This window comes from Amblyomma americanum, chromosome 2 (assembly GCF_052857255.1).
Source record: "Amblyomma americanum isolate KBUSLIRL-KWMA chromosome 2, ASM5285725v1, whole genome shotgun sequence".
Taxonomy (NCBI): domain Eukaryota; kingdom Metazoa; phylum Arthropoda; class Arachnida; order Ixodida; family Ixodidae; genus Amblyomma; species Amblyomma americanum.
This window is the reverse complement of record NC_135498.1, coordinates 78,522,518-78,666,696: the sequence shown is the minus strand read 5'-3', so window position 1 is coordinate 78,666,696 and position 144,179 is coordinate 78,522,518. Positions and strand designations below refer to the sequence as shown.

Sequence of the window (144,179 nt, the reverse complement as noted above, 5' to 3'; positions counted from 1 at the left end):
TATGGAAGTTTCGTCGCAACCGAATAGTGGGAGCTTCTCTTCGTTTCAAGGAGCGTTTGTGGGCAGAAGCAACAAACGCGAGTAACGTTATGCTAAGATGCGACCGGTTTCTATATGTTGAAGGGGCGGACGCCGAATCGTCGCAGAAACATTTTGCGAAACAGACTGATCGATGCAATCGAACGGCCGCGTGCCCAGAGCGGTGTATATTGCTTTGCAAATCGGTTCTTGCAGTTTTTCTCAACCACAGCAGTGGCTTAGTCGGCAAAGGCGCTCTGCTGCTAAGTGCGAGATTGGGGGATCGAGTCTCGTTCGCAGGGGCTTCGTTTCGATACAGGCGAAATGCAAAAACGCCCATTTACTGTACATGTACTTGCGTTCTAGGGCACGTTAAACAACCCCAAGTAGTCTAAATTAATCCGGAGCACTTCACTACAGCGTGCCTTATAATGATATGGTGGTTTAAATACTCAAAATCTCAGGATTTGATTTTTAGTTTCACCTCGTGGTTTGTCGAGTGGTAACGTTATTTATACAGAAACAAGTATTTGTTACCAGACCAGCGTTTATTGATTGCTAGAGCCAATTTTTAATTGCACTTTTAATCATGAAACAAACGCCGGTCGTAAGGTCTTCATGCAAGAGTTGTATCTTATTTGCGTTGAGATGTCTCGGTTCTTGGGCATTCTCCCATCAATGCTCATACCAGTGTTACAGGATAACTTTTCAACTTCATGAGTACCACAGCACTGTTTTGGATTTTCTTTTCAGACTTGGTATATAGTCCACGTGCATTGCACATGTTTCCGCAGTCAGAAGAAAAGTGGCCGTCCCTACAATGTGCAGACGTCTTTTCACATTACTACCGGCGTGCCTCGTACCACTGCCTGCGAATGCCCAGCAGGAAAGAGTGGAGCCTGCAGTTACGTCCTTGCAGCAGAACGCCTGCTAGCCCTATTGAAGGAGCAGGGATTTGCAAAGCCACCACCAGAGCTTGTCTGCACGGAGCTGCCTCAGCAGTGGAGACGCCCAAGACAGAAAGGCATCAAGCCTGCAAGTGTTCTCGACGTGGACTGGCGATCCCCACGAGAAGGCGGTGCGTAGTTGCCAGTGACTGCTCGCCTTTCAGGTGCAAGCCTGGACTACCAGGATGAAGCTAGCCAATTAGCCACACTCCAGTCACTTGGTGCTGAGCTGGAGGCACTGGGTGACCTTCCTTTTGCCGCTGTTTTGCGGGACGTGCAGGTTCCTCTAGCAAAGACAAAGGCAGGCCTTGCTCTAGTAGGCTCTCCACTGACATACCAACAGTCGGACAGTCCACACGATTTTAAGACCTGGATATCATGCACCATAGCCCCTGGTGCAGGCACCAGTAGTGCTGTCCCAGGACTGGAGCTGTTTACTGGTGCAGTGCCGCACACATTTCCTGCTATCTTCACAGCTGATGAACAACAAATTCTGATGGTTAACACATTAGTTGTTGCTTTCGTTCACTGCATTTATCGGGTGCTTTTTCAGGTTTTTCATGTGTTTGTGGCAGCAAAAGTGTTGTTTGTCCAGCATATAGCGTCTTCTTTTTACGTATGACAGTAAGCATGCTTGTTTAAATGCTTCTGCTGTCCTAACTGTGCCATTAGTGCATACTGTCTATTTACATTCAGGTCCGAGTGAATAAGAGCACATATTGAGCTCCATGTTTGGTAAATATTTGACATTCATTGACGAGGTTTTGCTGGCACTTACACACCATCTACATGCCAGGTCATGGGATGTGTTGCTGCTGATCTTGCTAAAAGGTTTTAAGTGTAATCTCTCAACGTTCACTGGCGGTGATAGCACCATCCAGGCTACAGGGCCATTTAGTCTGGCGATGGCCGTCTACTATGATAGTGTTCAAAGCATGCATGTCTGACTATACTATATATTTAGACCTGCTGCTCTTAATCGCTGGGCATAAAGTGCTCTTTATCTCATGAACTGGCTTACGGAACTATTTTCTCGCCTCCTATGTGCACAGCTAAAACTGCTCACTTTATTGACTGATTCACAGCCAGCTGCGTGTTCTTGCTCTTTTTCTGTTGCGTTTCCGGTTTTTTATTGGTACAATTTGTCATTCACATAATGTGCATTGAAAGTAATGAGCATCAGTCAGAGCTCACCTAGCTGCCATATTACTTTTGACGAGTGCCAGGGGCAGTCGTACAGGTTAAAGAACCAGCGTGGTGACCGGAATTTTAATATGCTTATTTAGCAACCATAGTGATAGCCATGTTAAGCCATGCAATCAGCCCTTTGCTAAAGGCACTGTAGCTTAATAATTCACAAAATTTCAGTTAGTCGTGGAAGTGAACTTAAATTTCATAATGAAGCAGCACTTTTCTTCTCTCTGGTTGCGGTATTGAACTTGCCATTTACAACCAAGGTGACCATCCAGTTCATGGCTCATGTTTTCTCTCAGAATGAAGTGTTTGAGAAAACTAAGCCGTGAAGCATGCCGCATGTTTGCACAGCCAACAGTCTGAACTTTCTATTGCATGCCTCATGTTTTCATAGCCAACAGTTCGAACTTTCTGTTGCCATTCTCGCAGCCAAAGGCTGCACAGTGATTATGATGCCTGCAAAAGAGGGTGATTTATTTTTCCGGCTCCACCCCTTGTAGATGGCCTAGTGTAAGGCGGTGTCTAGTTAACACTTCATAGTATGGGCCAAAAATCTGTACTAACTCTGCAGCATGATATAAAAACACAAACAGCTGTGCGGCGGCTGACAAAAGGCATGAAAAATGACTGGCTTTCAGAGAATTGTGAAAATTTCAGTTTGGCCTTTGAATCGATAAACATTTTGCATGCTCACATTAGCGTCATCTGATGCACTTTTACTTGCAAAAGTCGAAAAAGACTGGATGTGCACCAAGAAGCATTATTGAGATTTGCTCAAATGCAATAAAGTGAAGACTTGCGGGAAATACATAATATCGTTTTTTTTTCCTAGCACCTTCAGCTTGGTCCTGAAGAAGCCCAGGAGCTAAAAGCAAATACCAGGCAGCAGGCCCTGAGCGACAAGTGGCACTCGGCACGACGACACCACCTCACAGCATCTACCTTTGGCGAGGTCATGAGGCGGAAAGAATGAACAGAGAAAGGTTTATGGAATCTCTTGACCCAACGGATCTGTCCCGGGTACAGGCTGTACAGTATGGGAAAAAATGAGGCTCTTGCAGCAGAGCGGTATGCCTCTACAATGATTGCTGCAGGGCACAACGTGACTTTGCAATTTTGTGGCCTTGCTGTGCACCCTGGCTTTCCATGGCTAGGTGCAAGCCCGGATAGGTTGGTTTTTGACCCGGAAGAAGGCACCTATGGTGTTGTAGAGATAAAATGTACCTACTTTTTTAAGGACAATGAAGCTAACTCTGTAACCAGCAAAAACTTCTGTCTTGCATTTGTTGATGGTACACCTCAGCTCAAGAGAGATGATGAGTATTTTTACCAAATTTTAGGACAGATGGCGGTCACAGAATACAAATGGGCAGACTTTGTAGTCTCTTCTGAAAAGTGGATAGCTGTGAAGCGCATTTATTTTGATCAAGGGAGGTGGGACAATGTTAAGGCAAAGTTGGATGAGTTCTTTTTCAGTACTGCTGTGCCTTACTTTCCTGCTCACAACACTGCTGTGGTATAATTCTGAGAATGTGTTGTACTGAAATTGCATTCATATGTGGTTTGAACACTCGTTTTTCTTCATTGTATTGATCTACACTTATTGCAGCTAGTGAGTTTTTATATATATGGCTTTTTTGCTAGACAATGTCTTCCTTTGTATTCCTGGCCATTCCTTATCTTTTCTTTTCATCACCCATTCTATATTTTTGCATTTCCTGAATAAATAAAATAACGACACATGAAAGCTATTTTTGAGTTTAACTAAATCCAGCAGCAAATTACACCTTCAAAAACTAGCTCTAGTTGAAAGCAGGCTTTGTGATATAGAACAAAACGGTTGCTTTTTGGGCTATCTTGTGAAGCATATTGTGCTCAATGGGGGCACGAAAGAAATGGGAAAGATGCTAACTTATTGATTACTTGAAATTTCATCAATATCAATCAATCAAATTTATTTCAGTATTACGGATACTGAGGAAAACGCAGAAAAAAGCCAAACAAGGCTTGAGGATGTGTGTGCTCCCTTACAAGGCATACAGTGCAGCAGGCACATTTGGTCATCACAATTCACAGACGGTTGGGTCAGATCACTGTAACTGCTATATATATATATATATATATATATATATATATATATATATATATATATATATATATATTTATATATATTTACATAGTAACATTAATGGTACAAAGCAAACGTATTAAAACAGGCACGCCTGCATAGTCTGCAAGCCTGCTTTTGTGGCCACTTTCCAAACAAAATGAACCGAAATTCCGCCATGACGGCACCAGCCCTTTTTAAGCAGCAAAATTTTTGTCATACATCTAGGTGCCAAGTGGTCGCTTTCATGAGTGTGACCCATCAGTACAGCACAGTTTAGTGCATCACTCTAGTTTCCCTTTATTACACTTGTTTTTCGTACAGGATTGCACAGAATCTGAGTCGTAATGCTCTAGTCCTTGTTCCCTCTGGTTCAGGGAAGAGGGAAGTTTCTGCTCCTGTGTTATCTTGCTGCATGGTTAGAGGCAGTGAACAGAGGTCATTCTCTAAGTTATTCATTCATTAGCTCTGTTGGAGGTGCCAGCTGTTGCCTGCTTGGTTGTGAAGGTTAGCTCAAAGGGCTTTGAAAGTTTGTGAGAATAGCAGCCACAGTCTAGATTTGATTGATTATGGGAGTCAGTGGGAGTGGGATTGGCCGATCAAATATATGGAATGATTTGAGCCTTCTTATTCTCCTTTCTACATGGATCCTCAATGCAGCAATCTCCTTAGTTTCCCTGACTTGTTGTTCAGGGAGGACATTCCTGTGCAGAAATGATAGAATGTTCAGCTTAACATTCTTGCTTGCCAAAAGGTCCCCTATCAAGCAACCCTTGTCCGCCATGACAGAATCATTTCTTTCAAACTTGAGGTTGAGAAATCCACTTTTCAGTACGGCCTCCCTGTCTGAGATAGAACCTGTGTACAGCTCTGACACAAAGCTCACCAAGCCGTTTGGTGAAACAACTTTTAATGGTATTTGAAGAAGACTTGTAAGCAGAGTAGGAGCTCGACTGGAGAGACAGTGAGGAGAGCACCTCACACTTTATCTCTGTGGCATCCGAAAGAACCCTTGTTGTTGAATACGTGCTGAATGCTGCAGGCATTGTTGCGTCTATTACAGCTCTTGATACCCAGAGTGGTAGTTTGCAGAGTCTTATGTACATGAAGTTAATTCATGACACACATATACGTGACGCTGTTGACTGAGTGATCCCAAATCTGTGTGCCAGGTCATGCTCGAAGAGGCCGAGACGAAGCCTTATAAGTACGAGGAACAGTTCATTTTCTGCTGTCAGCTTCCGCCGTCGGCCTCCGCTGGCTTTGATCCCAAATTTCCTCGAAACTTTACTCCCATTCTTTCCGCGGTTGATGTAAGTCATCAATGACAGGAAGTGCTGGTATGATGGTATTTCTGTGTAAGAAAGGAAGTCCTCGTTTGAGTGTTTAAAACGGTCAATGCCCAAGCTTGTTCTAATTTCTTCTTCTTCAAGACGTGCAGTGAGGCGGCGATTTGCTTTGAGTGAAAAGTGCACCTCTGTCTTCGTCTAGAGCAGCTGCTCCTGAAGGACTTCACATTCATATTTAAGTCTGTCTATTTCGTTTGCCTGTGCCGCAACCACACCCTCGAGACGTTCCACTTCACTGATAGGCTCGCCACTACCTAATAAAGGGGTTGTACCAAAAGCAGGTGAACAGCAGGCGGTGCCTCTCTGTTTCAGGTGCTTCGGACTCTAGAGATGCTGCAGACGATCGATCAGTAGACTGGTCACCAAACGTTCTGCTGCACTGTCTTCTACAGTCAGTGCTTGAGCAACAGCTTGACCTGAAATCTGACGTGCCTGTGGACAGGCGCTCAATGTTGGGTGATTTGCGAAGCTGTTGCTTTTTCCCAAAGCTGAACACACTGCGGCAGGCTGTTTGTCGCAGTAAGGTGTTGCCGCATGATACACCAGGAATAAAGTCTGATGGAAGGATATGCCTTGAACACATTCGTGGGCATTTTGTCACCTTGAAGTATTTCCCTTCGTCGCGCTTGATGGCGATGATCCACTTTTTGTATAATGTGGCATCTCTTGGGAAGCGACGGTAAGAAGCCTGCAACTTTCAATAAATGTACATGTAGTTAAAACTTGTATCAACAAATCATTCATGAGTAACCTATAGTTGCTATACATGAATATTTTGAACAGCGCGTGACATTTAAAAATACTCCGCCTGATAATAAACGTAGCTGAACCGCAACGGTGCAAGTGTTTGTTCCCAGGCTGTTGTGGTCAATATGCATATTTGTCCAACGGGCACTTTCGATCGCGATTTTTCAGGGAAGCGGATTATTAAACAAATTGCCATCGGGCGCAATCGTAGGAGATCGTTTAGAGCTCGGCAAACTCAGTGCGGTTCGGTTAGTTGGACCGGGTAAGAGCGATAATTGATCACGATCGTAAGTCCCCGTGTGCCACCGGCGCGAAAATGTGCGTCCACCGCTTTATCCGCACTATCCGGCACCTCAATCGCAGCGCGAAGGTTAGCCTGTACCTGAGCACAGCTCAGCATTAATGCAGGCTCTTGTGACCACGGGCTTACAAAACCAAGCGCCATGTCCCTAATATTTACAGCCTTTGCACATTCACAGCATCTGAATTTGCTCTAACGACATGGCCCGGCTGCTGCCGCGGCTGTTGGGTAAAAAAATGGTCGTGCTGCTGTACATGCAGATAACACGGGCACACCGCGGGGTGACGCGAGAAGGAAAGGAAGTCTTTCACAACTTTCACGAACATCGGTTAAGGTACAACAGGGTATTGTCATTTGTAGTCAACTCGAGGTTATTTATCTTTTTTCCCCGAGACGACTATCTATTAATAAAGGGTACTGGGTACGTCCGATGTTTTTCTACGTCTCGGGCACGGATTACACGGGTGTGAAAGTCAATACCACGCACCTTGTTACCGCCGGGATCATTGGGCCCTCGCTGTTTACACCAGGGGACACAGCAGTGCGTCGGCATTTTCGCTATACGATGCGGGTCGATCTGCGGCTTATGAATCCGCGCGGGTCTTGCGCATACAGTCTCCGCTTCCCATAGAGTAATGGCAGTTATGCTGCTTCCTTGCCGTTACCAAGATGGCCGACCTACCTCTCAACTTGTGAACAAGATGGCGCTGCGCATTTCGCATATGGTCTATTGATTGGCGCTACAAATTAAAAACAATTACCATCATTCCAATATACACCTTGGTTCCGGTGACTGTCGGCTTCTTTAATATGTTTGTCAAACAAACCCCTCATTTCGTTTGCCTTGTCTGCTAACAGCTTTACGAGGGTCTCGGTTCTGGCAGTATTGATGCCATAGGTAGCATAAGAGGGCTCTCGCTCAGTTTCCGCCCTCGCCGTTATATGACGTTCTACGTCACACTCGCGGTATAACAGGACGTGCTACGTCCACCGCTTTGGACGAGGGTGGCGCTGGTGAGCACTCTCAAGGTTCGCTTGCACGCAACACATAAATACCCGCGAAATCAGCAGACTGGACAGCAGTCGCCGTAGCTCAGTTGGTAGAGCACCGGACGCGATATTCGGATGTCGTGGGTTTGGATCCCACCGGCGGCATGGTTGTTTTTTCTGCTACTTTATAACTAATTTTCTTTAAACCAATTTATTGGCACTACAAATTTAAAAAAAAATTACCAACATTCCCCTATACACCTTGGTTTCGGTGTCTGTTGGCTTCCTTAATATGTTTAATAACTTAATATCCTTAATATCTTTTAATACCCTTAATATCTGTTTATTATGTCTTTAATATCCTTAATATCTTACGGGAACTGCAGGCTCTTCAGGTAGGCCCTAAAACCTACAACTACGCTCGAGGCGTTTCTCTCGGGCCGCACTGCCTCCCTGCGCATAGATCAGATTACCACATCCCCTTACACACTCGGAGAGCTCGGAACCCCTCAAGGGGCGGCGCTTTTTCCCCTTTTCTTTAACGTTGCTCTCATCCCCTAGCTCACAAACTGGCTCTAATCCCACACCTAAAGCATACCTTGCACGCTGATGATATTACCACATGGACCACTCATGGCTCTGACGGGGAAAATGAGGAAACTCTTCAGTTAGCAGCAAACACAATCTCCTCTCACGCGTCATCCATCGGGATCGAATGTTCCCCATCTAAGTCCGCGCTCTTCCTAATTAGACCAAAATCTGGCGCTAACTCGCCTATCCAAATCACTTTAAAAGGATCCCCTATCCACATCACACCCGCCCTCTGCATTCTTGGCCTCTACTTGCAGGATTCTGGACGAAATGAACGCACCCTTAAAAGACTCAAGGCCTCCACGCAAACCATGTTGCACCTTCTACGCCGAGTGTCCTCCCTTAACAAGGGTTTAGACGAAGCGGACAACATGAAAGTAGTGCACGCATTCTGTACGCAACCCCATATCACAAATTGAACCGCACGGAAACCGAACGCGTGAACACAATGATCCGCCTTGCGACTAAGGCAGCCCTAAACCTACCTCGTAGCACTAGCACAGCCAAACTTCTTGCACTAGTTGACGCGCACCTTCAGACACAGTACCTTAGACTTGCCACGAGCGCCACTGGCCGCCATATACTCTCCTTCCTTCGCATCAACATACCCGCTAACCAGTAAACCCTTAAAGCCATCCCTCGACACATCCATACACCTCTCGTTGTGAAATCCCTTCCTCGAAACGTCCATCCCCAATATCACATCCCTCGCCGCGTAGCTCGCGCTAATGCCTTCCATAAGTATTATGGGCAAGCCTACGATGCCGTTTGGGTAGACGCCGCATGTACAGCGCATGAAGCGGTAGCAATTGCCTACAATCCAACCCTACCTCACCCCCTAACTGACCGTCTTCCCTCGGGCTCTGCCTCTGAGGAGGCAGAGGAGACCGCCATCGCCCTAGCCTTGCACATTTGGACGCCCAATACATCTTCAGCGACTCCAAAACGGCTCTGTCCAACTTTGCCAGGGGCAGGATTAACGCCCCTGCCTGGCAATTGTTGAACATCCCTACCCAAAATTTACCGCGCAGGGTAGATAGAGCTTCACTGGGTGCCGGCTCACTCTGGGAACCCTGGAAACGAGGCTGCCGATAAATTTTCGCGAGGTTTGATTTGCCGGGCTCAGGACAGTCTCGATCCAGGATTCTTGAGGGAGCGGGCGCACACCTTTGCGGAGCTCACGCAAATACCCCGTTTGGACCGTCGGACTTACCTTCCTGCCCACCCCTCTCTTACACACTCCCAACAGATCCTCTTCAGACGCCTCCAGACCCGCTCTCTGTCATCCCCTCAGCTTTTATCCCACTATTGCGGCACATCCCCTGCATGCTCCCTATGCGGTGACCCCCACGCCACACTCTCCCATATCCTTTTCGGCTGCCCTTCTGGCCCTCCCCCGAGGGGACAGCACGCCATCTCGAGCTGGGAGGACTGCGAGGTCCTGCTTATGTCTGCAGACCCGACATCGCAGCTTGCTGCGGTGACTCTGGCTGCCGACGTCATGTCCCGGCATGACCTACTTGATGCAGTGCGGGACCACGCAGTGGCCCAGAGACCCAGCTGGGTCTAAAACTCACTTGCTCAATAAAGTCTGTCTGTCCGTCAGTCAGTCAGTCAGTCAGTCGGTCAGTCGGTCAGTCAGTCAGTCAGTCAGTCAGTCAGTCAGTCAGTCAGTCGGTCAGTCGGTCAGTCGGTCAGTCGGTCAGTCGGTCAGTCGGCCAGTCGGTCAGTCGGTTAGTCGGTCAGTCGGTCAGTCGGTCGGTCGGTCAGTCGGTCAGTCGGTCAGTCAGTCAGTCAGTCAGTCAGTCAGTCAGTCAGTCAGTCAGTCAGTCGGTCAGTCAGTCGGTCAGTCGGTCAGTCAGTCAGTCAGTCAGTCAGTCAGTCAGTCAGTCAGTCAGTCAGTCAGTCAGTCAGTCAGTCAGTCAGTCAGTCCGTCTGTCTGTCTGTCTGTCTGTCTGTCTGTCTGTCTGTCTGTCCGTCCGTCCGTCCGTCCGTCCGCTTGTCTGTCCGTTTGTCTGTCTGTCTGTCTGTCTGTCAAACAAGCCCCTCATTTCATTTGCCTTGTCTGCAATAGCTTAACGCGGGTCTCGGTTCTGGCAGTCTTGATACCATAGGTAGAAAAAGGGGGCTCTCGCACAGTTTCCGCCCTCACCGTTAGATGACGTTCTACGTTACACTCGCGGCATAGCAGGACGTGCTACGTCCACCGCTTTAGACGACGGTGGCGCTGGTGAGAACTCTCATGGTTCGCTTACGCGCAAAACATAAATACCCACGAAATCAGCAGACTGGACAGCCGTCGCCGTAGCTCAGTTGGTAGAGCACCGGACGCCATATATGGAGGTCGTCGGTTCGGATCCCACCGGCGGCATGGTTGTTTATCTCCTGCTTTATAATTATATATATATATATATATATATATATATATATATTATATATATATATATATATATATATATATATATGCACATATATATATATATATATATATATATATATATATGTGCATAATCGTGAAACTATACACTGCAAATTCATCATAGGAATGAAAACATATACCGTGATTGACAGCAAAACTATATAATGCGGTCAGGTGAACACATACAGCGAATAAATGTGAATGGCCGTGTCGTTGAATTTTAAAGCGTCATGACAAGCCACGTACAGAAAGCACTGCGAATGGAGCCAGTGCATTCATCCTAAAGAGATTTCATGTTCCGATAAAGAGCCATCATTAGCACACAAGTACTTTACGCAGATTCACATGAACATTGCGGGGATGGATAGGATTTGCTTCTCTTGAAGGCTCAAAGATGCCTTCCACTCCGCTGGTTGCGCTAGGTTTCTATTTTCAACCCACGTTTGAGGCAGAAAATAGCACTATATTTATATCAAAACGAAAAGTATCTCCCCTGTGTACTGCAACCATCATTGCTCGTTTTGGATGAGTGTTGTGTTTTTAAAGCGAATGCCTTTCTTTTCTCATGAGTGGCGTGGACAGAAATTCTAGACGGAAGTTGTAGACGAAGTTATAGACGAAAGCTATAGACGGAAGTTGTCCGCACCAACTTTCAACCATAAGTTGTGTGCTAAAATAAGAAAAAATGAAAACGTTGATTACGCAACAGTTCTTAAGCATCATGTATAAAATATAAAGAAACAGTATTGAAAAATAAAAAGAAAAGGCAAAATAAATAAATATATTTAAACGAAACAAAAGTAGCAGAAAATAGCAAATAAACACTAGAAAAATGCACAAAATAAATGAAAATTTGCAGGACTCTCAAGCTTTGTCTTTTCAGAACGGCACGCGACAGCGTGTTGCAGCGTTGCCAAGGGCTCCACGGAAGACCATCGCCAGTTCGGCGCGACGTGGTGGTAGTGGTAGTGGTTTTATTAAAAAAATAATAGTAAAAAAGGAAGGAAAAGATTTTTGCTCGCCCCGGCATCTGCCATCGATACTGAAGCACCTGAGCTGGGGCAGCGGAAATAAAGGACAGCAGGCAGAATGGAGAAATGAAATGAAAGAGGTGAGGGGACAGGAATAGAGGACGGGGGGAGAAGTAATATGTACAAACTATTTACACAATAAGAAATGTGTCCAGGTTGTGCGCGTGATTAGTTCATTTTAGAGGAATTAAATCACACACGCGCACAGCACTGTGTAGGTTGCAACTGGAGTGGGGCGTCCAGTTATTAATCGTTCAAGATAGAACTTGCGGAGCGTTCGGTCACTGCGTGTAACTACCTGACGGAGAACAGACGGGACGTCAAGCCCGTGTGTTCGAGGAATGCACAGAGGCTCACCAAAGTTCGCTCACGGGTGCGCGCACTGCCCTGCGGCCACAATAGCGTCTTGATGGAGTCTGGTAGTATGCCCTGCGCCCTATAGGCCGCGATCATATCGCGACGAGCATCGGCGAACGCGGAACAGCGAAGGAGCAGATGTTCTAGTGTTTCCACTGCACCGCATTCGTCACACACATCACTCGTCGCGATTCCGTGACGCACCCGTCGATCCCCGGGCCACACGCAGCCAATGCGCGCGCGGAGGATCATTGCACGTTGTGACCGTGTAAGTGCGCGACAGCCGGTGACACTGTCGATGCGCTCACCTCCCGCGATGCGTGGGTCGGGGTGCTGCTTTCGGAGATGGTCGTGGATGGCCGCACGCACGTCCTCCAGCGCAAGGGGCAGATCGCTGGCAGGTAGTTGGTGTGCAGCGGTCGCGAGGTCGTCAGCTCCGGAATATTTTTGACCACCTGGGGCTTTGACGTGCACTAGCATCGCACAGCACACGGACGCCTTAGCGTTTTTCCTTCATGAAAATGCAGCCGCCGCGGTCGGGTTCGAGCCCGGGAGCTCCGGATCAGTAGTCGAGCGCCCTAACCACTGAGCCACCGTTGCGGGTGAAAAATTTGAATTTTTTCAGGAAAGTAAACGGCGCAGTTATTGTCTCTCTAATCTCGGTGGACAGCAAAAGCTCGCCCTAAGTGAAGGAAGAAAGGTGGGCGTGAAAGAAAAAAGAGAGGTGTCATGGTGATAAAATATTAATTGGTTTTTGGGGGAAAGGAAATGGCGCAGTATCTGGACACCTGAACCGCGCCGTAAGGGAAGGAATAAAGGAGGGAGTGAAAGAAGAAAGGAAGAAGAGGTGCCATAGTGGAGGGCTCCGTAATAATTTCGACCACCTAGGGATCTTTAACGTGCACTGACATCGCACAGCACACGGGCGCCTTAGCGTTTTTCCTCCATAAAAACGCAGCCGCCGCGGTCAAGTTCAAACCCGGGAACTCCGGATCAGTAGTCGAGCGCCCTAACCACTGAGCCACCGCGGCGGGGCATGGGTTCCGGATATTTGCGACCACCAAGGGATCTTTCACGTGCACTGAAATCACACAGCACGCATGCCCCTTTGCGTTTCGCCTCCCTCGAAACACGGCTGCCGCAGTCGGGATCGAACCTGGGTACACCGGCTCAATTGGCGAGTGTCCTAACCACTGAGCCTCCGCGGCGGGGACGCCAGGGTGTGTGCGCAGCCTATCCAGTGCGCGGCATGCACTGAACGTTACAGACGAAAAGCCGTGTCTGCTTGCCCAATAATAATAACAATAATAGTTGGATTTGGTGGAAAGGAAATGCCGCAATGTCTGTCTCATATATCAGCTGAAATCTGAACCGCGCCATAAGGAAACGGATAAAGAAGGGAGTGAAAAAAGAAAGGATGAAAGAGGTCCCGTAGTGGAGGGCTCCGGAAAAATTTCGACCACGTGGAGATGTTTAACGCGCACTGACGTCGCACAGCACACGGGTGGTGGTGGTGAAAAGCCTTTATTGAATGAAAGGGGTGAGGCTATTTAAAGAGCCCCGCTATAGGTGGAGTCCTTATTCCTTATTCCTTAGTGGAGTCCTTATTATGAGTGCTCGGGACGCCGCGTCTGCAGCTTCGTCTCCTGCTAGGCCCTGGTGGCCCGGAGTCCAAACCAGGCAGCGGGGTGTAGGATCGGTATCCCGGCTGCAGTTCCTTAGTATTCGTTCAGGTAGTGGAGTTATCCAGCCAGCCTCATAATTGCGACATGCCGAACGCGAGTCTGTTATGTGTTTCGATTTTGAATCAGAAGCAGCTAGGGCGATGGCAACCTCTTCAGCTTGTGTTGTGCCTGGGGCTCGAAAGGAAAACCCATCCACCTGTATTTCTTGATGTATGACCGCGGCCGTGTACCACCCCCCGTGGGTCGGCCCAGCTACATCTACGTAAAAGTCACCATGTTTGTTGCCACAGTGGTGCGCAAAGGCTTCCGCCCTAGCCTGACGACGACCACTGTAATCCTCCTTGACCATCTAAGTGGGGAGGGGTCGAACTTTAACGACGCGTCTCCAGAGTTCAGCACTCGAACCCGCTCCTGAATGTGAAAATCATGTTGGATGTGAAGGCGGACTAGCAAGTGCCGACCCGACTTCGTTTGGGCTAGCCTCGTGTATTGATTTGTGAGTTAGGATTCCTTGAGCTCCTGAAAAGCGTTCACCACTCCCAATGCAAGAAGTCTCGCTTTGGAGGTGGACACAGGACGGTCAAGTGCCCTCTTCATCATTTCTTCTTTTTCTTCTTCTTCTCCTCAAATAATATGGCACATACCTACGTGGGGGGGATTGGCCAAGGTATAGAGTAGAATGCCAATGAAGCATTTGCGCGGAGAAGGAAACGTCAGAAGACTGGATCAAGATAAAAAAATTCGAAAAATAAAATGAATTCAAGAGGCATGAGTCATCCGGAATAGAATCAATCTAGCCTTTTTTGGACATGCGAAAGAATTTTGTATATAGCTAACAAGATAATCGATTAGTTGCACTTATGTAATCGTGAAGGTAGCCGCGTACACTGCTTAACGGGAATCCCTTGGCGCTCGCACCGAACGATAGAAGAACTTGAAGAGACAGAGGCAGTCCTAGTCGCGAAAGAGGAACCTCCAGATATTGCTTTCTCTGAACCGCGAACCGCCGGCAAGAGAGGAGAAAATGATTGATTGATTCAACTTGCCCACATGATACACAAAGGTTTGTCGCAGCGAACCCACACCTGCATAAGTACAAGTTTAAGTGAGGGATTCTACATCGCAGGAGCGTCATGGACACTTCACAAAGCCTTGACTTACACCACCGGATATTCCATGGGTACTTTAGGTGTTGAAAGTCCACGGTATTGAGCAACGGATCACTCAAAGTGGCTGAATTATGTTGGAACCGCTGGAAACGTGAAGCTGCTAACAGAATGAGATGAGGAACGGGATATATTACAGGTGCGCTGAGAGCTTACCTTGCCAATAAATCAGCCACCTCGTTAAAATAGACGCCTGAATGCCCAGGTACCAAGACCAAACGGATCTCGCGCACTGTGCTCGGAACAAAAAACCTAAGTGAACGAGTCAAGAAAGATTTTTCAGAATTTTGGAGAGAGACAATAGCTGAAAGGCAGTCTGTAAGAATAAGAACCCGTGGGACATGTCTAGGAATTTTGAGAAGAGCCAAACCAATGGCTAAAAACTCTGCGAAGAATATAGGAGTATAATCAGGGATACGAACGGAGTAGCTCCAAGCTAGATCCTGCGAATATATGCCAATCGCCGCCTTCTCACAGCTGCCGGAGGCATCAGCGGAGAGAACAGTATGATGTGGAAAATTCTGTAGGTGTTCAGAAAGAAGACCATTTAGGGTATGTGCGGGCATATGCTTCGCATGGGACGGGAAAATAAAGTCGTAATAGAAGACGGGATCAGCCTGCGTGTCAGCAACTCGTTGCAAGGAGATCAGATCAACCTGAAGCGGAGCTAACAGATTCTGCGTGAACCTAACTTGCGGAAGCTGATAACGTGGCCAGTGATTAGTCAAAAAAGGTGTGTTTGGGATACAAAAATTGGAATACTAACGCCTGGGGCCGGGTCAAAAGACTTAAGGAAAGTACGCACTGTTAGAAGTTGGAAGCGGGAATAGAGGTTGGGGATACGGGCTTCCAGATAAAGGACAGTGTTGGAAGCTGATTTTGCGAGCCCGACGCATAGCCGTAGGGCACGCCTTTCCAGTAAGGCTAATGGCTGCAGCTTGTAGTGCGCGCTACCAGAGAACAAGGGGCAACCAAATTCCAGAATCAGTCTCATATAAGCCTTATAGAGCAACAGTAGCGTGTCACGACGCATGCCAAACTTTTTATTGCCAACTCGGGTCAAACGGCCCAGTGCACGTTCCCCTTTAATAACATTATTCTTAATATGGTGTCGCCAGTCCAAATTTTGGTCATAAGTAACACCTAGGCATTTAACCGACTCCACCTGCGGAATTGGAGTGGAGCGGTAGGCTAGCGAGATGTACATAGGAACGTCGGGTGGAAATACCAGCACGCCACATTTGCTGACATTAAGTGATAAATTGATTTGGTCCAACCAGACTTCAAGAGCATTCAGATATGCCTGCAAATACCCGTAGAGCACATGAATATCCTTTGCTGATGCGAAAAAAGCTATATCATCTGCGTATACATAAACTGTAACGTTAGGATGAATGGGGATGTCACGAACTAATATGTTGAAAAGCAGCGGATAAAAGAACAGAGCCTTGCGGCACACCTCTTGATTGACCATAGGTATCAGAACAAAAAGGTCCGTCTGTACAGAAGAAAAATCTATCTTTTAGAAATTCACAAATCCAGGCGTAGAGGTAATGCGGTGGTTGTAGTTGAGCAAGATTGTTAATGAGGACTGTGTGCTACACGCTGTCATAGGCCTTCGCAACGTCAAGCGTCACCAAAGCCGAAACTTCTCTCTGGCGCATTGAGAGTCGTATTTGGCTCTCGAGATCCACATGCGCGGACCATATGGAACAACCGCGACGAAAGCCAATCTGTGCGGGGCTGAGGCCGTTGATATGATGAACATGCTTTGTGAGGCTACTGTGTACTACTCTTTCTATTAGCTTTACTAAATTTGAGGTTAAAGCAATCGGCCGAATATTCTCTAATTGAAATCCATTGTCTGCATTTTTTTTAAATAAAATTATTTTCGCAATTTTCCAACTGTGAGGAATCCAAGAGGTTTCCAATGACGCATTTACAATATCTAGAAGGTGAGTTGGAAAGTCGTGCGCTAAAATCTTTAACATGCCCACAGTAATCCCGTCAGATCCCGGAGCAGCAGAGTGCATCGAGGAAACAATTTGCAGGAGCTCCGACACGTCGACCTGAGGACAGTCCGAGCTGGGGGTGAGAGTGTGCAAAGGTTCTGCTTTCTGTGCCTGGAAACGTAAGGCCAGCCCCTGCGCGATGCGTTCAAGGTTTTGCTTAGCCTCCTGCGGAGACATTACCATTGACCTTATGCGATTGGAGGCCGGAGAGCTGTTATTCTGCGCCATGAATCTATAGAGAGCCTTCTTATTCTGGGGTTTTGAGAGATACGTGTTTAAATTTTGATTATAATCCTCCGTTGCCTTTTTAACAGTTCTTTTGAAATATGCAGAGAAGAACTTATAATTTATCCAATTAGCTGGGCTCTGATTATAGGAAAGGCTTTTCCAGGCTGCTTTTCTACGACGATAAGCTTTCTCACACTCCTCCGTCCACCAAGGAGGCGGCTGTCTGGCAGGAGCAGTAGTGCACACCGAGAATACAGAGCTCTCAGCAGCATCTTGCAGAAAGGTAATTGTCCGCTGAGCTTTTTGGGCTCGACCTGAGCTAACTATGGAGGGGAGTGAGGCAGATATCAATTTTTTGTACATAATGTGGTTTACAAATTTCATGGTTGCACCACCTTTTCTGATAGGCGAGGATATAATAGAAAAGGTTATTGGAAAGTGGTCACTAGATGTACCTGAGTCTTCAGTTGACCATGCAGATACGCCAACCCCACGAGATGCTAATGTTAAATCTATGATTGAACGGGATCCTCCTCGCATAAAGGTTACTGCTCCGGAATTACAGCAGCGCACTGCATTCATTGACATCCAGGACCACAGAAGCTGGCCGCAGGAGTCAGAGTGACTATCCCAGACACTGTGGTGCGAATTAAAATCTCCTGCGATGACTGTGCTGTTTGCGCCGCTCAGTAAGGTATCCAAACAGTCTGTCCTGTGAACACCGATTGGGAAGTAGACGTTAGCAATAGTGACTTTGGCGCACTGTGGAAGGGAGATTTCAGCCGCCACCAACTCACAGTCAGGGCGCATAACTCTCTGCGAGATTGATGCCCGGTGACATATTTTCGTAGCGATCATAGTTATTAACCCACCACCCCTGCCATTAACGCGATCTACCCTGAAAACACGAAATTTTTAAATGTGAATGATTTAAGTGGAGAAAGCCACGTTTCTTGCAATATCACAATATCTGGATTATGTTTATGAAGAAGTAATTCAAGATCCGGTAAAGAAGAATGTACGGAGCGACAATGCCACTGCATAACTTTTAGACCCGCCATGATTATCGACTGATTAAAGAGGCATCAACAGCCTCCTTCAGCACATCAGTCTGGGGAATTAATTTGGGGGGTCCTTTCTTTGCTTTGACTTGCGGAACAGCTGACTTCGAGGGTGAGGAAGAAGCTCGACGCTTCTGGGAAGTGGTGAGCATTTCAACGTCCATGCTACAAGTATCTACGTGAGCGACACTCTCAGGAGCGCTGTTGGCAGGCGGTACTTGGGGCACGGTAGGAGGCGACATGGAATGACTCTTACTAGCAGCACTTGGGAGTGATGCCGGCGTAGCCGCCGAAACATGTGATTCAGTAGGCAGAGATTGGCCAGCAACAAGTTGAGATAGAGCCTCGGTGAAACTGCCCAGATTCGCTCGACCACCACAGAAAGAGCCTGTTCTACTGAGGACACTATTGAAGTAGACAAACTTGACGGTATATCAGCAACAGAGCTTCGCGCACGGCTGGCATATGTAGTATCCCTCCTATCCAGAAGTGCATAAGCATCTGCTCTCGAACATCGTTTCGCTTGAATGATATCGAGCAGGCTTTGTTCGTCGGCTCGTTTCTAGCAGTTGACATCATCAGCTGAGTGGTTGCCCTTGCATAGGCAACACTGGGGCTGATCAGAGGCGCAGCTGTTATCTGAATGCCCTTCTCCACAAACACGGCAGCGGGTCGCCGACTTACACGCTTTACCACTGTGACCGAAACGCCAACAGTTGTTGCACTGAAGAGGACGGGGCTACAGAGGGTCCACACGATACACTATCGGCCAAACCTTGAGTTCAGAAGGACAGGAGGAACCAGCAAACGTAGTGATAACTGACTCTGTCGCAACACGCACACCATTGAATTCTCTACTGCACCGGTAGACAGAAAGAACCCCCACACCTGCATCCTGAAACTCCTCCAGTATATCCTGCGGGGAAGATGCTGGGTCCACGCCACGAACAATACCTTTGGAACATGCGAGCTGTTCCGGGATGAAGGCTTTAACCGCTAATGACTGAAAAATTTTGCACTGGAGCAGGCCTGTGACACAATCAATGTCAGCGGACCTGCAAACAATGCCTCTCCTGCCGAACGGTCGCACCTCAGAGATCTGGAGGTACTGGGTAGTGAGAGATCTTAGCTCCTGCTGAAGGACCTTGGAGCTTTTCATCTTGATCGTTCCCGCACCGATCGGCACGAGAGCCACAGGGATGATGTCAATTCCATTTTTACGAAAATTTTCTTGCGGCAAGCTTTGGGTGGGCAAGCTGGCAAACCAGGTTGCCGACCCTCCACCCGGCGAGGTCAGCGACATACCTGAGCCAAACGCACCCTCAAATGCACATTAACCTGGCCTACAGACCTAACCTGAGACCTGGCCAAATCCCCCACGCAGAACGGCCTCACCAGAGATAACCACGTAGGCACCACCAGGACACCACAGTTGAGCTCGAAGCCAAGCACCAGCAAGAACACGCCAGCATGGGCCAGCCGCACGGCATCCCTGCTTCGCAAACCCCCTCTCTTCTTGGAGACGCAACGGACTATACGGCCTACTTTGTCTCCAACTTTGCGGAGTTTGTGCAATGTTGTGTCTACTCTTCTTTGGTTATGAATTAAGAGCCCGAGTATTCGAATTTCTTTGGCCTCGTGTATGAGGCCACTTGTTAAGGTGAGATGTATTTGGGTAGTGTCCTTAGCGTAGGCCCTAAGGTGCACAAATTCAGACTTGTTGGGCGCGCATTGGAGACTACAGTGCCCTGCGTAGCGATCCACTACGCGAGCAGCTGTTTGCAGGCATTCTTCCATGCGCCCTAAGTTTCTCTCTGTGGCCCAGATCGTGATATCGTCGGCATACAGCGCATCCGTATTCTTTCGATACCATTCAACTGGTCCGGCAGATGAAGCATCGCCAAATTAAAGAGTAGGGGGGATAGCACCGCGCCTTGTGGTGTCCCCCGCGTACCCATTTGATACGGACCAAATTCTGCCTCTTGGATTCTGATTAGTGCGGCTCGGTCGATCAGGAAGTATATGATATAGTTGAAAGTTTTGCGGCCACAGTTCGTTTCATTGAGGTGCGTCAGTATGACGCTGCGTTTGATGTTGTCGAAGGCTCCTTTCAAGTCCAAGGCCAAGACGACCTTGTCAATATGTGGGTGTTCGACTGGTTGTATTATGTGTCTGTTGAGTTGGAGGAGTACGTCCTGTACCGATTACGTGACCGAAAGCCGAACATAGTGTCTGGAAATGTGTTTCGTTGCTCCAAATATTCGGAGAGCCTATCCCGCACCACGGTTTCCATCAGCTTGCCCACACACGGGGTGAACGAGATAGGCCTCAAGTTGCCTGTGTTGATTTCCTTTCCCGCCTTGTGGATGAAGGTTACTAGGGCTGTTTTCCATTCAAGGGGGAGCAGGTTCTCGCCCTTCCATATAGTGTTGATGTATTTCAGAAGGGCCTCATACGCCTGGTCAGGAAGATTAGCCAGCAGCTTAACTGTCACCTTGTCCCGTCCTGGCGCAGTACTTCTCATTTTCGTCACGCCTGCATTGAGATCAAATAATTAGAACGGTTGGTTCAACTCAGGATTATCTTTGCCTGCGTAGAGATACTCCTGACCGCGAGGGTCCTGTTTGCAGCAGAGATACTTGTCCCTGAGTGTCTCTGCAAGTTGTGTTGTGCTCCCTTGAAATTATGGAGTGCTCGTTGTAAGTGGCGTTGTGTTTCGCCCCGGGTCTGTGCAGTCTCTATAAGGCTGCGGAAAAGCCTTTAAGTGCTCTTGCCGGACATCTGCCTGGCAGCCATAGCACAGGGATCTATCCAGTAGGCGTCAGCAAGCTGGGAGGTATACTGAGCTGCTTTGTGAGTGAGATGTAGGATGCGCTTCTTGAGTATTCTGTTATGTTTCTGTCTTTTCCAACGTTTGGTGAGGCTGCGGCGGGCTTCCCAGATGTGTACTAGATGTTTATCCACCGCAGTGCAGTCTTCCGTGGTCTGTATCTGTGTCTCGTGTTGCATGAGTGTTGTCATAAGTGTTTGGGCCCACTGATTGTATCCATCTTTAATCAGGTTGGCTGAGGGCAGGGACTTTCTGAGAGCCTGCCAGTCTGGGAGTCGAGCTTGTGTGAGCGGCCTTTTGAGTGGCCGCGTGTGAATAAGTGTGTTAATGATGCAGTGGTCAATGCCTAGTGTCTCTTCTGTGTTGTTCCATTCCACGTGTTGGATGTGTTTGGAAAGTGCGAGATCAGGACACGTGTCCCGAGTCAAAGAGTTTCTCATTCGTGTGGGATGCGCAGGGTCGGTCTGGAGGGTGATGCCTAGCGTTGAGATAAGCTCCGCTAGCTTTCTATCTCGTGCTTCCCCCTTTTCGTAGCCCCATAATTAGCTGGAAGCATTGAAATCTCCCACAATCAAAAATTGGTCCCGACCCGCTATCTTCAGTGCCCGGCTTAAGATATCTGACAAAGTAATATGTTTGAGCTTGTGGGTTTCTCAGTAGGCAAATGCCACTACCCACCGCGGGTTCGAGCTTCGCGCGAGCCAAGGGCCCCGATCAGCCGTCACCACACGCACCCTGGGGCACCGCTGCGGCGGCGTTCAACCTCTGAAGAGAGGAGAGCGGCTCGCCGCAAGAAACAGGCCTCCAAGTTCACGAAGGAGACGTTTATTGACGCCGTCCTCCAGCGGTACATACACACACTCAACAGTCACCCCGTCCCGGGGCGCGCTCAGAGCAAGGCTCCGGTGCGCGCTCGGGGCAACAAGAGAAATGCGCGCCGCTAGCACGCCGCTGCAGGAAATTGTCCCCGCGGCAGTGCTGTGATCTCTCTCGTGTCGGCCGTTGGGCCGTTTGCGAGAGAGAGTGGGCAGTCAACGCAAGGTGCGCCTGTCAGAGGTCGTTGGACCCCTGGACAGGCTCGAGCCGCGGTGGATCGAGGACCGACGCTGGCGAGCTCGAGTATGAACTGGTCCGAACGGCAGAGGCCGGCCCGGACGAACAGTAACGTACGCACCTTACGCTGTCTCGGAGGGGTCTCCCCTCTGGGCCCCGCTCAGACGGTCGCGCGACCACCCCAAACGGGTCCCGAATTCCCGCCAAAAGTCACCAATGGCAAAGGCCCTTGGGAAGCCGGGGGCGGAGCTGCGGCCGAATGACAGCGATTAGCCACCAGCCGTCTCTCCGCCGCCCGAGGCGGGAGAAAGGGAAAGAGGGCGACGCGGGATGCCGCGCAGACGCCACGGCGGGAATCCAGCAGGCTTCCCACATCCTCCTCTCCTTAAATGCCCTCCTACCCATCGGCGAAAGCATGCGGCAAAATAATAAAAAAAAAATAAAAAAAATAAATCCACATAAAACTACCACACTTCAGTTCCAGCCATACCCCAACGACAAACAAATAAGAACAGAAAACAAACAACACTTGCAACACACAACTAACTACACTGCACACAAGACCAGCTGACAGGTGGCCTGCAGCCTCATAACGTTCGGTGGCGCGGCCCATTGGGCCTGTCGGCGGCCAACTCGCGCTTTTGCTGCCTTCAGGGTCCCGGTGGACGATTTATTGTCGGCGGTCCCATGTCCTCCACAAGGTCATCAAAGTTGAGCATGAGGACGTCGACGACGCTCGAGGACCCCGAAGAGGACCCGCAGCCCGACACCTCCTCGCCTGGAGTTTCCGATCCGGGTGGACCACTTGCCTGGCCGCCGCTAGGCGCCGGCACTCCGGGGGCCAACAGCGCGGCGAACGCCGGGCTGGCCTCCGCCCTCCGGCGGCACAGCGCCGCAAGCTCGACGTCGGAAAGATCGCTCGCCGTCGGCAGTGCCGCCACACTCTGGCTCCCAGCGGCAGTTCGCCTCTTCACTCGTTGTCGCTCCTCCTCCCGCCGCCTCAATTCCTGCCTGTGCACTTGCCCCGTGAAATGTGCTTGAAAATACACGGCCACCCGGCACATATGGCAGTAGCCGACGCCATCTGGCACAGGAAGCCCTGCTCCCGCCGACATGCGGTCGTGGTCCGCCATGGTGTGACCACGGAAGAGCCGTGGCACGCAGTCCAGCGGCACCCCGGTCCTCACCCGGCGCTGCTCCTTCCATGGTGTGCCACTGAAAAAGGCCAGGGGCGGCTCCTGGCCGTCCTGGCACGTCCACACAGCGACGCTGCGTTTCTTGGGTGCCGGCCTGATCTGGGACGGCGGCGCGGCCCCGACGACCGGTGATCCCGCACGCCCCTGTCGACGCCGACGAGATTTCGGTTGACCCAGCCTCGCCGCCGCTCCACCGGTTAGCCCACCGCTGACCTTCTGCACTGGTGCCATGGCTGAGTCGTCGAGACAATTGGTGTCCGCTTACTGCCTTACTCGACACCACAGCACGATATGTGGGCACCGTCAGACTGCAGCGACCTTCGGCGGGAAACCCCAACGGGAAAGGGTGATGTCCTTCCTGCCCCCCCTCTCGGCGTTGCCTTTGATCTTGGGAACACGCACATCATCCCAGGCACGCACCGGCACAGAAGCGGACATTGATCAGTCACCACGACCCGCTTGTCGGAATCGTTCCGAGGCACCGTGGCAGGGGTCAAAGGACACACTCTTCAGACGCACTCTTCACGCTCCCCATAGCCACACAAAGACCATGCCGCGAGACACTCGCTCCTTAACGAGCAAACCACTCCCCAGCCGGAAGGAGAGACTTTCGCCGACCCCTCCGCGAACCAGCCGGTCCCGTGTTCGCGAGGCAGGCCGCACCAGTGGGGTCAGAACGTAAATGAAAAGAAGGCGCGCTGTACAAAAGAAGGCCATCTCTGCGCTACAAGAAAAGTGCAATCGCGAGTAGGCTGAACTTTACATATGTACAAGTCTGGTTTAAAAAAAACTGAACGCCAACGCAAACGTATATTACATATGTACAGATCTCGGAACGTTAGGAGAAACAACGAATAAACTGGAAACAAAAACATGCTACAGACTGACTAAAACAAACAAACGACTAAATAACTGCACAAGGCTGGAACTGAGCATGCGGAAAACAAAACAAAAAAGAAATCGCCGTGCTTCACCTGGGGTAGGGCCCGGCGAGAAAGCTCGCCAGCTAGCTGAGGCTGCGTGCCTTCGGTTGCGGAAGAGTCCGCCATCCGGCATCAATCACATCGGTGACCGTCGCCTCAGATTGTACCGGTGCTCGGTACGAGTGCGTTCCGCAGCACCAGTTGTGCCTTTGCGCTTGCTTGTGATACCAATGGGTACCGACGCAAACTCGTCAGACCGTGACGCATAGGCCTTCAGGTCTGCGATGTGGGCACGGCTGGTTTTCCCCGTAATGGGATCCTCCAGCAGGTACGCGAGCGGCGACCAGACTCTGACCACTCGGTACGGACCAAGCCACTTAGGAGCGAGCGAGGCTGAGAACCCCTTGCTCGCATCACTAAGAACGTGGTTACGCCTCAGGACAAGATCGCCCGCCTGAAAAGTCAGGCTGCGGTGCTTGCGGTCATACTGAGCCTTCTGTTGGGCTCGGGCTGCCGCCAAACTCTGCCTTGCTCTATTGAGAGCCCGACCAAGCCGGTCCCGAAGCGTCGACGCATAAGCAGAGCAGTCTGCCCGCGTCTGCTCATCCCCGAGCTGGCTCTGCACGACGTTTGACATCGGATTCGCCAGCTCCCTCCCGAAATTGAGGAAGGCGGGAGAGAAACCAGTTGAGCGATTCTCAGCGGTTCGAATGGCGAACGCAAATTCGCTCAAATGGTCTGCCCAGTCCTTTTGACACTCGGCAAAGGCCGCCAGCATTGGCTTGAGCGTTCGGTTGATTCGCTCGGTCAAGTTGGACTGGGGATGGTAGGGTGAAGTGGTGTAGTGCTCGATTCCGAGGGAACGGCACGTGTTACCGAACACCCGAGCGGTGAAATAGGACGCATTGTCCGTGATCAGTCTTTCCGGAAAGCCGAACCGACAGAACACTTCCTGGAGTTTATCCAGCACCGCTCGTGCTGACACTTTCCGAAGCGGGTACAACTCGACCCATTTGGAAAAATGGTCAGCTACTACCATCAGGTGAATGAACCCCTGCTTACTCCTGGGGAAAGGCCCCATCAGATCGCAGGTGGCCATCTGCCACGGACGCACACTGTCAATTGGTTTCATCATTCCGGGCGGCTTGCCGCCCCTTGACTTCACCGCTTGACAGACATGGCAGGAACGGCAATAGCGGAAAATGTCACGCTTCATGCCGGGCCACGTCACCGATTGACTCAGTTTTGCAAAAACTTTGGAGCCACTCAGGTGACCGGCCAGTGGTTCGTCATGAGAAAATCGCAACAGTGCGCCTCTCAGACTTTTGGGGATAACCACCATGAACGGGTCAATGGACTCATCATCGGTGGCTATGTATTTCAGCACGAGCCCGTCATGGCCCAGCAAATATGAATCCCCCGGGGCTCGCCGCGAGCCACGCTGGCTTTCACCCCCTGCGCCCGCTACAATACAAGTAGCGTCCCGGCGCTCCGTCTCCCTGAGACCGTCGCTCATCTCGCGACACATGGGGTCATTTTGCTGGGCTATCAGCAGCTCTTTCCGGCTGAAAACGATTCCAGTTCTCCCAGAGGGGGGCCTGGTCTCGTCCCCCTTCAGGTTTGCAGCCAAAATTTCCGCTCGCGACGGCGTCTCCGAGGCGCTCACGCAGAGCTTTGCCTCCCGCCCGCTTTGCGAAGCGCTGCTTGCCTGGTTAGCGGAATGGGTTAGCCCGTTTGCGGGCTCCCCCTCCTTGCCGCCCGGCGGCTCGTCCGCTTTTTCGCCCGCTCCGCCTGCTGGCGTCAAGGCGCCGCTGGCGAGTGGGGCACGGGATAGCGCGTCAGCTACCACGTTCGTGCTCCCCTTTCGATACTGCACCGAAAAGTCGTAATGCTGTATCAGGAGAGCCCAGCGCGCCAGCCGACCCGCAGGCTCGCGGAGCCGCATCAGCCAACTGAGCGCACTGTGGTCTTTCTGCACCACGAATTGCGTTCCGTCAGGGTAGACGTGGAATTTCCGCAGTGCAAACACGATGGCGAGGCACTCCTTCTCGGTCACGGAATAATTCCTCTCCGAGGGTAGCAAGGAGCGGCTGGCAAAGGCCAGCGGCTGCAGCACGCCATCGAAATCCTGTAGAAGAACTGCTCCTAAACCCAGATCGCTCGCGTCAGTCTGGACTACGAACTGTCTGGTCAGGTCGGGTAGCCTGAGCTGCGCTGTCTCGGCAATGGCACTAGACAGGAGGCGAAAGGATCGCTTTTGCTCGGGCCCCCATCGCCACGCGGCAGTCTTTCCCAAGAGCTTGGTCAAGGGTGCCTGCACGCGGGCACAGGACGGGATGAACGACCGATAGAAATTGGCCATTCCCAGAAAACGGCGGAGGCCGCGTACGTCCTTGGGCACGGGAAACTCGAGTATGGCTCGGAGTTTGTCCGCATCGGGCTCAATGGAGCCCTCGCCCAGCGTGAACCCTAGCAACTGAACTCGGGTCCGCGCTATTTGGGCAGCGACTGCGCCCCGGCCTCAGAGGAGGCTTGGGCGGGCTGCACGAACGCAGGGGGCAAGGCGCCCAGTTCGATGAGCGGCGCGGTTTCCACAGGGAGCCGGGCCAGCGCCTCACCGTTCCCAGAGCACAATTGACTGCTCGCGGGGCACGGCTGCTGCTGTGCGGGGCTGCCGGTTGCGGCAGCGTCGCACGCACCGCTTTCGCACTGGGTGCAAAGCACGCACAGCTGAGGCATGTGATTGACGGGTGCACCGCAGGGTGCTCCCGATACAGCTCCAATGGGAGCTGCGTGATCGACGTTGGGGGTTGTACCGCCGTATGCCCCAATGGGGGCCGCGGCCAACCACGGTGTTTGGCTATTCGAAGGAACAGCCGCCAACGGATCAAAGGACGCTACGACTCCTAAGGGAGCCGACACGTAGCTGCCGAGTGCCCCGATGGGGGTGGCAGACATGGTGCGCAAGCGTGATCGTCAAGGCGACCTGCTCGGCAAATGTGCTATCAAAGGCTAAGAGCCAGTGACTTAGCACGTTGGGCGCCAGTTGTGGGTTTCTCAGTAGGCAAAGGCCACTACCCACCGCGGGTTCGAGCTTCGCGCGAGCCAAGGGCCCCGATCAGCCGTCACCACACGCACCCTGGGGCACCGCTGCGGCGGCGTTCAACCTCTGAAGAGAGGAGAGCGGCTCGCCGCAAGAAACAGGCCTCCAAGTTCACGAAGGAGACGTTTATTGACGCCGTCCTCCAGCGGTACATACACACACTCAACAGTCACCCCGTCCCGGGGCGCGCTCAGAGCAAGGCTCCGGTGCGCGCTCGGGGCAACAAGAGAAATGCGCGCCGCTAGCACGCCGCTGCAGGAAATTGTCCCCGCGGCAGTGCTGTGATCTCTCTCGTGTCGGCCGTTGGGCCGTTTGCGAGAGAGAGTGGGCAGTCAACGCAAGGTGCGCCTGTCAGAGGTCGTTGGACCCCTGGACAGGCTCGAGCCGCGGTGGATCGAGGACCGACGCTGGCGAGCTCGAGTATGAACTGGTCCGAACGGCAGAGGCCGGCCCGGACGAACAGTAACGTACGCACCTTACGCTGTCTCGGAGGGGTCTCCCCTCTGGGCCCCGCTCGGACGGTCGCGCGACCACCCCAAACGGGTCCCGAATTCCCGCCAAAAGTCACCAATGGCAAAGGCCCTTGGGAAGCCGGGGGCGGAGCTGCGGCCGAATGACAGCGATTAGCCACCAGCCGTCTCTCCGCCGCCCGAGGCGGGAGAAAGGGAAAGAGGGCGACGCGGGATGCCGCGCAGACGCCACGGCGGGAATCCAGCAGGCTTCCCACAAGCTTGGGCGGACAGTACATGTTCAATATGCGTAAAGGGGGGTCAGAGCGTCGCAGAGGTAACACGGTGACCATAGAGTAAGAGTACGTTATCTCTATGTCGAGATCTACCTCCTGTGCTGTGTCCGACTTATATACAAGAGTACAAGTCGATGCATCCCGCTGAACAGTGTTGTATCCAGAAATTTTTGCCGATGCCCCAGGTTCTTGAAGCGCGACAATGGCGGCATGAAAGACCAATGTTTCAAGGTAAAGACGTTGGTGTGCTCGTTTCGCCCGGTCGGGAAACCGTCTTCAATTCCATTGTATTATGCCCAAAGGTTCCTGTTTTATTTTACGAGGTGTCCGCTTAGTGCCCTGAGAAATGATGAAGGCTTGATGCTGGCTGGCTCACCCCACCCACTGCGCTGGTGCCCTGCATGGTAGTGAGGGGGTTATCCTGATTTTCTTCCTCAATATTTTCGCGGCAAATTTTGGATGGGCGGCCTAATTCCCTTACGGGTCCTGCCCGCTTACGTAATTTTGGCTTAGCCTGTATCCAGGCTTTAGTGTTTTGGGTGACTTGCTGCATAACGGACACAGTCAGTTGCTGAGTAAAGGTTGTTACCAGCTGCTGCATTTGAGTTTGGATGACGTGTAATAATCGCTGGCAGTTGGGTCTTGTGATCAGCCACATTTTGCTCAATGTCCGTCATGCGGCTTTCCAGATTTGCAGTGAGCGGAGCACCTGACAACGGAGTGACGCTCGAGCACGCAGACGCCGATTCACCAGCGCCCTCCATTGTTTCCGAGAGATGGCTCTGCCCTAGCGTTTTTTAGTGCGTTCAATTTGAATTCTAGCTGCGCGTTCCGGTTTTTGAGAATGCTAGCTCTTTTCTCAGCCCAAGTTCGAGGGAGGAAGGGGAGGGAGAGGAAATAGAGGCGGCGCCCGCCCAGCAGCTTACCTTTGATGTTGAAGTTGGGCTGTTGCCAAGGGGAGGAAAGTCCCCGGCTTGGAAAGCTGGTGGCTTTGCCCCGGTCCCAGATTTCGCCTTTTTGGAAGCGGGAGGTGATTGTTTTCTGCTGCCTTGTTTCCCGGCAGCTTGATCAGATTTGCCCGTCTTGTTCCCAGGGGAATTGCTTGACTTGCTTGGTTGCTCCCCTTGGTGCTGTTGGGCTAGTGGTCTCGATCGTTGGAGACGCCGAAACTTGCCCTTGCAATCGGAGCCAGTCAGGTGGGCCTGTCCGAAGATCATGCAGCATGGGGTACAGTGGTGTTCGTTTAGACCCTGCTCGGGGGCGCCTACATGTTTCCCGCAAAATCCACATCTTCCGATGCCCGGGTGTGGGCAGTTGTCAACCCGGTGGCCGATGGTCCCGCAGAGGAAGCATGCAAGGATTGTCCGTTTGTATTCTCGCACAATGGTGCATTCACAATTGTAGTGCACGTAGCGCGGCACCTTGCGGCCCACAAAGGTGAGCACCGCTAGATTTGATTTTCCCAGGTTGCGCACAAAGGCTATCTCACCTTCGCGCCACGTCACCTTGCTCTTGAGGGTAGCCGTCGTCTCATCAGCCCGCACCCCGATCACACCTCGGCACATCTCACCATTAAGCTTCACGTGACCCCGAAATGGATGGGAGTCTGCTCCAGTGTTGAGGTAAAAGTCTTTAGTCAGCTTATTGGCTGCTTCGATGTGTTAGATCCCACAAACGACGAAGTTCTGGGTCCAAACTGGCCATATGCTGAGCGCGACGCCAGCGTCGCCTCCCACGTACGGGGCAATAGCCGCTCCCAACTCCTCGTGCTGGAAAATTGCCTTGAGGTTCATGCTTTGCCTTGGCTTGAGAACCACGATTATATCTTCTGAGCTCAATTTCGGCGTCTCTTTCGGGCGCCATAAAGCAGTCTTGTTAGCCAGCGGCAGCGCAGCGCAATCGCTCCCGGACTTGAGGCGTCCGGTGAGCCCAGCTGCCTGTGTTTGCTTGAGCGACGCCATCGTGGTGCCGTCCTTGGATGTCTTGGAACGCTGGGTCCGCTTACGCAGGGAAATCAGCGTAAAGAGTCCTTCATCTTCAATGGGTGGAGACCTGTCTTCGGGTTGTTGAATGTCGATTTCAGCCCACGCCATTGCAGTGGGATTGTAGCCGCGTTGAATAGTGGTCGCCATAGCGTTCCACGGCGTGGCGATGATAAAAAATGGTCATAGAACAGTTAGTTTCGGGCCTACCTTCTCATTACCTGGACCAGCAGGTTCCTATCGATGTTGGGATGGTGATAGTGACAGTTTTGGTGGGGTCACACGAAAACTTCCGCGGTCCCTGGGGAAAATCCAGCACACAGGCGCTTTAGCGTTTTGCCTCCATAAAAACGCAGCCGCCGCGGTTGGCTTAGAACCCGGGAACTCCGGATCAGTATCCGAGCGCTCTAACCACTGAGCCAGAGCGGCGGGGTACCCGCTCGATCAGTGGTTAGGACGTTCGGCTACTGAACCCGATAATTTATAATAATAATTGGTTTTTGGGGAAGGAACTGGCGTAGTATTTGTCTCATATATCATTTATCTCATATATCGAGAGAATGGGCCTGGGTTTTGAAGGCGCAAGATAGACTCAAGAAATCTGTGTACGGGGACCACTCCGAGAGTAGGCCTAGCGAGAAGCAGGTGGGCAGCGATGTGCGTAAGGCGCACAGAGAAGAGCAAGTCAAGCGCGGGAAATCGCCGGTGTGGAAGAAACGGGCAGTGTTTCTAAAGATGCCAGCCAATAGATTTCAAGGTTGTGTACCGGCCCAAGAATTGGGACTAGAGTTTGGTGACGTCGAGAGAAGTGGGATATGCCTTGAGAGCGGCAACGGAGCTGAAGAATGCGACTGCAGCAGAGGAATACCTGGTGTTGGTCAACGAGACAAACAACACGGTAACGGTGCGCACGCCTTGTATGCATCGTTGTGGGGCATATGCGAATGTAAAGACGCTCAAACTGAGCGCTCATGACCTCAAGGTTTCGGTGTACGTGGCGGCGCTAGAGAACTCTCTGTGCGGAGTAATTTACAATGCGTACAACGGATGGCCACTGGCAGAAATTCGGGCGGGGTTCTTGAAGAGGAATGAATTCACACAAATTTTAGATGCCAGACCTTTGAAAAAGTCGCAGGAGATTCAGATCACATTCGGGGGCAAGCATGTTCCACGGCAAGCCATTTACTGGAACTATTTGTATGCTGTGATTCCATATAGAGAGTTATTCATGATCGGCTATAACTGCATACGAGTGGGGCATCAGGCGGACGTTTGTTATCGTTTTTGAAGACTAATCTCTGTCGCCGTTGCGGAAAGAACCATCCTGCGCCGCCGGAAGTACAGTCGCTGACCTGCACCCGGACTGCATCGTGTACCACGGGGCACACAACACGGGCAGCCGGAACTGCAAATTTCGTCTTGCCGTAAGCAGCCGACGGGTCTGTCGACGGGTTCTTTTCCACCACTGTCCGGACCCGAACGTGGCAAAGGGCCGAGAACCGGGTTCCAATGAATGAAGAACTCCAAGTGGCGCGAAGAAAAAGTTGACATGGCCCAACGCGGCCTCCCAAAGTGAGACTGCTCGAGAGAAGGAGCTACCTAGGTGGGTGCAGCAGCAGGCTGACACGTTTGAAAAGATGGAAGCCAGGATGGCAGAAATGGAACGGTCGCTTAAAAGCGGTAAGGGACAACGGGTACAGGAGCCGGTTGTCCAGGCCCCACTGAAAGCGGTGCAGGCGACCGCTTCTCGCGAGGGCGAGAGCACAGCTATGGAAATGGAGAATTGGGGGACGGTCAAGACTCAACCGCAGGCGGATGAGGGAGCTGATGCAAAGGAAGTGGCAGAAACTTCGACGGCAGACACGCCGCAGCCAGTAGTTAAAGTCACTAGTCGTAGGGAGGACATGTCTGCCCTTGTGGAGAGAGTAGCAAAACTGGAGGAAAGACAGGATAGGTTGTAAGCTCGGGTTGACCGGATCGAAGCCAGACTAGACAAGATTGAGGTGCAACTTGACGCGTTCACTACTGACATGCAGGCTTTCCAAACCCAGGTTATGGGCATGTTTCAACAGCTTAATGCTACGATAAAGACTAGATTGCCTCCCATAGTCATCCAAGTGCCGATGTTATTGACCTGGTGCCTATTCATGGCTCCTCGCCAGCAAATTGAGGTTTAGCAGTGGAACTGCAGGCGCTTTTGTCGCAAGCGGGAAATCTGTAGTTGCACAGACAAAATCTGGACAGTAAGGCAGACCTTATAACCTTTCAAGAGGCAAGAGGCTCGGTGAAATTACCGGGATTTAAGGCGTTTACATCGCCAGATACTGATCGCAGGGAAGGGGAGGGGCGTATCGAGCGTAATCACGGCCGTGGTAGTCCATCGGAACACCACGGCTATTCAGCATACCATAGATAGTAGCAGAGAGGACTACGTCCTATTAGAGTTTCTGTCCAAAAGAAAGGACAAGAGTCCCTTTGTTCCAAATGTATCTTGTTCTCCGAAACATAATGGGGTGGGCTTGCCAGACCTCTTGATAAAGACGCAACGGCTAGCCACCAGGGCTCAACTCATCGTGGTTGGGGATTTAAATGTGCGTCATCCGGAATGGGGCTACGTCCGAGCCAGCCGAAAGTGAAATAGGCTTTGGCAGGTAGCTCAGGACTTGCAAAGGATGATCTTGAACAACCCGCTAGATAATACGAGGATAGGCAATAGCGGGAGCATAGACACCTCTCCGGACCTCACATTTCTGAAGGGTGTTAGGGATGCAAAGTGGGTAAACACGGGACAGTCCCTGCGTAGTGATCACTATATCATTTCCATGTTATTTAATGCTGCTAAGCACAAAGACAGTCTGAAAGGAACTAGAACGGCGGCTTGGGACAGATTTCGGAAAGTCAGGAAAGACACCGTGAAAGAGGAAATCGAGGACTTGGGAACCTGGGTTGAGGCGCTCAAGCAGGGCGTGAAGGGTACCACAGAAAAGGTTTCGACGAATGAGGAGGGCTTTACGGTGGACTGTGACACATGAGGGAAGCGCATTCGAGTCTCCTTCGGAGGCAAAAGAAATAAAGGCGTAATGGTGTTCACCGTAGGAAGGTGGCCAAGCTAGAACGAGAAATCTAAACCTACACGTTAGACTTGCAGTGCACACAATGGAGGCAGATTTGCGACTTTATGAATGGGCAGTTCGGATGCACAAAACATGGCAGTGGTTGAGGCACCTTTTAGATCAAGCGGCAAATCAAATCGGCGCAAAAGGGGAAAATTACTAGGTTAGTGCATCGGTGTCGACGCACGGCTAGAGAGTTAATTCACGAACTCCGAGTTTGCTACATAAACAGCGAAGCGAGAGGTTGCTTGTCGGATTACTCGGGAGAGGGGAACCTAGAATTAGATGTGGACTTCACGGTGGCGGAGGTAGAGTTTGAAATGGGGCAGCTTCATACTGCGTCGGCAGCGGGTCCGGATTGGGTTAATAATAAAATGCTGTGGAACCTGGATTTATGGTCAGTGGGGGCGCTTACGAACTTGATGAACAAGTATTGGGCGCCCAGAAAGATACTGGCTGTGTGTAAGCACGCTAGGATTACATTTAGTCCCAGGGAAGAAGGTCTGTATTGAGAATCTTTGCCCCATCTCGCTGGCATCCTGCATCGCCAAATTGATGGAGCACGTGGCCCTCAACCGGATTCACAGTTATGTGGAGGACAATGAGTTGATGCCTAAAGCGATTATTGGTTTCAGGGGTAATTTATCAACGCAGGATGTCATGATATAGCCTCAAAAAAGACGTGGTTGATCCTGCGTATGGCACGGGCACCAAGGCTATCTAGGGGCTCGAACTCACTAAGGCCTTTGACAATGTTACCCGTGAGGCAATATTAAGGAACCTATCGGACATAGCACCGGCGGGTAGAACCTTCCGGTACATCAGATCATTTCTTGAGGGTAGGACTGCGAAGATTGTCGTCGGAGAAGTTAAATCGGATCCCTTCCCGTTGGGGGAGCAGGGGGACACCACAAGGGTCGTTTTTATCTCCGTTTCTGTTTAATCTCGCCTTGATCAAGATAACGCCGAGGCTGCCAGGAATATCGGGACATAAACGTACAATTTATGGGTTTTACATTACTGTATGGGTAACAAGGGCAAGCAGCGCACAATTGGAGCAAACTCTACAATAGGCAGTGGATATTGTGGAGGAGATAGCAGGGGGGGGGGGGGGCAGGACCCTCGTGCTCTCAGCTCAAATCAGAGCTTTATGTACTTAGAGATCAACGAAGAGGGATACATGCGAGACGCTATGTGCCGCCACCAATGCTAGAGGTGAAATTTGCTCGTGCACCGGTCGCTGAGGTCCAAGCGATCAGGATCCTGGGTCTGCATATGCAGATTAACAGGAAGATTAGGGGGTCCTTGGAAAGGCTTAGAAATACTGTCAATGCTACCATGAGGCTAACTAGGAGAATCGCCAATCGTAAGCGATGCGGTGAAGGAAAAGAACTTGTGTAAGCTCGTACAGGCATTTGTGCTCAGTAGAATATTGTATGCAACGCCTTACATGAAGATCGACGCGCTGGAGAAAGGCAAGGTGGAGGCTATGATTAGGCAGACATATAAGGCGGCCCTTGAGTTGCCTAACAATGCATCTACCGAACGGCGGCTGGGAGTAGCTGTGCACAACTCCCTGGAAAAACTACGGGAGGCGCACATGGTGATGCAACTCAGTAGGCTTTCAATAACGAGAAAAGGAAGGGACGTATTGGAGAGGATCGGCATTGGAATGAATGCTCAAGCCGGGGACATAAAAATTCAGGTGAAACGAGAAATGCACAATATGCATCCGATACATCATGATAACCGCAAGAAGGCAAGAGCCAGAGCTTTACATGATAAGTACGGGAAGTACAACGGAGCAGTCTACGTAGATGTCGCCTAGTGTAAGAACAAGGACGCATTTTCAGTTGCAGTGGTGGATGGGCGGGGACGCTTGGTCAACTCTGGATCAGTCGAAGCCTTTTCGTCACAAAATGCAGACGAGGCCGCGATAGCGCTAGCTATAGCTAATACTAAACCTGACCTGATTTTCACGACTCTAAAGCAGCTATCTGAAATTTGGTGAGGCCCGGAATATCCTTCACAGCGGCACGATTGTTAAATCTGGCCTGGGGGTGAGGGACTACGGAGGTGGATATTGTCTGGGTGCCGGCAAACTCTGAGAACACTGGGAACGAGGCGGCTCACATGGATGCTCGAGGTTTCGTCAGCCGAGCAGGTGAGCCGGACGTTCCGGCAATGTCCAGGATAGATCAGCTTGTGTCGTTTCACGACATTACTAACCATTGCACACTTGAGCGAAGACTTTACACGGCCGCGGACAAGCAATTGATGAAGGCGCAGGAATGCGTCTGGCGAAGATAGCAGACAAGGTCTTACTATAACTCATACGTGTTAAACAAAATCTACCCGGACATTCAGCCGTGATGAAAATGGTGTCAGGTACTGGGAACCTATGTCCACATATTATGGAGGTTTAACATAGAGCCGCCACCGGCAGATATTATGCGCGATCCTTCTCCCTAGCAGTGGGAGGCCGTGTTGGCCAGCTCGGACCCTGTCGTCTAGACCAGGGCCATAGATTGGGCAACCGAGGTTGCCGTGAGCCGTCCGCCGTCAGCCCTCGAGGTTGCCGTCAGTTGATGGCCATCTAGCCCGGAATCGTTCGCACATGCGTTCTGACGAAAATAGTTTTTGCACCCACATGAGCATGGATTTGCTTAATGAGCATCACGCGATCATCGACCTGCGATCCAAGCTGATCCCGCTTTCGACGGAGGAGGTCATTCCTTCGATGAGAACACGGGAAAATTACGTTCCCTGAGTGTCCTGAAGGAAGAAGTGAGCGTCTCACCCCGTTAGAGCGTTATCCTGACCGTAGGCACCACGAAAGCCATCAACGCTGCAGCCATCATCGAGGGGTACATGCGGTTGCTTCTAGACCGAGGGATAAACCTCTCAAGAGGCATCTCACATTTCCGCAATGGTCAGGCAGAAGTACTGCTGACTAACATCAACTACGAATGCCGGCACATTAACAGAGGAACGAGGATTGTTTTTTTAGACGTAATATTCGATGTACCAGATTCATTCGCCCTTCCGACCAATCCGCAGAAGATTCGCCTGACAAAGAGAACTCGCCCACTTTCGACATCAATCGAGCCCTTCCACGGAACAGACAAAGCCGGATCTGCAATTTACTTCGAACCTACAGCGAGTGTTTTTTGTAATCGCCGAAGGTCCGACAAACGCCAGTTGCCAAGCATCGCATTATACCCGACCAGCACGTCCGACCTCTTCGTCAAAGCCCCTACCGAGCTTCGCCGCGAGAACGACAAGCCATCCGGGACCAAGCGCAAGAAATGATTCGCGACAACATCATCCACCAATAACACAGCCATGGGTGGCCCTGGTGGTTCTAGTGAGAAAGAAAAACGCCGCACTTCGATTCTGCGTTGATTACCGCCGCTTGAACAACATAACAAAGAACGACGTCCACCCCCTCCCCCGCTTCGACGACACACTAGACCGGCTCTGCAGCGCCAAGTATTTCTCATCGATGAACCTCAAGATCGGCTACTGGCAAATTGAGGAAGAAAGAGATCGCGAGAAGACCGCGTTCATCTTTCCGGATGACCTCTTAGATTTCAAGTTGATGCCATTTGGTCTGTGTTCTGCACCACCGACGTTTCAGCGACTAATAGATACAGTGCTGGCAGGCCTGAAGTGGCAAATTTGTCTCGGTATATATAGATGACGTTGTTGTCTTCCCCTCGAACTTTGAAGACCACTTCAAATGACTTCGAACAGAACTAGACGCCATCAAGTCGTCTGGCCTATCCTTGAGGGCAGAACAGTGCCACTTTGCCTATGAAGATATCCTGTTTCTAGGCCGCATCGCTAGCAAGGAGGAAGGACGCCCAGATTTGCTTAAAACAGCTCCTATCGCACAGTTTCTATCACCGGCCGATAAGAAAGCAGTGCGCAGATTTCTCGGACTATGCGCATATTACCGACGATTTGTGGAAAACACTACGCGCATCGCCCAGCCCTTGATCCAACTGACGAAGGCAGACGTGCCATTCAAATGGGAAGCAACGCAAGAAGAATTCCTCCAAAAGCTTTATCTCCGTTTACAGTCCCCACCAATCTTCGCACATTTTGATGAAAACAACGATAATTAAGTTCATACCGACGCATGCTGCGTGGGCTTAAACGCCGTCCTCGTTCAAATAAGCCGCGGGAGTGAGAAAGTCGTCGCATACGCTAGCCGTTCTCTTTCCAAGGCCGAGGCTTACTATTCAACAACTCAGATGGAGCGCCTAGTCTTCATCTGAGCTACGTCGAAATTTCCCTCCTACCTGTACGGACGATCGTTCAAGGTGCTCAGAGATCACCAGGCGCTGTGCTGGCTTTCCAATTTGAAGGACCCCGCTGGCCGTCTTGCTCGATGGAGTCTGTGCCTCCAGGAGTTTGACATCACCGCCGTGTACAAGTCCGGACGCAAGCACTCTGACGCCGATTCCCTCTCACGAGACCCTGTAGATGTGCCGCTGCCGGACGGCGATGAGGACGCCTTCGTGGGACCCATCAGCCCAAGCTCTTTTGCACAGCAGCACCATTTTGGGTACAAATCAGGCCAGTAAACAGTTTTCTTTTAGAGAACCCTTTTGTCCGTCTTCATCGCTGCATCGACTGCCGTCACCACTACGTGACATCTGGTGCGGGGGCTGGGTGGCCTTCCATGTTCCGGACGCCCCCTTCAACTCGTGAAGCCAGCCCTCAGCGCTTCGCACCCGAGGACGAGCCAGCAGCTCAGCGAGCAAGCCGACGTCTCCAGGGAGAGGAGCCTGAGTTAGGGAAACTGCCGGACCGCTCCAGACAGCGAAAAGACGCTGCTACGACACCACAAGCTCGCCAAAGATGTCGACACCGATCATACTGCAGCAGCCGCGGGTGCCGCCAACTTTCAATGGATCCCTAGGCGTAGACCCCGAAGAATGGTTGGACCAATTTGAGCGCGTTGCGTCATTCAACAAGTGGGATGATGCGGCAAAAATTGGACACGTGTTTTTCTCATTGGATGGCTCCGCACGCCCGTGGTACGAGAACTACGAGTCGTCCCTTACGACATGGGAGCTATTCAAGAGAGAACTATTGAAGGTATTCACGAGTGTCGCGAGGAAAGAAAGAGCCGAACGACTCCTCGAGTCCAGGATCCAGCATCCGAATGAGCCCGTCCGCGGTTACGTCGAGGAGATGAAGCGCCTATTTCGCCGCGCCGACCCCGATATGACCAAGGAAAAGAAAGTTCAGTTTTTAATGCGCGGCGTAAAAGAACAACTCTTTGGCAGCCTCGTCCGCCAGCCGCCAACAACAGTAGATGAATTCATGCAAGAAGCCTGCACGATTGAGAAGACCCTCGACGTCCGAGCTCGGCAGTACAATCGCCTTTCCTCTGTCTGTGAAATTCGTTCGGACACGCCGGCCACCACCACCGACAGCTTGCGGAGTTATCCGCGAAATCGTCCGAGAGGAGCTACGCTAATTCGTGCCATCCTCCCCACAGCCACAAGCAGCGACTCTGATGGATGTGGTACGGGAAGAAGTGCAACAGGCACTTGGCACCCCGGCGGCCACAGAACTCCTGGCTATGACCTACGCCGCTGCAGTAAGGACTGCTCAGCCCCAACGACAACCCCCACGTCCTCCCCGAGATGAGCCAATCGTTCCACAACGCCGCCTCCCAGCCCCCGCCCGCCCAGCCTATGAGAGACTCTCAAGCCCCAGGAAAGGCGACGCCTGGAGGACTTCCGACAACCGGCCGTTGTGCTTCCATTGCGGTGAGGCCGGCCATATTTTTTGTCAATGCCAGTACCGACGTATCATTCTTCGAGGATATGCCGTTAACTCCCCACAACCACGCTTCGGACGCGTCCGCAGGAAATTGACGAGTACTTGCGTCGAGAAGAGAACACGCGAACCGCTTTTCGCGCTCACCATCGCCGTCAACCTCGCGCCTTGCGTCGCCACGCCGCAGCTACGCAGCCGCGGTACGAGGAAGGTCTCCCAGCCCCCGTAGGGGAAACTAAAGGCAGCAACCTCTCGAGGTGAGGTTGCTCACGAGCGAAACGCCGTAGATCCTCCTCCGACCACGCCCGATGAAGACGCTGCACCCGCGACGCCGCATGAAGAACCGACACTCCCTGCACCGACGCCGCACACAATGAGAACCCCGACCACGACGCAAACTGTCTTGAAAACGACGCCGCCACCCAGAAGAGCTTCGACCACACTCCCCACCCGAGACTCGCATATGAGACGAACCCGTGACCCGACACTGAGAGCGACATGCAATGCAAGAGCCAGGGCCTCCGAATTAGAATTGACTATCGACGGCCGGAATGTTACCACTCTATTCGACACAGGAGCCGATTACTGGGTGATGAATGGAATATTCGCTGCGCTGCTGAGAAAAGTCACAACGGCTTAGGACGGTCCACAAATTCGCACCGCTGGGGGCCGCCTCATTACGCCATCCGGACGATGCACAGCGCGAGTGACTGTCAAAGGACATACCTATCCTGCGGCCTTTGTTGTGCTACCGCAATGCTCCCGCAAAGTGATCTTGGGTATGGATTTCCTTAACGAGCACCAGGCGATCATCGACCTGCGATCCAAGCTGATCCCGCTTTCGACGGACGAAGCCATCGCTTCGATGAAAACTCGGGAAAATCACGTTGCCCTGAGTATCCTGGAAGAAGTGAGCGTCCCACCCCGTTCAAGCATTATCGTGACCGTAGGCGCCACGAAAGCCATCAACGCTGAAGCCATCACCGAGGGCAACATGCAGTTGCTTCTAGACCGAGGAATCAGCATCGCAGGATGCATCGCACATTTCCGCGTTAGCCAGGCCGAAGTACTGCTGACTAACTTCAGCGAAGAATACCGACACTATAAAAGAGGAACAACGATTGCTTTCTTCGACAAAATATCCGACGTACGGGACGCCTTCGCCCTCTTCGACCCCTCCGCAGAAGACTCGCCTGACCAAGAGAACTCGCCCACTTTCGACATCAACCCAGCCCTGCACCGGAACAAACAAGACCAGATCCGCAATCTGTTTCAAAGCTACAGTGAGTGTTTTTCGACATCGCCGAAGGTGCGACACACTCCAATTGCCAAGCATCGCATTATAACGGGAAAACACGTCCGACCTCCCCGTCAAAGCCCCTACCGTGTCTCACCGCGAGAACGACAAGCCATCCGGGACCAAGTCGAAGAAATGCTTCGTGACGACGTCATCCAGCCTTCAAACAGCCCATGGGCGGCACCGGTTGTTCTAGTGAGAAAGACGGCGAACTTCGATTTTGCGTGGATTACCGCCGCTTGAACAACATAACAAAGAAGGACGTGTACACCCTCCCCCGCATCGACGACACACTGTACCGCCTCTGCAATGCCAAATATTTCTCATCGATGGACCTCAAGAGCGGCTACTGGCAAATTGAGGTCGACGAAAAAGATCGCGAGAAGACAGCATTCATCACTCCGGGTGGGCTGTTTGAGTTCAAGGTGATGCCATTTGGTCTCTGTTCCGCACCAGCGACGTTTCAGCAAGTAATGGATACCGTGCTGGCAGGCCTGAAGTGGAAAATTTTTCTGGTATATTTAGATGACGTCGTTTTCTTCGCCTCCAACTTTGAAGAGCACCTCAAAAGACTTTGAACAGTACTAGACGCCATCAAGTCGTCTGGCCTAACCTTGAAGGCAGAGAAGTGACACTCTGCTACGAAGAGCTACTGTTACTAGGCCACATCGTTAGCAAGGAGGGAGTACGCCCGGACCCGCTGAAAACAGCTGCTATTGAACAGTTTCCACCACCGGCCAATAAGAAAGCAGTGCGCAGATTTCTCGGACTATGCGCATATTACAGACGATTTGTGAAAAACTTTTCGCGTTTCGCCGAGCCCCTGACCCAACTGACGAAAACATACGTGCCGTTTAAATGGGAAGTACCGCAAGCAGAAGCCTTCAAGGAACTTCAGCGTCGTTTACAGTCCCCACCGATCCTCGCACATTTTGATGAAAACGCCGATACAGAAATTCATACCGACGCAAGCAGCGTGGGCCTAGCTGCCGTTCTCGTTCAAAAAGGCGACCGGCTGGAGAAGGTCATCTTATACGCTGGCCGTTCCCTTTCCAAGGCCGAGGCTAACTATTAGACAACTGAGAAGGAGTGCCTTGCCATCATCTGGGCCACGTTAAAATTCCGCCCCTACCTGTACGGACGACCATTCAAGGTGGTCAGCGATCGCCACATGCTGTGCTGTCTCGCCAATTTTAAGGGTCCCTCTGGCCGACCCGCTCGATCGAGTCTGCGTCTCCAGGAGTTTTACGTCACCGTCGTTTAAAAGTCCGGACGCAAGCACTCTGACGCCGATTGCCTCTCACGAGCCCCTGTAGATACACCGCCGCCGGACGACGATGAGGACGCCTTCATGGGACCCATCAGCCCAAACTCTTTTGCCCAGCAGCAACGCTCGGACCTCGACCTCAAACGCCTCATCGAGTACCTGGAAGGCAAGGTTTCTTCACTCCCCGCTTCATTCAAGCCAGGACTGTCTTACTTCTGTGCGCATAGTGAGGTCCTCGTGAAGATGGACTTTGCAGCGAACAAAACAGCCTACCTCTTTGTTGTACCTACTTGTCTCCGCGAAGAAGTTCTACAGGCTTCACACGACGAGCCGACAGCTGGACATCTCGGGTTTACTCGCACCCTCCGCCACATTAAAGACAAGTATTACTGGCCCCGACTGTCTGCCGATGTCGCACACTATGTGAAAACATGCCGAGATTGTCAGCGACGAAAGACTCCTCCCACACGACCAGCAGGATTTCTTAGCCCCATTGAACCTCCCTCAAGGCCCTTTCAGCAGATCGGCATGGACTTGCTTGGCCCTTTTCCAAAGTCAACATCTGGAAATAAGTGGATCATCATAGCGACCGACTACCTGACCCGCTACGCCGAGGCGAAAGCCCTACCGAACAGAACAGCAGCAGAAGTCGCCAATTTTTTCGTGGAATGCATTCTTCTTCTACACGGCGCCCCCGATGTGCTCATCACGGCTAGAGGAACAGCATTCACGGCGGAACTAACGCAAGCCATCCTGCGTTGCTGCCAAACCAGCCACCGGAAGACAACTTCATACCATCCGCTGACCAACGGACTGACCGAGCGCCTGAACAAAACCATCGCCGATATGCTCGCCATGTATGTCGATGCCGAACACAAAACCTGGGATGTCATCTTGCCTTACGTCGTCTTCGCTTACAACACCGCAGTGCAGGAGACCACTCAGAACGCCTTTTAGGCTCGTCCATCGCAGGGAGGGAACGACTACGCTAGACGCCATGCTGCCCAACGTTACAGAAGAGAACGTCGACGTTGCCGCCTACCTTCAACGCACAGAAGAAGCTCGAAGGCTTGCCCGATTACGGATGAAACATCAGCAGCGGTCCGACGCCAGACGCTACAACCTGCGAAGACGCAACGCGGAATACAAGCCAGGAGACCAAGTCTGGGTGTCGACGCCCATTCGCAGCCGTGGATTCAGTGAAAAGCTTTTGCGCCGCTATTTCGGCCCGTACAAGGTTCTTCGTCGGGTAGGTGAGCTGGATTATGAAGTAATCCCGGACGCAAGGACTGCATCCCAGCGACGCCGCGTACGTCCAGAAGTTGTCCATGTAGTCCGTCTGAAGCCGTATTATGCGGCTAAAGGCCGCTGCATTTCCATGCTCTATTCTCGCAAGATCCGTTTCTTTTCTCTTACTAGTCGCAATATTTGTTTTAATATACATCAGGTTGATGCTTCTTTGAGAGGGGAGTAATGCGGCGAATATTTGCAGTGTTTGATCGTTTTTCAAATCTGCCGCCACACCACTTTATCGCTTTGTTTGCGACGCAAGACGCGACTAGATTTATCTCGATTGATGGCAGCCAGGCAGAGCTGATTCTACGTTGTTCCGGAATGTTCTAGTAACTTTGCACGCTTTATCTCGAAATTTCGCTATCAGCTTTAAATTGAGCACGGCCGACAGCGGCGGGCATTCTGTTCGACGACCGCCGAGCACGCTTGTCGCTTCGCCACCGCCGAGTGATTCAGTCCATTTTGGGTGCAAGTCAGCCCAATAAACAGTTTTCTTTTACAAGACCCTTTTTTCCGTCTTTATCGCTGCTTCGACTGCCGTCACCACTATATGACAGTATGTTGCAGTCACTGCCTGTAACTCAATCGGCGTTGTGCGCAAAATTACCACAAAATAAACAGTCCACCTGATGTTCTGCCAACCTGATATTCTGCCATTCATCAGCACGAAGTAATCAACATATCGGGTAGCCCTCATTGGTTTCTGGAATAAAATGGCGGTTATGTTCTGTAAACGTGATAAGTTAACTGTCTTTTGTAATGACTGGTTCAGAGGCTCATCCGGAGTGAGGCACTGTGTCGCGCTTGGCATTTTACAGATATGTTTGCAATGCCCGATGACTGGAAATTTTTATTGCTATCAAATTAAGAATGAAGTTACTTAGACACTTCCACTTAGAATGAAGTTACTTAGACACTTCCACTTAGATTCCAGGCTATCTTACATGCCAGCAGTAAATAAAGACGACCATCCATCGAGATTTTAAACAACACGCTCCAGAAGGCGTCTGAGGCGAAGTGACTAAACGCATAGCTCGATGCCCAATCTTTCCCACAAATTGACGACGGGTCATTCTCCCATATGAATGACTGCAGTGTGAATACAAACTCGCCTTTCGGTAATTTCTCCGGGCACCTAATTTGCACGCACGATATTCGAGTCTTTCTTTTGTGTCTCCTTCAGTGCAAAAACATTGTGCGTAGTGGTTTGCAAAACTGATTTGTAGCGTCTCTCTCGAAATCCGCGCTACGGGGTGGAAATAACAGAAAATAGATGAAAAATTCCACAAAAAGAAACGGGATAAATGGCAGAGCGTAGTGGTAAAAAATGGCGAAGCTCGCACACAAAAATGCCAGAGACAGCATATAAAAGGGAAGCTTAACCAACTGCAGCCTCCGCGTCCAGCCTTTGCAGAATGCGCGCTGGTTCACGAGTTGTCAGAGAAAACAAAGCGAACAAACAAAATCTCCTGATGCGCTTAGTTAACGGCCTCTCTTCAGATGAGCACAGCAAACGAATTCTTCATTGAGCTCGCTTCAGAGGCGCTCTCCCAGAGTCGCTCTGGATGACTAATTGGGTCATTTTCCTCTAGTCATTGTGCCTTGAATTGTTCTGCCTCTTATATCAGTTCAATACCATGTCAGTATTAGCTCGTTTACGTGGTCGACTGAATGCAACGATTTAGGCAGAATAAAGCTTAAGAGACTAAACTTTCCATAATATTTCTTTGCTTTGGCGCTTTCCCACATGCCCGTCCGCTTAGACGGCTATCTTCGGCAAACACGTTGATTCGTAATTTCAGTATTTCATGTCACAAGCTGTGTTCTTTGCTTTTTTAATTCGCTCAGACCACGGCTGTGTCTCCTGATTTAGCTAAATTTCATCGCCTGGACATTTTAATGCTTCAACAAATGTAGAGGGATGTCAACGTGTGTAAAGGTTGCCAAGAAAAGAGGTAGAAAAACAATAATACCACTCATTAGCTTATTTTAAGAGGGAGTGTACGCCGTTCAAAAAGAGCCGTGAGAACCATTCAGTGTCCGTGTGAGGAATATGAAAAAGTAGTCGTGCGCGAGCAATGCTCCCAGGTTTTGCACGTGTTATTTCTGAATCGAAGCTTTTCGCAGTGAGAGTGCGTCAATACCATTCGATACCATAGCCTTTCATGTCTTTACAGAGCAGCATTGCGAAGCATGGCTTCCGCAGCGGATGGAGTTTCCTTTTTCTTCTTATCCGTTGCCATGTTGACCTCTGAAACACTGCAAGGTTTTCAAACTCTCCTTTGTCAACTTTTATTCAGATCCTAGTATTTATTCCCTATGAGCGTGCTAAATGTTTTGTGAAAACTCCAGAGGAACCAATGAGTGTCATTTTTTCCACAAAATGTGAATTTAACATGGTTTCAAAACAACAGTCTTCTTCTTATTGCTTTAAATGCCTTTTAATTCATTTTGGCAAAGGCAAGAGCAACTTACACTATGAAATGGCCGCTCCACATATATTTTTGCATGCGCCTGATCACTGGCGCTCGCGTGAAGGAAGGATTATTAATTGCCTGGTTTTCTTCGCTACTCTGCCTTTGAGGGTCTTGCGCACTGTTTTTAGAAAACGAAAGAAAAATAGCAAAGCGGCGGGATTGGTTTAGCGCGGATAGTTTAGAAAGCGCACTCATATGCGCCAAGGCATAGATACCACGGCTGAATTTTTAACGCGTCCTCCAACCCGCCGCGGTGGCTCAGTGGTTAGGGCGCTCGACTACTGATCCGGAGTTCCCGGGTTCGAACCCGACCGCGGCGGCTGCGTTTTTATGGAGGAAAAACGCTAAGGCGCCCGTGTGCTGTGCGATGTCAGTGCACGTTAAAGATCCCCAGATGGTCGAAATTATTCCGGAGCCCTCCACTACGGCACCTCATTCTTCCTTTCTTTCACTCCCTCCTTTATCCCTTCTCTTACGGCGCGGTTCAGGTGTCCAACGATATATGAGACAGATACTGCGCCATTTCCTTTCCCCAAAAACCAATTATTATTATTAACGCGTCCTCCATATTTTTGTTGAGAGAAAAACACCACCCATATCAATTACTTTTTCTATATCATGTAATGCTTCAATTTTTGCGACACAGCATACCCGAATAAAATGAGACAATTCCTTATTCGCCACTTCTCAAAAATTGCAGTAGATGAAATCTATGCTTTCACTTTGAAAACTGTCTAGTTATTGCTGGCTAATTACGTTCCATTTAAACGAATCATTGGTTCAAGCGACCTTTGGTACTTTCTTTTCTTTCTTTAAGTGTGCCTTCGGTGCTTGAAGGTGTAAGAATAGGAGCTCACTTCAAGATTTTCTAAACTAAACCAAAACGAGACAAAACAATATAATATCGAGCCCACAGTCGACAACAATTGTGCGCTTTCGAAAATGTTGTGTTGGCTGGCAGATGCGCTAGATCAAACCATTTGTGCCACCTAACTTCTTCCTCATCTTCGCTATCCTCGCAAACAAAAGTTATTCAAGTAGCAAGCAAAACTTTTCCAGTTTTAATTCATAATTAAAACTAAAAAAGAACGCCTTTTTTATTCATAATCTTCATCAATGATTTAGCGGCTAGCATTCCTATTAAAATAAGGCTTTTTCTTGACGATTGCAAACTGTACCATGAAATTAATTCTCCAGATGACCATGTTACACTTAACAATGCATTACAGTCTGCATTTCATTGGTGCGCTAAATGGCTAAGGAGTCTTAATATCGAAAAATCACCCATCTTGTGAATTACCAGGAACCATAACGTTCCTCGAAGTTCTTTATAGTGCTACAAAAAAACAAGGCCACAGAAGCGCTATAAAGAAATTCGAGGAACTATGCTTCACCAACTAGCCCCACAACGAAAAAAAAATATAACGTGTAATACTTTTTATACACACTAAACAATATACCGCTTCCCACAGTTACACAGCATAAGTACCTTGGTTTAATTTTATCATCGGATATTAAATGGGACCCACACGTGAACTTCATTACGTCATCTGCACTGAAACGACTTTTATTTCTCAAGAGGCGCTTCCGAGACGCGCCGTCAGATAATAAATTGCTTTTCTACGATACTTTTGTGAGAACGGTACCTGAATACGCGAATATAGTCTGGTTTCTGTTTACAGATAAGCTAATATAGAAACTAGACGGAGTTCAAAGAAAAGCTGTAAGATGTATCAACAAAAAATACAGACAAACTGAATCACCCACAAAACTGATAAACAACGCTGGATTTTTGACGTTAAAATTCGCGCCAGTCGTGCACGACACAAACTACTTTATCAACTTATGCACAACATATGGACATACAAAGCACACGGTATATTTAAAAATCAGAAACAAGAACAACGAGACATAAGCACTCACAAACACTTTAAGAATAGCGATTTAGCACAGACTGTTTTAGACATTCGTTCTTTCCGTTAGTCATTACAGATTGCAATAACCTACCATGAAATGTGACCAGCTAATATTTAGAAAAATTTTTAGAGACATACAAAGCGCACCTATTAGCTCTACAATGTGCAATAAAAATACCATTTCATCTACTCCGGTGCTCTATCTTATGTAATGAAAAAAGTTCTTTCTCCTGTTGTGTGCTGTTCTTATTTCTTTTTCCTTTAAATGTTGCTACCACGTTATTTCTTGCCGATTATTGTTATTCCTATTAACCTAACAGCCTCTGTTCACATATACTTGCAACGCTGTGTTTTATGTACTTGCTGTGTTGAATTCTGTTTTCGCCCATCCTGCGATGATCTCGATTGGGTTTTGCAATATTTCTAAATAAATAAATTAATATTTTAAACAGTTTTGGCTCACGCATTAGCCATGCAACCGACGTACAAGTTTGCACTTGCGCCACCCCGGTAGAAAAGAGAGACGCCCTTGGGAAACTGACTGCGAGCTTCTGTAGAGAACGGAGACTTCCCAAGATGCATGTGCTCTGCGGACTATTTTATATTTCTTCTAGTTCTTGAGGTTTTTAATCGTGTTCCTTCTTTTTCTCTTGCCTATTTCTTTGGTGCTTTGTCAAGCGTATCTAACTACCCACCGCCACAGCAAGTAAGTTCATTTTGGCGAAGCAAGAAGGAAAAAGGAGGGCAGTTTTCCAACCACTGCGGATAACATCGAGGAAAATAAAAACTACCGGATTGCATTTACGTCTACTTATGAGCGGAAATGCGAAAGCCTTTCCCTATCCTCTTTTCCTCTTTTCGTTTCTCATTTTTATTTCCTTTATTTTTGTTTTTGTCTTATTTTCAATTTTTATTTTATTTATCTTTTTTGTTTCTTTTTCTTTAATGGTTTATTTTTTTCACTTATATTTATTGATTGCACGTAATAAATATTTTTAGTGATTTTTCGCTTATTTTTGGTTTCATTTTTTTCATTTCTTGTTTTTTTTGTTTCATCACATACATGTTTGTCAGCTGTTGCTTAATCAACTTTTACATTTTATTTTATTTACCATACAACTTATTCACAATACGACCACATGTCTTCCGTCGACAAAATTCCGTCTACAACTTCCATGCATGCCTCTGATGAGCCAAGAAAGGCGTACGCCTAAAATAGCGGTCTGTATTTTGTATCTTTCTCAGCGTTCCCGCGCCCATTCTCTGCGAGCGCACGGAGCAGAGAGGGGGAGGAAGAAATTTTTTTTCGAGCCCTTAGTGTAGGCTCTCTTAAGTACTTAAGGAGAAAGCGTTGATGTAGGTGTCGGGTCGAGGTGACCCTGCGGGTCAAGCTGCGGTTGGGCGATGTGACTAGGAGGTCGTCCAAAACAACTCCGGCACAGGACGTGGGAGGCGCAGAGAATCACCCCGGCCAGGAGTGAGGACGGTGGGAGCGGGAAACAGACAGGGGGAAAGGCTCGTTAACACGCGTAAGTGGACCTTTTCCAACTCGTACGATCGCGGGAAGGGACATCCTATATGGATTAAAGATGTGCGAACAGCTCCCAGAGAGGGACGCGAAAACGCAGTTACCCACGCACATCAGGAAAGTTCTTTTGATTAAACCCCTAACCAAGAACATCAGGAGAAGAAGACGAAGACCTAGTGGGTGGCTACGTGTCTCCTTCTAGGTCTGTGTTTTCGCTCTTCGCTGTCTTCTCGCGTGTGGCGTGGGTCGGACAGTGCCCTCCGTGAGACCGAATGCTGACGACGACCCTGCAGAGAAATTCCCGGCACGGCAACCCAACCGGAACCCTCAGGGGCAAGCTAGGCTTAGCTCGGCGCTGCCGAGCGAGGCCGCGCTACGCGTCTGCATGGATTCTGCGTTGTCGACGACGGCTGCGCGGATGCCCGCTGTGTTGCCACCTGACGCAACCTCCACATCCACGCAATCGTCAGCGCCTCTGGGCATCCAGCCTGCGCCGTCTTCCGATGCTACGACTTTGGCCTGTGACATGGACTGCTCTAACGCCTCCGTGCCCGTGGCACTCCCTCAAGAAACTGTGCCCGTCGCGCCAGTTCAGTATTCCCACCAAGGGCCGTCACCAGCGTCTGAGCCTCCTCCACAGATGCCTCCCGTGAGTCAAGGCTCTTCCGCCTGCTGCGAACTCGTTCCGCGTTACCATCAAGCCTACATCGCGCTTTGATATGACTGCCATCCCTGCCCGGAATGTTCAAGCCACAATTGACCATGCCCTTGGCTCTTCGAACTACTGCGGGTTTGTCGTCCATCGCCCATCGAACACCATCACGGTAAACTTGTCATCCTTGATGGACGCCCAGAAACTTTGCGCAGTTACGCGGATCCCCCTGGATGACAGCAAGCATGTCCCGGTGCAAATATATTTTCCATCTGGTCCTGACACACTCCGCTGCATGGTTTATCATGTCGACAGCACGAGCCCTCCCGAGCGAGGTGCGCGCAAATATTCGCTGCTCAACTCATGTTGTACTGCAAGCAAGGCCTATGGGTCGCCGGGGCTCATACCTGCTCATCCTGCAAGGCACGTTGACTCTCCCGAAGTACCTTACCTACTACGGTGCGATCGTCAAACCACAGCCCTTCCGATCTCGTCGTATTTTTTGCTATCACTGCCACAAAGAAGGACATATGCAAAATACCTGCCCTAATCCAGCAGCTGTGGCCGACATGAATGAACCAACAGCTCATTGTGCCCTGTGCAAATCGCCGGACCATGACATTCGCTCCCCCGCTTGTCCAAAGAAGAAGCAAGCGAAGAAGTTTCACAAGTCGCCTGCAAAAATGGATGTTCCTACAAGTAATCGCTTTGCAGCTCTCGCATGTGACGACAACGACTTCCCTGAACTTCCTTTATCTGAGCCTGCTGCTCACCATACGTCTCCTCACCAGCGTACATATGCACAAGCGGCTCACCTTCCCGGATCAAATGGTACGCCAAAACGTCCAGTGCATCCATCACATGTGGATACCACAGATGAAGACACAGCTTTAGACAATGCAATCGCGGAGGCTCGCCGCCGACTAGACGAACTCACCCAGCGCCGGGAACAGCGTCGTTCTAAATCCTCTCGAAGAATTCTCATAACTCGGGAGCAATCATCAGAGGAATCACCTAGGGTAAGCACCGGCCCTCAATCAGGTGCCGACCACCTGTTAGCCGTGACTACCCCGACAGTGGATAAGATATTAGCGCTGATGAAGCAGGTGACATCCCTCATCGTGGAAGCTCTTCGGCCTCGTCATGGATAGCGCATCATCACCGGTGGTGGTGCAGTGGAACTGTCGAAGATTCGCTGATAAGGCCTCTGAAGTGAACATCCGCCTTCGCGACGGAAAGCTGAGGGCATGAGCGTTCCTACTGCAAGAGCATAATGCACTCCCACGCCTTTCAGGTTTCTGCGATTACCATTCACCATCTATCCCTAATCGCCGTTGCACCGCCTCCTCCCTCAGCCGAGGTAAATCTGCAATTTATATTCACAGTTCAGTTCCGCACACAGCGCTCGACCTTTCACGGTGGTGCAACAAACGTCAAGAGGTTGTCGCCCTTCTCGTAAAACCTGCACGCACACCCCTTATTCTAATTTCTTTTTATAGTCGTCCTGGCTCCGCATCTCCCAATCTGGGTGGGTTCGTTTTCTACGTTCTACCAACTCGGGTATCCCTATTCTACTTGGTGATGACTTCAACGGCGCACACACTGCGTGGGGTTACCCATCGGATTCCTCAAGGGGATCACACATCCAAGGGAGCTTTTCGGATCACTCCTTTAAACTTTTAAACCACCCGAATACTTCTACCCGCCCACGAGGTGGCCCGTATTCACCTGATTTGACTTGGTGGTTAGGCCCCGGTAACCCTCGTTGGGCTGTTGATTCTGACACTTTGGGTAGCGATCACAGCCCTATTTTTATCTCCCTCATGCCTACGCGTCTACGGAAAATACGCCGCACTGTACGAATAACATCATGGGACTCTGTACGCGCAGACAATCATTTATCTACATTCAACCCCTCTTCAGCATTGTCTACTCTATCTGCTGTTCTCGCTACTCACACTATTACCACTACTGTAAATGAAGACGACCCAAACCCGGACATACATCTCTTGAATCTGTGGGCTCTTCGTCGCCAGGCGGATCTTTACGCTACTCGTCACCCCGATGACCCTTCGGCTCTTCCTACTCTTCACCGCGCTACCGCACGGGCGCGGCGCTATGCAAAGCGGCTAGGCAGGCAACGCTGGCCCGCCTGGTGTGCCCGCCTGTCCTCTACGCAGGGCAATCGACATCTTTGGAGAGTGTTTCACGCCATGGAGCGCCCTTCTCAGGTTGCAGATTACACAGAGAGCATTCGCCTCGCGCTCAATGTGGATGAGGACACATTTGCACAACAAGCGGCCCGTCAATTTTTTCCAAACCATGACTGCACCGCTACGTCTCCACCTGACTTATCGGTAACAGAGCCCCCCGATGGGATTACTTCTGATCTCACCATGGCAGAGCTGCTGGCCTCCATTGACCTTTTAAAAACTACTACTACTCCCGGGCACGACGGCATACCTAACTCCTTATTCCGTACTTGGAAGGGAGGGCTTTGGAAACCCTACTTGATACTTTTAACGAAGTGTGGCTTTCTGGCGTCATGCCGGGAGACTGGAAGCATTCTATTGTGGTTCTAATACCCAAGTCAGGTCAGCCTTCAGTATCTCTCTCGGCTCTTCGTCCAATTTCCCTTACCCCTACCATCTGCAATCTTTATGAAAACATTCTAGCCGCACGCTTATCATGGTGGCTGGAATCCCATGATTGTTACCCAGATTCCCAAATTGGTTTCCGCCCACAAATTGGAACGGAGGACGGCCTTGCTACTTTGGCTGCTGACGTGCTTGACCACTCTCCACAGAGTCACCTTGTACGAACCGTAATCGCTACAGACGTAACAAAGGCATATGATAACATCCTTCACTCTGCCATTCTTGCCTCCCTTCAAACTCTTGGTCTCCCTCACCGGTTCCTCCTCTCCATTCACGCCTCTTTATCAAATCGAACCTTCAGCGTGTGTGTCCACGGAAAGCCCTTTGGTAATTTCACTTCCAATAGAGGAGTGCCGCAGGGCTCCGTTCTCGCCCCCACATTATTTAATGTGGCTTTAATTCCTCTTGTTCGAGCCCTAGAGACCATCCCTTCTATCCGCGTGCTTGCATATGCCGATGATATCACCTTGTGGTGCTGTCATCCAGATGCGTCTATTCATCAGTCGGTCCTTCAACACGCGCTGGATGTATTGACATCTCGCCTCCCACCTTTGGGTCTAACACTCTCTCCTACTAAATCATGTTTTATTCGAATTGGAAATAAAGCCGCCTTACGGAAAGCTCCCCCTTTAAATTTTACGGTACATAATTCTCTGATTCCTCAGGTAGAAACTGTTCGTATTCTTGGTCTTCTCCTCCATACATCTGGGACTGGCACCCCGTGGCTGACAGCCACCCGTAAATCGGCTCACGCTACTCTAGGTCTCATTCGTCGCATAGCTATGCGCTCTGGTGGCGCACGTGCTCATACGGCCCGCCAGCTTGTGCGCTCTATCCTTCAGCCACGGATAGTATATCAGGCTCAATTTCAACGTCTCACCCGCAGACAGTGGGACTCCCTTGAAGCTATCAATCGTGAGGCTATGCGCGTCATAACTTATCTGCCTCGTTTAACACCCATACCTGTGCTACAGGATTTCGCCCAACTTAATACACTCAGTGAAATCATCGACCAACGGGTGGAAAATAGAGCTCGAAAACAGTCTCTCAAACTTCATCGTATAAAGACACTTCCACCGTGGTCCTATTGCCAGCTCACTGACAATCGCCCCACTGCTTCCCCGTCGGTATCAGCAGCGTATCTGCCTGAAGGGTGCATATTATACACGGATGCATTACATTCTGCAGAGAGGGGAGTTACTGATGTGTATAGTCCATCTCATCCGCATCTCAACTCTCGCGCGACGTATACTGCGGATACGTGCACTCCCCTGGCATTGGAACTTCAAGCCATTTACAGTGCCATTGCTTCCCTTCCGCTCGTTCCAACATTCAATACAGTTCACATTTACACCGACTCCCGCGCCGCCCTTAAACAGCCTAAGGCTGTTCGACGAACGTTCCAGATTTCACAATCTATTCATGTGCTCTGCACAAAGTATCCATGTCCTGTGCGCATACACTGGATTCGCGGTCATGCCCAGGATCCACATACCATTCAAGCGGATGCTATGGCTCATTTTCATACATTAGACGATCCGCCACCTTCCCCTCTTCCCCCAGATCCGTTCCTGTCCCACGTTTCCGATTCCGAAGTTCTGCGCCAGCGAACACGCGCTCTAATTCCTCCGTGTTCGCACCCTCTCCCCCGTAGTCTTACTCGGCAGGAGGAGGTATCCGTGCGCCGGATTCGGGCAGGGGTGGCTCTGACACCATCTGTCCGTCATCGGTGGAGTGCCAAAGATCTGCCACTACCTGACAGGTGCCCTCACTGTAGCGCTGCACCGTACATATGTGATGTGCGGCACTTGTTGTGGACGTGCCCAGCGACGGCTGCTATCAGAAAACGGCTCCTCAGGGAGGTGGGCCTGCGGTGGAACCGCGAAAGTGACTTCGTGAAGTGGACAATGGACAACCGTTTCATTAACAACCTCTGCGACTACCTCAGCGCAACGGTTCTTCACTCCTTCTTTTAACTTTCAATCCCGTGCATTCCTTCCCCCTCTTTCCTTTTTCAACTTATGCCTCATGGCACACTTCTCGAATAAAAAACAGAAAACATCAGCGCGCGCACCACGAAGGCCGGCACACAGCGAGGGCTCCCGCCCTACGCACCAAATGCGGCCGACACGACAATGTGGCGTACAATGTGGACGCAGCGGAATACCGACAAACCTTGAGAAAAGCGTTTGCACTTGTCGCGGTGGACGGTAACGGCGCCCCGTTGGCGGCCGCGTCGGTAAAAACCACCTCCTCCGAGACGGCGAAGGCGGCGGCAATAGCCTTAGCTATAGAAAACAGGCGTGCTGATATTATCTCCAGCGACTCCAAGACAGCCATTCACAATTTAGCAAGGGGCCGTATCACATCTACCTCACTCCGCATCCTTCAAAACACGCCCCTTCCGATTAGAAAAATTGAATTGATCTGGGTCCCGGCAGACTCGTCTAATTCAGGGAACGAGGCTCCTCACGCGCAAGCCCGAGGTTTCGTCGACCGGGCAGTGAGCGCACCGTCCGACCCGAATTTCACGAGGGACGGGTTGATCTCATTTTATGGCATCACCCATCACTTTAGGCTGGAGACGCGCATATGCCCCTTCACACAAATTGTTAACAAAAACGCAGGAAGTTACCCAGCACCGACTGCAAGCACGCTCCCTTCTGAATCCGGCAGTTACTGCCGTCATGTACCCTGGCCAGTACGACCAAAACTGCCACAAATGTGGTGAAAGGGCAACATACGACCACATTCTGTGGAACTGCGCATATGATTCGTCTCCGGCGGAGTAGATAGAGCTCCCTTCTCCCGAGCGGCGGGAGGCCGTGCTGGTCCGCTCGGACCCTAAGATTCAAGTACGGGCAATCGAGCGGGCCAATGACGTCGCCGCCAGCCATCGGGTAGCGGTCATCTAGTATGTGTCTCCTGCAACCTGCTCTCGACGCAATAAATGATCTCGAATCCAATCAAATCACTGACTGGCGTTGATGTTCTTGTTTATTCGTCAAGCTCACTGTCGTTCTTAGAGCATAGCTTTCGGAACAAAATACAAAGTTTCATTTATGCTTCACACTTCTGTGAGACCGTTTCTGCCTATTTGTCGTGCGTGGTTCGTCAAAATGCACTTATTTTCACACTTCTGTCACGTGTTCAATCCGCATTTCTCCCTATAACGAGTTGTACGTCGTTGCACCGATGTCGAAGGAGGCCAATGATTTATTTGTTATAGTCGTTGCTTCGTTACAGCCATAGGTAACCATTGCCATATTTACCGGGTCCTTGTTACGGGGCTTCCTGTTACCATGTAGACCGAAGACAACATAGCTGGCTCTTATTCTGTCACAAATCTGTGTGAAAGAAGCCACACTGAACGCATCCTACAGCGCCGAACGTAGTACACTATCCGAACATATATCAGCCTCACCAGCTTGTGCACTTTTTTTTGCTCCTGAAGAAGATGAATCTTGCCGGATTATAATGATGAAATTGTTTGTTAAACCTAAAATTGGTTTCTGGTCCTCTATTCTGATAGTTCGTTCAAATCTAGCAGCTACTCTTCTCCTTTCAATGAGCTCCTGGCGACGCAGCGACACGACGACGCAGCTGTTACGCATCGTTACAAATCGATACGCTGAGACGAAATCGGCAGTGAACTCGGTGCTCTATCGAAACGTCAATGGTAATAGCTGTTCCCTTGATACATTCATTATTTCATAATAAAAAAAAGTTTCGTTATACAGAAGTCTGACTATTGTTTTTCTTTGGCTGATGGAGGTTTAAAGTCCCAAATCGGCTCAATCTACGAAGGACGCCGTAGTGAAGGGCCTTTCCACTCCAAGCGCCGCGAATAAATGGGCTAGCTATGAAGAGCGCGTAGCCGAGAACGGGACCCATATAGTCGAGCAGTTAAAATGAGTCACGTGATACAAGGCCGCAGTGCCGTCATATCTTTCGTTGTTTTTTTCCCCAGTGGAAGGTGGAAAGCGTGGGTGTGGAGAATTCTTTGCTCGTGTTCTTTCTTTTTTTATTTTTTTCTGTACATCTTCATGACTGACCACTCTTGCCTCATCTCTTGCCTCAGCCCACCCATTGAGCGTTGGTCACCGGTGATCTCTAGAAATTGGTGTTATTTGAAAGCTACAAGCGTATCATCTGACTTGCTGTTTCTGTCAGCTATATAGTCTAAGTCAACTTTGATTTTTAATCTAATTAGTAATTTTGCTACGAAGCAATAATTTCGGTACGCGGCTGATGAGCTAGGAGAGAAACGTTTCTCAGCAGACATGCCGAACTCCATCACAGTTGATCCCTCTGGCAAATAAGCTCTTTTAAAGCCACCGTTGTAGCGCAGCACAAGGAAAGGGCACAGAAGAGAGGGCACACACACACACACACAGCGCCAACTTTTAACAACTGTATTGTGAAGAAACATCTCTCTATATGCACGCTGCATTCGCGCGATATCACCAGACATACGAGATATTGTCGAACCTGAATTAACGCACATTCTTTGGGGGTTTAAGGTAAAAAACTAACAAGCCCAAGTCCCTACCTCTTTGCACTGAAATATTTTAATGGTGATACTAGCAGTAAGCGTCGCGACGATGTCACATAGTCTTATTTTATTTTATATCGTACAAAACTAATAAAGGTAGCCACAAACATCAACTGCTAAAACATTGTTTTCTGCCTGTTGCCGGCGAAGTATTTTTTTTATGCCACTTAAGATGTGATAGGAAAATTCGCGGCACCATGACCCCAAATTACCAATTGTCTGCAGTATGTAGCCAATAAGACTTAGTTTCATCTCTACAAATAAAGCCATTCTTTCCCCCACCCCGAAAAAAAGAGAACCCGCTCCCTCCTTCCTGCGAGGCACTGTGCAGAGAAATCAGTGACTCCTATGCGGTGAAGCCAAAGGACTGAAGAGATTAAAGGGGCTCTGAAAACGGGCTCTAATAGTAGTAGTAGTAGTAGTAGTAGTAGTAGTAGTAAAGACTTTTATTCGACCATAATTTATAGGCCGAGCATGTCGACCGCCTGGGCGACCAGAAGCCGCTGTTCTTCTTCCCCTTCAGCGCCAAGCCAGTCGAGCCAGGTGGTGATGGATAGAAAGGGTGGGGGGAAGGAATCCGACTGCTGAGCAGCCGGGCAATAGAAGAGGCAATGGGCCAGGTCCGCATAGATGCAGGGGCAGTTGGGACAGGAAGGGTCCGATCGATAGCGATAGAGGAAGAGGCGGGACGGGGTGATGACTGCATTCATCTGAATGTGCCGAAGAAGGCGAGACTCCGGCACCGTGAGTGATGGATGAGGAGGAGGGTAAAGGCGTTTGTCGAGGCGGAGCTCAAGGTAGACCTCTTTTATGGTGCGGCGAAGGGTGAGCCTCCCACCGTCCTCCGAGGGCTTGGGCCAGGGGATTAACGGTGCCCGGAAAAGTGTGTCGCGGGCGAGCTGATGGGCCAGCTCATTGCCGTCAATCCTTGAATGCCCAGGGACCCAGCGGAGGAAAACGATGGAAGGCTGCAGTACGGAGACCACTCGTTCGACCTCCTGTTGGAGAGAAGGGGTCAGGGTGCGTTTCTGTATGTGGTGTATAGCGGCTTGTGAGTCTGAATAGACTGTGTACTCTTGGAGAGAGGGAAGGAAGGCAAATGACTGGAGGGCATGCGCAATGGCGAGGACCTAGAGGGACAATGCGTCTGGAGGGTGTAGATACGGCCCGCTGGTGTGGGTTTCAGGAGCAGGGAGGTGTGGATGGTACAGGGCGTAGCCGCAGGAACCTCGAGGAGCCACGAAGGAGGCATCCGTGTAAGCTACACCTTGGGTATCAAAGAGAGGGGAATGGTGCTGTGCGGCCGCATGACGACGTCCGGCCTGCAGGACGGGGGACATGTTGGTCGGGAGGGGAAGGATACGAAGATTGGGAGCGGGGGTTGGAATAGGAGAGGTAAACGGGGAGATTGGAATGGGCGAGATACCCGCTTCAGTCAATAACCACTGACCCTGACGGGTAAGGGAAAGCCGGGCAACTTGCGAGTCACGATGGAGACTGAGAAGAGAACGAAGAGGATGGAAGAGGCCTGTGGCAAAGAGCTTAGTGGTAGAGGTAGTGATAGGGAGGTTGAGAGCTGCCTTGTAGAGGCCCACAAGGGCAGTCTCGAGAGCGTTAAGTTGAGTCTGATTGAAGGAAGCGTAGGGTGCAAAGTACAAGACTTTGTTGAGGGCCAGCGCGTGGGCAACGCGGCACGCGTGAGCCTCGTGGAGACCTGAGCGTCGAGTGACCACGCGCCGCAGGAGGTGAGTTACAGAGTGGCAGGTGGTGACAGCGCGGTGGAGGGCTTGCACATTCTTAGCCGCATGCAAAGGGAAGCCAAGAACTTTGCACTGTGTGACGACAGGAATGGGAGAGCCAGAAAGGTGGAGAGAGACGAAGTGGTTGTATGAGCGCTGGTAGGAGGAATGGTTGAGAAGGAGAAGCTCGGATTTCTCAGGAGCAGGAGAGAGGCCAGCGGTGGTGAGAAAGGAGTCGATGAGATCTAGGCCACGTTGCAGGTTGTCCTGTACGTGACCAGGAGAGCCAGATGAACACCAGAGAGTGATGTCATCGGCGTAAATTATATGATGCAGGTCGGGAATTTCAGCTAGCTGGGAGGCGAGAGGGGCCATAGCGAGATTGAAAAGGGTAGGAGAGAGAACAGCACCTTGAGGAGTGCCACGGGTGAGGTGGTGTGGGTTAGACAAGTGGGTATCTACTCGAAAGCGAGCCACACGTTTAGAGAGGAATAAGCGGATATAGGAGTACATGCGGGAGCCACAATCCAAAGAGGCGAGTTGAGAAAGGATGTGATCGTGGCAAACACCGTGAAAGGCCTTGCGAACATCGACAGTCACAAGTGCGTAAATTTCAGTGGGTGTAGGGGACAGGAACGTTTGCTGGAGAATCAGAAACATGTCCTGTGCACAGACGCGGCGTCGGAAGCCAATGAGAGAATGGGGGAAGAACTCCCTTGCCTCAAGAAAATCACAGAGGCGAGTCAGAGCCATTCGGTCAAGGGTCTTACCAACGCACGACGTCAGGGAGATTGGGCGGAGGTTAGAGAGAGAGGGAGGATTGCCCGGCTTTGGAATCATAGAAATAAGGGAGGATGTCCAGGAGCTCGGCAAGCAGCCGCTCTCCCAGGCCTCATTGTAGGTTTGAAGGAGGAATTCTTTGGCGCAGTCAGGAAGGTTACGAAGTGTGGTGTATGTAATGGCATCCTCACCGGGAGCCGAGCGTGTAGAATTAGCAGCCAGAGCAGATTCGAGCTCCCGGAGAGTGAAGCATTGGTCCAGATCGGGGTTAGGTCCACCTGAGTACACCGGGTAGGAGGGTGCCAGAGGGGGCGGGAGGTAGAGAGAGGCGAGTTGATCAAAAACTTCGAAGGGAGTCCCCTGAGTGAGGGCTTTAGCTAGAGTGGGAGCAAGGGCAGGCTTATTGCCAAGGAGGGATTTAAAGAGAGACCATGCGGATCGCGAGTGCAATGCAGAATCAAGGCCATCACAAAGAGCACTCCAACGAGAGTGCTCGAGGGAGGCGCAGTGGGCGACGATCTCAGCCCGCAGAGCAGTTATCCGGGAGGAAAGTTGGGCATTGTGTGGTTGGGAGCGAAAGGAGCGTTGAAGACGTTTACGGCGACGCCATAAACGGATAAGGTGTGGATCTGGGTCCTGGGTTGGGTAACGAGAGCGAACGCAACGGCTACTGGACGTGAGCGCTGCAGAGATGCGCGACGTCCAGTCGTCGTAGGATTGAAAGGAGTCGGAGGCGAGATTAGTGCGAAAAGCATGCCAGTCAGTGTGAATAACCGGATGACAGCGAGGGATGTGGGAAAGAGAGGTGGTGATATGGATGAGAAAGTGGTCACTTAGAAGGGTTTCGGCTGTCACCTGCCAGTGAAAGGAAAGTGAACCCCGAGAGAAAGTGAGGTCGGGTGTCGTGGGGCGTTGTGAGGCAATGCCCGCTCGAGTAGGAGAGCCAGGAGTATTAAGAAGGGTGAGGTGGCGTTCCTGGGCCAGACAATGCAGGAGGCGGCCGGGTTTGAGGGTTTGTGGGTAGCCCCAGAGTGTGTGAGGGGCATTAAAGTCACCACCAAAGAGGAGATGGGAGGTAGGAGGAAGAGAGTGAAGGAATTTGCCCAGAGCAGAGAATAAAGAGGAAGTGACAGGGGGGTTGTAAAAAGACAAAAGGACGAGTGAGATGCGGGAAGAAGGGTGGTAATAAACCACACAAACTAAATATTTCAGGAGGGTGGAGGGGATGTCAATTTGCTCTACGAGCACGTCACTGCGTACATAAATAGACGCAAGTGGCGTGGCCGTAGTGGCATGGTAGGCGCGGTAGCCTGGGACATTGCGGGCCGTCCGGGTCTCCTGGAGAAGGAGAAAATGAGGCAGAGAGGGGCGGGTGAGTAGGTACAGGTGGAGGGGGGTCTTATTGTGGCAAAGATTTCGGCAGTTCCACTGCACAATTTCGAGGTCCTCGCCAAACGCCATTATGAGAGTGGAGAGGAACGTAACGCGATGGTACGCGTTCCTTCTTTTTTGCCGGGGGCAGTGACTCATGGACGGATTGGAGCATAGATGTGAAAGATTCCAATTGCTTTGATTGTGCTTGGAGGGTGGTAAGAATCTAGAGAACTGAAGTTTCCAGCTGAACCAAGCGAGTGTGATGTGCCTGTGTGGTGGTTTCGACAAGGTCAGCCAAAGGGGCGACCTGGGCGCTGGAGGAGGGAGTGGGGAACGTGGCAAGAGCTCATTTAGCTTGCTAAGCTGGGAGGTAAGAGAGGAGGTGGTTGTCTGGAGGGTTTGAGTCAAGGCATGTATCTGCTGTTGTAGATCGTGGGAAATGCGCTGCTGCTCTCGCTGCTGGCGTTCCAGCATTGCGAGCCGGAGGTCGAAGGAGCGGCTCGCGTCAGTCAAGGATGGAGAGGGTGGTGTAGTGGAAGAGAGGGACGCTGGCACCGAGGATCCTTTAACTATGGCGGCGAAGGAGCCTGGTGGTGACGTGATCGGAGCTGATGGATATTCATGATTAGAGGAGGAGGAGGAGGAGGAGGAGGAGGGGGTGGTGGGTTGAGTGGCCCGGCGCAAAGCTAGGCGTCGGAGGTATGCAGCTTTAGCACACTCGCGTTGTTTAGCAAGGAGGAAGGGGCAAGTGGGGTCGAGGGAGGGGTGGGTGTTCACCTGGCAATGAACGCACCAGTTCTGGGCACACACATGAGCGGAAGGGTCAGCGGGTAGAGGAGCAGCACAGCGACGGCACTTTGCCGGAACGCTGTGCTGGGGGCATTGGTGGGCGCGGTGGCTCTAATAAAGTTGCAGTATGCTTAGGATATGAAAGTACACCGCTTCACGAATATTGTCCAGGAAGATATTTTTAATCCGCTTTGTATAAAACTTAGTTATCTGAGGTCAAAATTTTAATTTCAGCGTCTTGGCACATATCCTCCTGTCGTCACTTTTTGCACATTGGAAACTCGGCGCTCCTCCCCTGGCCCCACCTCCGGGAGAGAGGTTCCTGACCCACCGGAGCTACGCGATTTATTCGCCGAGGCCGTGGTAGCTGCCTGACGCCTGAAAGAATCTCACCAATCGCCATCTCACAACATGTATACGTAGATTCGAGCGACGGAGGAGTCGATGTACTCTCATCGGAAGGTGTTTCAGAGCCCCTTTCAACCACGTTGCCGGAATCTTTTTTTTTTCAACAACGGTCTTAAAACTTCACATCCTACGAACAAGTTTGTCTCGATGCTCATTTTTAGCAAAAAACATTGAACTAAATTCAAGGATCCATAAAAAAGGCTGAAAATGCAGAGGCGCATAGTCCGCGGCCTTGCTCATTTCCAAGAATGCCTTCGAAGTCCTATGTCGGCATCTCTACTGTAGTAATGCCAGCCTGTCTTCTGGTACCTTTCATCCCAGGCACTTTACTCCTCTTCTCTACTTGCTGGATCTCTGTACGCGTGTTTTAGCACTGAGGAGTTCTTTCTCACAGTGACACATGAGTTTTAGGTTGTGAAGGTTTGCTGCTGTATGTGAGTACATTTTCGGCGTGCGAATCTCTTTTTATGCGTAGCATTCAGTAACTTGCATTCGAAACAATTCTCTGCTCAAGACACACTAAAATATTTTTTTCATTATTGACATTTTTTTCTCAGTTTTTCTTTAACCTTCACAAGATTGTTTTGCTTTTAAACTTTTTCTCGGAGATTACAATTAAGCATTTACTCTCTTAATGTCCATCATTCCGAATGACATTGATGTTAGTACATGTACTGTACTTTGTAGAATATTTGCCGCAACACCTTTTGTTACATAGCCAAAAGATAGCAGCTTTCTATGCGACAGCAGACGTTTTTTTGTTTACTTCGAGGTATTTGTCATTCACAGATTTGAAGCTTTCGGGCGTTTTACGCAATAAAACAAAAATCCTTTATATTTCTCACAATTTCTGGAATATTTTCCTTTTCGCGTTACAAGCTTAATGTCGCATATATATCGCACAGTTTCAACCAAAGCCGGCATTAGGAACTTAACTTTCACTATGCAGCTCAATATTTGTATATTATGTGCTCCCTAGTACGACATAATAATTACGTTTATTTTTATTCTGATATGTGCTCGTTAACGTAAGTAACCTGCTATATCCTCGATCAAAATATACGGTGACCCTTAAAAAAAACTTTTTCCCTGTATAAGCAAAGAGTTAAGGAAGTGCTGTTACTACTGGCCCCCATCCGTTTTGGCCAAGAATGCGGTCTACGCCCTCTTCGTCTCCTGTGAGAAAAAAATAACAACATAAGATTCACGGAATTCTCGCAAAGCCCGCTCTTAAACACGGGTAAGTCGATGCGTCTGATGTGGTAGAAATTCATAATACCGCCGAAGTAGAAACACGCTAACCACAGTTTCCTGTTGTATGACTTGAGGAACCTTCTATATGTATGAACTGGCGACAAGGCGGCAGGAAAGGGAGTGAAAGCTACTTAGTTAAAAACAACTTATGAAGCCCAACAAAAAGACAGCAGGAAGACAGATGGTCAAGAACACTCACATGTGCTAAGAGAATGGCACATTGTACGAGAAATGCAGTTCAGTAGCGCCTGCTTCTTGGCGAATAGCTGTTTTATAGTTTATTAGGGGTTTAAAAAATTTATCGCAGTGAAAAGAAAAGACTAACACAAACGGACAAGAACAATCGCATACGCTTTCCGTCCGTCTTTGTCTTGTCTTCCTAATGCACTAAGTTGATTTTAGTCATAATTAACCAACTCGTTCAGAAGCGTGCTCTGATGAAGGTCACCTAATATGTTGATGAATATCCTGGAATAGCTGTTGTTTCCGTCTTGTGCGGCCATCTTTCGAAGAGGCGCGGAAGGCTCTTGCCACAAGCTGCTTAATGCGTACATCATTTTAACGCGACAGCGTAAAAAACTGGATACAGTGGTGTCGGAGTACACGCCGTTGTGACTGGAAAACCATGATTGGTACAGAAATGTCGTGACGTAGCCATGACGTTACACGTTCTGGCGTCGCTGAAGAGGGCTCAACAGCTACAAGGCAACTCAGATTTGAACTTCTTCTGTCGACAGATGGCAGCATTTAAATACCACAAAAAAGGGCGGTAAATTCTATTTCCCCTCCAGGTGTGTGAATTCCACCACGACACCTTCTTTACCACGACACGAAAGTGTTCGTTCTTCCGCGAAGAAAAAGTAGGACCTCGGACTTTCTGTGTATATGTTGCCAAAGCTGGGAGACAAGCACAAAAGAATAAACCCCACTGAAGGGCTTGGGTCTGCTAGAATGTACCGTTTTCAGTAACCCACAATTATATATGCCTTCACATAAAGTATTTTTTCCGGTTCGGATCTCGTAGCTCCCTTGCATCTTCTCTGCGAAAATTCATTTACAATGGTAGGGCCGTAGCTAAGAGCAATGCTGGTAGCGCCTAGGCAGAGCAGGTAAGTGATTCATCTCTTGACACACCCTGGACACACCTCCCCTTCGGAACTTCATATCTTGAATCCGTGACGAAGCTGACCGCGCTTTCTCGCTTGAGGCCGGTGCGTAATCCGCCGGCTATTTGGTATTCCGTCTGTTCCGCCGCCGCCGCACGGAATACAAGCCTGGCGACCGTGTGTGAGCCGTGGGCGCCGATTCGACGACGCGGCCTCAGTGAAAAGATTATTCGACTCCCAGAGATTAGTTTGCATTGCCTTTCCTTTTGTTGACCATACTTTTCCCTAAAGTATCCAACCGATGATTCTTTGAGAGAGAAGTAATGCCGCGAAACTGTTGTACTGCTTGTTTGTTCGAGTTCAAAACCGTTAGCGCGCGGGTATGTCACTTTGTTACGCGACATGCGATCAGCGTTATCTGGAAGGATTGCAGCCAGCTGCAACTATTTCGAAATCGGTCTTGGTTGTAGTTGCTTTTAGCGCCTTATATCAAAGGTTCCTCTTTGATGATCACCGAGCACGTTTGTTGCTATCGGCGTCGCCGAATTCTTCAGTTGATTTATGGGCGATGGCCACTTCAGTAACGACTTTTTTCCACGTTAACGTGCTCGTCTGTTTTTTCATGGTATTGTCACCACCTCCTGAAAATATTCGGTTAAATTACTGCTGAAATACTTCATTTCATGTCTCCTTCACTGCTTTTAACTTCACAACGGAACAAGTCGAATTTGGGTGAAAGGGTGAGATGTGTGATTTGTAAAGTCAGTGAGAACGTCCTCTTGCTATTCGCGGTCACTTTGAACGCAAATGTTGTCACTGCAGAAGCGAATTCCATCTGTTCTGACCGAAGTTACTATTAGTGGTTTATTTTAGAAAAATAATAAAAATTGCAATTTAATGAGAGAAAAGACGTGCGCTGACCACGCCAACCGCGTATGCCGTTTCAGTACCTAAAAACAGCAGCACACCTGAATTGCCATTAAGTCATGGGTTCGCAAGCAAAAATTCCATAAATACCATGGTTTCCGGGAGGTCATTATGCGCCCTGCTTCGCTATGTTTCTTTTATCGCTTCGTTTTTATATACCGCACCTTGAGAGCGTTTTTATGATTCAAATAAGCGACTTTTGGCAGCGTAGTTCAAGAGGTGCGAATAGGTGTGGCGCATACAGAGGCGGCTCTAAGTGGGGGGAAAAAAGATGGTTGGGGAACGCTTGACGCATGCGAAACCGGTTCAGAAGCAAAACTGGATGATTTTGCCAGCCAGGCCATGAACCTTTGACATCACGTTGTTTACACAACGGAGATGTCTATTTTGGAGCAGGGGCTCGGAAACCGGCGAGCTCCTTTCTGCAGACAGGGTGCACCCACTCTTAACCGCGTACTGTGGACAGCACCTGCACTGATAATGCGAACATTTTGGCAGAGATATGCCTGGTCAGGAGGAGAATTAGAGAGAAAAGAGCGACACTCGAGCAAATGTTAATTGAAGAACCGATGTTTCGATGCCGATCCGACACTTTTTTTTGCACTAGTTTGGAGCCAGAGGCGAACGTTGGCTTCGACCGGTTCACATGATGTCGCAGTTGCAGTGCAGCAGAGGCTGAGCATGAAAAGGAAGGAGACGGTCCTGTATCCCCTAAATGTGGTCTGTGGCACTGCCATAGAAAGTTGTCCACGAGAATAGCGTGAAATCTCAGTTGATTGACAAGTGCCTCAATGAAAGGGAGTTAACTGCTACGTCATGACAATCAGTCTACGCCGTTAGCCCTGTTTACATGAACCCCATAGTGTCAAGTCGATTCGATGGTCGGGCTAAGCATGGTCAATCCAACTTGACCAGTGCGTGTCTACATGAACTCGATTTTAGCGAGTCGAGACCGGTTAAAAGACCGGTTCAACTGTAGCGCACCAAGCGTCGAGAGAGCAAGCAGTGGCCGCCTCAAAGATTGAGGCTCGCTATAGCTGTATCGGAGGCGCGACGGCGCATGTGCAAAGCAAGTTCGCATTTAACCTCTCCCCTCCCATCACGGCCAGTCCCGAGGGGAGCGTGCGTATTCTTTTAAGGCCATTGCAATGGGGTCTGTTTCTTCCTCCCACCGCACCCCGGTGGGGTCGCCACTGCCCCATGGCTCCACCGCCGTTCATGTGGAAGGAGAACGCACGCACGCTCTCAGTTCGGCCAGCGTCAGCTAAACCGTCAAGCCTTTATACTTTGCATTTTACACTTTACGGAAAGACAGCGTAGTCAGCCCCTTTGCCATGGCAGAATTCAGAAACAAACGTTTGCGCGTTCTCTCCTTTAGCCCGACTGTGTATAGTTGAATGTATGCTTCGAGCACAGACATCAATGCGTTCTACCCTAATATTTGGCTAAAAACCAAGGCTGTAGTTCGTCGTTGGGCAGGTCTGAATGAAAGTGTATAATGATATGCGACGTGTAACACTTGGATGGAAAGTTTCAAGGAGCAAAGGATTCTGCAGCGTTAATATAGCGCCTGGAATTTCTAGCGCAGCTGCTTTAATGTTGCACAACAGCGGCATTATCAAGAATTCATGGCGCTCCCCAGAAAAATGCATCATGTCATTCGCGAAAGGAATGTGTACAGACGGAACTCAACCCTGGCCGCAGGAGCAGCACGTTGCACGCCCGCGACGTCCAAGACATCCTCTTGGAAAGGCATTTTGAAGATTGCCGGCGTCTCACGACCGCCCGACCCGCCCGATGACAACGCAAAAATTAAGTCAGTTGTTGACGGCAACTGCAAGCATGAACTAAATGCCAGCAAACCAAAAATTAGTTAGGAACTGCACTCGGACTTAATAAAATCGGCCATCACGAGCGAACAGACTTACCTGAGAGGCGATCGATGACTGCCAGCTTTGCATTATTCTCCTGCATTTCTGCAGACCCGCGATCGCTTTCGATAAAACTCTACAGAGCACGAACTTGCATCATTCAGAAAACGAAATAGCACCCAAAAGGAAGTTTTCCGCAACCTAACGGAGCTCCACAAAACCGCACAGCAATGCGCGTTATTCCAAATTTTAGGGTTAGAGACAATTGTTGCTCTTAGCTTCAAGAGATTTTAGGCTATGGTGATGTGCGGCGCAAAGGCTATCCGGCCTTGAAACGGACTCGGTCGCCAGGTATTTTCCACAGTGACAACACTTTTCGTGCGAAATTCGAAGATTGTGTTTTATTAACATATTATAATGTAGACTGATAATCAATGTTCCGAATATGTTTTTTCATTGCTCTTCTGTAGACAGGGCGCGGTCTTAGATACTGTCATCGAGTACTGATAATCGCATCTGAGCTAGTTGATTTTTTTGCCTAAAGGGTCTTAAGTGTAGAACAAAACAAAGCTGCACAGAAATACACATGGCGATTCTGGGATATTTCTTTTCTTGTCAAAACTAAACTTTTAATTTTTCTTATTGCTATCGCACAGTTTAAGCGTCAAATGCAACAACCTGCCCTTTCGTGTGGCACAATAAACTTATCGCTAATAAAAACTATAGCTTATGAAATATCGCTCGTACTTACAGTCCTCCGTCAGCTACACTAGCTACATAATGTTTTTTTTTTCTCGGTACTTTTCGTCATTCGTGCGTTTCTTTGTCCCATGACAGAATGCATCCTTGTTCCCGTCACCTTGGAAAAGAACAAAACGCCTGATATTTCCTGTCATAAGGCGTTTTCATTGTCTTGTTGCTTTAGCGCATTTTTCATTACTTCACCACAATCCTTGTTAAAGTTGTTTCAGTTGCCGCCCTCTTGTCAGGTGCCTCAGCTGGAACCCTCTGTAGGGAACTAAATGCCGGTTATTATATCTCATGGCTTGGTTTCGGCTAGTTGGCTCGTAATAAGTTATTTTTAATTCAGAACAATATGCCACAAGGCCAAAGGAGGACCATAAAACAATAAGGCCAACGCTGATGCGATTGTTTGATGTGCTTTGCGCGTACTGGTGCCCTCTTGAGCAGTGACATCTGTCATCCCGTGCACTCTATGATGTTTTTCGATCATGTCATGGAAAGGAAGAGAAGGCACATTGATTGTTCAAATAATATCTGAACAGTCAAGTTTTTATTGCTCGGCCGACCATTACGATGTCTGGTATCGGTAAAAGTCTCCATGACTTCTTTCGGTGTCACTGGTGCTAGCAGTTGTCGAGAAGCCTTCTAGCTCTCCCATAAATATTATCTTGATATGCATGGCACACATGGCGGCCAAACAAGTTTTTTATTTCATGCAGCTCCTAACAACCGCTTCTGTTCGTTTTCTGTTGTTGTTTTTTTTTGGTACTCTAACTCTTTGAAGTTGATCGAGTACCTCAATCTGCCAAAGACTGGTTTATTCTCTTGCCAGAGATCCAGTTCCAAACGGCAAACATTTTCTTTCTTTGAATATTACCCTCTCGGTTCTTCGCAAGTCTGACAAACGCTGAGCTCGGAGCTAGTTTCTGTTATACGCAGCCTGACCGTATATAATTTTACACTGTGGTAACAAGCAAATGTTCTTCGCTGCGTGATTTCCCCTGCGGCAGTGAGCTTACTCGTAGGCATATTTCCTCTGCGTTCGCGAGACTATGCGAACCCGTTTCTGCTCGCGCGGCTGTTGAGACGCCATTCGTGCGGTAAGCCTGCCTTGCAGCCGCGATGGCCGCCTACGTGTCTTCGCGTCGTCTGCGACACAGCATCTTCTGCAAACGTCTCGCGCGCAGCTGCGTCGTCTGTTATCCAGGCGTGGAGATTCGCTGACTGCAAACCCGAAGAGATGTGAAAGGGTCCTGTCCATAGCTCTGTTTGCTTCAAACGAACGCCACGGGCACAAATATTTTCTTTTTCTTGTCTGCTCGCACCACTCTCTTTGCTGTTACTGGTTTTCATGCCTCAGCGCTCACGAAAGTCAGCCGGACGACAACGTATGCTTCACTCGGTGAGAATCTGTTTCACTGAAAGTTGCCGTCGGTTTCAGGCTTTCCGCAGATATGTACCACGAATGTTAATTCTGGTTCCTTTGGCAGTATTTAAACTAATTCCTTTTCATTCTCTTTGTGTTTTCTCAAGAAAAACAAGAAACGATTTCATTCGTTAAACTAGACGGGACATAGGTGCGCTAGCACAAGGTGTGTGGACCCTTCGCATAGATTACTGATGACGATTTTACAGACAATATGGGCGGTAGATGGCACGACGTGGTTTTTGACTTCCAAAGTGCTGCAGCTGCCGCGAAACCGATTTTCTTCCTCCACCAGGACGCCACCAGGCTGCATAAGGACGCATGACGGCTTTTTCGCGAGTCACCGACCTAGTAGTAGCGCACACACAAGAGGAACAGGGGCTAGCACGAAAGAAAGGTATTTTCACCTCTCCACTTTGCCACCTAGCAACCGTGGCAAGTGGAAGCTGGCAGGCGGAGGCTTCACCAGGACACACGACTTTTTTTACAGTGGCTACCTAGTGCTAGCGGGCGCCACCTACCAAGAGAGTCAAGTGACAGCTAGCAAGTGGACCCTTCATCTGCAAACAGCACATTTATGAGCGTTAGCTCTTACTCATCACGTTTCGAGATTTCGTGGCGTCTGCTACCACCAGTGATCAGAGCGCCATCTGTGGCAGCAACTACTCATCACGTTTCGAGATTTAGTGAGGTCCCCTGCAACCCTGAGATCAAAGCGTCATCTGTGGTTGCAACTAGAAAACAGCGGATCTCGCATTGAGACTTGTAGCGCCATCAACAATAGCATTCTAAAAACAACCACCTGCCGCGTGCCACTGATGACATCACAGTCTAAAATGGCGGATAGATGTGGAAATATGCGAATATGACGTCAGGGGACAAAATGGCGGCATATTTTTGGTTTCTCCATTCTAAGATGGCTGCCATAAAAATTGGTTGTTCCCTTTCATTCCTTTCCCCCCACCCCTCACCAAAAAATATCCTAAAATGGGTCGAAAAACTCCATTTACGGGACTGCAAAACATGTATTCTGTCTGTCTGTTTGTTGTTGCCAGGAAGAACGAAAAGGAAAGTGCACAGGCCTCCCCACTGGCTCAAGCCGAGCCACAATCGCTACCACGTGCAGATAGTAGGAGAGTTCAAAGATGGGATAGAAAGACAAGATAGAAAAGACGCGCTGTATAATGACCCAGGCCGATCCCGGAGGCAGTGCAATACCGGGCCAACCGGTGGCGGAAGTGAAGCAACCTTCAAGCACTCCGCCACATTTCCAAAAATAAGTCCAATATGTTCGGTTCATGTATTCATTAGTTCCGCTATATATACTCCGGCAAAAACGGGAACCCATCCGGGGACAGTTGTATACCGAATTTGCTAGGCAAATAAAACCCTATGGATTGTAGTATATAAATAAAACCACAATTAAATAATAGGTAAACATTTTAAAGATGTCATTAATATTTGAAGCGTTACTATATCGCACTGCAAGCCGAATTGATGATGAAGATGAATTTTTATGGCACAAAGGCAGCTTTGGCCAAACAGCGCCATGGCACTAGGTACTTTTCATTTCACAAGGTGGGATCAAAGACCCATTTGCCAAGCATTTCACCCTAAAGAAGCCGAGCACCAGGCAGGGGAAGGCTTGTACCCATTGTATCACCGGTGGGTACCCGGCGGCACTGGGGATCGAACCCCGCACCTCCGCTGCGGTGGCCTAGTGGTTTGAGCATCCGCCTCGCATGCAAGCCGAATTCTAGGCCGACCGTGACCCCCCAAACGAAGCAACTTACGTTGGGTACGTATCTTTAAGGGTTGCAACTCGACATTGGGTAGGCGGGCATCGTATTTTCTCTGATAGATGGCGCTAGGCTGCGATGGTTCCGATAGGCTGCGTGCCTGCACGCGTAGCCGAGCATGGTGGCAATCCACCCTATTTCAAAGTGTATTACACTCCTTTTCTCCAGGCGAGCGGCGCGTTCATCGCTTTCTTCATCTAGTAAGCCAGAGCTAACGCTCGTTACTTCAACGTCTTCCAGACGGTGGCAGCCTTTTTTTTGCTACCTAGGCGTTTAATTCTAAGGCAGTAAAAAATGCAGCCGTGGAGAAGTTCAAATCATTCCTTGCCATCCGGTGGCACTTGGTAGGAGTATATGTCGTTGGCGGTGCCTTTAATCAGTATGGACTTGATGTCGAGGTAGCGGAGTCTGTGCTGCGGGTCGGGAGTGTTGATGAGGATGAGATGTTGGAGGGTGTTGATGACTGTGCTGGGCTTGGCCTCTTCAGGTCCGAGGCGGGCTGCTTGCAGAATGGCATCGCGAAGCACAACGCCTTTCACGGTCGGAAGGTTGAGGCCACCACGGGGACGGAGGATAATCTTATGGTCGTCGGCGGAGAGCGTGGGTGTGGCGCAGGGAACACAGTTGGGGCAGCCCGGACCGGCTCCCGGCCGCGGCTTGATGCAGTTTCGGAGTAACGGTGGGGGGGGGGGGGGGGGGGATTTACGATTGGAGCTACGCTTGTCGTGCGCTGATTGCCAGCCTTTAGCACCATCCCAGGAGCGTCTGCTAATTTTCAAAGATATTCTTATCTACTACAGAGTTACCGTGCGCGTTTACGCTCCGCCGGCTCCCACCCTAACCTTAACCCAGGCCTCCCTCTGGCGCCGACTCCAGAACAGAACTGCTCCCTACCCTATTCTCCTTCATGCGCGCTATCTCGATCAATTCCTTTCTTCTTGTAAGCTCTGCGGGAAACCGGGAGACTTCCTTCATGTCCTCCTCACATGCCTTGCCTTCCCACACCCTTCATCCCCCACCACGGCGGAGTCATACTGGGAGACTCTCCTGGCCAGCTCCGCTGCTGCTGACCAGCGCCGGATAATTACCGACGCCCTGAAGCGGATAGCCCTCCAAGGGCTGTCCTTTTCCCTGTAAGGACAGCCCCCATAGGGTTGCCTCGTTCGACGTTAGCGGGTTTGCCCCCCTCTGTATTTGGCAATAAGTGTTTCCACCACCACCTCCGGAGCAGTAGCAGAGGGCCCTAACCACTAAGCCACCGCGGCGGGTAAACAACAACAGCCACGGCAGCACCATCTTATCTCATACCTGATTTAATATCTCCTGCGAGTCCTTGGACCTAAGATATAAAACTTATTTTTGGAATATAGCAGAGTGCTTACCTTGAAACACTCTGGCACGGGTCGGCCCGGTTTTGTACTGCCTCCGGGAACGGCCAGGAGCATATTAGCGCGCGCCTTTTCTTTCTATATTTGCTCTCCTATCTTTTAACTCTCCTACTGCCAGCACGCGGCAGTGCGCGTGGCTCGGCTTGAACCAGTAGGCAGGCGCGTGCACTTTCCTTTTCTTTTTTTCATATCAGCAACAGCAGCAGCAGCAAGACCCACAAGCTCGGTTCCGCCCGACCAAAAAAAAAAGAAAGAACCGTAGTCTCAAGTTATGTGCCTTACCTTCCCTCAAAATCAATACACGTTATCTTTTATTCCTTCTCTTACGGCGCGGTTCGGGCGTACAATTATATATGTGACAGTTACTGCGTCATTTCCTTAAAAAAAAGGAAGGAGCGACAAAATATGTGGCAACACCTGAATGCGATCACTTATTCAAACTTCTCTGCTGCGCCAAAAGTCTTTCAAGCATTACTTATCCTGCTGTGGACTACTTTGATTACCGCTCACAGAGCCATCATACGGTGGCAACGAATGGTGGCTGTGGTGGAAACATTTATTGCCAAATACTAATGGGGGGCAAACACCCTATCATCGCAGGAGGCAACCCATAGACGGCTGCCCTTACAGGGCACAAAGCGCAATTGCAGTGGACACAATTGCGCTGTGAGGTGGCGCGGATATTGTTATATTTTTCGGGGGGAAGATGGGGGGGGGGGGCAAAAAATGGCGCATAATCTGTCTCGAATCTCGGCGGACACCTGAACACCACCGTTAGGTAAGGGATAAAGAGGAACTGAGCGAAGAAAGAGTTGCCGTAATGGAGGGCTCTAGAATAATTTCGACCACCTTGGGACCTTTAACGTGCGCTGAGATCGCATAGCACACGGGCGCCTTTGCGTTTTGCCTCCATTGAAACATGGGCGCCGCGATCGGGTTCGCACTCGCGTACTCCGCATCAGCAGCCCAGCGCCTTAACCACTAAGCTACCGCGGATGGTTGGCGGGGGCCTCCAGCAACAAACTGAGGTAGTTATGCACCTTTCCTTTTCATAGAACCAACGGAAAGTTTAGACTGAAACCCCGCCGCGGTGGCTCAGTGGTTAGGGCGCTTGACTACTGATCCGGAGTTCCCGGGTTCGAAGCCGACCGCGGCGGCTGCGTTTTTATGGAGGAAAAACGCTAAGGCGCCCGTGTGCTGTGCGATGTCAGTGCACGTCAAAGATCCCCAGGTGGTCGAAATTATTCCGCAGCCCTCCACTACGGCACCTATTTCTTCCTTTCTTCTTTCACTCCCTCCTTTATCCCTTCCCTAACGGCGCGGTTCAGGTGTCCAACGATATATGAGACAGATACTGCGCCATTTCCTTTCCCCAAAAACCAATTATTATTATTATTATTATTATTATTATTATTATTATTATTATTATTATTATTATTATTATTATTATTATTATTATTATTATTATTATTATTATTATTATTATTATTATTATTATTATTATTATTATTGAATCCGGGGGCTACCCTCAGCACATAATTCGCAGTTCATGTGAAGGCTTTCTTCAGAGGCTGAAGAATGCAGAAAGGAAAGTACAATGTGTGCCCCGAACCCCTCCCTTCGTCATGCCATATTTTCACTGCTTTCCCGTAGCATCAAGAAAGTGGCAGGTAAATAGGGAATACGTGTCATTTTTTCAGCGCCTTGTAAGCTGAAAAACGTATGTCCCCTGCTCTCAGCTGAATAGAAAGAAATAAGATCAGAACGCAGGCCATGCAAGATAAATCATCGGACCAAGTTCACCAGTTGTGTCTCCGAGGTTACCTACCAGATACCTCTATCTTGCGGGCGGGTTTACATCGGCCAAACCGGCCGGTGCTTCAATGAGCGAGCCCTGGAGCATAAAATGTCGTTGCACACCGGCACAGGCAGCAATCTACCATTGCAGTGCAAAAGCTGTGACAGCCGCAACTGCGTTCCTTACCTGGACAAAACCGCTTTCCTCTCTAAGCCACGGATCAAAACTGAAAGGGACGTTATAGAAGCTTTCCTGACTGCTACTATAGGTAACGACTGCGTTAGCTCGCCCTCGTTATCTATATCAACACAATAGGTAGAGTTTTTAGAAGGGCATGTTCGATTTTCAGACCGGCTTTGATTCTCCTGTAAATTCTGCTGTTGTTTTCTATCATCCAGTTTTGGCGGTATTGTTTATCTTGTTATGTTCGCTGGCCTTATAAAACCACGTTTTTTTTTCACAAGTGGTGGTGGTGGTGGGGGTGGTGGTGGCTCATTCATGATATCTGATTTAATATCTGCAGCGGGTGCTTGGACGTAAGGTATTAAACTTATTTTTGGAATATCTCGGAGTGCTTAGCTTGAAGCACTCTGGCAGGGGTCGGCCCGGTATCGCACTGCCTCCATAATCGACCCCGGGCATATTAGCGCGGCGCGTCTTTTCTTTCTTTCGTCTTCTAGGCTTGAGCCAGTAGGCAGCCCCGGGCTCTTTCCTTTTCCTTCTTCCTCTCAGAAACGTCAGTCAAATAAAATCAGTTGGAAGTCTGCGCCTTGTCTGTTCATTTGTGTACCCGTGGAACAGCAGTTGAACGGGGAGTCCACCCCTTTGGACTCATCTACTATTTGTCTATTTGTGTACCTTACTGTCCCGTCTTCTTCGCCCAGTTTGTACTCGTTCGCATAAAGAACAAGTGTCGTGTTTTGTGCGGTGTTGTGTGTATGCCTACTTGTTAGTGTCCTGCGTTTGTTTCGCTGGTTCCACCGTTGCATAGTTTTGTTATTGCTGCATTTTTTCATTGTTCGTTTTATTTCAGTTGCAAATGTACCGCGCGTCCTGTCCTTTCTTTTCTTTGTCCGGTCCAAACGCACCGCTTATCGTTCAGCATAGTGTCTGACTAAATGGCCCCTCAGTGCACCTCTTTTATATTCTGTTCTTCAAAGTACTCACCGCGCAAGAAGTGTGAGAATCGTGTTGAGGTGTTTTGCAGTCGGACGGGGAGAAGAAGAGCTTCCCAGGAGTATCATCACGATGTTAAACAAATAAAGCCTGCCATAAATAAAATCAACGGATGACGCACAAGTGCATCTTAAGGCCAGTTTTTTTTCCACATTTTTAGGAGCATAGTGCATAGCGCGATCTCAGCTTCGCATCAAGGACCTGAAGCTGCAGCGCATACACGCGGGGATCAGCTCGTTAAAATTTACATTCGATTGGAGTCTCTGGACTTTCTGTAAAGGCAAAAATGAGTTATTCGGATGAGAACACTCCATCTGAGTACCGGCGTCTTAAAAGAGCGCATTCAACTGTGTTGGTTTCGAGCAAACGGACGTTTGCAAGCGTGAAAATAAAAACATTTAAGAACAAAAGAAGCAGTCGCAAGATTGAATATTGATGTCTGAAGTTTAACCCAAAATTTTTGTCTTAAATAACAACTCTCCGTAATCTCCCGCTCGAATTACTTTGCAAGAAAAAGAAATGGTGTTATCGGCGCGAAGAGCGGAAATACGCCAGGCATTTTCTCCCTAAGAGCTACTGAAGAACATCCAAAGCCTGCAGTTTAGTTATGATGTGGTGCGAACTGGGCAGAATTTTGTTTTCTCTCAACCGATGTGTATAGATTAACCGGTCGTAAAGATGCAAGCTTTAATTCGCAGCAAAATAACGAATCATTAGGGCGAAGTTTTGCAGCCACCAGGCATTGAAGTCTGCATGAATAAATGGCGCGATGTAACTGCCGAATTCGCGAAGATGTCAGTAGTTATCTACACGAGCTGAATTGCTTTATACCGGGAAAGACTTCTTTAATTTAAGAAGTTTCGTGAAACACAAATAATAATCCCCTTCTATTGCCCGTTAAAAAGAGCACATAGACATGAAAGCTTTCTCGGTTTTAGTTCTGACTTCAACCTAAACAGGCTTCCAATGTTGTTTTTTAGTGGTCGTTCGGCGAAGAACTAACGTTCACGCCCGCAGGAAGAGGCTCACTTACATTCAAATTAGAGTAAACATTGGAACGCAATTATCTTTCTGTGTGCCCTGGGCAAGGGGATCAGTACGAGCTCCAGGCAAATCTAAAGAGGACGAAAATACATACAGCTAAAGATCACAAATAAACAAAGAAACTTTGACGCTGTTTTAAATTTATTAATCGTCATGCGCACAAGAAGACTTTAGAGCTCACATCTGGAAATGTTGGAGGCAACTATCATGACCGGTGCTAGCACTCAGACTAGAGCGAAACGCAGAACAGTGCCGTAGGGCTTTTCCATTGCGTTCGGAGCTCTTCCTCATATACATCAACAAGTACTAGGGCACAACAGTTTGTAGCCACATGTGCTCTTCTTTAAGATTTATCAACGAGGAAATTAATATGCTCAGCTGAGTATTGTTTTGCTGCCATTGTTCTCCTCATATCACCCTTGGAGTGATAAACGTAGCGCTTTCTCAGTGCGCAGATTTACCTATCTTGTGATTATACCTTCCTTCCAACTTGTGCTGCTTCTGAAGTTTTTTTTTCCATTCCTTTATCTCACTGGTAGGAGTGACGCAAAATGTTTCCTGTATAGAAGCTGTATTGGATGTACCAAATTTCACAGAGCTGTACGATCACTCCTGTTTCTACATCCTTTCTCGGTCGTGAACATTTCGTGCCACATTCTGCAAAATGCAACTGGGATATCAGTGATAGGATGGAAGGCATACCATCATTGGATCTTGAGAAAGATAATTGTTTATTACAGCGGGAACCAAAGCGAGAAAATACAGGAAGCAATCAAAGGAGTAGAACTGTGCGCGTGCTTCGATAATGCCTCGTTTCGCACAATGATTACTACCGAACTGCTTGGAAGACTTGGGTTCCATTCAACGGCTTCAATTCTTTGCTCTCAACACCTGTGCACCTGTATTTCGTGTTGTTTGGAGCGTATTAATTGTTCATTCTAAGGAGCACAACAATGGGCATTTCCAAACACACGCGGCCGGTTGCACCGAGTACGATGCGCTCTATTATGCACGTTTCAGTTGTGAATGAGCAGGTAGCATAACTTTCATAGAAATTGTTTATTCTTAAATTTCTATATAACTAACTACTCTTTTCTTGCCCTGAGAGGATTTGGACCGTGTCAGAACGAATTTCTTAATTGGTTGTAACCTGTTTCGGTAGTTTCGATTTCCTAAAATACAAATGCGAGCCCTGTGCCTTCTAAGAATACTAGGTGGCTTTGATGGCATTTTGTTGTGTCTTCTTTTCATAAGAGATATGTTTGTTTCCGCCGTCTGAGCAAGGGCTTTTAATCATTTTTGTGGGACGTGGGGAAAGTTATTTTGCCCATTTCGGTCATAACTAGATTCGGATACAACTCAAGAACGCTGCTGCTACTTCCATTTAAAGGATGCCATCTTACCAATGGTGTCGAACAGCTGTCACGACACCGCGTTCAAGCGCTCTTCACCTGACAGCTACGAGCAGTGCCATGCTTGCAAGTGCAAGGCGGAAGAGAGAAGCTTATTAGTAAAGCGTCAGTATCATTGCTTGAATTGAAGCTTTTAAGGGGCGCTTGCACCTTTGTTTTCGCGCTCTATCCGACTATCGATTGTTAGCAAATTATAGCAATCATTTGCTGCGACCCTAGGATTATGCGTTATAGATCCCTGGTCTGGTAACTCGAAGGTTGAGTTTAAATACTGCGGAGCTGAGAAGCTCGGTCACTCTAAGCGTGAAAACCGCCAAATGAGTGTGTGTGTTGCAGTCACTGCCAGTAACTTCGTCGACGTTGTGCGCAAAATTACCACAAAATAAACAGAACACATTCGAAGCCTTCGTCAACCTGATGTTCTGCCAGTCATCACCATGAAGTAGCCATCATATCGGGTAGCCATCACTGGTTCCTGAATCAAATGGCTGTTATGCTTCTGTAAACGTGATAGGGTAACTGTCATTTGTGACAACTGGTTCAGAGGCTCATCTAGAGTTAGGCACTATACGCCGCACTGTGCATTTTACAGATATGTTAACAACGCCCGATGACTCGAAGTCTTTATGGCTATCAAATTAGTGTTGAAGATACTTACACACTTTCACTTAGATTCTAGGGTATCTTACATGACTGGAGTACATAAAGACCACCATCTATGAAGGTTTTAAACAGCACGCTCCAAATGGCGTCCGAGGCGAAGAGACTAAGCGCATAGCTCGATGCCAAATGTTTCCCGCAAATCGACTATAGGCAATTCTCGCATACGGATGAATAAAGTGTGAATACGAATTCGCATTTCGGTGATTTCTACGGGCACCTAAATTGGCACGTGCAATATTCCAGTCTTTCTTTTGTTTCCTCTTCGGTGGACAAACATTGTGCGTAGCGGTTTGCAAAACTGATTTGTAGCGTCTCTATCGAAATCCGCGCTACGGGGTGGAAAAAACTGAAAAGAGATGAAAAAGCCTGCACACAAAAAGCGAGATAACTGGCACAGCGTCGTGGTACAAATTGGCACAGCTCGCACGAGGAAATTGTCAAATGGCAACAGATAAAAAGGAAGCTTAACCAACTGCAGCCTCCACGTCCAGCCTTTGCAGAATGCGCGCTGGTTCCCGAGTTGTCAGAGGAAAGAAAGCGAACAAAGAAAATCTCCTGATGCGCTTAGTTAATGGCCTCTCTTCAGATGAGCACAGCAAACGAATTCTTCATTGCGCTCGCTTCAGAGGTACTCTCTCAGAGTCGCTCTGTATGACTAATTGGGTCATTTTCCTCTAGTCATTGTGCCTTGAATTGATCTGCCTCTTATATCAGTTCAATACCATGTCAATAGCAGCTCGTTTACGTGGTGGACTGAATGCAACAATTTAGGTAGACTAAGGCTAGAGAGAATAAACTTTCTACAATATTTCTTTGCTTCGGCACTTATCCACATGCCCGTCCGCTTAGAGGGTAATCTTCGGCAAACTCGTTGAGTCTTCATTTCGGTATTTCACATCGAACGCTGTGTTTTTTGCTTTGTTAATAAGCTCAGACCGCGGGAGTGTCTACTGATTTAGCTCAATTTCACCGCCTGGACTTTTTTAATGCTTCAACAGATGTAGAGGGATGCCAACGTGTGTATAGGTTGGCAAGAAAGGGGTAAAAAGGCAATATTACCACTCATTAGCTTATCTCAAGAGGGAGTGTACGCCGTCCAAAAAAGCCTTGAGAACCATTCGGTGTCCGTGTCAGGAATATGAAAAAGTAGTCGTGAGCGAGCAATGCTCCTAGATTTTGCATGAATTCTTTCTGAATCGAAGCTTTTCGCAGTGGGAAAGAGTGGGTCAATACCATTCGATACCATAACGCCTTTCAAGCCTTTACAGCGCAGCATTGTAAAGCCTGGGCTCCGCAGCGGATGGAGTTTCCTTTTTCTTTTTATTGGTTGCCATGGTGGCCGCTGAAACACTGCAAGGTTTTCAAACTCTGCTCTCTCAACAGATTCTGGTATACTTGACTACGAGCGTCCAAAATGCTTTGTGACAACTCCAGGGGAACAAATGGGTGCTCTTTTTGCCACAAAGTGTGATTATAACACCGTTTCAAACCAACAGTCATCTTCTTCTTATTGCTTTGAATGAATGTTAATTCATTTTGGCAAAGGCAAGAGCAACATACATCATAAAATGGTCGCTCCACATATAGTTTAGAATGCGCTTGATCGCTGGCGGTCGCGTGAACGAACCATTACAAATTGCCTGCTTTTCTTCACTACTTCGTTTTTGAGGGTGTTCCGCACTGCTTGTTATAAAACAAAAATAGGGCAAAGCGTCAGGGTTAGTTGAGAGCGGAGACTTTCGAAACCACATTCCAATGCGACAAGGCATAGATACCACGGCTGAATTTTTAACGCGCCCTCCATATTTTTGTATAGGAAAAAACACCACACATATTTATTACTTTTTCTATATCATGTAATCCCTTGCGACACAGTATACCAGAATAAAATGTGGAAAATCCTTATTCCTTCAGGATTTTCTAAGGTAAACCAAAACGAGACGAAACAATATAATATCGACCCCACAGTCGACAACAACTGTGGGCTTTCGAAGATACTGTCTTGGCTGGTAGATAGCTAGATCAAATCATTTGTGGCACCTGACTTCTCCCTCATCTTCGCTATGCTTGCAAAAATAAAAATTATTCAAATAACAGGCAGATCAGTTCCAGTTTTTATTCATGATTAAAACTAAAAACGTGTGCCTATATTATTCATAGTCTTCATCACTGATTTACCCGATAGCGTTACTATTAAAATGAGGCTTAAACACTGCAAGGTTTTCAAACTCTTGTGGAACGCTTTCAATCAGTCTCCAGCTTTTTCTGTGTTTTTGCGTGTATACTGCGGGGACGCCGTTCCCCGTCATACGGCGATGTATCTGAACCCTCCGGGGCATCCGAATGGCCAGGCGGCCTCCTCCTTGAGCTCGCCGAGGAAGCGGTGCAGCCGTCCGAGCGACCCCGACAGCGAAGAAACCATCGAGTACCTCAGCGAGGCCAGCAGTGAGGATGGCTTTGAGACTTACCTCAGCCGGAGGGTCAAGAGAATACTGCTAAGAGCCGGATCGTCATCCAGTGAGTCCACTGTAAAAACAAGTGGCAACGCACCGGCACACACCATCCTCGTCCTTCCTGTGCAGCCAATCGACAACATGAGGCGGCTTAACAGGCAAGTCGTCTCTGTAGAAATCGAGGCCCTCGTGCCTAACGAAATCAAATATGTTCGAGTGAATGCGCGGAAGAACATTGTAGCCGCTTATGTCCACCATGCGGCTGCGCTGGAACCACTGCGGGCCATTACTCAGCTCGGCTGGTTATCAGTACGTACTGTTATCCCCCTCGACGGGAATGAGTCCTCTTCCGGCGTAATCTATGATGTCGACGAGGCTATCACGCTAGATGATTTTCCGATACTCGTGAATCCGGCAAATGATGGCACCGTAATTGTACAAGTATCACGTCTGAACAATTCCCATTATGTGAAGATGTTGTTCCAAGGCGACAGCCTTCCATCACACGTGAAGGTGGGCCATTTTCGTCATGCCGTGCGGCCATTTATTCCTAAACCTCTGCAGTGTCATGCCACAAATGTTTGAAACTCGGTCATGTGAACGGGGTCTGCGACAACACGAGAGTGTGCTGTCGTTGTGCCGGAGCTCACAGCGCTGAGTTCTGTAATCCGCAAGTGCTTAAGTGTTCAAACTGCAACAGGCCTCATGACGCCTCATCTAAGAATTCTCGGCGCTTAAAAAGTGAGCGTGCCGTTCTAAAGCAGATAGTACGGGACAATTCCACGCTCAGTGAAGCTGCCGCGACTGTTCGGAAAAGGCATTCTCGCCACAAGAAGAACTCAAGAAAGTCTATTGCAAAAAGCAACCACATCGACGCGCCCACAGCACCTCCTTCTCAACCTCCTCCCGTGCCGCCACGTACAAGTGTGTCCAGTCAGCGAAAAGTCGCCAAGGATAATGAAACCTCTTCGATTTCGGATGCTTGGCCAGCACTTCCGCCATTACGTCCTGCTGAGCCTCCTCAGTCCAAGCTCCCATCGCCCTCAGCTGTCGTTAGAAAAAGGCTCCAAGAGCAAGATCGCCAAGCCCTCGTGATCCTCACGACGGTGGTCAACGCCATTCGCCCTCTGATACAGGCCCTGCAATCGTCAACCGCCCGAAGCATCTTACTGGTGCTGGACTCTCTCGATCCAGCACTATAAGATCTTTAAAACAGAATGGCTGGCCAGCTTCCCACGTTTCGTGAGGAAGTCAGGGGCGCTGCGGTCTTCCAGTGGACTGCAAGAGGCCTAAAGTCACGAATCGCAAGTTTTCGGCAATATGTTTTCAACAACCACTTCCCTATATTGGTCATCTGTGAACGTAACTTATCCCAAGCAATCAGGCTTTCCGGATCCGAGCCCTTCTTTGCTTCAACATTTGGGGAGCGCAGCAAAGTTCTGGTCTACATCCGCGCCGACATAACCTACATTTGCTGCTCAGTTCAACGCCACTATGAAAATCAGTACGGGTGTTTCATAGTCAAAAAAGAATCCATAAAGTTCCCACTGATTTCGGCGTATGTCTCCCCCACCTCTCAATCGGACTGCGAGAGGTTGAAGACAATTATGGAGGCAACCCGGGCTCCTTGGATTATTAGCGGAGATTTCAACTCCCACCACCAACTCTGGGGAAGTCTTATAGTCAACGTCAGAGGGAGGAATCTGGCCTTATTTGCTTCAGAAAATGGACTTTACGTAATGAATGACGGCAGCCCCACATACCTGCGAGGCAGTTCATACAGCAGTTGCCTAGACCTGAGGGTAGTTTCGTGGTCTCTGCGCCAGCGTGACGAGTGGTTTTCTGATGTGGAGACCCACGGGAGTGATCACATACCCACCTATCTCAACATTCTAGGTCTTGGGTCGTCCGGCCCAGCTATACGCGCGCACATCAATTGGACGGCATTTCAAACCCAAACGAAGAGGCATGCAAAGAAGCCCTCACTTCGAGTTTGGAGGACATTTTAACAACAGCAATGAAGGCTGCTAGAGGCTTCCTCACGTCAACTAGAATTCGCGCCGAATTTGATGTCGAATTAGACCACCTACGTGCTGCTGGTCGGCGTGCAGAAAGACGTTACAGACGGACCAAATGGGTAAGGGACCTCAGAGAGGCGCGTCCTGTGCAGAGGAAAATCAAGCGACGAATGGACACGCTGGCGGAACAGCGCTGGAAGTCCTTTTGTCAATTTCTGGATCTTCGAAAGCCCATGTCCCTCATTTGGCGGCCAGTGCGGGGGCTTCGAACGCTTCCACAGCAAAGGCAGCCTTTCTATGCGTTGGCACTACCTCAAAACCGTCATCAGATTGAAGTTGCAACTGACTTCTGCAGTACGATCGCGGGTGCAGTGAGTACCTCGGGTTTCTAGCGTGCTCCTCCTGCATCACGGGATTCAGCGATGGATGTTGTCTTTACTCGAGAGGTACTTGATGCTGCCCTTGCAGAGTGTAAGCCTTCGTCTGCACCAGGTCCAGACGGCATTACATAAGCTGCGCTGTGCCACCTTGGCCACGACGGGTGTGGAGATCTACTCAGCCTTTACAACCACTCGTGGCAAGACTAAGTTGTTCCTCCCCAGTGGAAATCCAGTCGGATGATACCATTACAAAAAACCAGAAAAATCCACGCTCGACCTGTCATCATACAGCCAATAGCTTTGGCCAGTTGTGTGGGAAAAGTCATGGAAAGAATGCTTCTGGCGCGTCTTGAGTGGTACCTTGATCCCAGTCACGTGTATCTTAATGCCAAGTCGGGTTTCCGACGGGGTCGCTCCTCTATAGACAACGTCATTGATCTTGTGTCCACAGTACAGCAACAGAAACGCCAGAAGCGCATGTGCGCGGCACTTTTTTTTATATCAAAGGTGCATACGATAACATGACACATGAGCCCATCTTTGATGCGCTAGAGGCTATTGGAATAGGTGGACGGATGTATAGGTGGATCTAAAGCTATCTGACCAAAAGGACATTTTTTATTATGGGTAAAGATGGCTCCACACCCGTGGATTACACCTACTGGGGCGTGCCCCAGGGGGGAGTGCTCAGTCCTACTTTGTTTAATCTAACACTTATAAGACTCTCGGCGTATCTACCTAATACCGTACATATCACTATGTATGCCGATGACACCTGCATCTGGGCCTCTGTGACCCGCCTCCAGGTGCGAGCAAGACTTCAGAGGGCAGCAACCATAACTTCCTCCTATCTCCGAGAGCAAGGTCTGAGCGTGTCAGCCGAGAAGTGCGCTATAGTGGCATTTACGCGCAGAAGTATGACTCGTTACCCGCTAACTATTGACGGCCATATCATTGCTTATCATGCATCTCATCGTTTTTAGGAATTGTTATAGATCGGAATTTATCATGGAGCCCGCATTGCAGCATTGTAAAGAAAAAGCTAATCTCTATCACACACCTGCTCAGATTTCTTGGCGCCAAGTCATGGGGATTGTCGATTCTATCAATGCTGCATCTCTACAGAGCGCTCTTTTTGGGATTTTTCGGTATAGTGCACCAGTGCTTTCAAGCACATGCAAGACGAATTTGCATGCCCTCGAAGCTATACATCGTCAGGCACTTCGCACATGTCTGGGTCTCCCTCGCAGCGCATCAACAGTTGCTACCATTGCAATCGCCCAGGACACCCACTCTCGACATATATAACCCTTGACACCCTGCGGATCCACATACGGCATCTAACAAGGATTCCCCAGCAGCACCTTGTGTCAGTTGTGAATCAAAGACCACACGCAGCGTTTTCAAAGGTTATAGCAGCCCACCAGTCGTCCATCCCATCACAGTTCACCCCGGCAGCACGGCCTTCCTCTGCGCTGTGGTGTCTGCGGGAGCCATGTGTGCGCCTTAAAATTCCGGGAATAACAGAAAGAAAATCGAAGTTATCGATACCGGCCATTAAACAGTCGACGCTCTACCTACTACACGCCGCATATAGTGACCGCACTCATGTGTATACAGATGGTTCGGTCTCAAGTACAAGTTCAACCTAAGCCGTGGTCATTCCTGTGAGAATGACCATTATTATCCAGCAAACTTCGCATCAGACAACCTCCACCGGGTCAGAATTAGCCACTCGTCGTGAGGCTGCGCAGTACATCGGTGCACAAACACCCCACAAATGGGCTGTGTTCTGTGACTCAAAAGCAGTCTTACAGTGTCTTAATTCTGCTTAACGCCATGGCGATCACGATCACCTCGTAGCTGAATTAAGACATCTCCAACACCAGGCGCAGGAAGAGGGTTATGACATCGTCTTCCAGTGGATACCGGGACACTCTGGCATTGTTGGAAATGACGCAGATGACGCTGCAGCTCGAGCGGCTCACGGCCGTGCCAACATTGTCCAGATAGAGTTGACAAGAGCCGACGCAGCAAGACATCTGCGAATGCTTGGCCGAAGAGAGCTTTTAGCATCATGGTCTTCTACTAGCAACTCCACATACCGTCAGCACCGCCTAGATCCGTTACTCCTACTCAGTCCTCCGTCCGGCCTCTCTCGCTGCCATGCTACGCTGTTGTGTCACCTGTGGCTGGGAGTGGCGTTCACAGATGCCTACTCCCACTTAATCGCAATGGCAGATTCTCCTGCGTGTGAGATCTGTTGGTGCGACGAAACTATAGAACACCTTCTTTGTAAGTGCCCTCGGTTTCAGCGCGAGCGTGCACTCCTGGCTGCAACACTCCGCCCTTTAAATCCTCGGCCCCTTACTGAAGCCAAGATTCCGGGTCCTTGGAGTAAGCCTTCATCACAAAGAACAGCTTTCAATGCACTTTTGAAGTTCTTGAAGGACTCAGGACTGAGTGCAAGATTGTGAACAATCAGTGTGTGCCCTGTGTACCCTCCAAGTAACAGCCAACGGACATGTGGAAAAGTGATCAACTCCCTTTGTTCTCTCCCCTTTCTGTCTTTCCCTCCGTTCCCCTACCCACGAGTAGGGTAGCATACGGGGCGCTGCCTAGTTAACCTCCCTGCCTTTCCGTCTTTCTCTCTCTCTCTTTTTGCTGACGATTGCATACTGTACCATGAAATTAAATCTCCAGATGACCATGTAACACTTAACAATAAATTACAGTCGGCATTTGGTTGTTGCACTTGATGGAAAACGAGTCTTAATATCGAAAATCGGCCGTCTTGAGGGTTACCAGGAAACATGTGTCACACTTTTTATACACACTAAACATTATCCCGCTTCCCGCAGTTCGACAGCATAAATACCTCGGTTTATTTTCTTACCTTCTCACTTGCTGTTTCTGCCAGCTATATAGTCTAAGTCAAATTTGAGTTTTAATCTAATACGAAGCAATAATTTCGGTGCGCGGCTGATGAGCTCGGTGTGCAACGTTTCTTACTTAGCAAGCATGCTGAACTTCATCATAGCTGGCCCCTCTGGCAACTAAACTCTTTTAAAACCATCGTTGCAGCGCAACAAGAGGAAATGGCACAGAACGAGAAGACACACACACACAGCGCTAACTTCCAACAACTGTGTTGATAAGAAACACATTTCTATATACACGCTGCATTGCCGTGCTATCACCAGACCTATCAGATATCGTCGAGGCCGAATTAACGCATATTATTTTTGGGGTTTTAGGTAAAAACCAACAAGCCCAAGCTTCTACCTTTTTGCAGTGAACTATTTTAATGGTGACAGTAGCAGTAAGCGTCGCGATGATGTCACATAGTCTGATTTTAGTTTATATCATACAAAACTGATAAACGTAGCCACAAACATCAACTGCTAAAACATTGTTTTCTGCCTGTTGCCGGCGGAGTGATTTTTTTTATACCACTTAAGATGTAATAGGAAAGTTTGCAGGAACCATGGCCCCAATTTACCGTTTGTCTACAATATGTAGTCAATAAGACTGAGCGCCATCTCTATAATATAGAGTCGTTCTCCCCCTCCCCCCCCCCCCCCAAAAAAAAAAAGAACCCGCTTCCTCCTTCCTGCGCGGCACAGTGCAGAGAAATCAGTGGCTCCTGTGCGGTGAAGCCAAGCCGATGACGAGATTAACAGGGATCTGAAAAGGGCTCTAAAAAATCAGCAGTATGCTTGGGATGTGAAAGCACGCCGCTTCACAAATATTGTCCAGGAAGATATTTTTAATCCGCTTTGTATAAACGGAGTTATCTGAGGTCAAAATTTTAATGTCAGCGTCTTGGCACATATCCCTCTCCTGCCGTCACTTTTTGCTCAATGGAAAGTCGGCGCTCCTCCCCCGGCCCCACATCTGGGAGAGAGGTTCCTGACCCACCGGAGCAACGCGGTTTATTCGCCGAGGCCATGGTAGCTGCCTGAGGCCTGAAAGAATCTCACCAATCGCCATCTCTCAACATGTATACGTAGATTCGAGCGAGGGAGGAGGGTGCGAGCATGAAAAATTCGCCGGGAAGGGATCGCCAACTTTTGGGCGTGATTGTAGGTTCTCTGCTGCTTGTAGAATTGTATTATTTGGCTCAGGTGTTGATGACAACATAATGCAGTGATTGAGAAAGTTGATTTATTCTCATCGAAAGGTGTTTCAGAGCCCCATTAAACGACATTACCGGACTTTTCTTTTCCCAACAGCGGTCATAAGACTTCACATCTTACGAACAAGTTTGTCGCGATGCTCATATTTAGCAAAAAACCTTTAACTAAATTCAAACATCTATAAAAAAAGGCTGAAAATGCAGAGACGCATTGTCCACATCTCTGTCACATCTCGACGGACACCTCAACAGCACCGTTAGGGAAGAGATAAAGAGAAAATGAGTGAAGAAAGGAAGAAAGAGTTGCCGCAATGGAGGGCTCTGCATTAATTCCGACCAGCTGGAATATTTAACGTGCGCTGACATCGCTGACGAGCGCCTCTGCATTTTGCCTCCATCAAAAGGCGACCGTCGCGGTCGGGTCCGCACCCGCGTACTCCGAATCAGTAGCCGAGCGCCCTAATCACTGAGCTACCGCGGCGGGTTGGCGGCGGTTTCCACCAACAAACTGGGGCAGTTATGCACATTTCCTTTTCTTAGAACCAACTAAAAGTTTAGAATGAATGGCACAGCACTAGGAACTAGACTATTTGCTTCCTGCAAGCGGATCCTGGAGTCGCTGAAGTGTGCCGGGATCGCAGTCGAATGGAAGACAGCAAGCGAAGGCCGAGCTCGCACTTCAGCTAAAACGGGCCCGTGAGACGGACAATCGGGCACAGTCGCTGTGAAACGTCAATATGAGCCTGGCCCTCCAGACCTCTCGGCCGATAATGCCAATCACCTTTTCCTGATTAATGCGCCAAGCCGCTAAGCTTAGTTTGGCGCCAGTCGAAAGCACCATCCTCTTCTTTCTGCCAACTTTAAAGCGCTTGCCGGAAGTGCTTAGAAACTGTTTTGACGTTGACAACAGTAACGAGCAGCAACGAGGTACAAGAAAGACGAAAGCACAAAACAGTGATAATTGAACAGTACGCACCCGTCACACGTGCTTAGAAACTGTTTTGACGTTGACAACAGGAACAAGCAGCAACGAGGTGCAAGAAAGACGAAAGCACAAAACAGTGATAATTGAACAGTACGCACCCGTCACACCTAAGAAGACAGGAAAATCACACAACACAGAATAAGTCACCATATATATATATATATATATATATATATATATATATGGTTTGGTTTATGGGGGTTTAACGTCCCAAAGCGACTCAGGCTATGAGAGACGCCGTAGTGAAAGGCTCCGGAAATTTCGACCACCTGGGGTTCTTTAACGTGCACTGACATCGCACAGTACACGGGCCTCTAGAATTTCGCCTCCATCGAAATTCGACCGCCACGGCCGGGATCGAACCCGCGTTTTTCGGGCCAGCAGCCGAGCGCCATAACCACTCAGCCACCGCGGCGGCTTATATATATATATGTGTGTGTGTGTGTGTGTGTGTGTGTGTGTGTGTGTGTGTGTGTGTGTGTGTGTGTGTGTGTGTGTGTGTGTGTGTGTGTGTGTGTGTGTGTGTGTGTGTGTGTGTGTGCGTGTGTGTGTGTGCGCGCGCGTGTGCGTGTGCGTGTGCGTGTGTGTGTGTGCGTGTGCGTGTGCGTGTGCGTGTGCGTGTGTGTGTGTGTGTGTGTGTGTGTGTGTGTGTGTGTGTGTGTGTGTGTGTGTGTGTGTGTGTGTGTGCGCGTGCGTGCGCGTGTGCGTGTGTGTGTGTGTGTGTGTGTGTGTGTGTGTGTGTGTGTGTGTGTGTGTGTGTGTGTGTGATGTGTGTGTGTGTGTGTGTGTGTGTGTGTGTGTGTGTGTGTGTGTGTGTGTGTGTGTGTGTGTGTGTGTGTGTGTGTGTGTGTGTGTGTGTGTGTGTGTGTGTGTGTGTGTGTGTGTGTGTGTGTGTTCGGATGCCACCGGCGGCATGGTTGTCTTTTCTCTTGCCTTATAAGTAATTGTCTTTAAACCAATTAATTGGCACTACATATTTAAAAAAAGTTACGAGCATTTCCCTATACACCTTGGTTTCGGTGACTGTTGGCTTCCTTATTATGTTTGTCAAACGAGCCCCTCATTTCATTTGCCTTGTCTGCTAATAGCTTAACGGGGGTCTCGTTCTGGCCGTCTTGATGCCATAGGTAGCATAAGAGGGCTCGCGCACAGTTTCCGCCCTCGCCGTTAGATCACGTTCTACGTCACACTCGCGGTATTACAGGACGTGCGGCATTCGCCGCTATGGATGAGGGAGGCGCTGGTGAACACTCTCAAGGTTCGCTTACACGCAAAACATAAATACCCACGAAATCCGCAGACTGGACAGCCGTCGCCGTAGCTCTGTTGGTAGAGCACCGGACGCGATATTCGGAGGTCGTGGGTTCGGATCCCACCGGCGGCATGGTTGTCTTTTCTTTTGCTTTATAAGTAATTGTCTTCAAACCAATTGATTGGCACTACATATTTAAAAAAAATTACGAGCATTTCCCTATACACCTTGGTTTCGGTGACTGTTGGCTTCCTTAATATGTTTGTCAAACGAGCCCCTCATTTCATTTGCCTTGTCTGCTAATAGCTTAACGGGGGTCTCCGTTCTGGCCGTCTTGATGCCATAGGTAGCATAAGAGGGCTCTCGCACAGTTTCCGCCCTCACCGTTAGATCGCGTTCTACGTCATACTCGCGGTAATACAGGACATGCGGCATTCGCCGCTATGGACGAGGGAGGCGCTGGTGAACACTCTCAACGTTCGCTTACACGCAAAACATAAATACCCACGAAAGCAGCAGACTGGACAGTCGTCGCCGTAGCTCTGTTGGTAGAGCACCTGACGCGATATTCGGAGGTCGTGGGTTCGGATCCCACCGGCGGCACGATTGTTTTTTTCCGCTGCTTTATAAGTAATTTTCTATAAACCAATGTACCATATGCAAAACTGGTTGGTCATCTGCCAGAATGGGCACCGAAAGTCTGGTCAACATCGTTGTTGCGGCGAGTGTTCGGCCAGTTCAGCTGCCAGCCCATGCGCCAGCCTGTTCGCCGCATTGAGGTCTATTTGTATTTGAGCGAAAGTTTTATACGATGGCAAAACCTCTCGTCACGTATCAACGGCTATGCTGTCCGAGTCTGAGCAGCTCAGATTGGACGACGAACTTGACCGTCGTTCCGCATATTTTGGAGCGCACATTGGAATGGTTGTGCGACCAAAAAGGCCCCTCTGCCCCTCAACGCAAGAAGGCGTACAGCTTTGCCACCGAGGCCTACTGTTCGCCGTCATCGTTTCGAACGAACACATGTGACTCGGGGTAAGCAAACTTTTTGCTGTAGGCATACTCTGCGAACGGCGTCCGACGCCAGCCTTGCCCCGGCGCTCAGTACACTTCCATTACACGCATACCCAAAGTCGGAACTCGCTCACTTGATATGGAAGTTTCGTCGCAACCGAATAGTGGGAGCTTCTCTTCGTTTCAAGGAGCGTTTGTGGGCGGAAGCAACAAATGCCAGTAACGTTATGTTAAGATGCGACCGGTTTCTATATGTTGAAGGGGCGGACGCCGAATCGTCGCAGAAACGTTTTGCGAAACAGACGTACCGATGCAATCGAATGGCCGCGTGCCCAGAGCGGTGCATATTGCTTTGCAAATCGGTTCTTGCAGTTTGCTATCAACCACCGCAGTGGCTTAGTCGGCTAAGGTGCTCTGCTGCTAAGTGCGAGATTGGGTGATCGAGTCTCGTTCGCGGGGGCTTCGTTTCGATAGAGTCGAAATGCAAAAACGCCCTTTTACTGTACATGCTCTTCTGTTCTAGGGCACGTTAAACAACCCAAAGTAGTCTAAATTAATCCGGAGCACTTTACTACAGCGTGCCTTATAATGATATGATGGTTTCAATATTTAAACGCCAGGATTTGATTCTTAGTTACACCTCGTGGTTTGTCGAGTGGTAACGTTACTTATACAGAAACAAGTATTTGTTACCAGACTAACGTTTATTGATTGCTAGAGCCAATTTTTAATTGCAGTTTTAATCATGAAACAAACACTGGTCGTAAGGTCTTTATGCAAGAGTTGTATCTTATGTGCATTGAGATGTCTCTGTTCTTGGGCACTCTCCCATCAATGCACATGCCAGTGTTACAGGATAAGTTTTGAACTTAATGAGTACCACAGCACTGTTTTGGATTTTCTTTTCAGACTTGGTATAGTCCCCGTGCATTGCACATGTTTCCGCAGTCAGAAGAAAAGTGGCCGTCCGTACAATGTGCAGATGTCTTTTCACATTACCACCGGCGTGCCTGGTACCACTGCCTGTGTAACCCAGCAAAATAGAGTGGAGCCTGCAGTCACGTCTTTGCAGCAGTACGCCTTCTAGACCTATTGAAGGCGCAGGGATTTGCAGAGCCGCCACCAGAGCGTGTCTGCACGGAGCTGCCTCAGCAGTGGAGACGCCCAAGACAGAAAGGCATCAAGCCTGCAAGTGTTCTCGAAGTGGACTGGCGAGCCCCACGAGAAGGCGGTGCGTAGTTGCCAGTGACTGCTCGCCTTTCAGGTGCAAGCCTGGCCTACCAGGATGAAACTAGCCAATTAGCCGCAATCCAGTCACTTGGTGCTGAGCTGGAGGCACTGGGTGACCTTCCTTTTGCCGCTGTTTTGCGGGACGTGCAGGTTCCTCTAGTAAAGACAAAGGCAGGCCTTGCTCTAGTAAGCTCTCCACTGACATACCAACAGTCGGACAGTCTACACGATTTTAAGACCTGGATATCATGCACCATAGCCACTGGTGCAGACACCAGTTGTGCTGTCCCAGAACTGGAACTGTTTACTGGTGCAGTGCCGCACACATTTCCCGCTGTCTTCACAGCTGATGAACAACAAGTTCTGATGGTTAACACATTAGTTGTTTCTTTCGTTCACTGCAATTATCGGGTGCTTTTGCAGGTTTTCCATGTGTTTGGGGTAGCAAAAGTGTTGTTTGTCCAGCATATAGTGACTTCTTTTCACATATGACAGTAAGCATGCTTGTTGAAATGCTTCTGCCGTCCTAACTGTGCCATTAGTGCATACTGTCTATTTACATTCAGGTCTGTGTGAATAAGAGCACATATTGAGCACCATGTTTGGTAAATATTTGACATTCATTGACGAGGCCTTGCTGGCACTTACATGCCATATTCATGCCAGGTCATGGGAAGTGTTGCTGCTGATTTTGCTAAAAGGTTTTAAGTGCAATCTCTCAAAGTTCACTGGCTGTAATCCAGGCTACAAGGCCATTTAGTCTGGCGATGGCCGTCTAGTATGATTGTGTTCAAAGCATGCATGTTTGACTATGCTATATATTTAGACCTGCTGCTCTTAAACACTGGACATAAATTGCTCTTTATCTCATGAACTGGCTTACGGAACGATTGCTTTTCTCGCCTCCTATGTGCACAGCTAAAACTGCTCACTTTATTTACTAATTCACAGCCAGCTGCGTGTTCTTGCTCTTTTTCTGTTGCGTTTCCGGATTTTATTGGTGCAATTTGTCATTCACATAATGTGCATTGAAAGTAATGAGCATCAGTCAGAGCTCACCTAGCTGCCATGTTACTTTTGACGAGAGCCAGGGGCAGTCGTACAGGTTAAAGAACCAGCGTGGTGACCGGAATTTTAATATGCTTATTTAGCAACCATAGTGATAGCCATGTTAAGCCATGCAATCAGCCCTTTGCTAAAGGCACTGTAGCTTAATAATTCACAAAATTTCAGTTAGTGGTGGAAGTGAACTTAAATTTTATAATGAAGCACCACTTTTCTTCTCTCTGGCTGCGGTCTTGTAATTTCCATTTACAGCCAAGGTGACCACCCAGTTCATGGCTCATGTTTTCTCTCAGAATGAAGTGTTTGAGAATACTAAGCCGTGAAGCATGCCGCATGTTTGCACAGCCAACAGTCTGAACTTTCCAGTGCATGGCTCATGTTTGCACAGCACACAGTTCTAATTTCTGTTGCCATTCTCGCAGCCAAATGCTGCACAGTGATTATGGTGCCTGCGACAGAGGGTGATTTATTTCTCCTGCTCCATCCCTTGTAGATGGCCTAGTGTAAGGCGGTGTCTTGTTAACACTTCATAGAATAGGCCAAAAATCTGAAATAACTCTGCAGCATGATATAACAACACAAACAGCTGTGCGGAAGCTGACAAAAGGCATTAAAAATGACTTGGTTGCAGTGAATTGTGAAAATTTCAGTTTGGCCATTGAATCGATCAACAATTTGCATGTTGACAATAGCGTCATCTGATGCACTTTTACTTGCAAAAGTCGAAAAATACTGGATGTGCACCAAGCAGGATTATTGAGAACTGCTTAAATGCAATAAAGTAAAGACTTGTGGGAAATACATAATATCGTTTTTCTTTCCTATCACCTTCAGCTTGGTCCTGAAGAAGCCCAGGAGCTAAAAGCAAATACCATGCAGCAGGCCCTGAGCGACAAGTGGCACTCGGAACGACGACACCGCCTCACAGCATTTACAGCGGAAAGAATGGACAGAGAAAGGTTTAAAGAATCTCATAGAACCAAAGGATCTCTCCAGGGTACAGGCTGTACAGCATGGGGAAAAAATGAGGCTCTTGCAGCAGAGCGATATGCCGCTACAATGAGAGCTGCCGGGCACAACGTGATTTTGCAATATTGTGGCCTTGCTGAGCACCCTGGCTTTCTATGGCTAGGTGCAAGCCCGGATAGGTTGCTTTTTGACCCGGAAGAAGGCAATTATGGTGTTGTGGTGATAAAATGCCCCTACTCTTTGAAGGACAGTGAAGCTAACACTGTAATCAGCGAAAACTTGTCTTGCATTTCTTTATGGTACACCTCGGCTCAAGACAGATGATGAGAATTTTTACCAAATTTTAGGACAGATTGCTGTCACAGAATGCAAATGGTCAGACTTTGTAGTCTTTTCTGTAGAGTGGATAGCTGTGGAGCGCGTTTATTTTGATCAAGGGAGGTGGGACAATGTTAAGGCACAGTTGGATGAGTTCTTTTTGAATACTGTTGTGCCTTACTTTGCTGCTCACAACATTGCTGTGGAATAATTCTGAGAATGTGTTGTACTGAGATTGCATTCATCTGTGGTTTTAACACTCGTTTTTCTTCATTGTATTGATCTACACTTATTGCTGCTAGTGATTTTTATATATATATGGCTTCTGTCCAAGACAATGGCTTCCTTTGTATTCCTGGCCATTCCTTATCTTTTTATTTCATCACCCATTCTATATTATCGCATTTCCTGAATAAATAAAGACACATGAAAGCTATTTTTCAGTTTAACTAGATGAGCAGCAAATTACACCTTCAAAAACTAGCTCTAGTTGAAAGCAGGATTTGTGATATAGAATAAAACGGTTGATTTTTGGGCTATCTTGTGAAGCATATTGGACTGAAGGGGGGCAGGAAAGAAATGGGAAAGATACTCACTTATTGATTACTTGAAATTTCATCAAAATCAATCAATCAAGTATATTTCAGTATTACGAATATTGAGTAAAACGCAGACAAAAAGCCAAACAAGGCTTGACGAGGTCTGCGCTCCCTTACAAGGCATACAGTGCAACAGGCACATTTGGTCATCACAATTCACAGACGGTTGGCATACATCATTGTAATATATATATATATATATATATATATATATATATATATATATTATAAAATCACCAAAAATTGAAGATACACAACAGGATTTAATTGACGACGTTTCGGCTGGAGGACCAGATTTATATATATATATATATATATATATATATATATATATATATATATATATATATATATATATATATACATAGGCCTCACTGTGCAGTGAGGCCTGCATAGTCTGCAAGCCTGCATTTTGTGGCCACTTCCCAAACAAAATGAACCAAAATTCCTACCGCCATGATGGCACCAGCCTTTTTTAAGGAGCAAAATTTTTGTCATACATCTAGATGCCAAGCGGTCGCTTTCATAAGTGCGACCCATCAGTACAGCACAGTTTAGTGCATCACTCTAGTTTCCCTTTATTACACTTTTTTTTCGTACAGGATTGCACAGAATCTGAGTCGTAATACTCTAGTCCTTGCGCCCTCTGATTGTGGGGGTGAGGGAAATTTCTGCTCCTTTGTTATCTTGCTGCATGGTTTGAGGCAGTGAACAGAGGTTATCCTCTAAGTTATTCATTCATTATTTCTGTTGGAGGTGCCAGCTGTTGCCTGCTTGGTTGTGAAAGTTTGCTCTAAAGGCTTTGAAAGTTTGTGTGAATAGCAGCCACAGTCCTGATTTGATTGATTATGGGAGACAGTGTGAGTGGGATTGGTCGATCAAATATATGGAATAATTTGACCCTTCTTATTCTCCTTTCTACATGGATTCTCAATGAAGCAATCTCCTTAGTTTCCCTGACTTGTTGTTCAGAGACGGCATTCCTGTGCAGAAATGATGGAATGTTAAGCTAACATTTTTACTTTCCAAAAGGTCCTCAATCAAGAACCACTTGTCTGCCATGACAGAATCATTTCTGCCAAACTTGAGGTTGAGAAATCCAATTTTAAGTACGGCCTCCCTGTCTGAGATAGAATCTGTGCACAGCTGTGTCACAAAGCTCACCAAGCCGTTTGGTGAAACACCAATGAGGTCTTTAATGGTATTTGAAGAAGACTTCTAAGCTGAGCTGGAGCTCGACTGGAGAGACAGTGAGGAGAGCACCTCACACTATCTCTGTTGCATCCAAAATAACCCTTGTTGTTGAATACGTGCTGAATGCTGCAGGCATTGTTGCGTCTATTACAGCTCTTGATACCCAGAGTGGTAGTTTGCAGTCTTATGTACATGAAGTTAATTCATGACACACATATACGTGACACTGTTGACTGAGTGATCCCAAATCTGTGTGCCAGGTCATGCTCGAAGAGGCCGAGATGAAGCCTTACAAGTACGAGGAACAGTTCATTTTCTGCTGTCAGCTTCCGCCGTCGGCCTCCGCTGGATTTGATCCCAGCATTCCTCAAAACTTTACTTCCATTCTTTCGGGGGTTGATGTAAGTCATCAATGACAGGAAGTGCTCGTATGATGGTATTCCTGTGTAAGCAAGGAAGTCCTCGTTTGAGTGTTTAAAACGGTCAATGCCAAAGCTTGTTCTAATTTCTTCTTCTTCAAGACGTGCAGTGAGGCGGCGATTTTCTTTGAGTGAAAAATGCACCTCTGTCTTCGTCTAGAGCAGCTGCTCCTGAAGGGCTTCACATTCATATTTAAGTCTGTCTATTTCATTTGCCTGTGCGGCAACCACACCCTCGAGACGTTCCACTTCACTGATAGGCTCACCACTACCTAATAAAGGGGTTGTACCAGAAGCAGGTGAACAGCAGGCGGTGCCTCTCTGTTTCAGGTGCTTCGGACTTAGAGATTCTGCAAACGATCGATCACTAGACTGGTCATCAAAAACGTCTGCTGCACTGTCTTCTACAGTCAGTGCTTAAGCGACAGCTTGACCTGAAATCTGATGTGCTTGTGGACAGGCGCTCAATGTTGGGTGATTTGCGAAGCTGTTGCTTTTTGCCAAAGGTGAACACACTGGGGAAGGCTGTTTGTCGCAGTAAGTTGTTGCCGCATGATACACCAGGAATAAAGTCTGATGGAAGGAAATGCCTTGAACACACTCGTGTGCATTTTGTCACCTTGAAGTATTTCCCTTCGTCCCGCTTGATGGCGATGATCCACTTTTTGTATAATGTGGCATCTCTTGGGAAGCGATGATAAAAAGCCTGCAACTTTCAAGAAATGTACATGTAGTTAAAACTTGTATCAACAAATCATTCATCAGTAACCTATATTTGCTATGCATGGATATTTTGAACAGCGCGTGACATTTAATAATACTCCGCCTGATGATAAACGTAGCTGAACGGCAACGGTGCAAGTGTTTGTTCCCAGGCTGTTGTGGTAAATATGCATATTTGTCTAGCGGGCACTTTCGATCGCGATTTTTCGCGATGCGGATTATTAAACAAATTGCGAGCGGCCGCAATCGTAGGCGATCGTGTAGAGCTCGGCAAACTCAGTGCGGTTCGGTTAGTTGGACCGCGTAAGAGCGATAATTGATCACGATCGTAAGTCCCCGTGTGCCACCGGCGCGAGAATGTGCGTCCACCGCTTTATCCGCGCTATCCAGCACCTCAATCGCACCGCGAAGGTTAGCCTGTACCTGAGCACAGCTCAGCATTAATGCAGGCCCTTGTGACCACGGGCTTACAAAACCGAGCGTCATGTCCCTAATATTTACAGCATTTGCACATTCACAGCATCTGAATTTGCTCTAACGACATGACACGGCTGCTGCCACGGCTGTTGGGTAAAAAAAAGGTCGTGCTGCTGTACATCCAGATAACACGGGCACACCGCAGGGGTGACGCGAGAAGGAAAGGAAGCCTTTCACAACTTTCACGAACATCAGTTAAGGTACAAAAGGGTACTGCTCTAACCGGTATTGTCATTTGTAGTACACTCGAGGTTATCTTTTTTCCCCGAGACGACTATTAATAAAAGGTACTGGGTACGTCCGATGTTTCCCTACCTCTCGGGCACGGATTACACGGGTGTGAAAGTAAATACCACGCACCTTGTTACCGCCGGGATCCTTGGACCCACGCTGTTTACACCAGGTGACACAGCAGTGCGTCGGCATTTTCGCTATATGATGTGGGTCGATCTGCGGCTTATGAATCCGCGCGGGTCTTGCGCATACAGTCTCCGCTTCCCATGGGGTAATGGCGGTTATGCTGCTTCCTCGCCGCTACCAAGATGGCCGACCTAACTCTCAACTTGTGAACAAGATGGCGCTGCGCAATTCGCATATGGTCTATTGATTGGCGCTACAAATTAAAAAAAAAATTACCAACATTCCAATATACACCTTGGTTTCCGTGACTGTTGGCTTCCTTAATATGTTTGTCAAACAAGCCCCTCATTTCATTTGCCTTCTCTGCTAATAGCTTTACGGAGGTCTCGGTTCTGGCAGTATTGATGCCATAGGTAGCACAAGAGGGCTCTCGCACAGTTTCCGCCCTCGCCGTTAGATGACGTTCTACGTCACACTCGCGGTATAACAGGACGTCCTACGTTCACCGCTTTGGACGAGAGTGGCGCTGGTGAGCACTCTCAAGGTTCGCTTACACGCAAAACATAAATACCCGCGAAATCAGCAGACTGGACAGCCGTCGCCGTAGCTCAGTTGGTAGAGCACCGGACGCGATATTCGGATGTCGTGGGTTCGGATCCCACCAGCGGCATGATTGTTTTTTCTGCTGTTTTATAAGTAATTTTCTTTAAACCAATTTATTGGCACTACAAATTAAAAAAAATTACCAACATTCCCCTCTACACCTTGGTTTCGGTGTCTGTTGGCTTCCTTAATATGTTTAATATGTTAATATCTTTTAATATCCTTAATATCTGTTTAATATCCTTAATATCTCACGGGAACTGCAGGCTCTTCAGGTAGGCCCTAAAACCTACAACTACGCTCGAGGCGTTTCTCTCGGGCCGCACTGCCTCCCTGCACATAGATCAGGTTACCACATCCCCTTATACACTCGGAGAGCTCGGAACCCCTCAAGTGGCGGCCCTTTTTCCCCCTTTTTTTAACGTTACTCTCATCCCCTAGCTCACAAACTGGCTCTAATCCCACACCTAAAGCATACCCTGTACACTGATGATATTACCACAAGGACCACTCATGGCTCTGACGGGGAAATTGAGGAAACTCTTCAGTTAGCAGCAAACACCATCTCCTCTCACGCGTCATCCATCGGGCTCGAATGTTCCCCATCTAAGTCCGCGCTCTTCCTTATTAGGCCAAACTCTGGCGCTAACTCGCCCATCCAAATCAATTTAAAAGGATTCCCTATCCGCATCACACCCGCCCTCTGCATTCTTGGCCTCCACTTGCAGGATACTGGACGAAATGAACGCACCCTTAAAAGACTCAAGGCCTCCACGCAATCCATGTTGCACCTTCTACGCCGAGTGTCCTCCCTTAACAAGGGTTTAGACGAAGCGGACAACATGAAAGTAGTGCACGCATTTACGCTTAGCCGCATTCTGTACGCAACCCCATATCACAAATTGAACCGCACGGAAACCGAACGCGCGAACGCAATGATCCGCCTTGCGACTAAGGCAGCCCTAAACCTACCTCGTAGCACTAGCACAGCCAAACTTCTTGGACTAGGCATGCATAACATCATTCAGGACTAGTTGACGTGCACCTTCAGACACAGTACCTTAGACTTGCTACGAGCGCCACTGGCCGCCATATACTCTCCTCCCTTCGCATCAACATACCCGCTAACCAGTAAAACCTTATAGCCATCCCTCGACACATCCATACACCTCTCGTCTTGAAACCCCTTCCTCGAAACGTCCATCCCCAATATCACATCCCTCGCCGCGTAGCTCGCGCTAATACCCTCCATAAGTATTATGGGCAAGCCCACGATGCCGTTTGGGTAGACGCCGCATGTACAGCGCATGAAGCGGTAGCAGTTGCCTACAATCCAACCCTACCTCACCCCCTAACTCACCCTCTTCCCTCGGGCTCTGCGCCTGAGGAGGCAGAGACCGACATCGCCCTAGCCTTGCACGTTTGGACGCCCAATCCATCTTCAGCGACTCAAAAACGGTGCCCCGCCGCGGTGGCTCAGTGGTTAGGGCGCTCGACTACTGATCCGGAGTTCCCGGGTTCGAACCCGACCGCGGCGGCTGCGTCTTTATGGAGGAAAAACGGTAAGGCGCCCGTGTGCTGTGCGATGTCAGTGCACGTTAAAGATCCCCAGGTGGTCGAAATTATTCCGGAGCCCTCCACTACGGCACCTTTCTCTCCCTTTCTTCTTTCACTCCCGCCTTTATCCCTTCCCTTACGGCGCGGATCAGGTGTCCAACGATATATGAGACATATACGGCGCCATTTTCCTTTCCCCCCAAAACCAATTATAGGTATATATATACTTCAAAACGGCTCTGTCCAACTTTGCCAGGGACAGGATTCACGCCCCTGCCTGGCAATTGTTGAACACCCCTACCCAAAATTTACCGCGCAGGGTAGAGCTTCACTGGGTGCCGGTACAGTGCTCTAGAATATGGGTAGTGGGTTCAGGGAGCGGCCAGCGGTAAGGCGACTTGTGTCAACGATACCAGATGGCGCCACCAGAGCATGGGTTGTATGAAATGCGGCGCGCCGCGCCGTGGATGCGCGCTGTGCATAGAATCGTCGGAGAAATAAGCAAGGCTCTGTCTTTTAAAACAGGTCCTACAAATAGATGAAGCTGTACACAGATATTGTCGGCGAATCAAGAAAATTAGATGTAGTAGTAGCCAACAGCCGATAGCGCGGTGGTGCGGACGAGCGGCCCCGTTAATGCTTCGCAACGCTGATCGTGCTCTTTTGCAGGTACGGCTCCCATATTTCAACGTTAGTGCATAAGGAGCGCACTATATGCGGCGCCGGGCCCATCATCGCGTGAAAGCATCACCACCCTCTCTGACTCCACGCATTAATTTTCGCCCATTCTTAGCTTGCAGTACACAGTACCACTGTAATCAGGTATGCGATGGCAGCTCCAGTATTCTGAAAGAACATCCAGCTTAGAAAAATCGTCCGGCACAGATGTTTCGTCAACTTCACAAGGGTCTTGGTCGTTCGCCAACACGCTACTCTCAGTGTCAATGCCCGGACACCTCGATTCCTTGTTAACGTCGGAAGCATTACTTTGTGGTCTTTTCGCTTCATTAGGATATGTACTTGTGCTTTTCCTCTTTCTAGGCGGTCTCTGTAGCGGTGTTTTCTTTGACAGATAGCTCGGCGCGTTCGGCAGCAAAGTTGGCACCGCATTGGGTAAAAGTTTCGGCATTCCACGCGGGATGCGGACTTCTTTGCCGTCATGATGTGTAAAAAGTCCCTCACGATGCATGATGGCTCGAAATGTAGCTCACACACACAGCAGGTTTCGTCCAAAACCTTATCTTTTCGATGAAGGTTGCGTTCCCACTGCTTCCGTCGGTTCTCATCCTTTGTCACAGCGAAGAGCGACGGCTGATCGCCTTTCGTCCACTGGTATCCCGTTTTGCACCCGGGAGCAAAACAATGCCGTTGACGCCGACGATTCGGCATGACCGTAGTCTTAACGCCGCGAACTCACAGAGAGGAAAAATGCACCGCACAAAAAGCAACAAACAGCTGCAGGCAGCTTGGCGGGACTGCTAGCCGCGCGCGCGGGCGCGCCGAGCCTACAGCCCACGCTACAACAGCGCCACCGCTTACATCCGGGACCTGTCGACACTCGCCGCCTCACCGCATCGCATGGAGCGCGCCGGCTCCTGAACCCACTACCCATATTCTAGAGCACTGTAGTGCCGGCTCACTCTGGGAACCCTGGAAACGAGGCTGCCGATAAATTGGTCCGAGGTTTGATTTGCCGGGCTCAGGACAGTCTCAGTCCAGGATTCTTGAGGGAGCGGGCGCGCACCTTTGCGGAGCTCACGCAAATACCCCGTTTGTGCCGTCGGACTTACCCTCCTCCCCACCCCTCTGTTACACACTCCCAACAGATCCTCTTCAGACGCCTCCAGAGCCGCTCTCTGTCATCCCTTCAGCTTTTATCCCACTATTGCGGCACATCCCCTGCATGCTCCCTATGCGGTGACCCCCACGCCACACTCTCCCATATCCTTTTCGGCTGCCCTGCTGACCCTCCCCCGCGGGGACAGCACTCCATCTCGAGCTGGGAGGACTGCGATGTCCTGCTTATGTCTGCAGACCCGACATCGCAGCTTGCTGCGGTGACTCGGGCTGCCGACGTCATGTCCCGGCATGACCTACTTGATGTAGTGCGGGACCGCGCAGTGGCCCAGGCACCCAGCTGGGTCTAAAACTCACTTGCTCAATAAAGTCTGTCTGTCTGTCTGTCTGTCTGTCTGTCTGTCTGTCTGTCTGTCTGTCTGTCTGTCTGTCTGTCTGTCTGTCTGTCTGTCTGTCTGTCTGTCTGTCTGTCTGTCTGTCTGTCTGTCTGTCTGTCTGTCTGTCTGGGGGGGAAATCCGACAGTGCGGCCTGCCCGTGGCCCCCCCTGCCACCGGATACGGGCCGGTGTAGTTTCGGCTACTAGGCTTTGTTCCGGCGCAACGCCAGCGGTGGGGATGGGTTGTCCGGGGCCCAACCTCTTGGGAGCTGCAGCGACTCCCACGGCTTTGAGGGCCAGCCGAATCGTGAGGTACGTTGTCTGTGCGGAGGCAGGCCTGGAGGCAGACCAGGTTGGACCCACGAAATCCGGTAAAGGAATGTCAAAAATCAAAAACCTCCGCTCACGGGAACGAGCACGGCTACTAATGCTCGGTTTCTGGCTACGAAGAGGTCAGGTCCGCGCGGTAGCGTGCCGACGCACGGTTTCTCGCTACATAGAGGCCAGGTCCGCGCGGGGGTTCCGACAGCCCGAGCTCCTCGGAATCGATGTCCTCGGGGAAGCAGTCTCATTGCGGATCGCTTATGATGGGTGGCATATTGCGGACGCCGAGGCTGACCCGGTCTTGGGGACCAACGGGGACGCCGAGGTAGAGGGTGTGCAGTAGGACCAGGGCGAAAACCGTCGACGTGTGGAGTACCGATGGAGTAGGCCCGGCTTATCTCACCCTATGCCCGATTCTTGGTTCGTGGCCCGGGCGCCCGGCCTTGAATACTCCCTCCTCAGTAGGTGTGGAGCAAGCAAGGGGAGGAAATAAGTGCATGGTGGTTGGAAGGTAGCACAGGTGGGTCCCCCAGGGTTACCGCGTTATGGTGCCGAGGGCGAAGCGCCGATAGGCTGACGACCTGGGCCTCTGTTGGCCGGATCACACCACACACACTTCCGGAGTCTGAAAAACCACGAAACACAGTCGACGGCTAGTAACCGGCCGGTCCGATCCAACCCTTAAAATCGTGGAGGAGCAGGTGGCTGCGGACTCCAAGTTAGGAATTTTTTTTTCTTTCTTTCCTGTCTCCGACAGTCGGAGCCAGGGGTGGTCGTGCATCCCGTGGGGGAGACGCACCATCGGAAAAGCTCGATGCCCTACCTGTCATGGCCAGGCAGGCCAGAAATGGAGTCGATGTCAAACGAAGGATCAGAGCAAAATCTCGCTGTCCCCATTCCCATCCCAATTCCCATAACCCTTTCTCAATTCCAATTTCCCATACCATTCATCCCACCCCCTCCGCTACGTTCTAGGGGAGATCAGGAGAGTCTCCCCGGTCCCGTTCCCCCGGCGATGGGTCGCTTGTAGCATTTCCCCCCTTTTCTTTTATTTTTCCACCTACGGGTGGCAAAACGATGGATTGCCTTCGGGCCTTTTCATTTATTTTACGACTGGGTCAAGCCTGTTATACGTCAGTGGTGCAGGCAGGAGCTTATTGGTTTACATTCTTTTTATGGCAGCTCCACCATACTATGTCTGTCTGTCTGTCTGTCTGTCTGTCTGTCTGTCTGTCTGTCTGTCTTTCTGTCTGTCTGTCTGTCTGTCTGTCTGTCTGTCTGTCTGTCTGTCTGTCTGTCTGTCTGTCTGTCTGTCTGTCTGTCTGTCTGTCTGTCTGTCTGTCTGTCTGTCTGTCTGTCTGTCTGTCTGTCTGTCTGTCTGTCTGTCTGTCTGTCTGTCTGTCAAATGAGCCCCTCATTTCATTTGCCTTGTCTGCAATAGCTTAACGGGGGTCTCGGTTCTGGCAGTATTGATGCCATAGGTAGAATAAGGGAGCTCTCGCACAGTTTCCGCCCTCGCCGTTAGATGATGTTCTACGTCACACTCGCGGTATAACAGGACGTGCTACGTCCACCGCTTTAGACGACGGCGGCGCTGGTGAGAACTCTCAAGGTTCGCTTACACGCAAATCATAAATACCCACGAAATCAGCAAACTGGACAGCCGTCGCCGTAGCTGAGTTGGTAGAGCACCGGACGCGATATACGGAGGTCGTCGGTTCGGATCCCACCGGCGGGATGGTTGTTTTTCTCCTGCTTTATAATTATATATATATATATATATATATATATATATATATATAATGTGCTGGTGGAGGTCATGAAGTTATATACATAGAGCGCATTCAATAGAGCAGCGATAATCGTGAAACTATACACTGCGAATTCATCATAGGAATGAATACATATACCGTGATTGACAGCAAAAGTGTATGGTCAGGTGAACACATACAGCGAATAAATGTGAATGGCCGTGTCGTTGAATTTTACCGTTTTTCTCCTGCTTTATAATTATATATATATATATATATATATATATATATATATATATATATATATATATATATATATATATATGCTGGTGGAGGTCATGAAGTTATGTATATAGAGCGCATTCAATAGAGCAGCGATAATCGTGAAACTATACACTGCGAATTCATCATAGGAATGAATACATATACCGTGATTGACAGCAAAAGTGTATGGTCAGGTGAACACATACAGCGAATAAATGTGAATGGCCGTGTCGTTGAATTTTACCGTGTCATGACAAGCCATGAACGGAGAGCACTGCGAATGGAGCCAGTGCATTCACCTTAAAGAGGTTTCATGTTTCGATAAAGAGCCATCATTAGCACACGAGTTCTTAACGCGGATTCACATGGACATCGCGCGGATGGATAGGATTTGCTTGTCTTCAATGCTCAAAGATGCCTTCCACTCCGCTGGTTGCGCTAGGTTTCTATTTTCAACCCACGTTTGAGGCAGAAGATAGCACTATATTTATATCAAAACGAAAAGTATCTCCCCTGTGTACTGCAACCATCATTGCTCGTTTTGGATGAGTGGGGTGTTTTTAAAGCGAATGCCTTTCTTTTTTCATGAGCGGCGTGGACAGAAATTCTAGACGGAAGTTGTAGACGAAGTTATAGACGAAAGCTCTAGACGGAAGTTGTCCGCACCAACTTTCAACCACAAGTTGTGTGCTAAAACAAGAAAAAATGAAAACGTTGATGAAGCAACAGTTCTTAAGCATCATGTATAAAATGTAAAGAAACAGTATCGAAAAATAAAAAGAAAAGGCAAAATAAATAAATATATTTTAAACGAAACAAAAGTAGCAGAAAATAGCAAATAAACACCAGAAAAAATGCACAAAATAAATGACAATTTGCAGGACTCTCAAGCTTCGTCTTTTCACAACGGGACGCGACAGCGTGTTGCAGCGTTGCCAAGGGCTCCACGGAACCCCATCGCCAGTTCAGCGCGACGCCTTGCCCGTTGGTAGAGTGTACTAGAAAGATCTGAGTGAGACGAACGAGGCGCTCAAAGCGAGGCGCTGGCTGTCGAGAGAATAGAGGGCGCTGTGATCGAAGTGGATTGGCTGGGCGCGCCGGCAGACGCGGCGCAAGCTGTGCGCAGCGGCCCCTTCTGCGGCGTCTTGGCTGTACGGGTTGATTCTTTTTATTCAAACAGGGGTCATTGGCGCAGTACGGCACAAGATAGGCCCCGAGGTGTTTCGGAACGCTTGTAGTCGCTTGACCGTCCCCTCCGTGTGCGCGTCAGGCGAGTTGCAACTGCCGCGCACTCCACAAGTTCGCGTGTATGTCTGGCCTGGCAGCTTACACGGAGTCTACCATAACATTTGTTCTTCGAATACTGATGAAATATCCGTCGTCATGCAAAGGTAATAAAAAAAAGTCCTTAACCAGATGATGTGTATTAGGCAGTGGAATCGCGAAAGCATGCTGTCAGCGCGATTACGAAATAGATTTACACGGAATGCATGGACGCGCAGGAATGCGTTCGGGCGCGATTCCAAATGAAAGTCTAGAATCGCAGAGTCGAGAAATGTTACAAAGTCGGAGCGCTCAAGGGCCCCCGCGTACGCAAATCGCAACAGCTGTGTGCAAGACTGGGATTCGAACACCACTCAGCGCTCAGTTTACTTCTCTCTGAGCCTTTTCGTTGTGAGCAATGTTCTGTTGTACAAGCAAAATATTTTCTTGGTGTTGCACAAGGATGAATACATTTTTGGTTATGGCAATAAAAGGCCGAGAAACGTGCCAATAATAGGACAGGAATGGTATATATTATAAACCACTGCTGGCAAGTGCAACTCAAATGCAAAATATGTCAACATTTATTTCGCGAAAACAACCAGCAGTACTGCTTGTCAGTGTCACAGGCAGCTGCGCACTTTTAGGTGCTTCATCCTTTGACGACTTTCATCATTGATTTGTTTAGGCCCTTTATCAGGAAGTGGAGCCGTGTTACAATATAAAACTTCACAACCTTGCACTTTACTTCGCCTTCATGGACTGTGCATCCAATTGTTTTTGTTCTGGTCCTGAGCATTGACAGCACATCCAGAATGCTGTCAGCATGTAATTGATTCATGCTGAAGCAGCCCGTAAAGGCACTCTCTAAGTAGTTAATGAACTCAAAGAGCTCTTTAGATGGATACAGCAGTACACCTGTGTCAGCGAGGTTGGTAAAACCAGAGTGCAGGTCTGACCTCCCCTCTGCGTTGCTCACAAGCAAAAGAGTGCGACATGCATCACATCCAGTTTTTTTCACAAATTTCCTGGCGACATATCCTCCCATGTGGTAGATAAGGCGCGAGTCACTTCTTTTTTGAACTAGACTTTTGAACTAGACTTTTTTGAACTAGACTGTCTGTCTGTCTGTCTGTCTGTCTGTCTGTCTGTCTGTCTGTCTGTCTGTCTGTCTGTCTGTCTGTCTGTCTGTCTGTCTGTCTGTCTGTCTGTCTGTCTGTCTGTCTGTCTGTCTGTCTGTCTGTCTGTCTGTCTGTCTGTCTGTCTGTCTGTCTGTCTGTCTGTCTGTCTGTCTGTCTGTCTGTCTGTCTGTCTGTCTGTCTGTCTGTCTGTCTGTCTGTCTGTCTGTCTGGGGGGGAAATCCGACTGTGCGGCCTGCCCGTGGCCCCCCCTGCCACCGCATACGGGCCGGTGTAGTTTCGGCTACAAGGCTTTGTTCCGGTGCAACGCCAGCGGTGGGGATGGGTTGTCCGGGGCCCAACCTCTTGGGAGCTGCAGCGACTCCCACGGCTTTGAGGGCCAGCCGAATCGTGAGGTCCGTTGTCTGTGCGGAGGCAGGCCTGGAGGCAGACCAGGTTGGACCCACGAAATCCGGTAAAGGAATGTCAAAAATCAAAAACCTCCGCTCACGGGAACGAGCACGGCTACTAATGCTCGGTTTCTGGCTACGAAGAGGTCAGGTCCGCGCGGTAGCGTGCCGACGCACGGTTTCTCGCTACATAGAGGCCAGGTCCGCGCGGGGGTTCCGACAGCCCGAGCTCCTCGGAATCGATGTCCTCGGGGAAGCAGTCTCATTGCGGATCGCTTATGATGGGTGGCATATTGGGGACACCGAGGCTGACCCGGTCTTGGGGACCAACGGGGACGCCGAGGTAGAGGGTGGGCAGTAGGACCAGTGCGAAAACCGTCGATGTGTGGAGTACCGGTGGAGTAGGCCCGGCTTATCTCACCCTATGCCCGATTCTTAGTTCGTGGCACGGGCGCCCGGCCTTGAATACTCCCTCCTCAGTAAGTGTGGAGCAAGCAACGGGAGGAAATAAGTGCATGGTGGTTGGAAGGTAGCACAGGTGGGTCCCCCAGGGTTACCGCGTAATGGTGCCGAGGGCGAAGCGCCGATAGGCTGACGACCTGGGCCTCTGTTGGCCGGATCACACCACACACACTTCCGGAGTCTGAAAAACCGCGAAACACAGTCGACGGCTAGTAACCGGCCGGTCCGATCCAACCCTTAAAATCGTGGAGGAGCAGGTGGCTGCGGACTCCAAGTTAGGAATTTTTTTTTCTTTCTTTCCTGTCTCCGACGGTCGGAGCCAGGGGTGGTCGTGCATCCCGTGGGGGAGCCGCACCATCGGAAAAGCTCGATGCCCTACCTGTCATGGCCAGGCAGGCCAGAAATGGAGTCGATGTCAAACGAAGGATCAGAGCAAAGTCTCGCTGTCCCCATTCCCATCCCAATTCCCATAACCCTTTCCCAATTCCAATTTCCCATACCATTCATCCCACCCCCTCCGATACGTTCTAGGGGAGATCAGGGGAGTCTCCCCGGGCCCGTTCCCCCGGCGATGGGTCGCTTGTAGCATTTCCCCCCTTTTCTTTTATTTTTCCACCTACGGGTGGCAAAACGATGCATTGCCTTCGGGCCTTTTCATTTATTTTACGATTGGGTCAAGCCTGTTATACGTCAGTGGTGCAGGCAGGAGCTTATTGGTTTACATTCTTTTTATGGCAGCTCCACCATACTATGTCTGTCTGTCTGTCTGTCTGTCTGTCTGTCTGTCTGTCTGTCTGTCTGTCTGCCTGTCTGCCTGCCTGCCTGTCTGTCTGTCTGTCTGTCTGTCTGTCTGTCTGTCTGTCTGTCTGTCTGTCTGTCTGTCTGTCTGTCTGTCTGTCTGTCAAATGAGCCCCTCATTTCATTTGCCTTGTCTGCAATAGCTTAACGGGAGTCTCGGTTCTGGCAGTATTGATGCCATAGGTAGAATAAGGGAGCTCTCGCACAGTTTCCGCCCTCGCCGTTAGATGATGTTCTACGTCACACTCGCGGTATAACAGGACGTGCTACGTCCACCGCTTTAGACGACGGCGGCGCTGGTGAGAACTCTCAAGGTTCGCTTACACGCAAATCATAAATACCCACGAAATCAGCAAACTGGACAGCCGTCGCCGTAGCTGAGTTGGTAGAGCACCGGACGCGATATACGGAGGTCGTCGGTTCGGATCCCACCGGCGGGATGGTTGTTTTTCTCCTGCTTTATAATTATATATATATATATATATATATATATATATATATATATATATATATATATATATATATATATATATATATATATATATATATATAATGTGCTGGTGGAGGTCAGAAGTTATATACATAGAGCGCATTCAATAGAGCAGCGATAATCGTGAAACTATACACTGCGAATTCATCATAGGAATGAATACATATACCGTGATTGACAGCAAAAGTGTATGGTCAGGTGAACACATACAGCGAATAAATGTGAATGGCCGTGTCGTTGAATTTTACCGTTTTTCTCCTGCTTTATAATTATATATATATATATATATATATATATATATATATATATATATATATATATATATATATATATATATATATATATGCTGGTGGAGGTCATGAAGTTATGTATATATATATATATGTATATATATATATATATATATATATATATATATATGCTGGTGGAGGTCATGAAGTTATGTATATAGAGCGCATTCAATAGAGCAGCGATAATCGTGAAACTATACACTGCGAATTCATCATAGGAATGAATACATATACCGTGATTGACAGCAAAAGTGTATGGTCAGGTGAACACACACAGCGAATAAATGTGAATGGCCGTGTCGTTGAATTTTACCGTGTCATGACAAGCCATGAATGGAGAGCACTGCGAATGGAGCCAGTGCATTCATCCTAAAGAGGTTTCATGTTTCGATAAAGAGCCATCATTAGCACACGAGTTCTTAACGCGGATTCACATGGACATCGCGCGGATGGATAGGATTTGCTTGTCTTGAATGCTCAAAGATGCCTTCCACTCCGCTGGTTGCGCTAGGTTTCTATTTTCAACCCACGTTTGAGGCAGAAGATAGCACTATATTTATATCAAAACGAAAAGTATCTCCCCTGTGTACTGCAACCATCATTGCTCGTTTTGGATGAGTGGGGTGTTTTTAAAGCGAATGCCTTTCTTTTTTCATGAGCGGCGTGGACAGAAATTCTAGACGGAAGTTGTAGACGAAGTTATAGACGAAAGCTCTAGACGGAAGTTGTCCGCACCAACTTTCAACCACAAGTTGTGTGCTAAAACAAGAAAAAATGAAAACGTTGATTAAGCAACAGTTCTTAAGCATCATGTATAAAATGTAAAGAAACAGTATCGAAAAATAAAAAGAAAAGGCAAAATAAATAAATATATTTTAAACGAAACAAAAGTAGCAGAAAATAGCAAATAAACACCAGAAAAAATGCACAAAATAAATGACAATTTGCAGGACTCTCAAGCTTCGTCTTTTCACAACGGGACGCGACAGCGTGTTGCAGCGTTGCCAAGGGCTCCACGGAACCCCATCGCCAGTTCAGCGCGACGCCTTGCCTGTTGGTAGATTGTACTAGAAAGATCTGAGTGAGACGAACGAGGCGCTCAAAGCGAGGCGCTGGCTGTCGAGAGAATAGAGGGCGCTGTGATCGAAGTGGATTGGCTGGGCGCGCCGGCAGACGCGGCGCAAGCTGTGCGCTGCGGCCCCTTCTGCGGCGTCTTGGCTGTACGGGTTGATTCTTTTTATTCAAACAGGGGTCATTGGCGCAGTACGGCACAAGATAGGCCCCGAGGTGTTTCGGAACGCTTGTAGTCGCTTGACCGTCCCCTCCGTGTGCGCGTCAGGCGAGTTGCAACTGCCGCGCACTCCACAAGTTCGCGTGTATGTCTGGCCTGGCAGCTTACACGGAGTCTACCATAACATTTGTTCTTCGAATACTGATGAAATATCCGTCGTCCTGCAAAGGTAATAAAAAAAAGTCCTTAACCAGATGATGTGTATTAGGCAGTGGAATCGCGAAAGCATGCTGTCAGCGCGAGAACGAAATAGATTTACACGGAATGCATGGACGCGCAGGAATGCGTTCGGGCGCGATTCCAAATGAAAGTCTGGAATCGCAGAGTCGAGAAATGTTACAAAGTCGGAGCGCTCAAGGGCCCCCGCGTACGCAAATCGCAACAGCTGAGTGCAAGACTGGGATTCGAACACCACTCAGCGCTCAGTTTACTTCTCTCTGAGCCTTTTCGTTGTGAGCAAAGTTCTGTTGTACAAGCAAAATATTTTCTTGGTGTTGCACAAGGATGAATACATTTTTGGTTATGGCAATAAAAGGCCGAGAAACGTGCCAATAATAGGACAGGAATGGTATATATTATAAACCACTGCTGGCAAGTGCAACTCAAATGCAAAATATGTCAACATTTATTTCGCGAAAACAACCAGCAGTACTGCTTGTCAGTGTCACAGGCACCTGCGCACTTTTAGGTGCTTCATCCTTTGACGACTTTCATCATTGATTTGTTTAGGCCCTTTATCAGGAAGTGGAGCCGTGTTACAATATAAAACTTCACAACCTTGCAATTTACTTCGCCTTCATGGACTGTGCATCCAATTGTTTTTGTTCTGGTCCTGAGCATTGACAGCACATCCAGAATGCTGTCAGCATGTAATTGATTCATGCTGAAGCAGCCCGTAAAGGCACTCTCTAAGTAGTTAATGAACTCAAAGAGCTCTTTAGATGGATACAGCAGTACACCTGTGTCAGCGAGGTTGGTAAAACCAGAGTGCAGGTCTGACCTCCCCTCTGCGTTGCTCACAAGCAAAAGAGTGCGACATGCATCACATCCAGTTTTTTTCACAAATTTCCTGGCGACATATCCTCCCATGTGGTAGATAAGGCGCGAGTCACTTCTTTTTTGAACTAGACTTTTGAACTAGACTTTTTTGAACTAGACTGTCTGTCTCTCTGTCTGTCTGTCTGTCTGTCTGTCTGTCTGTCTGTCTGTCTGTCTGTCTGTCTGTCTGTCTGTCTGTCTGTCTGTCTGTCTGTCTGTCTGTCTGTCTGTCTGTCTGTCTGTCTGTCTGTCTGTCTGTCTGTCTGTCTGTCTGTCTGTCTGTCTGGGGGGGAAATCCGACTGTGCGGCCTGCCCGTGGCCCCCCCTGCCACCGGATACGGGCCGGTGTAGTTTCGGCTACTAGGCTTTGTTCCGGTGCAACGCCAGCGGTGGGGATGGGTTGTCCGGGCCCATCCTCTTGGGAGCTGCAGCGACTCCCACGGCTGTGAGGGCCAGCCAAATCGTGAGGTCCGTTGTCTGTGCGGAGGCAGGCCTGGAGGCAGACAAGGTTGGACCCACGAAATCCGGTAAAGGAATGTCAAAAATCAAAAACCTCCGCTCACGGGAACGAGCACCGCTACTAATGCTCGGTTTCTGGCTACGAAGAGGCCAGGTCCGCGCGGTAGCGTGCCGACGCATGGTTTCTCGCTACATAGAGGCCAGGTCCGCGCGGGGGTTCCGACAGCCCGAGCTCCTCGGAATCGATGTCCTCGGGGAAGCTGTCTCATTGCGGATCGCTTATGATGGGTGGCATATTGCGGACACCGAGGCTGACCCGGTCTTGGGGACCAACGGGGACGCCGAGGTAGAGGGTGTGCAGTAGGACCAGTGCGAAAACCGTCGATGTGTGGAGTACCGGTGGAGTAGGCCCGGCTTATCTCACCCTATGCCCGATTCTTGGTTCGTGGCACGGGCGCCCGGCCTTGAATACTCCCTCCTCAGTAGGTGTGGAGCAAGCAACGGGAAGAAATAAGTGCATGGTGGTTAGAAGGTAGCACAGGTGGGTCCCCAAGGGTTACCGCGTAATGGTGCCGAGGGCGAAGCGCCGATATGCTGACGACCTGGGCCTCTGTTGGCCGGATCACACCACACACACTTCCGGAGTCTGAAAAACCGCGAAACACAGTCGACGGCTAGTAACCGGCCGGTCCGATCCAACCCTTAAAATCGTGGAGGAGCAGGTGGCTGCGGACTCCAAGTTAGGAATTTTTTTTTCTTTCTTTTCTGTCTCCGACGGTCGGAGCCAGGGGTGGTCGTGCATCCCGTGGGGGAGCCGCACCATCGGAAAAGCTCGATGCCCTACCTGTCATGGCCAGGCAGGTCAGAAATGGAGTCGATGTCGAACGAAGGATCAGAGCAAAATCTCGCTGTCCCCATTCCCATCCCAATTCCCATAACCCTTTCCCAATTCCAATTTCCCATACCATTCATCCCACCCCCTCCGCTACGTTCTAGGGGAGATCAGGGGAGTCTCCCCGGGCCCGTTCCCCCGGCGATGGGTCGCTTGTAGCATTTCCCCCTTTTCTTTTATTTTTCCACCTACGGGTGGCAAAACGATGGATTGCCTTCGGGCCTTTTCATTTATTTTACGATTGGGTCAAGCCTGTTATACGTCAGTGGTGCAGGCAGGAGCTTATTGGTTTACATTCTTTTTATGGCAGCTCCACCATACTATGTCTGTCTGTCTGTCTGTCTGTCTGTCTGTCTGTCTGTCTGTCTGTCTGTCTGTCTGTCTGTCTGTCTGTCTGTCTGTCTGTCAAATGAGCCCCTCATTTCATTTGCCTTGTCTGCAATAGCTTAACGGGGGTCTCGGTTCTGGCAGTATTGATGCCATAGGTAGAATAAGGGAGCTCTCGCACAGTTTCCGCCCTCGCCGTTAGATGATGTTCTACGTCACACTCGCGGTATAACAGGACGTGCTACGTCCACCGCTTTAGACGACGGTGGCGCTGGTGAGAACTCTCAAGGTTCGCTTACACGCAAATCATAAATACCCACGAAATCAGCAAACTGGACAGCCGTCGCCGTAGCTGAGTTGGTAGAGCACCGGACGCGATATACGGAGGTCGTCGGTTCGGATCCCACCGGCGGGATGGTTGTTTTTCTCCTGCTTTATAATTATATATATATATATATATATATATATATATATATATATATATATATATATATATATATATATATATATATATATATGCTGGTGGAGGTCATGAAGTTATATACATAGAGCGCATTCAATAGAGCAGCTATAATCGTGAAACTATACACTGCGAATTCATCATAGGAATGAATACATATACCGTGATTGACAGCAAAAGTGTATGGTCAGGTGAACACATACAGCGAATAAATGTGAATGGCCGTGTCGTTGAATTTTACCGTGCCATGACAAGCCATGTACACGGAGCACTGCGAATGGAGCCAGTGCATTCATCCTAAAGAGGTTTCATGTTCCGATAAAGAGCCATCATTAGCACACGAGTTCTTAACGCGGATTCACATGGACATCGCGCGGATGGATAGGATTTGCTTCTCTTGAATGCTCAAAGATGCCTTCCACTCCGCTGGTTGCGCTAGGTTTCTATTTTCAACCCACGTTTGAGGCAGAAGATAGCACTATATTTATATCAAAACGAAAAGTATATCCCCTGTTTACTGCAACCATCATTGCTCGTTTTGGATGAGTGGGGTGTTTTTAAAGCGAATGTCTTTCTTTTCTCATGAGCGGCGTGGACAGAAATTCTAGACGGAAGTTGTAGACGAAGTTATAGACGAAAGCTCTAGACGGAAGTTGTCCGCACCAACTTTCAACCACAAGTTGTGTGCTAAAACAAGAAAAAATGAAAACGTTGATTAAGCAACAGTTCTTAAGCATCATGTATAAAATATAAAGAAACAGTATTGAAAAATAAAAAGAAAAGGCAAAATAAATAAATATATTTTAAACGAAACAAAAGTAGCAGAAAATAGCAAATAAACACCAGAAAAAATGCACAAAATAAATGACAATTTGCAGGACTCTCAAGCTTCGTCTTTTCACAACGGGACGCGACAGCGTGTTGCAGCGTTGCCAAGGGCTCCACGGAACCACATCGCCAGTTCAGCGCGACGACTTGCCCGTTGGTAGAGTGTACTAGAAAGATCTGAGTGAGACGAACGAGGCGCTCAAAGCGAGGCGCTGGCTGTCGAGAGAATAGAGGGCGCTGTGATCGAAGTGGATTGGCTGGGCGCGCCGGCAGACGCGGCGCAAGCTGTGCGCTGCGGCCCCTTCTGCGGCGTCTTGGCTGTACGGGTTGATTCTTTTTATTCAAACAGGGGTCATTGACGCTGTACGGCACAAGATAGGCCCCGAGGTGTTTCGGAACGCTTGTAGTCGCTTGACCGTCCCCTCCGTGTGCGCGTCAGGCGAGTTGCAACTGCCGCGCACTCCACAAGTTCGCGTGTATGTCTGGCCTGGCAGCTTACACGGAGTCTACCATACCTTTTGTTCTTCGAATACTGATGAAATATCCGTCGTCATGCAAAGGTAATAAAAAAAAGTCCTTAACCAGACGATGTGTATTAGGCAGTGGAATCGCGAAAGCATGCTGTCAGCGCGAGAACGAAATAGATTTACACGGAATGCATGGACGCGCACAAAAATAAAGCGCAGGAATGCGTTCGGGCGCGATTCCAAATGAAAGTCTGGAATCGCAGAGTCGAGAAATGTTACAAAGTCGGAGCGCTCAAGGGCCCCCGCGTACGCAAATCGCAACAGCTGAGTGCAAGACTGGGATTCGAACACCACACAGCGCTCAGTTTACTTCTCTCTGAACCTTTTCGTTGTGAGCAGGCAGGCTATCACTGACCAAAGTACTGTTGTACAAGCCAAATATTTTCTTGGTGTTGCACAAGGATGAATACATTTTTGGTTATGGCAATAAAAGGCAGTGAAACATGACAATAATTGGACAGGAATGATGTATATTATAAAGCACTGATGGCAAGCGCAACTCAAATGCAAAATATGTCAACATTTATTTCGCAAAAGCAACCAGCAGTACTGCTTGTCAGTGTCACAGACACCTGCGCACTTTTAGGTGCTTCATCCTTTGACGCCTTTCCTCATTTGATTTGTTTAGGCCCTTAATCAGGAAGTGGAGCCGTGTTACAATATAAAACTTCACAACCTTGCAATTTACTTCGCCTTCATGGACTGTGCATCCAATTGTTTTTGTTCTGGTCCTGAGCATTGACAGCACATCCAGAATGCTGTCAGCATGTAATTGATTCATGCTGAAGCAGCCCGTAAAGGCACTCTCTAAGTAGTTAATGAACTCAAAGAGCTCTTTAGATGGATACAGCAGTACACCTGTGTCAGCGAGGTTGGTAAAACCAGAGTGCAGGTCTGACCTCCCCTCTGCGTTGCTCACAAGCAAAAGAGTGCGACATGCATCACATCCAGTTTTTTTCACAAATTTCCTGGCGACATATCCTCCCATGTGGTAGATAAGGCGCGAGTCACTTCTTTTTTGAACTAGACTTTTGAACTAGACTTTTTTGAACTAGACTGTCTGTCTGTCTGTCTGTCTGTCTGTCTGTCTGTCTGTCTGTCTGTCTGTCTGTCTGTCTGTCTGTCTGTCTGTCTGTCTGTCTGTCTGTCTGTCTGTCTGTCTTGGGGGGAAATCCGACTGTGCGGCCTGCCCGTGGCCCCCCCTGCCACCGGATACGGGCCGATGTAGTTTCGGCTACAAGGCTTTGTTCCGGTGCAACGCCAGCGGTGGGGATGGGTTGTCCGGGGCCCAACCTCTTGGGAGCTGCAGCGACTCCCACGGCTTTGAGGGCCAGCCGAATCGTGAGGTCCGTTGCCTGTGCGGAGGCAGGCCTGGAGGCAGACCAGGTTGGACCCACGAAATCCGGTAAAGGAATGTCAAAAATCAAAAACCTCCGCTCACGGGAACGAGCACGGCTACTAATGCTCGGTTTCTGGCTACGAAGAGGTCAGGTCCGCGCGGTAGCGTGCCGACGCACGGTTTCTCGCTACATAGAGGCCAGGTCCGCGCGGGGGTTCCGACAGCCCGAGCTCCTCGGAATCGATGTCCTCGGGGAAGCAGTCTCATTGCGGATCGCTTATGATGGGTGGCATATTGCGGACGCCGAGGCTGACCCGGTCTTGGGGACCAACGGGAACGCCGAGGTAGAGGGTGTGCAGTAGGACCAGGGCGAAAACCGTCGACGTGTGGAGTACCGATGGAGTAGGCCCGGCTTATCTCACCCTATGCCCGATTCTTGGTTCGTGGCCCGGGCGCCCGGCCTTGAATACTCCCTCCTCAGTAGGTGTGGAGCAAGCAAGGGGAGGAAATAAGTGCATGGTGGTTGGAAGGTAGCACAGGTGGGTCCCCCAGGGTTACCGCGTTATGGTGCCGAGGGCGAAGCGCCGATAGGCTGACGACCTGGGCCTCTGTTGGCCGGATCACACCACACACACTTCCGGAGTCTGAAAAACCACGAAACACAGTCGACGGCTAGTAACCGGCCGGTCCGATCCAACCCTTAAAATCGTGAAGGAGCAGGTGGCTGCGGACTCCAAGTTAGGAATTTTTTTTTCTTTCTTTCCTGTCTCCGACAGTCGGAGCCAGGGGTGGTCGTGCATCCCGTGGGGGAGACGCACCATCGGAAAAGCTCGATGCCCTACCTGTCATGGCCAGGCAGGCCAGAAATGGAGTCGATGTCAAACGAAGGATCAGAGCAAAATCTCGCTGTCCCCATTCCCATCCCAATTCCCATAACCCTTTCCCAATTCCAATTTCCCATACCATTCATCCCACCCCCTCCGCTACGTTCTAGGGGAGATCAGGAGAGTCTCCCCGGTCCCGTTCCCCCGGCGATGGGTCGCTTGTAGCATTTCCCCCCTTTTCTTTTATTTTTCCACCTACGGGTGGCAAAACGATGGATTGCCTTCGGGCCTTTTCATTTATTTTACGACTGGGTCAAGCCTGTTATACGTCAGTGGTGCAGGCAGGAGCTTATTGGTTTACATTCTTTTTATGGCAGCTCCACCATACTATGTCTGTCTGTCTGTCTGTCTGTCTTTCTGTCTGTCTGTCTGTCTGTCTGTCTGTCTGTCTGTCTGTCTGTCTGTCTGTCTGTCTGTCTGTCTGTCTGTCTGTCTGTCTGTCTGTCTGTCTGTCTGTCTGTCTGTCTGTCTGTCTGTCTGTGTGTCTGTCTGTCTGTCTGTCTGTCTGTCTGTCTGTCTGTCTGTCTGTCTGTCTGTCTGTCTGTCTGTCTGTCTGTCTGTCTGTCTGTCAAATGAGCCCCTCATTTCATTTGCCTTGTCTGCAATAGCTTAACGGGGGTCTCGGTTCTGGCAGTATTGATGCCATAGGTAGAATAAGGGAGCTCTCGCACAGTTTCCGCCCTCGCCGTTAGATGATGTTCTACGTCACACTCGCGGTATAACAGGACGTGCTACGTCCACCGCTTTAGACGACGGCGGCGCTGGTGAGAACTCTCAAGGTTCGCTTACACGCAAATCATAAATACCCACGAAATCAGCAAACTGGACAGCCGTCGCCGTAGCTGAGTTGGTAGAGCACCGGACGCGATATACGGAGGTCGTCGGTTCGGATCCCACCGGCGGGATGGTTGTTTTTCTCCTGCTTTATAATTATATATATATATATATATATATATATATATATATATATATATATATATATATATATATATATATATATATATATATATATATATATATATATATATATATATATATATATATATATAATGTGCTGGTGGAGGTCATGAAGTTATATACATAGAGCGCATTCAATAGAACAGCGATAATCGTGAAACTATACACTGCGAATTCATCATAGGAATGAATACATATACCGTGATTGACAGCAAAAGTGTATGGTCAGGTGAACACATACAGCGAATAAATGTGAATGGCCGTGTCGTTGAATTTTACCGTTTTTCTCCTGCTTTATAATTATATATATATATATATATATATATATATATATATATGCTGGTGGAGGTCATGAAGTTATGTATATAGAGCGCATTCAATAGAGCAGCGATAATCGTGAAACTATACACTGCGAATTCATCATAGGAATGAATACATATACCGTGATTGACAGCAAAAGTGTATGGTCAGGTGAACACATACAGCGAATAAATGTGAATGGCCGTGTCGTTGAATTTTACCGTGTCATGACAAGCCATGAACGGAGAGCACTGCGAATGGAGCCAGTGCATTCATCTTAAAGAGGTTTCATGTTTCGATAAAGAGCCATCATTAGCACACGAGTTCTTAACGCGGATTCACATGGACATCGCGCGGATGGATAGGATTTGCTTGTCTTCAATGCTCAAAGATGCCTTCCACTCCGCTGGTTGCGCTAGGTTTCTATTTTCAACCCACGTTTGAGGCAGAAGATAGCACTATATTTATATCAAAACGAAAAGTATCTCCCCTGTGTACTGCAACCATCATTGCTCGTTTTGGATGAGTGGGGTGTTTTTAAAGCGAATGCCTTTCTTTTTTCATGAGCGGCGTGGACAGAAATTCTAGACGGAAGTTGTAGACGAAGTTATAGACGAAAGCTCTAGACGGAAGTTGTCCGCACCAACTTTCAACCACAAGTTGTGTGCTAAAACAAGAAAAAATGAAAACGTTGATGAAGCAACAGTTCTTAAGCATCATGTATAAAATGTAAAGAAACAGTATCGAAAAATCAAAAGAAAAGGCAAAATAAATAAATATATTTTAAACGAAACAAAAGTAGCAGAAAATAGCAAATAAACACCAGAAAAAATGCACAAAATAAATGACAATTTGCAGGACTCTCAAGCTTCGTCTTTTCACCACGGGACGCGACAGCGTGTTGCAGCGTTGCCAAGGGCTCCACGGAACCCCATCGCCAGTTCAGCGCGACGCCTTGCCCGTTGGTAGAGTGTACTAGAAAGATCTGAGTGAGACGAACGAGGCGCTCAAAGCGAGGCGCTGGCTGTCGAGAGAATAGAGGGCGCTGTGATCGAAGTGGATTGGCTGGGCGCGCCGGCAGACGCGGCGCAAGCTGTGCGCTGCGGCCCCTTCTGCGGCGTCTTGGCTGTACGGGTTGATTCTTTTTATTCAAACAGGGGTCATTGGCGCAGTACGGCACAAGATAGGCCCCGAGGTGTTTCGGAACGCTTGTAGTCGCTTGACCGTCCCCTCCGTGTGCGCGTCAGGCGAGTTGCAACTGCCGCGCACTCCACAAGTTCGCGTGTATGTCTGGCCTGGCAGCTTACACGGAGTCTACCATAACATTTGTTCTTCGAATACTGATGAAATATCCGTCGTCATGCAAAGGTAATAAAAAAAAGTCCTTAACCAGATGATGTGTATTAGGCAGTGGAATCGCGAAAGCATGCTGTCAGCGCGATTACGAAATAGATTTACACGGAATGCATGGACGCGCAGGAATGCGTTCGGGCGCGATTCCAAATGAAAGTCTAGAATCGCAGAGTCGAGAAATGTTACAAAGTCGGAGCGCTCAAGGGCCCCCGCGTACGCAAATCGCAACAGCTGTGTGCAAGACTGGGATTCGAACACCACTCAGCGCTCAGTTTACTTCTCTCTGAGCCTTTTCGTTGTGAGCAATGTTCTGTTGTACAAGCAAAATATTTTCTTGGTGTTGCACAAGGATGAATACATTTTTGGTTATGGCAATAAAAGGCCGAGAAACGTGCCAATAATAGGACAGGAATGGTATATATTATAAACCACTGCTGGCAAGTGCAACTCAAATGCAAAATATGTCAACATTTATTTCGCGAAAACAACCAGCAGTACTGCTTGTCAGTGTCACAGGCAGCTGCGCACTTTTAGGTGCTTCATCCTTTGACGACTTTCATCATTGATTTGTTTAGGCCCTTTATCAGGAAGTGGAGCCGTGTTACAATATAAAACTTCACAACCTTGCACTTTACTTCGCCTTCATGGACTGTGCATCCAATTGTTTTTGTTCTGGTCCTGAGCATTGACAGCACATCCAGAATGCTGTCAGCATGTAATTGATTCATGCTGAAGCAGCCCGTAAAGGCACTCTCTAAGTAGTTAATGAACTCAAAGAGCTCTTTAGATGGATACAGCAGTACACCTGTGTCAGCGAGGTTGGTAAAACCAGAGTGCAGGTCTGACCTCCCCTCTGCGTTGCTCACAAGCAAAAGAGTGCGACATGCATCACATCCAGTTTTTTTCACAAATTTCCTGGCGACATATCCTCCCATGTGGTAGATAAGGCACGAGTCACTTCTTTTTTGAACTAGACTTTTGAACTAGACTTTTTTGAACTAGACTGTCTGTCTGTCTGTCTGTCTGTCTGTCTGTCTGTCTGTCTGTCTGTCTGTCTGTCTGTCTGTCTGTCTGTCTGTCTGTCTGTCTGTCTGTCTGTCTGTCTGTCTGTCTGTCTGTCTGTCTGTCTGTCTGTCTTGGGGGGAAATCCGACTGTGCGGCCTGCCCGTGGCCCCCCCTGCCACCGGATACAGGCCGGTGTAGTTTCGGCTACTAGGCTTTGTTCCGGTGCAACGCCAGCGGTGGGGATGGGTTGTCCGGGGCCCATCCTCTTGGGAGCTGCAGCGACTCCCACGGCTGTGAGGGCCAGCCAAATCGTGAGGTCCGTTGTCTGTGCGGAGGCAGGCCTGGAGGCAGACCAGGTTGGACCCACGAAATCCGGTAAAGGAATGTCAAAAATCAAAAACCTCCGCTCACGGGAACGAGCACGGCTACTAATGCTCGGTTTCTGGCTACGAAGAGGTCAGGTCCGCGCGGTAGCGTGCCGACGCATGGTTTCTCGCTACATAGAGGCCAGGTCCGCGCGGGGGTTCCGACAGCCCGAGCTCCTCGGAATCGATGTCCTCGGGGAAGCTGTCTCATTGCGGATCGCTTATGATGGGTGGCATATTGCGGACACCGAGGCTGACCCGGTCTTGGGGACCAACGGGGACGCCGAGGTAGAGGGTGTGCAGTAGGACCAGTGCGAAAACCGTCGATGTGTGGAGTACCGGTGGAGTAGGCCCGGCTTATCTCACCCTATGCCCGATTCTTAGTTCGTGGCACGGGCGCCCGGCCTTGAATACTCCCTCCTCAGTAGGTGTGGAGCAAGCAACGGGAAGAAATAAGTGCATGGTGGTTAGAAGGTAGCACAGGTGGGTCCCCCAGGGTTACCGCGTAATGGTGCCGAGGGCGAAGCGCCGATATGCTGACGACCTGGGCCTCTGTTGGCCGGATCACACCACACACACTTCCGGAGTCTGAAAAACCGCGAAACACAGTCGACGGCTAGTAACCAGCCGGTCCGATCCAACCCTTAAAATCGTGGAGGAGCAGGTGGCTGCGGACTCCAAGTTAGGAATTTTTTTTTCTTTCTTTTCTGTCTCCGACGGTCGGAGCCAGGGGTGGTCGTGCATCCCGTGGGGTAGCCGCACCATCGGAAAAGCTCGATGCCCTACCTGTCATGGCCAGGCAGGTCAGAAATGGAGTCGATGTCAAACGAAGGATCAGAGCAAAATCTCGCTGTCCCCATTCCCATCCCAATTCCCATAACCCTTTCCCAATTCCAATTTCCCATACCATTCATCCCACCCCCTCCGCTACGTTCTAGGGGAGATCAGGGGAGTCTCCCCGGACCCGTTCCCCCGGCGATGGGTCGCTTGTAGCATTTCCCCCTTTTCTTTTATTTTTCCACCTACGGGTGGCAAAACGATGCATTGCCTTCGGGCCTTTTCATTTATTTTACGATTGGGTCAAGCCTGTTATACGTCAGTGGTGCAGGCAGGAGCTTATTGGTTTACATTCTTTTTATGGCAGCTCCACCATACTATGTCTGTCTGTCTGTCTGTCTGTCTGTCTGTCTGTCTGTCTGTCTGTCTGTCTGTCTGTCTGTCTGTCTGTCTGTCTGTCTGTCTGTCTGTCTGTCTGTCTGTCTGTCTGTCTGTCTGTCTGTCTGTCTGTCTGTCTGTCTGTCTGTCTGTCTGTCTGTCTGTCTGTGTGTCTGTCTGTCTGTCTGTCTGTCTGTCTGTCTGTCTGTCTGTCTGTCTGTCTGTCTGTCAAATGAGCCCCTCATTTCATTTGCCTTGTCTGCAATAGCTTAACGGGGGTCTCGGTTCTGGCAGTATTGATGCCATAGGTAGAATAAGGGAGCTCTCGCACAGTTTCCGCCCTCGCCGTTAGATGATGTTCTACGTCACACTCGCGGTATAACAGGACGTGCTACGTCCACCGCTTTAGACGACGGCGGCGCTGGTGAGAACTCTCAAGGTTCGCTTACACGCAAATCATAAATACCCACGAAATCAGCAAACTGGACAGCCGTCGCCGTAGCTGAGTTGGTAGAGCACCGGACGCGATATACGGAGGTCGTCGGTTCGGATCCCACCGGCGGGATGGTTGTTTTTCTCCTGCTTTATAATTATATATATATATATATATATATATATATATATATATATATATATATATATATATAATGTGCTGGTGGAGGTCATGAAGTTATATACATAGAGCGCATTCAATAGAACAGCGATAATCGTGAAACTATACACTGCGAATTCATCATAGGAATGAATACATATACCGTGATTGACAGCAAAAGTGTATGGTCAGGTGAACACATACAGCGAATAAATGTGAATGGCCGTGTCGTTGAATTTTACCGTTTTTCTCCTGCTTTATAATTATATATATATATATATATATATATATATATATATATATATATATATATATATATATATATATATATATATATATATATATATGCTGGTGGAGGTCATGAAGTTATGTATATAGAGCGCATTCAATAGAGCAGCGATAATCGTGAAACTATACACTGCGAATTCATCATAGGAATGAATACATATACCGTGATTGACAGCAAAAGTGTATGGTCAGGTGAACACATACAGCGAATAAATGTGAATGGCCGTGTCGTTGAATTTTACCGTGTCATGACAAGCCATGAACGGAGAGCACTGCGAATGGAGCCAGTGCATTCATCTTAAAGAGGTTTCATGTTTCGATAAAGAGCCATCATTAGCACACGAGTTCTTAACGCGGATTCACATGGACATCGCGCGGATGGATAGGATTTGCTTGTCTTCAATGCTCAAAGATGCCTTCCACTCCGCTGGTTGCGCTAGGTTTCTATTTTCAACCCACGTTTGAGGCAGAAGATAGCACTATATTTATATCAAAACGAAAAGTATCTCCCCTGTGTACTGCAACCATCATTGCTCGTTTTGGATGAGTGGGGTGTTTTTAAAGCGAATGCCTTTCTTTTTTCATGAGCGGCGTGGACAGAAATTCTAGACGGAAGTTGTAGACGAAGTTATAGACGAAAGCTCTAGACGGAAGTTGTCCGCACCAACTTTCAACCACAAGTTGTGTGCTAAAACAAGAAAAAATGAAAACGTTGATGAAGCAACAGTTCTTAAGCATCATGTATAAAATGTAAAGAAACAGTATCGAAAAATCAAAAGAAAAGGCAAAATAAATAAATATATTTTAAACGAAACAAAAGTAGCAGAAAATAGCAAATAAACACCAGAAAAAATGCACAAAATAAATGACAATTTGCAGGACTCTCAAGCTTCGTCTTTTCACCACGGGACGCGACAGCGTGTTGCAGCGTTGCCAAGGGCTCCACGGAACCCCATCGCCAGTTCAGCGCGACGCCTTGCCCGTTGGTAGAGTGTACTAGAAAGATCTGAGTGAGACGAACGAGGCGCTCAAAGCGAGGCGCTGGCTGTCGAGAGAATAGAGGGCGCTGTGATCGAAGTGGATTGGCTGGGCGCGCCGGCAGACGCGGCGCAAGCTGTGCGCTGCGGCCCCTTCTGCGGCGTCTTGGCTGTACGGGTTGATTCTTTTTATTCAAACAGGGGTCATTGGCGCAGTACGGCACAAGATAGGCCCCGAGGTGTTTCGGAACGCTTGTAGTCGCTTGACCGTCCCCTCCGTGTGCGCGTCAGGCGAGTTGCAACTGCCGCGCACTCCACAAGTTCGCGTGTATGTCTGGCCTGGCAGCTTACACGGAGTCTACCATAACATTTGTTCTTCGAATACTGATGAAATATCCGTCGTCATGCAAAGGTAATAAAAAAAAGTCCTTAACCAGATGATGTGTATTAGGCAGTGGAATCGCGAAAGCATGCTGTCAGCGCGATTACGAAATAGATTTACACGGAATGCATGGACGCGCAGGAATGCGTTCGGGCGCGATTCCAAATGAAAGTCTAGAATCGCAGAGTCGAGAAATGTTACAAAGTCGGAGCGCTCAAGGGCCCCCGCGTACGCAAATCGCAACAGCTGTGTGCAAGACTGGGATTCGAACACCACTCAGCGCTCAGTTTACTTCTCTCTGAGCCTTTTCGTTGTGAGCAATGTTCTGTTGTACAAGCAAAATATTTTCTTGGTGTTGCACAAGGATGAATACATTTTTGGTTATGGCAATAAAAGGCCGAGAAACGTGCCAATAATAGGACAGGAATGGTATATATTATAAACCACTGCTGGCAAGTGCAACTCAAATGCAAAATATGTCAACATTTATTTCGCGAAAACAACCAGCAGTACTGCTTGTCAGTGTCACAGGCAGCTGCGCACTTTTAGGTGCTTCATCCTTTGACGACTTTCATCATTGATTTGTTTAGGCCCTTTATCAGGAAGTGGAGCCGTGTTACAATATAAAACTTCACAACCTTGCACTTTACTTCGCCTTCATGGACTGTGCATCCAATTGTTTTTGTTATGGTCCTGAGCATTGACAGCACATCCAGAATGCTGTCAGCATGTAATTGATTCATGCTGAAGCAGCCCGTAAAGGCACTCTCTAAGTAGTTAATGAACTCAAAGAGCTCTTTAGATGGATACAGCAGTACACCTGTGTCAGCGAGGTTGGTAAAACCAGAGTGCAGGTCTGACCTCCCCTCTGCGTTGCTCACAAGCAAAAGAGTGCGACATGCATCACATCCAGTTTTTTTCACAAATTTCCTGGCGACATATCCTCCCATGTGGTAGATAAGGCACGAGTCACTTCTTTTTTGAACTAGACTTTTGAACTAGACTTTTTTGAACTAGACTGTCTGTCTGTCTGTCTGTCTGTCTGTCTGTCTGTCTGTCTGTCTGTCTGTCTGTCTGTCTGTCTGTCTGTCTGTCTGTCTGTCTGTCTGTCTGTCTGTCTGTCTGTCTGTCTGTCTGTCTGGGGGGGAAATCCGACTGTGCGGCCTGCCCGTGGCCCCCCCTGCCACCGGATACAGGCCGGTGTAGTTTCGGCTACTAGGCTTTGTTCCGGTGCAACGCCAGCGGTGGGGATGGGTTGTCCGGGGCCCATCCTCTTGGGAGCTGCAGCGACTCCCACGGCTGTGAGGGCCAGCCAAATCGTGAGGTCCGTTGTCTGTGCGGAGGCAGGCCTGGAGGCAGACCAGGTTGGACCCACGAAATCCGGTAAAGGAATGTCAAAAATCAAAAACCTCCGCTCACGGGAACGAGCACGGCTACTAATGCTCGGTTTCTGGCTACGAAGAGGTCAGGTCCGCGCGGTAGCGTGCCGACGCATGGTTTCTCGCTACATAGAGGCCAGGTCCGCGCGGGGGTTCCGACAGCCCGAGCTCCTCGGAATCGATGTCCTCGGGGAAGCTGTCTCATTGCGGATCGCTTATGATGGGTGGCATATTGCGGACACCGAGGCTGACCCGGTCTTGGGGACCAACGGGGACGCCGAGGTAGAGGGTGTGCAGTAGGACCAGTGCGAAAACCGTCGATGTGTGGAGTACCGGTGGAGTAGGCCCGGCTTATCTCACCCTATGCCCGATTCTTAGTTCGTGGCACGGGCGCCCGGCCTTGAATACTCCCTCCTCAGTAGGTGTGGAGCAAGCAACGGGAAGAAATAAGTGCATGGTGGTTAGAAGGTAGCACAGGTGGGTCCCCCAGGGTTACCGCGTAATGGTGCCGAGGGCGAAGCGCCGATATGCTGACGACCTGGGCCTCTGTTGGCCGGATCACACCACACACACTTCCGGAGTCTGAAAAACCGCGAAACACAGTCGACGGCTAGTAACCAGCCGGTCCGATCCAACCCTTAAAATCGTGGAGGAGCAGGTGGCTGCGGACTCCAAGTTAGGAATTTTTTTTTCTTTCTTTTCTGTCTCCGACGGTCGGAGCCAGGGGTGGTCGTGCATCCCGTGGGGTAGCCGCACCATCGGAAAAGCTCGATGCCCTACCTGTCATGGCCAGGCAGGTCAGAAATGGAGTCGATGTCAAACGAAGGATCAGAGCAAAATCTCGCTGTCCCCATTCCCATCCCAATTCCCATAACCCTTTCCCAATTCCAATTTCCCATACCATTCATCCCACCCCCTCCGCTACGTTCTAGGGGAGATCAGGGGAGTCTCCCCGGACCCGTTCCCCCGGCGATGGGTCGCTTGTAGCATTTCCCCCTTTTCTTTTATTTTTCCACCTACGGGTGGCAAAACGATGCATTGCCTTCGGGCCTTTTCATTTATTTTACGATTGGGTCAAGCCTGTTATACGTCAGTGGTGCAGGCAGGAGCTTATTGGTTTACATTCTTTTTATGGCAGCTCCACCATACTATGTCTGTCTGTCTGTCTGTCTGTCTGTCTGTCTGTCTGTCTGTCTGTCTGTCTGTCTGTCTGTCTGTCTGTCTGTCTGTCTGTCTGTCTGTCTGTCTGTCTGTCTGTCTGTCTGTCTGTCTGTCTGTCTGTCTGTCAAATGAGCCCCTCATTTCATTTGCCTTGTCTGCAATAGCTTAACGGGGGTCTCGGTTCTGGCAGTATTGATGCCATAGGTAGAATAAGGGAGCTCTCGCACAGTTTCCGCCCTCGCCGTTAGATGATGTTCTACGTCACACTCGCGGTATAACAGGACGTGCTACGTCCACCGCTTTAGACGACGGTGGCGCTGGTGAGAACTCTCAAGGTTCGCTTACACGCAAATCATAAATACCCACGAAATCAGCAAACTGGACAGCCGTCGCCGTAGCTGAGTTGGTAGAGCACCGGACGCGATATACGGAGGTCGTCGGTTCGGATCCCACCGGCGGGATGGTTGTTTTTCTCCTGCTTTATAATTATATATATATATATATATATATATATATATATATATATATATATATATATATATATATATATATATATATATATATATATATATATATATATATGTGTGCTGGAGGTCATGAAGTTATATACATAGAGCGCATTCAATAGAGCAGCGATAATCGTGAAACTATACACTGCGAATTCATCATAGGAATGAATACATATACCGTGATTGACAGCAAAAGTGTATGGTCAGGTGAACACATACAGCGAATAAATGTGAATGGCCGTGTCGTTGAATTTTACCGTTTTTCTCCTGCTTTATAATTATTTATATATATATATATATATATATATATATATATATATATATATATATATATATATATATATATATATATGCTGGTGGAGGTCATGAAGTTATGTATATAGAGCGCATTCAATAGAGCAGCGATAATCGTGAAACTATACACTGCGAATTCATCATAGGAATGAATACATATACCGTGATTGACAGCAAAAGTGTATGGTCAGGTGAACACATACAGCGAATAAATGTGAATGGCCGTGTCGTTGAATTTTACCGTGTCATGACAAGCCATGAACGGAGAGCACTGCGAATGGAGCCAGTGCATTCATCCTAAAGAGGTTTCATGTTTCGATAAAGAGCCATCATTAGCACACGAGTTCTTAACGCGGATTCACATGGACATCGCGCGGATGGATAGGATTTGCTTGTCTTGAATGCTCAAAGATGCCTTCCACTCCGCTGGTTGCGCTAGGTTTCTATTTTCAACCCACGTTTGAGGCAGAAGATAGCACTATATTTATATCAAAACGAAAAGTATCTCCCCTGTGTACTGCAACCATCATTGCTCGTTTTGGATGAGTGGGGTGTTTTTAAAGCGAATGCCTTTCTTTTTTCATGAGCGGCGTGGACAGAAATTCTAGACGGAAGTTGTAGACGAAGTTATAGACGAAAGCTCTAGACGGAAGTTGTCCGCACCAACTTTCAACCACAAGTTGTGTGCTAAAACAAGAAAAAATGAAAACGTTGATGAAGCAACAGTTCTTAAGCATCATGTATAAAATGTAAAGAAACAGTATCGAAAAATAAAAAGAAAAGGCAAAATAAATAAATATATTTTAAACGAAACAAAAGTAGCAGAAAATAGCAAATAAACACCAGAAAAAATGCACAAAATAAATGACAATTTGCAGGACTCTCAAGCTTCGTCTTTTCACAACGGGACGCGACAGCGTGTTGCAGCGTTGCCAAGGGCTCCACGGAACCCCATCGCCAGTTCAGCGCGACGCCTTGCCCGTTGGTAGAGTGTACTAGAATGATCTGAGTGAGACGAACGAGGCGCTCAAAGCGAGGCAATGGCTGTGGAGAGAATAGAGGGCACTGTGATCGAAGTGGATTGGCTGGGCGCGCCGGCAGACGCGGCGCAAGCTGTGCGCTGCGGCCCCTTCTGCGGCGTCTTGGCTGTACGGGTTGATTCTTTTTATTCAAACAGGGGTCATTGGCGCAGTACGGCACAAGATAGGCCCCGAGGTGTTTCGGAACGCTTGTAGTCGCTTGACCGTCCCCTCCGTGTGCGCGTCAGGCGAGTTGCAACTGCCGCGCACTCCACAAGTTCGCGTGTATGTCTGGCCTGGCAGCTTACACGGAGTCTACCATAACATTTGTTCTTCGAATACTGATGAAATATCCGTCGTCCTGCAAAGGTAATAAAAAAAAGTCCTTAACCAGATGATGTGTATTAGGCAGTGGAATCGCGAAAGCATGCTGTCAGCGCGAGAACGAAATAGATTTACACGGAATGCATGGACGCGCAGGAATGCGTTCGGGCGCGATTCCAAATGAAAGTCTGGAATCGCAGAGTCGAGAAATGTTACAAAGTCGGAGCGCTCAAGGGCCCCCGCGTACGCAAATCGCAACAGCTGAGTGCAAGACTGGGATTCGAACACCACTCAGCGCTCAGTTTACTTCTCTCTGAGCCTTTTCGTTGTGAGCAAAGTTCTGTTGTACAAGCAAAATATTTTCTTGGTGTTGCACAAGGATGAATACATTTTTGGTTATGGCAATAAAAGGTCGAGAAACGTGCCAATAATAGGACAGGAATTGTATATATTATAAACCACTGCTGGCAAGTGCAACTCAAATGCAAAATATGTCAACATTTATTTCGCGAAAACAACCAGCAGTACTGCTTGTCAGTGTCACAGGCACCTGCGCACTTTTAGGTGCTTCATCCTTTGACGACTTTCATCATTGATTTGTTTAGGCCCTTTATCAGGAAGTGGAGCCGTGTTACAATATAAAACTTCACAACCTTGCAATTTACTTCGCCTTCATGGACTGTGCATCCAATTGTTTTTGTTCTGGTCCTGAGCATTGACAGCACATCCAGAATGCTGTCAGCATGTAATTGATTCATGCTGAAGCAGCCCGTAAAGGCACTCTCTAAGTAGTTAATGAACTCAAAGAGCTCTTTAGATGGATACAGCAGTACACCTGTGTCAGCGAGGTTGGTAAAACCAGAGTGCAGGTCGTACCTCCCCTCTGCATTGCTCACAAGCAAAAGAGTGCGACATGCATCACATCCAGTTTTTTTCACAAATTTCCTGGCGACATATCCTCCCATGTGGTAGATAAGGCGCGAGTCACTTCTTTTTTGAACTAGACTTTTGAACTAGACTTTTTTGAACTAGACTGTCTGTCTGTCTGTCTGTCTGTCTGTCTGTCTGTCTGTCTGTCTGTCTGTCTGTCTGTCTGTCTGTCTGTCTGTCTGTCTGTCTGTCTGTCTGTCTGTCTGTCTGTCTGTCTGTCTGTCTGTCTGTCTGTCTGTCTGGGGGGGAAATCCGACTGTGCGGCCTGCCCGTGGCCCCCCCTGCCACCGGATACGGGCCGGTGTAGTTTCGGCTACAAGGCTTTGTTCCGGTGCAACGCCAGCGGTGGGGATGGGTTGTCCGGGGCCCAACCTCTTGGGAGCTGCAGCGACTCCCACGGCTTTGAGGGCCAGCCGAATCGTGAGGTCCGTTGTCTGTGCGGAGGCAGGCCTGGAGGCAGACCAGGTTGGACCCACGAAATCCGGTAAAGGAATGTCAAAAATCAAAAACCTCCGCTCACGGGAACGAGCACGGCTACTAATGCTCGGTTTCTGGCTACGAAGAGGTCAGGTCCGCGCGGTAGCGTGCCGACGCACGGTTTCTCGCTACATAGAGGCCAGGTCCGCGCGGGGGTTCCGACAGCCCGAGCTCCTCGGAATCGATGTCCTCGGGGAAGCAGTCTCATTGCGGATCGCTTATGATGGGTGGCATATTGGGGACACCGAGGCTGACCCGGTCTTGGGGACCAACGGGGACGCCGAGGTAGAGGGTGTGCAGTAGGACCAGTGCGAAAACCGTCGATGTGTGGAGTACCGGTGGAGTAGGCCCGGCTTATCTCACCCTATGCCCGATTCTTAGTTCGTGGCACGGGCGCCCGGCCTTGAATACTCCCTCCTCAGTAAGTGTGGAGCAAGCAACGGGAGGAAATAAGTGCATGGTGGTTGGAAGGTAGCACAGGTGGGTCCCCCAGGGTTACCGCGTAATGGTGCCGAGGGCGAAGCGCCGATAGGCTGACGACCTGGGCCTCTGTTGGCCGGATCACACCACACACACTTCCGGAGTCTGAAAAACCGCGAAACACAGTCGACGGCTAGTAACCGGCCGGTCCGATCCAACCCTTAAAATCGTGGAGGAGCAGGTGGCTGCGGACTCCAAGTTAGGAATTTTTTTTTCTTTCTTTCCTGTCTCCGACGGTCGGAGCCAGGGGTGGTCGTGCATCCCGTGGGGGAGCCGCACCATCGGAAAAGCTCGATGCCCTACCTGTCATGGCCAGGCAGGCCAGAAATGGAGTCGATGTCAAACGAAGGATCAGAGCAAAATCTCGCTGTCCCCATTCCCATCCCAATTCCCATAACCCTTTCCCAATTCCAATTTCCCATACCATTCATCCCACCCCCTCCGATACGTTCTAGGGGAGATCAGGGGAGTCTCCCCGGGCCCGTTCCCCCGGCGATGGGTCGCTTGTAGCATTTCCCCCCTTTTCTTTTATTTTTCCACCTACGGGTAGCAAAACGATGGATTGCCTTCGGGCCTTTTCATTTATTTTACGATTGGGTCAAGCCTGTTATACGTCAGTGGTGCAGGCAGGAGCTTATTGGTTTACATTCTTTTTATGGCAGCTCCACCATACTATGCCTGTCTGTCTGTCTGTCTGTCTGTCTGTCTGTCTGTCTGCCTGTCTGCCTGCCTGCCTGTCTGTCTGTCTGTCTGTCTGTCTGTCTGTCTGTCTGTCTGTCTGTCTGTCTGTCTGTCTGTCTGTCTGTCTGTCTGTCTGTCTGTCTGTCTGTCTGTCTGTCTGTCTGTCTGTCTGTCTGTCAAATGAGCCCCTCATTTCATTTGCCTTGTCTGCAATAGCTTAACGAGGGTCTCGGTTCTGGCAGTATTGATGCCATAGGTAGAATAAGGGAGCTCTCGCACAGTTTCCGCCCTCGCCGTTAGATGATGTTCTACGTCACACTCGCGGTATAACAGGACGTGCTACGTCCACCGCTTTAGACGACGGCGGCGCTGGTGAGAACTCTCAAGGTTCGCTTACACGCAAATCATAAATACCCACGAAATCAGCAAACTGGACAGCCGTCGCCGTAGCTGAGTTGGTAGAGCACCGGACGCGATATACGGAGGTCGTCGGTTCGGATCCCACCGGCGGGATGGTTGTTTTTCTCCTGCTTTATAATTATATATATATATATATATATATATATATATATATATATATATATATATATATATATATATATATATATATATATATATATATATATATATATATATATATATATATATATATATATATAATGTGCTGGTGGAGGTCAGAAGTTATATACATAGAGCGCATTCAATAGAGCAGCGATAATCGTGAAACTATACACTGCGAATTCATCATAGGAATGAATACATATACCGTGATTGACAGCAAAAGTGTATGGTCAGGTGAACACATACAGCGAATAAATGTGAATGGCCGTGTCGTTGAATTTTACCGTTTTTCTCCTGCTTTATAATTATATATATATATATATATATATATATATATATATATATATATATATATATATATATATATATATATATATATATATATATATATATATATATATATATATATGCTGGTGGAGGTCATGAAGTTATGTATATATATATGTATATATATATATATATATATATATATATATATATATATATATATGCTGGTGGAGGTCATGAAGTTATGTATATATATATGTATATATATATATATATATATATATATATATATGCTGGTGGAGGTCATGAAGTTATGTATATAGAGCGCATTCAATAGAGCAGCGATAATCGTGAAACTATACACTGCGAATTCATCATAGGAATGAATACATATGCCGTGATTGACAGCAAAAGTGTATGGTCAGGTGAACACACACAGCGAATAAATGTGAATGGCCGTGTCGTTGAATTTTACCGTGTCATGACAAGCCATGAATGGAGAGCACTGCGAATGGAGCCAGTGCATTCATTCTAAAGAGGTTTCATGTTTCGATAAAGAGCCATCATTAGCACACGAGTTCTTAACGCGGATTCACATGGACATCGCGCGGATGGATAGGATTTGCTTGTCTTGAATGCTCAAAGATGCCTTCCACTCCGCTGGTTGCGCTAGGTTTCTATTTTCAACCCACGGTTGAGGCAGAAGATAGCACTATATTTATATCAAAACGAAAAGTATCTCCCCTGTGTACTGCAACCATCATTGCTCGTTTTGGATGAGTGGGGTGTTTTTAAAGCGAATGCCTTTCTTTTTTCATGAGCGGCGTGGACAGAAATTCTAGACGGAAGTTGTAGACGAAGTTATAGACGAAAGCTCTAGACGGAAGTTGTCCGCACCAACTTTCAACCACAAGTTGTGTGCTAAAACAAGAAAAAATGAAAACGTTGATTAAGCAACAGTTCTTAAGCATCATGTATAAAATGTAAAGAAACAGTATCGAAAAATAAAAAGAAAAGGCAAAATAAATAAATATATTTTAAACGAAACAAAAGTAGCAGAAAATAGCAAATAAACACCAGAAAAAATGCACAAAATAAATGACAATTTGCAGGACTCTCAAGCTTCGTCTTTTCACAACGGGACGCGACAGCGTGTTGCAGCGTTGCCAAGGGCTCCACGGAACCCCATCGCCAGTTCAGCGCGACGCCTTGCCTGTTGGTAGATTGTACTAGAAAGATCTGAGTGAGACGAACGAGGCGCTCAAAGCGAGGCGCTGGCTGTCGAGAGAATAGAGGGCGCTGTGATCGAAGTGGATTGGCTGGGCGCGCCGGCAGACGCGGCGCAAGCTGTGCGCTGCGGCCCCTTCTGCGGCGTCTTGGCTGTACGGGTTGATTCTTTTTATTCAAACAGGGGTCATTGGCGCAGTACGGCACAAGATAGGCCCCGAGGTGTTTCGGAACGCTTGTAGTCGCTTGACCGTCCCCTCCGTGTGCGCGTCAGGCGAGTTGCAACTGCCGCGCACTCCACAAGTTCGCGTGTATGTCTGGCCTGGCAGCTTACACGGAGTCTACCATAACATTTGTTCTTCGAATACTGATGAAATATCTGTCGTCCTGCAAAGGTAATAAAAAAAAGTCCTTAACCAGATGATGTGTATTAGGCAGTGGAATCGCGAAAGCATGCTGTCAGCGCGAGAACGAAATAGATTTACACGGAATGCATGGACGCGCAGGAATGCGTTCGGGCGCGATTCCAAATGAAAGTCTGGAATCGCAGAGTCGAGAAATGTTACAAAGTCGGAGCGCTCAAGGGCCCCCGCGTACGCAAATCGCAACAGCTGAGTGCAAGACTGGGATTCGAACACCACTCAGCGCTCAGTTTACTTCTCTCTGAGCCTTTTCGTTGTGAGCAAAGTTCTGTTGTACAAGCAAAATATTTTCTTGGTGTTGCACAAGGATGAATACATTTTGGGTTATGGCAATAAAAGGCCGAGAAACGTGCCAATAATAGGACAGGAATGGTATATATTATAAACCACTGCTGGCAAGTGCAACTCAAATGCAAAATATGTCAACATTTATTTCGCGAAAACAACCAGCAGTACTGCTTGTCAGTGTCACAGGCACCTGCGCACTTTTAGGTGCTTCATCCTTTGACGACTTTCATCATTGATTTGTTTAGGCCCTTTATCAGGAAGTGGAGCCGTGTTACAATATAAAACTTCACAACCTTGCAATTTACTTCGCCTTCATGGACTGTGCATCCAATTGTTTTTGTTCTGGTCCTGAGCATTGACAGCACATCCAGAATGCTGTCAGCATGTAATTGATTCATGCTGAAGCAGCCCGTAAAGGCACTCTCTAAGTAGTTAATGAACTCAAAGAGCTCTTTAGCTGGATACAGCAGTACACCTGTGTCAGCGAGGTTGGTAAAACCAGAGTGCAGGTCTGACCTCCCCTCTGCGTTGCTCACAAGCAAAAGAGTGCGACATGCATCACATCCAGTTTTTTTCACAAATTTCCTGGCGACATATCCTCCCATGTGGTAGATAAGGCGCGAGTCACTTCTTTTTTGAACTAGACTTTTGAACTAGACTTTTTTGAACTAGACTGTCTGTCTGTCTGTCTGTCTGTCTGTCTGTCTGTCTGTCTGTCTGTCTGTCTGTCTGTCTGTCTGTCTGTCTGTCTGTCTGTCTGTCTGTCTGTCTGTCTGTCTGTCTGTCTGTCTGTCTGTCTGTCTGTCTGTCTGTCTGTCTGTCTGTCTGGGGGGGAAATCCGACTGTGCGGCCTGCCCGTGGCCCCCCCTGCCACCGGATACGGGCCGGTGTAGTTTCGGCTACTAGGCTTTGTTCCGGTGCAACGCCAGCGGTGGGGATGGGTTGTCCGGGGCCCATCCTCTTGGGAGCTGCAGCGACTCCCACGGCTGTGAGGGCCAGCCAAATCGTGAGGTCCGTTGTCTGTGCGGAGGCAGGCCTGGAGGCAGACCAGGTTGGACCCACGAAATCCGGTAAAGGAATGTCAAAAATCAAAAACCTCCGCTCACGGGAACGAGCACCGCTACTAATGCTCGGTTTCTGGCTACGAAGAGGCCAGGTCCGCGCGGTAGCGTGCCGACGCATGGTTTCTCGCTACATAGAGGCCAGGTCCGCGCGGGGGTTCCGACAGCCCGAGCTCCTCGGAATCGATGTCCTCGGTGAAGCTGTCTCATTGCGGATCGCTTATGATGGGTGGCATATTGCGGACACCGAGGCTGACCCGGTCTTGGGGACCAACGGGGACGCCGAGGTAGAGGGTGTGCAGTAGGATCAGTGCGAAAACCGTCGATGTGTGGAGTACCGGTGGAGTAGGCCCGGCTTATCTCACCCTATGCCCGATTCTTGGTTCGTGGCACGGGCGCCCGGCCTTGAATACTCCCTCCTCAGTAGGTGTGGAGCAAGCAACGGGAAGAAATAAGTGCATGGTGGTTAGAAGGTAGCACAGGTGGGTCCCCAAGGGTTACCGCGTAATGGTGCCGAGGGCGAAGCGCCGATATGCTGACGACCTGGGCCTCTGTTGGCCGGATCACACCACACACACTTCCGGAGTCTGAAAAACCGCGAAACACAGTCGACGGCTAGTAACCGGCCGGTCCGATCCAACCCTTAAAATCGTGGAGGAGCAGGTGGCTGCGGACTCCAAGTTAGGAATTTTTTTTTCTTTCTTTTCTGTCTCCGACGGTCGGAGCCAGGGGTGGTCGTGCATCCCGTGGGGGAGCCGCACCATCGGAAAAGCTCGATGCCCTACCTGTCATGGCCAGGCAGGTCAGAAATGGAGTCGATGTCGAACGAAGGATCAGAGCAAAATCTCGCTGTCCCCATTCCCATCCCAATTCCCATAACCCTTTCCCAATTCCAATTTCCCATACCATTCATCCCACCCCCTCCGCTACGTTCTAGGGGAGATCAGGGGAGTCTCCCCGGGCCCGTTCCCCCGGCGATGGGTCGCTTGTAGCATTTCCCCCTTTTCTTTTATTTTTCCACCTACGGGTGGCAAAACGATGGATTGCCTTCGGGCCTTTTCATTTATTTTACGATTGGGTCAAGCCTGTTATACGTCAGTGGTGCAGGCAGGAGCTTATTGGTTTACATTCTTTTTATGGCAGCTCCACCATACTATGTCTGTCTGTCTGTCTGTCTGTCTGTCTGTCTGTCTGTCTGTCTGTCTGTCTGTCTGTCTGTCTGTCTGTCTGTCTGTCTGTCTGTCTGTCTGTCTGTCTGTCTGTCTGTCTGTCTGTCTGTCTGTCTGTCTGTCAAATGAGCCCCTCATTTCATTTGCCTTGTCTGCAATAGCTTAACGGGGGTCTCGGTTCTGGCAGTATTGATGCCATAGGTAGAATAAGGGAGCTCTCGCACAGTTTCCGCCCTCGCCGTTAGATGATGTTCTACGTCACACTCGCGGTATAACAGGACGTGCTACGTCCACCGCTTTAGACGACGGTGGCGCTGGTGAGAACTCTCAAGGTTCGCTTACACGCAAATCATAAATACCCACGAAATCAGCAAACTGGACAGCCGTCGCCGTAGCTGAGTTGGTAGAGCACCGGACGCGATATACGGAGGTCGTCGGTTCGGATCCCACCGGCGGGATGGTTGTTTTTCTCCTGCTTTATAATTATATATATATATATATATATATATATATATATATATATATATATATATATATATATATATATATATATATATATATATATGCTGGTGGAGGTCATGAAGTTATATACATAGAGCGCATTCAATAGAGCAGCTATAATCGTGAAACTATACACTGCGAATTCATCATAGGAATGAATACATATACCGTGATTGACAGCAAAAGTGTATGGTCAGGTGAACACATACAGCGAATAAATGTGAATGGCCGTGTCGTTGAATTTTACCGTGCCATGACAAGCCATGTACACGGAGCACTGCGAATGGAGCCAGTGCATTCATCCTAAAGAGGTTTCATGTTCCGATAAAGAGCCATCATTAGCACACGAGTTCTTAACGCGGCTTCACATGGACATCGCGCGGATGGATAGGATTTGCTTCTCTTGAATGCTCAAAGATGCCTTCCACTCCGCTGGTTGCGCTAGGTTTCTATTTTCAACCCACGTTTGAGGCAGAAGATAGCACTATATTTATATCAAAACGAAAAGTATATCCCCTGTTTACTGCAACCATCATTGCTCGTTTTGGATGAGTGGGGTGTTTTTAAAGCGAATGTCTTTCTTTTCTCATGAGCGGCGTGGACAGAAATTCTAGACGGAAGTTGTAGACGAAGTTATAGACGAAAGCTCTAGACGGAAGTTGTCCGCACCAACTTTCAACCACAAGTTGTGTGCTAAAACAAGAAAAAATGAAAACGTTGATTAAGCAACAGTTCTTAAGCATCATGTATAAAATATAAAGAAACAGTATTGAAAAATAAAAAGAAAAGGCAAAATAAATAAATATATTTTAAACGAAACAAAAGTAGCAGAAAATAGCAAATAAACACCAGAAAAAATGCACAAAATAAATGACAATTTGCAGGACTCTCAAGCTTCGTCTTTTCACAACGGGACGCGACAGCGTGTTGCAGCGTTGCCAAGGGCTCCACGGAACCCCATCGCCAGTTCAGCGCGACGACTTGCCCGTTGGTAGAGTGTACTAGAAAGATCTGAGTGAGACGAACGAGGCGCTCAAAGCGAGGCGCTGGCTGTCGAGAGAATAGAGGGCGCTGTGATCGAAGTGGATTGGCTGGGCGCGCCGGCAGACGCGGCGCAAGCTGTGCGCTGCGGCCCCTTCTGCGGCGTCTTGGCTGTACGGGTTGATTCTTTTTATTCAAACAGGGGTCATTGACGCAGTACGGCACAAGATAGGCCCCGAGGTGTTTCGGAACGCTTGTAGTCGCTTGACCGTCCCCTCCGTGTGCGCGTCAGGCGAGTTGCAACTGCCGCGCACTCCACAAGTTCGCGTGTATGTCTGGCCTGGCAGCTTACACGGAGTCTACCATACCTTTTGTTCTTCGAATACTGATGAAATATCCGTCGTCATGCAAAGGTAATAAAAAAAAGTCCTTAACCAGACGATGTGTATTAGGCAGTGGAATCGCGAAAGCATGCTGTCAGCGCGAGAACGAAATAGATTTACACGGAATGCATGGACGCGCACAAAAATAAAGCGCAGGAATGCGTTCGGGCGCGATTCCAAATGAAAGTCTGGAATCGCAGAGTCGAGAAATGTTACAAAGTCGGAGCGCTCAAGGGCCCCCGCGTACGCAAATCGCAACAGCTGAGTGCAAGACTGGGATTCGAACACCACACAGCGCTCAGTTTACTTCTCTCTGAACCTTTTCGTTGTGAGCAGGCAGGCTATCACTGACCAAAGTACTGTTGTACAAGCCAAATATTTTCTTGGTGTTGCACAAGGATGAATACATTTTTGGTTATGGCAATAAAAGGCAGTGAAACATGACAATAATTGGACAGGAATGATGTATATTATAAAGCACTGATGGCAAGCGCAACTCAAATGCAAAATATGTCAACATTTATTTCGCAAAAGCAACCAGCAGTACTGCTTGTCAGTGTCACAGACACCTGCGCACTTTTAGGTGCTTCATCCTTTGACGCCTTTCCTCATTTGATTTGTTTAGGCCCTTAATCAGGAAGTGGAGCCGTGTTACAATATAAAACTTCACAACCTTGCACTTTACCTCACCTTCATGGACTGTGCATCCAATTGTTTTTTTTCTGGTCCTGAGCATTGACAGCACATCCAGAATGCTGTCAGCATGTAATTTATTCATGCTGAAGCAGCCCGTAAAGGCACTCTCTAAGTAGTTAATGAACTCAAAGAGCTCTTTAGATGGATACAGCAGTACACCTGTGTCAGCGAGGTTGGTAAAACCAGAGTGCAGGTCTGACCTCCCCTCTGCATTGCTCACAAGCAAAAGAGTGCGACATGCATCACATCCAGTTTTTTTCACAAATTTCCTGGTGACATATCCTGCCATGTGGTAGATAAGGCGCGAGTCACTTCTTTTTTGAACTAGACTTTTGTGCTCACTGGGAACACCGTTGCCTTTCTGGCTGGCAGCATCCTCTAGGGAATCAAGGTCCCACCTTGAAATATAGCTGTCAATTGTGTCTTCCAAGGTTGTGGAATTTGACAGGTCTGTGTTTCCTGTGTCAAGTAGCGCTGTGAGGACTAGTGGCTCAACACTAGCACCATCAACAGGTCTGGCCAGGCTGTAAAAGCTGAGGCAGTTAACAGTTATCAAGAACTGCTCAGGTGTAGGATGGTCATTACACCCTGATGACTGCCGTACAACCCCGAACAAGTTTTCAACTGGATCCTGGATTAACTTGGCCGTCATTAAGTACTTAAATCCAACTTCTTTGGTTAAATACTCCAAAAGTCGCAACACTCCAGACAATGTCACTCTAAAGCCGACAGCCGTTGTCTTGCTGATGAAGCCAACCCCGTTGACGGTGCACTCCTCCCACTTAGTGATGTATTCCAGGAAAGCCGACAACGCAGCAGCACCTCTTGAGTTTGGCCAGAGAGCTTAAGACTTGTAGCGCGATGTCATTGTTTTGATCAGTTCGTTGATCATTCTGAAAAAAAATAAAGATCTGCTGTCACTACAGGTTAGAGCAATACTATTTTCACAACTGAACACAACTTTTCGTCGCACATGCTGCCTTATCACATGCACAGATTGAGAGTACAAAACACGTTACCTGAAGAATTTTTCTGTAGCATCTATGGCTCCTTTTCCATAACTTGATTCAAGTCTGTCCTTATAATGATGCAAGCCACGCAACACGCGGTCACCGAAGAGCTGGAACGCGAGAGTGACCCGCATTTTTTCAAAATTGTTTGGGTCCAGATGGCTTAAAGTCAGCCCTGGCATCGCCTTCAGCGTCACATTATCTTTGTCATAGTTGAACGCTTCTTTAACAAAGTATGTTGAAACCTGCATCATAAAAAAGAAGCACATTGTTAGTCACTTTGCAGGATAACTATGCTGGAACACTCAAAACAGATAAAATTTTACTCGTCCGTCTGGTGTAATAAAGCCACCTTTCAGCAGTGAGTTTCGAAGGCATTTCAGTAGATGCGGGAAGTCTGAAAGGAAATACAGGTTCCTTTTTGCGTCAACAGGATGTTTCACTCCGCACGTAATCTTGCTGGCCGATGCCTTAGTGCCCATTAGTGTCCACATTTTTCGATTCCATGAGGCACCGTCACAGGTCACGAAATCTACAAAGAGTCCCGCTTGCTTAGCCAAAATCACGGCTTCAATAAGTATTTTGCATAGCAGGTTTCCCTTGACATTTCCATTCGCCGCAAATGTTCCTATTATCTGCGAAAACCGCCCAGTGAACGGGACAAACATGACAACCATTCCATGGTCGCATGGAAGCCCTGCATCTTTGGTAGGTGTGAATGGGCCGAGATCAACAAATCCACGCAACTTTGCACTCTTTTCCATTGATAGGTGCTCTGACAACTTCATTTCATCAATCAGAAGGCCCCCATGACGACTGAAGCTGTCCATTTTGCTTGTTTTTTGTTTGAGGATTTCTATCACCTTCTTGTTGAATCCAAAGCCACCTTTGTATGCTGCAGTGTACTTCTTCAAAGTGGTGTTACTTGGAAGTACAAGAATGTTGTGCTCTCTGATGTGCCTATAGAGTTTCGGGCTCCTCATTTTCATTAAAATGCACTCAAGCACCCATTCTTTAGTAAAGTTCATGCCCCTTGTACTCTTTCTTTTGTAGGCATCAAAGCAGTGCCGCACGCTTTCCTGTTGTTTTTTGGGCAACATAGCAATGCTTTCCGCCAAAGTCTCTTCTTTTATTGCAGAATTTCGTGCCTTCATGCTCTCGATTTGTCCCTTCAGGCTTATTAGTCTCTTGGACAGGCGCCTGTGCTTCTGCAACATAGACCTGAGCTTTTGGCCCACTGTCGTGATTTGCTTGTGACAACGGTTTCTGAGCCGAGACATCCGTGTCAGCAGGGTCTTGCGCAGATAACGGCATGAAAGGCATGGGACTCCTGAAAAGAAATTAGGTATTTTGTTAAGCCCTCATGTCACACACCAGTTAGTCACAATTATGTAAGGAGAGCAATAGTGTTTGAAATAAGAATGAATGTCAAAAGTAGTGAAGCTACTACCAAAGCGCATTGCAAAATACTTGAGAAATTTGTCATCACTTATCATTCTACTTATGCAAGTGCACTATAGCGTGAAAGGGCTTTATGAAAAATAAAAGGATTTGTTCGCATGCTTGAGCAAACACACCTGGGTAATTTGATATATTTTAGTAATATTACAAAACTCCTATTCCAATTCTTATCACAGCACTTTTGCATTGCATATGCCTCGCTCAGCGATACAAAGCAACACAAATTGCAAAATACGCTTGCTGCTTAATTTCTGGACTGTTGATACCACATGTAGCGCGCATCTTAATCATCGTGATTAGGCTTTTAACCTAATCTTGCCCTCAGTAGCACAGGGCGTGACCTTCACAGTTTACTGCACATGAAATAGTGTACTACTCTGCATCTGTCACTTCGCTTCACAAATTTACCTTTGGTTGTTGTCATCCCTGTGCATGTCTTGCTGTGGAAGGCCCCATGAATGACTGTTGTTTTTTCCAGAAGTTTTGCAGTGAGATCTTTCGCTAAAATAGCAGAGGTAGATGCGCACCAGGACATGCAAGAAAATCGGAGGCTTCAGAAATGACTCGCTCTGCTTCGAGCACAGTCTTCGCAGCACCTTCAGCAACGAGTTTTCGCTTGAGGAATGGTCGCACTCAGGCTGAACAGAACAGCCCTTTCAGAGGTCACCGTGCCAGAACTTGCTTCCAAGCTTGACAGTGCATAAACAGTGCCTTCGTAGTCGGAAAAATTATGCACTTACCAGTACGCTGAAGGGGTCTTCAGGTCCCTCAGATTGTTTGAGTCAAGAGCTGGCGTGCACTCCACTGCCGACTCGTCGTCGCAGTTTCCACTGTCGTGCACGGCCGTAGGTACACTCGTGCAGGCTTTCTTCCTTTTGCAGCCCGGGATTTCGAGCACGGTAGACGTTCCACGCTTGCGTGGTGCACGTTTCGGGGGTGCCTTTGAGCTCAAATACTTCGGCAAAAGCGTGGGCACTGCTTCCGGTGTGAGCGCGGGCACTCCGCGCGCGATTCTCACTTCTTTGCCGGCCACTACGTGCACGTAGTGACGAAGTATGTACCGTTCTTCAAAGTGCAGCTCACAAACTGCGCAGTTCTCATCCAGAGGCTTGTCAGCGCGATGGAGGTTCCGCTCCCAGGCTTTCCTTCGAACCGCATTTTTCGGGACGCTGAATAACGACAGCTTCTTCTCGGCTGGGACGCCCGCGTAGCCGGTGCGACATCCCGGTGCGTAGCAGTGACAATGCCTTCGATTAGGCATGCCACACACTTTGATGGTAACTGCAGGATAAAACAGTGATCACAAAAGAACGAGCTACGCAAAGAAAACCGCCGCCGCTAGCTGCTCGAGAACATTCTTGACGTTTCGTCTGCTCCGGCGCAACCCAATCCACTTCGACCGCAGCGCCACCGCAGCATTTTCAACGCGGAGCGCCTCACCTCCTAGCAAGCGCGGAGCCGGTTATTCGGCCCACTCGAAACCTTTCTAGTACACTCTACCGTTGGGCAATTTAAGGAAAGCAGACAACTATAGTTCAGCAGGCAACTATAGTCCATCATTAAGTGGGATTATCCGGTATCGCGTGCGCGTGAAAATTGGTTCTGAAGAAAGGAAATGCGCCGTAGCTCTCTCATTTTTTGGTGGACAGCCTCAACCGCGCTGTCGGGAAACTTGGGAGTGAAAGAAGAAATTACCAGTGGTTCAACTACTGCTGAACCTGTTCGGAGAGCGAAAGCTGTGGTGCATCGGGTATGTAGACACGGCTTGGCCTCTAACGTTGGGTGTTCCGCACACTGGATAGGCAACGCGCCTAGCCTGCCAGGTGGAGGTTAATCTAATGATTGATTGTGAAAACTTCGTCACCCAATGAATGCTGCGGCTTATTGCTACAGTGGCGCGTTTCTGCCACAACTTTGTCATCGTTAATGCATGCAGCCCACATCTCTCTCTCCCCACCGCCACGTACCTCAAAGCATGATTGGGGCGTCCACTGCCCCAGAGAGCTGGTTAGGTGCATTCCTTTCCTAAAAAATCATCGGAGTCTAGAGCGTTTCCAGCGCTGACGCCACTAACACAAAGAACGCCGACGGTCT

The 144,179-nt window shown here is 48.9% G+C and overlaps 2 pseudogenes; both read right to left on the bottom strand.

Annotated features, from left to right (window-relative positions):
- Positions 1-70,191: 70,191 nt before the first annotated feature.
- Positions 70,192-70,311, bottom strand: LOC144122248 (U2 spliceosomal RNA; annotated as a pseudogene).
- An 812-nt stretch (positions 70,312-71,123) lies between these two features.
- On the bottom strand, positions 71,124-140,893 carry LOC144119812 (uncharacterized; annotated as a pseudogene).
- Between the last annotated feature and the right edge of the window lie 3,286 nt (positions 140,894-144,179).